This window comes from Protopterus annectens, chromosome 1.part1, assembly GCF_019279795.1.
Source record: "Protopterus annectens isolate FY-2018-M chromosome 1.part1, PAN1.0, whole genome shotgun sequence".
NCBI classification, from domain to species: domain Eukaryota; kingdom Metazoa; phylum Chordata; order Ceratodontiformes; family Protopteridae; genus Protopterus; species Protopterus annectens.
The window spans coordinates 1,469,348,185-1,469,492,363 of NC_056726.1; positions in this window are offsets into that span (position 1 = coordinate 1,469,348,185).

Here is a 144,179-nt window from a genome sequence, read left to right on the forward strand (position 1 = left end):
CACCATGTGTTCACAGCAGTGAGAAAGTCCTTATGTGGCATAACTTATAAGTAAATATACGGCATCCAGATCCAAGGAAATTATATTCCTGCTGTACCCAGCCCTCATTAGACCAATAACTGAGTACAGTGCATCATTTGGCACGTACTTCACTAGGCAGTTACAGCAGCTGTAGCAACCTCATAGGTTCCTCACAAACAAAATTCAGGGTGTAAATGACATGTCCTATGCAGAAAGCCTATCCCTTGTCTCCTATCGACTATTAAGGGGTGACCTATGCCTGACCTAAAAAGCAATCACAAATCCTGAAATCACAGATCCAAAAAATTGCTCTTATGTCTTTCACTTAAAATGGCCAACTACCTGTAGTCAAGTGTATGTGGTACGAATCCTCCTACTTACCTGCTGTGTGATTTTGAGCAAGTTATTTCACTAGACAGTGATCCTGAGTTGCCCCTTAAAAAGGCTACTAATGCAAAAACAATTTCTGCTTCAGCCACTAATGTCCTTCCTTCCTCAGCTCTTCATCTTCCTTCACAGACCCCAATCTTGTGTGTTTACTTGTTTCCTTCCTAATGTTCTTTGATCCTGTTATCTTTGCTTTCTTAACTCTCCACTACCTTGCCATCAGTCAATATTTGCTTGCTACTTTTATTCCATCCCACTAAATCTACCCCCTCGCCCTTGTTTTTCTCCTTCATTACAGCTTATATTATATCTTTTGCCCACCTCATGTCATCCACTTTCCTAAACCATTTGTACTAACACTAGACGTCACCCAGTCAAACCACTGCATCCTGACACAGGCATGTTCCGAAATGCCCACTCCCCTCTGCCATGGTATCTTCAGCTGTCATGCCCTTATCCAACATGAGTCAGTCTATCCTGCTTATCTGCATACTTTTTATCTCTGAAAATGTAAGTGGCATTCTCTCACTCTTTAAAAGGCTCAATACATCCATTAAGCCACACCTTTTTATTACCTGTCATGTTTTCTTCTGACTAATAACACAAGATTCTCACCTCCTTCTTAACCTGTCTTACTGTGGCACTAGAACTTCACAGATATCACTGCAAATAACAGCATTACCCCTTTTTTCTTAATCCATGCTAGAATAGTGGTTAACTGTCCCTAGTTTTGTAGAATGCATCTGATTTTACCTGCTACAAACCTGCCCTCCCATGTTATCTTCATCAGGCATTCACCAGGAGTCCTTCCTTTAGATCGTTAGACAATTATTTCCTGACTCTTCTTCTAGAATCTCTTGCTTTCATTCATCTGGTACTTTTGCAGTTTACCTCTGCTGACCTCAGAACCCTTTCATTAGATCAATGTATCAAAGCTCCCTGTCCATCCTTACTTAGGTGTGCTCACCCTAACCTTAATCCTGCCACTGCCCCAAATCCAAGTCCTGTACAATACCTTAACAAAACCCCTGCCCCAGCAGTATTGCTGTTCACAGAAATTATGAATGCATGTTAAATATTTATTTATTTGTTAATGTTTGTTTTCCTTTTGCAATCAGTTTTAAGTTATTTATTTATTTTTTTTAATTAGTGTAGGTTTTGATGTGCAGAAATCAATGTAATGTGCATCAATTGATGATTCTGCACGTCCCCAAATAATATCTATGTGTATGTGTGCGTATGTGTGTATCTTTCCCTACTGAACTATTAAAACTATACTAGCCCTTAGTGATGTCACCAGCATGTTGCTTTCAGATTTGTCTAGCAGCTGAAGACATCCTTTTATCTTGGGAGAAAGTAAACATTTTTTTGGTAGGTAACAGTAGCTTTGAAGGTTGATTACTGCAGTATCATTAATCAAAACTTCCTGTAGCCATCATCTACAAGGCTGCACTCAACAACTGTCACACATGCATACTTTCACGACAGTGAAGTTCTGTGTTCATAGATTTTCCTCTCTTCCTCTGACATTCCAAAGGCGGTAATACACTGAGATTAATAAACTAAAATGTATTGAACCAAACCATTTATTAAATGCCCAACTGTTTTAATTATTTCTACTTGAGTGAATGGTATAAATATTTGCATACTTCAGGGATTGGATTTATGGAGTTCTAAAGCAGTTAACTCTGTGAAATGCTGCAGTATTTTAAGTCTGTCTGAACATACTGCCATCTTATTTTCTTTATCTAGTTTATTTACCATGACTGCTTAAATAAGTCAACAATGCTACTTCAAAGTAACTATCCTTTTCTGCAGTCTGTATGCTGGATATTAAATTACATTCCTGCAATATGGAAAACAATTCTATATCTTATCCTTACACAAAGTAGGTTTCTCCACAGAGATCACCAGTTTCAGACCTATAGCTATCCTATCTCCACTATCCAACATTCTATACAAGTGTATCCAAGCCCAGCTATTAAAATTTTACTATAACATACTTGGCACTAGAAAGGTCAAGTTGAGCTTTGTGAATTACACATGTTGACAATCAGTATGTCGAATACCAACATTATCTAGTCCCCAAACTCGCCACCCTTCCAGATGCATGACAGCTCTTGTTCTTGGCTCTGGAGTGGTAGCGAGTCATTTTTGTGCATCCTGGCATTTTGCATGCTGACTTTCGAGGAAAGGTTGTGACTCACCCTTCCAAAAGTCAAATATTTAATAGTAAACCCTATTAAACTGCGTCATATCAAATAATATCCTATTTACCACTCAACATGGTTTTGATTTGTGCCACAGTACCACAACGGCTCTCCTAAATTTCATAACCATAATAAATCGAAATATGAACTAAGGTAACATAATCACAGCAGTATTCCTAGATTTTTCAAAAGCATATGTCACAATCTCCCACGAAAAACACATACTCAGCTCGCCTCCCCAGGATTAACAAACTAATCACGGTTCTGGTTTAAATGCTACCTCAGTGAAAGACTACAAGCAGCGAAATGTCTCCTCTTTCCTTCTGGTTCGTACAGGGATATGCCCTAAGGGTCCATTCGATGCCCCCTACTCTTTATTATATTTATCAGTAACCTGTACACAGCTAGAAAACAAGAAACCACAATCCAGTACACAGATGGCTCTACATTGATTTGCTCTACCAACAATTTAACACAGCTAGAAGCGTGTACCCAGGAATCCCTCTCATCCATTGAATATTGACTCTGCAACTCACAATTATGCTAAATCACTATAAAAACAAATTAATGGCATTTACTCCTAAGCCATACTCAAAGCAAAAGTCGTTATCCACCATTACTTCCTCTGATCAGAAAAACATATAGCTTGTATCCCACACCAAACTCCTAGGTGTTATCATAAATCATGTTGTAAACTTTGAACAACGCATCAAGCAGGCAGTAAACAAAACTCAGAAAAAGCTAGGTACCCTATATTGCATTAGGCCATATCTCAAAGATCTGGCCAGGAAAGACATTGCCTCAACCCTGCTGTTACCAAATCTCCTATATGCTATTCCTGTTCTGATCAACCTACGATCGTCTCAACTAAATGTGCTACAAAAATAGCTAACTTTGCTGCAAATCTGCCTTACAGACCCCACCACTTCCCTGCCATAAAACAACTAAACAGGTTAGAACTAGGCCATGACCTAACTCTCTCACACAACTGGTCACCACTTATACTCTCATATACAAGCCTGAACAATGCCCCACTCTTAGAAATATTATTTGGCCATACTCTCCACGTTGCGTGCTCCATTCTACAGATAAACTGTTATGACTATCTAGGAAATCCAACAACTAAGTGGTTGATTCTCTGTACTCCTCACGTATCTCCAAGCTGTGGAACATCATTCCAGTTTCCTGAAAACAAATCAATGACCTCAAAACCATTAAAGTATTAACTACAGCAGTTTCTCTCTAACACCTAGCTGCCCTGATATTCCTCTCTTGGATAAACTCTACTTATCTGCCCACTACATTCCTGGCTACTGTACTTTTTCCTCTTTAACTCTCTTCATATGCTAAGCCCTGACTTCTTCCTTTCTGGCCACATCTCTCACTTTCTCTCTTTACTCTCCCTCCCTCATTTTCATATATACTATACTCCACTCTGCTTCGCAGCGTGCCTTCCTGTCCATGACATCACTTAAGATGCAAACTACAGGTTTCAGTATTGTATTTATGTAAAAAGAAAATGCTATTTTTTCCTTATTGTCTATAAAAGTGTCCTTTTTCTGCTACTGTCTAAACAATTGTAAACTGCATTAATTCATTGCACTAGTATTTCTTTGTATTGTCTATTTTCTCACCAAGCATGCACTGAAGAGAGGTTTTCACCCAGTTGGACTTTCCTAGTAAACAAATGCAAATAAATAAATACAACTCTCCTCAACAGTGAGGTTTTTTCTTTACTGTTCCTTTATATGTTGAGGACAGGATTATAATTCCACAGCTCGCTGGCACTGAGACGGTTTATAGTCAGCTCGCCTGTTCCATACCCTCCTACTTCTTTTTTAGTTTCTCTGTACCTGCTGGGCCCTGTCTCAGTCCTTCTCCTTCACACTGCCCAAGAATTCTGCAGAGACAGATCATGTTTTCATTCAGTTTTGTTCATGACGTGTCAAGAGTGGGCAATATGGGCTTAATCTCTGTCCCCACACTGTTAGTAACTGTTATCAATTTCTGGAGCCCCCCGATCTTCATGACATGAGGAATGTATACAATATTTGAAGTGATATTTTATCAGAGTTTTTTGAGGTCGAACGATATCCTCCTGGACATGTTGGAGGGATAGGTTTGTATTTCAAAGAATACATCTTCCGTGGAGCCATCTTCCACTCCACATAAAATAAAGTATAAAAAAAAAAATATATATATATATATATATATATATATATATATATATATATATAGATATATATAGATATATATATAGATATAGATATAAAAGTATATAAAAGTATAAGTAAAAAATAACTGAGATAGGCAATCCTTCCTTGAACTGCAAAATAAGGTCAAAAAGCAAATAAAATTAGACAAATCCCTCTACTATAAATCCACCCTAAACTCTACCAACCATAATCCTAAGCAGCTCTGGTCCACAATTAACACCCCCCAGACGTCCATTCTCCTCTCCTTCAGTAGCATTGCTGAATCCTTCAACAAACGCATTACTAAAACTATAACATCTCTAAACAAACAACACTTCACTACATCAGCCCCCCCCAACTCCTAATCCTAAACCCCCACTCCTCTTTTCTTCTTCACCTCAGTACCTACCTCCAACATAACAATACTTTTGTCAAAACTTAAACCCACCAAACCCCCAGCTGACAACCTCCCCTCTGAATACTTGAAAATTGCAGCTGATACACTAGCCTACCCAATTTAATTTCTAATTAATCATTCCATAACAGAAAGCTATGTTCCCTCTATATGGAAAATATCCCACATCATTCCCCTCCACAAAGGCACCCCTTCCACCGACCTCTCCAATTACCACCCCATTGCTATCCTCTCCCCTCTCTCCAGGATACTTGAAAAATGTGTCAACACCCAGGTCTCCAACTACCTCCTAGCTAATAATCTCCTCTCCAAAACCCAACATGGTTTCAGGCCCTATCACAGCACTACCTCTGCTCTGCTCTCCTTCACCAACACTATACTTCATCACAAAAACAAGGGCCTCCTCTCTACTGCCATATTTCTAGATCTTTCAAAGGCCTTTGACATGGTATCTCATGAGCTACTACTCTCTACTCTTCCCAACCTCTCCTTCTCACAACCAGCCTGCAACTGGTTCCACAGCTATCTACACGGACACCAGCAATCAGTAATCTGGGATGATAACCTATCACCTCACCTCCCAGTTACTCTCAGAGTTCCCCAAGGGTCTATCCTTGGCCCTCTGCTATTCTCACTTTTCACTAACAACCTACATACTGCCACCACACAAGCATCTCTTATACAGTATGCAGATGACTCTACTCTCATCTGCTCTGCTCCCACTCTACCAGAACTACAACAAATCACACAGGAATCATTCTCTTGTGTAGAAAGCTGGCTATCCAATGCTCAGCTCCTACTCAACCCAAGTAAGACAAAACTTCTCCTGTTCCAACCTTCCAAAGCCACCCAAAACACCCCCTGCTTCAGCATTCTTGCCAAAGACAAAGCCATCATCTCTCCATAAGAACACACAAAATTACTCGGTGTTTTAATAGACAACAAACTTAGATTTGACACCAACATATCTCTCTCAATAAAAAAAGTTCACAAGAAACTTGGTGCATTATATCGAAATCGCCAGTTCCTAACCAAGGCGGCTAGAATCTCCATTGCCAATTCCCAGCTAATCTCCACCCTACTTTATGCATCCCCCATATGTACCAAGCTTAGACAGACAGACCTACACAAGCTGGATGCTTGTTACAACAAAATTGCTAAATTTGCCACTGGAACCTCCTACTGCAGCCATCATTGTATCTCCCTTAAAGAACTAAACTAGCTAGAACTCCCACAACTGCTTCACTTTAATCAACTCACCCTCGCTTATAAACTTAACCACCCCCTTAACATCCCTTCCCTTCAAATCCTTCTCCAACCATATCACCCCACTAAGCCCCTAAGATCAAGCAACAAAAATCAACTCACTGTTATCAAACCCAAAACCTCAGCAGGAGAAGCCATATTTTCATGTACCGTATCTAACTTTGGAACAATCTTCCACCCTCTATAACTACTCTACCTTCCAGCAACCTTTTCAAGACTGCACTCAAGTTCCACTTAAATTTGCACTGGCTTTGTCCTTGTTCTAATCCAGACTAACACCCCCACCCTTAACCGCTCCACCTAGACTCTTAACCTAACTATACTACCACCACTACTAACCACAGTCAGAAATAGCTAGTTGTCTTTATATACTTCAACATCATCTCTGACAACTTTGTTACTAATATTATAAATGACAAGAAACTATATTAACTTGCAACATTTACTGTATATACTGTTGATAATCAATATCTTGTTATTGTATTAAAGCCAACAACCTGTAATGTTGTTTACTGTTGCTGCGACTTTGTATCTCTATTTATCATGTACATGATGTGGAGCTTTTCTGCACGGGCATCCGCTGAAAAAGGACCTGCGTCCAGTCAGAATTTCCCAGTAAATAAATAAATAAATAAATAAATAATAAATAAGTATTTTTCTTACTCTATTCAAATGTGGTTTGGATGACTGTCTGGGAAACCATAAATTCACTCTCAGCTTAGCACTCCTATCCCTAATGGAGAGGGGAAATAGGGAAATAAATAAATGTCCCAACTCTCCAGGTTATTCATACACAAAATACAAGAGATAGAAAAATGGAAATGTAAGGCTAGGCTTCTTAAGATCTTCACAGATTAACAGAGTATTAAGTAATTATGAACATATGAACCTATGAAAGCTACCATCCTGTGTTAAAAATTACTACCTACCCCCCCCCCCCCGGGACTTGTAAGTCAATAAATACTGCTTTGATTCCCATCCCTGAAAATGAGTCCTCACCATGCTTGCCAACTGAGCTCAAGATGTCATTTGGGTCAATGTGATAACTCCATCTTGACCTAAAAGGAAAAAAAAATTCTGTGCCATCACAAACACTATAATCCACAATGTTCTTCTTGTGAATCACTAATGCATTAAATATGTTATGGAACTTTGCCACAGGCTGAGCTACATTCTCTGGTCATCCTTTCAGTGTTGATAAGCCCCTCCCGCCCCACATGGGCTGACATTACCTTCTTAGGCATCCATACATAGGCGGTATTAAAGGGTGTACTTCAAAAGATTACAGCATGACCCTGCTGGCTGTGACATTTATCAGAGCCTTAAACCTAAAATCCTAACAGTGAGAAGAAAGTCTCTCCTCGGCTCCTTGAGCAAAAGGCCACTTCTTGGCCATGTAGAAGGTGACCATATTGTCTGGCCTCCAGCCTAGAACAGAGGAAGTTCCCTCAAAACAAGTACAAAAATTGGAGGGAGAAACAAAATGATCCCTCCAGTTCAGGTGATTCCTGTACAGACCTTAGGTCCAAGGATGTCTGACCTCTGGCTGCACTTATTCAAACTCTGACATCTGATACAACTGAGGCTTCTGGGAATGTACCATTACAGGCTACCATGTCTTTTTCTCCCAGCACCTTTCACTGTAACAAAAGAGCTTCTATACCTCCTATGATGGATGATGATTATATGTCTGTTAGGGAATACCACTTTGTGATTAAATAATGGGAAAATGGTATTACCACAGTTTATACTGAGGACATCTGCCCTATTAATAAACAAGTGCAAGAACATCTCTTATTGGACTCCTAAAAAATACATTTATGCACATAAACTAAATGCCCCTTCAGATATGCAGGCCTCTGCTGCATGCAAACTTTTGCTAGTAGGATGTCCACTCCCACCTCTCCTTCTGCTGTCTGTCAAGAATGAGTTCATCTGGCACATTCTTTCAGTTTTTCAGAATGTGAGACCTAACCCAGCACAGCCTTTAATGCCAGGAATCCAACCTCCCAAAAAGTTTAGGAAGGGTCTCCTGAGGTGGATTCTTATTTCATGAATTCAAAGGAACATGACAGTGAATTGGACTCAGATCTTAGGTGTCCTCTCCTCTGTCCTGTGATACATTCAGTGATAATTCTATGGCTTTTAACTCATGCCAAGAAGGCCAACAATTCTGAGATACTCTGTCTTATGTCAGAGCATTTCAAATGGCAACAGATTAGACGTCTGCTTCTAAGAAGAGGGTTATAGAACTTCTAGGATCAGGGCCTCCTAAACTGGTACCTATTCCCCCAGTCCAGGAAGCTGTCTCAGGACCAGTTTTATATAACTAAATTCCTGACTAGATACAGTATCACTGTAATCTGCTGGAGAAGCTAGACTGCCAACAGAGATGAGTACTCTTCCTAATGATAAAGAAAGTAGGTTGCTGGGTAGATCTGTAATGAATGTGTATACCTCTGTAACCTTGCTATTAAGGGTACTAAACTATCAGTCCTGGATCAATGTCATTGAGCAGCTCATGGTAGATTGTGAGGTATTGGAGAATGAAGCCACTAAAATGACTCTCCTAAATCAGGTGCAGACCTCACTTTGTTTGGGAAATCATGCCTTAAAGTGCAGAAATGAATGTTGTGGATGCAGCATGAAGCTGTAGTTATGGGCTTTGTATTATGAGGATACTTCTGGCTAAGGATTCGGTCCTTGGCCAGTGATGTAAAGGCAGACTTCCTGAATCGCCCTCAACAAGGAGAACAGCTCTTTCTACTTCAAACATACAGCATGTTTAAGAAACTGGAAGATAAGGTGAAAACTGTGGAATCTGCTACAACAAATGTGATCTTCCCTTTTTCAACTTCAACAAGAAATACCCATCAAAAGAAAGAAATTTTTGCTAAAGGGTGGTTAAAGGCAGGCAATACAAAGAAAAGAAGTCCACATTAAAGAAACCGTGGCAGCAAGAGGGCAGAGGAAGGTGGGTGAGGGCTCTTAGGGCACGCCTAACAACAGGTAGCATTTATGTCTAGTTACACTCCTCCCTCCATTTTCCCCCAGATTCCCACATCCAGCATTACATTGACTATCTCCCATCCCATCTAAACCCTCAAATCATCCCAGTAATGACAGCATAAATAGAAATGAGTGGGTTCTGAATGCACTGTATAGGGACTGCAATCCGTAATTCTCCACACCACCAAAAAGAAAGGTATCCTGTCCACCAAAACAGGACCAAGAACATCTAATGGCAATATTCTAGTAGAGATTTTGTCTTTAGATACCATAGACGAGGTAGCACCAAAGCAAGAAGGAAATGGATTTTACTTGAGACTTTTCCTGTCTCCAAGAAAACACAAACCCTGCTGATCCATTTTGGACTTCTCAAACCTGAGCAAGTTTCCTGAGGTACCAAACTTGAAGACTGTTTTCTAAACCCTGAGTGTTCCCTAGTTACCATAGACCTCAAGGCTGCCACCTACATATTCCCACCTTTTTCAGAAAATGGTCTTCTTCAGAGATCTTCTAGACACCATCCTATGTAGAACTATTTCCCATTGGAGAAAGTCTAGTGTTTGAACACCCTGTTCCAGAGCATGGCAGGGAAATCCAAATGGACTGCTGGAAAGGCCTTGAGCATACCAGACCACAAAGTCGCAACCCTTACGATGGTTCTCCTACTAGGCTCCATGCAAAAAAGAAAATCTGCAATGGTTCCAGGGAAACACTTCATAGCAGCTGACAGACTTCTAGAAACTGTATACTGGTGTTGTTCAGTATCAAGAATGAACTGGACTGGTGGCAAATGCAGACAGAAAAGAACAAAGACATGTTGTTCAGACCACACCCCCCACTCAGACTCTTAGTATAGATGTCTCAGATCAGACCAGGAGATCTTACACATTGGATCTTATATTATAGGGCATCTGGTCTCAGCACACCTAAAGGTAATACTGGCTATTTTCTGTGTTCTAAAAGCATTTAGTTTGTGACTACCAGGGACACTGAAGGATATAACAAAAAAAAAACAACATCAATTGAGTATAGAAACAAATGGGTTAACCATTGTTATCATCTTTGTATGCAAGCTATGCAGGTCTGGGAGAAAGCTTTGTTATGTAGTCTTCAGCTGTTGGATAACTTATAGGTTCATAGATTAGTACTAGGCTAACTGCCCTTGTGAGCCATTTTAAGCCTAGCCAATTATCCCATGTGAGACTCAAACTTGTATCTTGTGTTTCTAAGGCAAACACCTTAACCATTAGGCCACCTTCCCAACCCTTAAATCCCTTCCAAGTAAAACCTCATTATCAAACCTATTACGAGGGACCCCTGCAGACTCACAGGAATGGAGGCTGTGCAAGGGTACTTTTCTGGAGGTTACCAATGGGTGAAATGCCCTAGAAATAGACTGCTTTACTTCTCATTGTAACAAGCATCTAAAGAAATAGTGCTCCAGAGTAAACCACAGAAATGCTTGGACTCTGGATGCTTTTTTCCTGTACTGGACAGGGCTGTTTCTACATGTTTTCTCTCTGTTTCATTTGCACCCCAGGATCATTCAGAAATTAAGTAGGACAGGCCAGAAGTTATACTGATTGCTATCAAGGGATACTCCATACATCCTTTTACAGCATTTGAATCCCCTTATGGAGTCCAAATGGTCACTGATGCACTATGACTTGTCCGCTCTAAAACTAGCAGCACAGAGGACATGACTCTGATTTCTTTGGGCCACCTTCATTGCAAGGGCATAAAAGAACTCAGGGGGAAAGTTAGAGGACCAAGTGTAATGGAATCCTCCCTAGCCAAGAGGATGATCTTTCCTTCTGGTTGGAAAGGAAGAGTCTATACACAAAACTAGTGTCTGTACTTAATGGTTCTTCACTATCTCACCAAATTTGTATCTACTGGCCTTGCTTACACTTCAGTTAAAGTGTCTTTTTAACCGTATGTGCCTGTATGACTTTAAACCTTCCCCCGCATTCAGAATGTCAATCAAAAAATTTCTGAAGGGCACCTTACATCTTAAATCCTCCATTCCAGCCATGCTACCCTACCTGACTGGGATCAAACTTTATGCTAGAAAAAGTGACCTTCCATGCTTTGAGCCAGCAGATATTACTTTCCTACTTTTAAGATGGAAAACAATACTCCTGGTAAAAGTTATACTTGTCAAGAGGGTGTCTGAACTCTGAACCTTCATAGACAAAGAAACATTGCATATATTCTATGAAGATAGGGTCACCATGCATGCCTATCAACCTTTTAGAGCACGACATCTGGACAAAACCATAAATAATGGGGGGACAAAGGCCCCAGAAAAGAGGTGCTTTTTAAATATTGCTCTTACAAACTTTGAAAGTTGATAAAATAACAGGTTTTGCATCGACATGAAGTTTCTGAAGGATATTAAGCCTGAAAGTCAAGTCTCTGGCATTATTTTCTGACTTTAGTCCTCAGTGATTTGCCAGAAAACTACAATTTTATAAGAAACTTAACAAAAATATGAGTCAACAATCTGGACATTCTGTGAAAATCTGGACAGTTGAGAACTATGTCTCCATGCACTTTAACCCTTAGTTCATATACAGTGTCATAACATAAGTGGTTCTAAACCAGGCTACCCAGTTACAAATGCTCTTTCCAGTACAACATGTGTATATAAAATGTATCTGATTGGATGTCACTTCTAGGGAATAATCACTGTGTCAGTATAGGTAAACCCCTGGCTTTCTGACAGAAATTACCAGTTTTTGCAATTGCTCATAACCTTTTCTGTAAAATAACCTCCTTTATTTCCTGTGAGTTTTATTGCCAAGACATTGCTTACACAAAAATGCACACAGACATTAATGTAAAACATGTTAAAAGTTAGTCTTGGACAGTGCAGTAGTGCTTGGAATGGAACAGTACCCTGCTTAAAACAGAGAGGTATGGTCCTTATTAGTGACGGAGCTGCAGATATTATGCATAATATTGTGGACAGCCCTTCAGTTGGGATACAATCACAGGCGCTTGTGTCAGACTTAATTATAGAAACTTTATTATGACAGAGATGTCAAACAATATCTTTTGAACACAAAGAAAGGTGCCACATATTTAAAGCAGACCATGAAGCAAAACAGTAAACACAATAAGGTGAGCCAGTTCAAGATGGCTGTCAAACACAGGTAAGTGTGTTCTTTACAATGTTTTGGTAAAGTGGGTGGGCTAAGGAATATTACATGAGGCTTTTAGGCGTGACCTGAAACAGAGGGCAGTGGCAAACCTCTATATCACAATGCTGCTTTCATATGAGATTTTGTTTTGAAAGATTGACATAACTAGAACAGAATTCTGTCACAGCTCTAAAGCATTCAGTTGTGTTTACTTAAACTTTTAACAAAAAAAACAGTTAAACTTAAGTAGATTGATCAGAATCAGATATGTAACTTCTGTTATTTTCCCCTTCTTGTATAAAGAATTTCTTCCATTCAGACTATTTTTATGGGTTGGGTAAGGGTAATAAAGTTAATAAAGTTTTTTGTTTGTTTATTTGTTGACAAAACATCTTTATGCTGTTATGTTGCAATGTTTTATAGTTATGCAAAACTATTGATTAGGATTACTTAACATTTCCAGCATCTAACTTTTTTCACCTATCATTGCCGTGGTAACAGCTTAAGACTGCATCCACATGAACCTATCAGCAAAAGCCCCGTAGTCTAGTCTGTGACTAATCCACTTTTGCATTGTACCGAGTTAAAGAATGATCTGTCATACATAATCAGTTATTATTTTAAAAAGGTTGAGTGTGAGTTATCACCTTCACACACGCACACACGCACACACACACACACACACACACACACACACACACACACACACACGTGCACACACACGCACGCACACACACGCATGCACACACGCACACACACCCACACACACACGCGCACACGCACACACGCACACACACACAGAAAAAAAGGAACACTAATCCATAATAAAGGGTGGACAAGTCCATATTTCTCAATTTGTTACAGTCATTGTTGTCTAAATCACTATATATATATATGTGTGTGTAGAAATATATGCAAAAGAGCACCAGTGGTGGCTGGTGACTTCAAATCAAAGGGGGGCTGCAGGAGACAGCTGAATGGGTGGGGTCAATGGGAAGTGGTGCAGCCAACTAGAAAGGGAAGGATATATGCTCAAAACCACAAAACTAACTTTAATTAAATATGCTGCCCTGGGAGCCAAACCCTCATTATGAGAGTCCAATCAAGACAAATGTGTAAAAGAATAAAAATATTTCAATGCATTGGCTGCATGACAGCTTACTTAATATCTAGATGGAAACAAAAAGGTTGTGAGGCATGAAAAAATAAATTACTTTTTAAATACATTACAGGAATGCCAGTCAAAATCAAGTATAAGAAAAACAAGCAGCACTCAACTCAAACCACTTCTCCTTGCACTGCAGTTCTAACTATAATTTATATTCAGCTTTATTAAAGTACCACATAACAATGCTGAAAGTAGCAATCTCTGTGATGCCCCCACTTGTAAAAATGTTTCTTATCCAATAAAGACCTGCTGCCTGACAACTATCTACTTGTTTCATGGGGAAATCATGATCAAAGTAAAAAATGAAAAGCAAACAAGAAACAAGCTCAAGATACATTGCTTGGGATTACTGTACAAGTTATGGACCACCCATGAATGGCATTCTGTTTAGTTTACGGGTAAAGCCCTCAGAGATCACTGGAAGTCTCCAACAAGTGTAATGAGCTTCTTAAAATAATGTAATCCTATCCTTTATTACAAATACTGTCATATGCATTTCAATACCCAAGGCTTATACATTATCTAGTTAAGCATTCTCTGCATGGCAACAACAGAAAGGCTTTCAATGTTGGCAATTCTTTAACAGTATGCTTATTAAAGCTTACTTACATGTTATGATCTCAGAAAAGCGTGCCTGATGGTCATTAAAGCATTGTTACTTAAACACAGAGCAACAGGCACTTTTAATAAGCATAAATCAACAGTGCAAAAATATGACAGAAACCAGACCATTCTGCAAAATCAAGATGGGATGAAAAGCCACTGTAGTACTTGTGTCTACCTTGGATGGGGGGATGCCCTGCACATTTACACTGCATAACTGCTCCTTACCTTGCTTGGACACATCTAGAGTCACTACATGGAGGAGTGGGTTGCAACAAGTATGTCACAATTTGAAATATCTCTGGCTGACTGTGATGGCCCTGACACATTTGTCATACCTCTCAACCTCAGAGCAAGAAATCTGGACATAGCCATACTTAGAAGTGGGACAAAGGCCCAAAAATAAGGACAAATTTTAAATATTGTTCTTATAAGCTTAGAAAGATAATAGAATAGTAGGTATTGCATTAGTATGAATTTTCTGAAGGATATGAAATCTGAAACTCTAATGTCTGTCATTATTTTCTAACTTCAGTATTTAATGATTTACCACTAATTTGCCAAAAAAACACAATTTTATGAAAAATGGACCAAAATGTGATGCAAAAATATAAAATAGCCACACAATACAGCTGAGAATCTGTCAAAGAAGGGACACTTTTTTAATATTAGTACTGCTAACTTGAGCAGCTGACAAAATAAAAGAATCTACATGTATTTCTGAAATAAAAGTAATCTATAACTCTGATTATTACAGTTATTTCTTAATTGTAAACCCTCCATGTTTTCTTCCAAAATTGCTATTTTGTGGAGGGATTATTAGGGGAAGAGCAACATTTTGAGCCAAATTTGGGGACAGTTAAGAGGTTTGGCTATGCCTAATTCTATAAAGCAATTTATTTGCATGTATCTCTCAACCTGTTAATGCAATAAATCGGGACAAGGCCAAATATATTGGGGGATCATATAAACAGTACTAAAATTGCTCTTGTATAAACTGAGACAGTTGATAGAATAACAGGTCTTACTTTAGCATGCATTTTTCTGAAGGTTATGAAGTCTGAAACTCAGTGTGTCATTATTTAGTGACTTAATTCCTAAATGATTTTCCAGAAAACCACACATTTTATGAGGAACAAACCAAAAATAAGAAGCACAAATCTATTCATTCTGTGAAAATCTGGGCAGTTGGGAGGTATAGTTCAGCTGGGGCTGTCTTTGAGTTTGCCGCCCTTCCCCCTCACAAAATCATGGTCGAATGGAGCCCTCCCCCCTGCAGCCATTCTAATGATCCATTACTTGGCTATTTCACTCCATTTACCATAAACACTAATGTGCATACTGCTCTACTTCTACAATGATTTGGATTTCATTTGAAAGTTTTATTTTGCATTTTACAGCACAAACACCAATATACATGTGCTAAACAAAGCAATGCAGTCTCAAAATGAAAACAGGCTTAGCATTAAAACTTCTCTGCCCTTGAAACTCACATTCAATGAAACAGCATTGAAACCCACATTCAAAGAAAATTCATTTTGCCAGTGGCAGATAAAGATTAACTTTGGGCTGTTTTCAAATCATAGGCCCCTTGCACATGAAACATACATGTGCTCTTTGATACACCTTCCTGATTGTACTAAATTATATTCCTTGTACAATACAGTACAGTTGTTAGAGGGCATTTAAAATGTATTGTTTTGAACATTTTTCCAGTAAACAATGAAACAAAATACATGCACCAATCACAAAACGACCCAATTCAGAACATTTCCATCATAAAAGTCTACTCAACCTTCTACAGTCCGCCAGTATCAGTAAATATGCACAATCTCTGAAGTAGTAAAAATCATCTAAATAATTCCAAATTAAAGAAATTTGTAACAATGAAGAGGTTACTGCTAGCAAACAACTGTATATGTCATTGTTTAGTCATCTACAAATAAAGTGTCTGTTGCCCTTGAGGAATAAATTGCCTATGTTGCATGCATTAAAAAAAAAATGATAAGTTAGTAATATCGCAATACGGACTGTATGGCAAACTGATAACTGGTTCATAGTTACTACTCTAGGTATCTTTGCCAATAAGGACTGCAGCATCCACCCACTTTACAACACAGTACAGTATCAGCAATGTATCTATCTACTGTGGGAGTAGAACTCACAGCCTTCTGCATCAAAAGCAAATACACTACCTGTTGTGCTATTAACAATGCAAGCAGACTCAGAATAAGCAGCACTAAAGTTTTGTTCCCCTGCAGCTCTCAGCTCCTTGTAAAATCTACTCGATACGCAGTTGTATCTTTGAACTTTGCAGCACAAGAAATCTGGAAAAAGCTGAAATTTATTGGGGGGGGGGCAAGACAAAAGCCCAAAAAACAGGGACACATTTTAAACATTGATTGTATAATGTTGGAAAGTTGCTAGAATAAAATGCTGTGTTACCACCATACATTTCACTGCCACGTCTTTAACCCATGGGACCCTGTGCAAAACAATCAGAGAAACATGCCACTATGCCAGATCAACTGTTTTGTGAAAGAGAGGAAGACGAACTTAAATGGCTACCATTTAGTGAATTCAGTTCTCACCATAACTGTCAACCTCTTAGCAAAAAACACATGTGGACAAAGCCAGTAATGGAGGGGAATACAGCCCCCAAACATTCAATGAATTCAGTTCTCACCATAGATAACTCTCAACCTTAGCACAAAATACATGGACGAAGCCAATAATGGGGGAATACAGTCCCAAAAATAGGGACGCATTACAAATATCCATGTTATAAACTTAGACAACTGCTAGAATAAACAGTTTTGTGTTACCATGTACTTTCTGAAGAATATGAAGTCTGAAATTCAAATGCCTGTTATTTTTAAACATTTAACCAGGAAATTAGTCTGACTTGGAACAAAAGACAATTTTCAGCAGAGCAGGGAGAAATACCAGACACATCTTTGTAAGATGGAAGGGCAAGCAGACTCCACACAGAAGGCACCCCAACCAAGAATCAAACCAGAAAACCTGTAGCTGTTAGGCTGGATCTGACAAATAGCAGCGACAGGGTTAAGTAATTCCATTTGCCAGGTATAAGATCTTAGATTATTACTAAACTTTTGATCAGATAGATCATCCCTTCCAAGCCACATCCATGCAAACCATATTCTCCCACCATAAACTATCACCTTTTCAACTACTCAATCTAGCAACATAAACAGGACAGTAACATCCCTCCCATAACTCCATCACTCTACCCCCACCTCCTTCATTTATTACTTCAAACTTAAGATCCAAGCTCAACAAACTTTAAAAGAAAAATACACTATCAAAACAAAACCCTCTATAACCTATACCCCCTTTACATACACACTATATCCTATCAAATTTATATTAGATGGTGACATTCACTCCAATCCAGGGTCATCCACTGCTAAGTTCACTAATAATTCAAAACCAAAAATGCCTCTCTCAGCTCACAAAATATCCTCATTGCAAATTTTCCACTGTACCTCCAAACCATTTGTCATAAAATAACCAAGCTGCATGCATGGATAGCCCAACAATCTCCTGATCTGTTAATAATTGCAGAAACTTGGCTAACACCTAAAATTAAAGATGTTACAACATACTAAGGATAGATAGGCAAAACAAAAAAAGCAGCAGGTAAAAAACATTGTATAAAAATACTCTGCAACTTACCCTTTTCTGTCTCCCCATCACAACCTTCAGTAATGTCAAACTCATCAGTGCTTTACTGAAGCTAAACCCCCACAAAAGCCTATCCATAATGGGAATTTACATCCCTACTGGAAATAACATCAGCACTGCCAAAGAATTGATATCATGGGTCACCTCTAGTATCCCACAAGAACAGATGATTTTTAGGAGCTTTCAGTACTGATTGTCTCTCTGCCAATTGTGACTATCCTCAAATTGCCGCCAATCTACTAACTACCTCTTCACTTGCTACATAAACAACACCAACAAAGGTTCAATACATGATTGGATAATCATCGCCTTCCCTAAGAACAAATTCTCTGATGTATTTCTCTCTCTGCTGCTCTAAGTTGCCACCTTCCTACCTTTGTTATTGGAGCCACACTCTGAAACCAAACCAACTTAATGAAGTGCACAATCTTTCCAATTTCCAAAAAGAAACATTTCTCCAGAACCTTTAACTTTGCAACTGGCAACATCTAAAGGATCGTTGCTTAGATGATGCTGTTATAGAATTCTCCAGAACCTTACTCAACATACTAAACAGTTTATTACCACTCAGAACAAAATGTGTAAAAGCCATATGAGCCCCTTGGTTGACTAGAACCACAAAACATCTAATGAAACTCATAGACAAGGTCTGGAATTTCTGCATCAAAAATATAACACAAAACAATTTACAAATATTTTGGCAACTCAGAAATTACAGCAAATACCTAATCCAAATCGATAACAAAAAATTTTTTATATTAACCTACAGTCCAAAAACCTTCAAAACCCAAAGGCATTCTGGTCCGCTATTAACAAAACCCTCAAACCAGGCCATGCCAACAAAGCCTAAACCCACAGTGCCCAACAGCACAGAAAACACTGCCACTGTCTTTAATATGCACTTCATAAACTCAGCAACACCCCTAATCAAACACCACGCCCCTCTTACAAGACCCTCCATCCCCAGCATCACTTGTGACTCTGCCCCCTTTTCATTACAACCAGTTCCCACCTCAGTCATTAAAAACGTTCACTGAAAACTAAAATCTACCATCCTATTACCCACCAATCTCCCCTCTAAATATCTGTAAATGACTGCTGACTCTATAGCCTATCCCATTTCCATAGTCATAAACCACTCTATCATAAAGAATATGTCCCAACAGTATGGAAGAAATTATATCCTATCCCTACATAAAGGAGGAAATAACACTGAACTTAGTAGCTAATGCCCTATTTCTATCCTGTCTGCCTTATCTAATCTTCTTGAAAAATGCATTCAATCCAAGCTCTCCCCAAACCTGGCCAAAAATACCCTTCTCTTCCCCTCCAAACATTACTTTTGTCCCCATCATAGCACTACTACAGATCTACATTTCATTAAAACTGTAAACACCCATAGAAAGGAAGGAAGGTGAGTATCCATCCTTTTTCTAGACCTTTCCAAAGCCTTCAACACAGCATCACACTCCATCCTCCTACAAAAGCTTTTAGGATTTGATGAAACCTCTACTTCATGGTTTAACAGTTATCTTGCTAACAGATCACAAGGCCATAACATGGAACAAGGACTTCTTCCATTTCCTCCTAGTCTCCACAGGTATACACCAAGGGTCCATTCCTGGCCCCATTCTTTTCAACATCTTTACAAATAACCTCCCAGGTACTTCCAATTCAGCCACAATAATTCAGTATGCAGATGATCCCACCCTCATCTGTAGAGCACAAAACATTAACAACCAGCAAAAAATCACTCAAGAATCTTTCTCATCTATTGTAGCATGTCTAACTGACTCACAACTTTTTCTTACCCCACAAAAAAAGCAAACTTATTCTCTTTACCCCAAGACACCTCTCAGCCCAAAGACATTCCTCTGATATTCTCTCAGCAAATAACACTAAAATTTAAATTGTCCCCCATACTAAAATCTGCTTGACATCTACACTGACAATAGCTTAAAATCTGAGTACCACATCAAACATACAGTAAAGAAAACTCACCGGAAATTGGGTTCCATATACAGTCACATATTTCCTCACTGTCCAAACCAGAAAACCCTTAGCTCTATCCTACCACTCTCAACACAAATCAGCAAATTATGAAATAAATCACCCACAAAATTCCACCACTGCCTAGCATTCAAAGGAATAAAGTGGCTCAAACTACTCGACTTACTGTGTTACTCTCACCTTGTGACTCATAACCTCATCTATAAATCAACAAGCTGTCTACCTCTGTCAGCTCTAATCCAGCCATTCAAACCAAAGAGGTGCCCTCTCTCTACCCAAATTCTGCTCCTCCATATCACTAAATCCAATAATACAGCTGATAACAGTCTGTTCTCAAACTCTGTCACCGAAGCATGGGACATCTTGAGTCTATGTTTAAGCATCAAAGGTTAAGGTTCATTGAACCTCTGACGATTGAACACAAACCAGGAAACGTTCTTTCATTGAGTGTTCAGTTCAGTGGCCAACATTTGCCGATCACACACACACACTGCACTATTTCAAACCTATCCAGGTGAGGGGATGCACTCCCCATACCCCTCCTAACTATATATACCAACTCCAAGATTGGTTATGGAAGAGGGACACCATTTCTCTCTGTCTCTAAAATTAGGACATCATGTGAAATATTTTATAAACATGAGCTAAAGCTACATTTGCAGAATCTCTGGCTCTGCCCCTGCACTAACTCTGGATAAGTACCCCAAGACTAAACCATAATTCCTCACTTCTTACTACCCTGCAATTTACTTCCCTCTCATTTCTATCGCAGAACCCTTGTCTATACTCTCACCCACTTCCTGTAACTGACTACTACCCCTCACCTTCCCCACTCCCTTCATCCTTCTTACCTTCACCTGTAGAACTTTCTTTTACCTTCATCTTCTTTTTCTTCACACTTTCAATCACTTCTAGTCCTTCTCTTTGATCAATTTTTAGTCTACGCTACCAGCTGCTGACTGGCAAAATAAATAAATAAATAAATAAATAAATAAATAAATATATAGAGCATTAAGCAAAAAACAAAAACAAAACAAAGCATAAAAGGATACTGCCTTTTAGCAGCTTTATGTCTATTCTGTGTTGTCATTATTGAACTGCATACTGGAGTATACACTGCTGCTGGTCCACTGTAACGTATGTCCATATGTTGAATTATGTTCATCATCTTCCTCTGCTCAAAACAATAACCTGTATCTGCGACTTATTCTACTATCTGCAATGACCCCATTACTATGCAGACTTTTCAGAATACAATTGAATGTTTTTTCTATACCAAATAGAAGCTTTTAAATATCTGTTGGGTGGTGCACTTAAGACCTGATTTTTAGGTAATCTGTTGGGTGGTGCACTTAGGACCTGATTCAAAGTAATCTGTTTAGTGGTGCACTTAGGTCCTGATTCTAGGTAATCTGTTGAGTGGTGCACTTATGACCTGATTCAATGTAATCTGTTGGGTGAGTGCACTTAGGACCTGATTCAAGGTAATCTGTTGGGTAGTGCACTTAGGACCTGATTCAAGGCAATCTGTTGGGTGAGTACACTTAAGACTTGATTCAAGGTAATCTGTTGGGTGGTGTACTTAGGACCTGATTCAAGGTAATCTGTTGGACCTGATTCAAGGTAATCTGTTGGGTGGTGCACTTAGGACCTGATTCAAGGTAATCTGTTGGGTGGTGCACTTAGGACCTGATTTGAGGTAATCTGTTGGGTGGTGCATTTAGGACCTGATTCAAGGTAATCTGTTGGGTGAGTGCACTTAGGATCTGATTCAAGGTAATCTGTTGGGTGGTGCACTTAGGACCTGATTCGAGGTAATCTGTTGGGTGCTGCACTTAGGATCTGATTCAAGGCAATCTGTTGGGTGGTGCACTTAGGACCTGATTCAAAGTAATCTGTTGGGTGGTGCACTTAGGACCTGATTCTAGGTAATCTGTTGGGTGGTGCACTTAGGACCTGATTCTAGGTAATCTGTTGAGTGATGCACTTAGGACCTGTTTCGAGGTAATCTGTTGGGTGGTGCACTTAGGACCTGTTTCAAGGTAATCTGTTGGGCAAGTGCACTTAGGACCTGGTTCGCAGTAATCTGTTGGGTAGTGCACTTAGGACCTGATTCAAAGCAATCTGTTGGGTGAGTACACTTAGGACCTGATTCAAGATAATCTGTTGGGTGATGCACTTAGGACCCGATTCAAGGTAATCTGCTGGGTTGTGTATTTAGGACCTGATTCAAGGTAATATGTTGGGCGAGTGCACTTATGACCTAATTCGAGGTAATCTGTTGGGTAGTGCACTTAGGACCTGATTCAAGACAATCTGTTGGGTGAGAGCACTTAGGACCTGATTCAAGGTAATCCGTTGGGTCGTGCACTTAGGACCTGATTCGAGGTAATCTGTTAGGTGCTGCACTTAGGACCTGATTTGAGGTAATCTGTTGGATGATGCACTTAGGACGTGATTCAAGGTAATATGTTGAGTGGTGCACTTAGGACCTGATTCAAGGTAATCTGTTGGCTGGTGCACATAGGACCTGGGGGGGGGGGGGTTAACAGTGGTGGATCTTGAGGTGCCTAGAATATGGTCAGATATCTTATTGATAATAATTATTGGGATGTGTAGGAGTTCATGGTCATTGTCTTAATGTGCAGGTATTGAAGTGATGGAGTTTAACATGAATTTGGACATACTGCCATGTGTACCTCACTCATTACGAGAATTGCATCAGAATGAGTGGTGGACATTGAATCCATTAGGGAGGGTGTGTTTTCACTGCAATGGATGAGGATACTCCAGCATTATTTGATAGTATTGAGTTTATCTGACTAAGTTGGATGATGATACTCCAGCATTATTTGATAGTCCTGAGTTTATCTGACTAAACTGGATGAGGATACTCCAGCATTATTTGATAGCCTGGAGTTTATCTGACTAAGCTGGATGAGTATACTCCAGCATTATTTGATAGTCCTGAGTTTATCTGACTAAGCTGGATGAGGATACTTCACCAATATCTGATAGTCCTGAGTTTATCTGACTAAGCTGGATGAGAATACTCCAGCATTATTTGATAGTCCTGAGTTTATCTGACTAAACTGGATGAGGATACCCCAGCATTATTTGATAGTCCTGAGTTTATCTGACTAAGTTGGATGAGGATACTCCAGCATTATTTAATAGTTCTGAGTTTGATTAAGCTGGATGAGAATACTCCAGCATTATTTGATAGTCCTGAATTTATCTGACTAAGCTGGATGAGGATATTCCAGCATTATTTGATAGTCCTGAGTTTATCTGACTAAGCGGGATGAGGATATTCCAGCATTATTTGATAGTCCTGAGTTTATCTGACTAACCTGGATGAGGATACTCCAGCATTATTTGATAGTCCTGAGTTTATCTGACTAACCTGGATGAGGATACTCCAGCATTATTTGATAGTCCTGAGTTTATCTGACTAAGCTGGATGAGGATATTTGGACAGTATAAAAAAGCCTCAAAAAGAGACATGCAAGCAATCCCCGGCAAACCTGATAGGACTGTTAGCCATCTTCTAGGATGCCCTTCTTCCCGGCTCAAAATTATCTTTTGTTTGCATTGTAGTATCAGTTTTGGAGATTGTAGGCTGATGTCCAAGACAAGCTTTATGCTAGTTTTAAACACCTATTCAGAGAGCTTTGTAATGTCTCTCTTGATAGAATCCAAGGATATGCATCTGAAATCATTCACTACCACCGGCATAACAACCATATAATACGAGTTCTTATATAATACGAGGTCCTAGGATGAAAGGGCTTGAGTGATCTTGTGACTTCTCAGATCTTAGTAGTTGACAGGCAGGTGACTGTCACCATTTCCTTGATCAGCCTGGTGAGTGAAACATCTATGTGTCTCACTATAACGACACCTATAACTGAGACATTACCATGTGTAGTGGAATGCCCAGTAATGTTAAGGGTTTCCGCGTGTAAGGTGAGTGACCTTATATTTCAGTGCTGGTGCTAAATGGAGCTGTATAGGCAGCTTGTGTGTAAGCATATGCTAAGTGGTTAGTTGGACTGTCCTACATCTCAGAGGCCTTTGTGGCTCAGAGAGAAAGTTCTTGAGTACGTCAGTGTAGGTGTTTTTGCTAACGAGTGGCATGTTGACATGTGGTGGGTATTGATACTGGCAAGCCAATGGATTCTGACAATATGTTTTTTTGAGGAAAGGGTGAACTCCAGATTTGGCAAGTATTTGCAACTCTCACAAGTAGTATCAGTTTGTGGAAGTAGAAAGTGTGTTTTAGTAGGCATGAGTTATTGACTATCTGAAGATGCCTTGAGTCAACAGGCTAGCAACAGATGATACAAGTGCTGAGTGCAGTCGTATGGTTTCCAGGATATATTATACAGTGGTGAGCTAATTATTGTACTAACAAGGCAGGAGTTATATGATTTCACCCAGCGCCTAAGTAATATTGCAATCAAGCATCGAGATAATACTTAGGGCAGACTATTAAGGTTATAAGCTGTTAACTAATTCATGTGGCACAGGCTCTCATTTCCTCAGCCTTTATTTCCCTGCTGTATTTCATTGTGCAAGTCACTTAACCAGATAGTACTTTGGGGAAATTGGAAATTTGAACCATGTTTCTTAATGATCTCCTGGACTGCATGAACCTATGAACTTACCACATATGCTGGTAGTATTAGTAGAGACAGAAGCATAACATGGGTGGGGCAGAGGAGGCAGCCACCCCAGGCGCAAAGTTTTAGGGGCATGATGGGGAAGTGTAGTTTCTACATTTTGTCTGTATGCCAGTGCAGAAATGTACTTCAGTGCTTCCTGTGTAGGTAAACTGTAGCAAGCTGCATGCTACAAATGTAGCAAGTGATCTGCTACAGTTAAAGGGCAGAAATATTTTTTTTGCTCTTTAACTGAATATCTGAGGGGATGGGGTGCCAGCTTAGGGACCAGCACTAAGCTCTGTTTTAGCCAGCTATGGGTCTGAGTACAGGTATAACAACTTTTACAATCTACAGTGAGCAGTGATATAAATTAGCATACTGGCCTGGACGATACAGCATGCAAAGTTGAAGCACATGCGCTGCTATGTGACAATGAATAACTTAGCCTTAAAATAAGAGCAGCAGCCCATACTGTCAGTAAGAAGACCAGTTTCAAATGCAGAAAATCACAACAGCACAGAACGTTTTTTAAAATCAGCACTAACATGCTCTAACTAAAATATAAAAAAGGAAAAGTCACTGTGATCTAGCAGTTTACTTTACAAGTGTTTGTCTAATTGAGCTGATCGAAGGAAAGACACTGAGGAAACTCGGAGCTATAATATATAACATTAAGTATCCTGTTTTTTGTTTATTTTGTTCTTTATTTTTTTGTTATTTATAGCACTTTTGTGTACTGTGTATTTTTCTAGCTAGTTTCACTATGTGTGAGGTATTAACTGGAAATTGTCCACTTTTATTAAGCATCTGTTGGGTTGTTTGTTTCTGATAACTTGTTGCAGTTAAACTCTTTTTTCTAGAGGCTCCTTTAGCTGTTTAAAACTTTCATTTAAAGGCTCACTGCTGCTTTTCAGCTGTGAGAAACATTTCTGCAGTTTGTTTCCCACCTTGCCTCCCTGTTGGTATAGTGTTTTATAGTTGGTGGCTTTGCAGTTGCCCGCCCCTAGTGTAAATTTGATCTGGGACCCTCCTCCCAGTCTAGTGTCATTACCTCATTCTACCCAGTACAGGGAGAATATTTGAGAAGGCCAATCAGCTTAGTTTCTGCTACTCCTTTCTCTCTTTCCACTGGAAAAAAAAAAATATCTGCTTTTACTGTATTTGTGTTTCTTCCTACTTTATTTTGCTTTTGCGTCATCTTAAAAGTACTCAATTGTATTTATTACTGCTTGGTGTAACTCATTCTAAGCCTTTTAGTTTAAGCACTTGGGCTTCAGACCAGTTGTTTTACATTAAGAAGGTTTGTGGTCTGCACTGTAGTGGCAGAACAGGTAGCTTACATCCTTCTAAGTTGGGAACTGCTGATTGAGGGCTCAGTGTCTGTTATTCTAAAAGTGTATTAATTCTGGTTTAAGCACTTGGGCTTCAGGCCAGTTATTTTACATTAAGAGGGTTCGTGGTCTGCACTCTTTTGGGAGGAGAGGCTGGACTCTGCCCTTCTAAGCTGGGAATTTCTGGTTAAAGGCTTATAGTGTCTGCATATTTGAACTGCTTCTTACTGAAATTGGTACACCTTGTTTGCTGTAGCATACACTAGATCCAGGAGTGTGGAATCTAGCTTTGTTTGTATAACTTGAGCACTAATCCAGGCATTCTTTAAAGTATTCAGTTGTATTTATTACTGCTTGGTAGTAACTTGATTAAAGTGTAGCTATCATTCTAAGTCTTTTGGATTAAGCACTTGGGCTTCAGACCAGTTGTTTTACATTAGGAATGTTTGTGGCCTGCACTGTGGTGGCAGGACAGGTAGCTTACATCCTTCTAAGTTGAGAACTGCTGATTGAGGGCTCAGTGTCTGTTATTCTAAAAGTGTATTAGTTCTGGTTTAAGCACTTGGGCTTCAGGTAAGTTATTTTGCATTAAGAAGGTTAGTGGTCTGCACTCTTGTGGGAGGAGAGGCTGGACTCTGCCCTTCTGAGCTGGGAATTTCTGGTTAAAGGCTTATAGTGCCTGCATATTTGAACTGTTACTTACTGAAATTGGTACACCTTGTTTGCTGTAGCATAGACTAGATCCAGGCTTGCTGAATCTAGCTTTGTTTGTATGCTTGTTGTTTGTTTGCTTGTTATTTTCCTGAAAGGCTAATTCCACCTAAAATGCAGCTTTTCAGCACTTCTGTGGATCCCTAGTGATATCTGCATTGCTTACTGTACTTATTTCCTTGTTTCACTTGAAAGAAAGTTACTGTTTGTCATTTTTGCATTTAAGTTACCTGTAACACATTGCATTTAAGTTACCTGGCACTTGCTCATTAAAGCAATTATATAAGTCAGCACTAAAAAATTAAAAGCACTACACCCTCACAAACTCCCCTTGAGTACCTTGTTCCCCATTGGCCCTTTTTTCAATTTTAAAGGAATTCCCAATACTATTCTAGCATGTCCAAAGGTCAGTTGTCAATCTCCTCTCCGGTCCAGCTGGTGAATCTGGGAATCTTGAGGCAATGTTACAACTGCCTCATGTACACAGACAACCCTCTCCTCCTCCCAACAAATTCCAACACATGTGAGAGATGCAACCATATAGCCAAACTGGAGGCTAAGCTCTCTCAACTCAGTACTGGCATAACCAGTCAGGAGGAGAAGGAAACCACACTCACTACAATTCCAGTCTCACATAGACCTACCACGACAGCAAACCAAACACATAAACACACAAAAACATACTCGGAGGCTCTAAATAAAAATCTGCCTAAACACCAGAGATCTCCAAAGCAGACACCCAAGCAACCGCTACCCCAAAACAAAACACGTGCAACACATAGCTCACAAAGCCAGTGTGCCAAACAGTCACAGCCCTTAAGGCTAAACAACACACCTGATACACTTGTAATAGGTAACTCTATCGTCAGGCACACTGACGTCCCACTCACCAGGCTGAACAAGGAGAAGGTCACAGTGAGCTGCCTGTCAGGCGCTAGGATCCGCCACATAACACAAACACTCAGGTCACTCCAAGGCAAGTACAAATATGGCTCAGTCATTGTCCATGCTGGTGTGAATGGCCTGAGACGTACCTCCCTGGACTACATGAAAAGAGACATAGAGGAGCTCTCTGAGCATGTAGCCCAGGCCGGTATGACCCTGACCTTGAGTAGCATCTTACCCTCACCAAGAATGATGCCACAATATGAAGACAAGATGATCAATTTCAACAATTGGCTTAAGTATTGGTGTCATTCAAAGGGGATTCAATGCCTGTCAGCCAGGGATGACATGCTCGACAAGCCACGATGCTTCGCTAGGGACGGCTTGCACCTGTCACCCCTGGGCTTTCAGATATTGGCAAAGGCTCTTGCTACCCCCATAGTGCCTTTTTTAGGCAAGGCTCAAAAGACAAACCCACCTCCATAGGTATCACAAGGGATAAGAAACTAAGAGTAATGCTACTCAACGCCAGAAGTCTAAACCTCAAGATGCATGCACTCGAAACTCTCCTTAGCATGGAGAACATCGATATCTGTGCAGTAACAGAAACCTGGTTCAAGGCTCCCGAGAGCACCCCAGCACTACCAGGTTATACCTCATACCATGCTTTTTGACCCCAAAACTTGGACTCAACCACAAAATGAGGGGGAGTATCAATAATCAAAGATACCCACACCTCCAGGTTGGTGGCACAGCATGAAGCATCAGAGACTATCCATGTGCAACTAACATTGGGTAAAACGGCCTTCCAGTTTATAGTCTGCTACAGACCACCCTCCCAAACCCAGGAACCCCACTCGGCCTTCCTGAGAACACTGGAAAATATGAAGGTCTCTCCAAACACCATTATATTGGGTGACTTCAACTACCCAAACATAGACTGGGAGCATTACTCTAGCTCCAACACCCTAGCCTAAGGGTTCCTAGAATTTATAAACTCAAATGCTATGGAACAACTTGTTACCACTCCCACAAGAGGGGAAAACATACTGGACCTGATCATCGCCAACATGGGGACTGTATGCTCCAGACCAGAAGTGTATCCCTCACTGGTAAGATCAGATCATAAACTAATCTCACTGGATATTCACATCCCGACCCCACCCCCTGCCCAGAAAACCACAGTGAAAAACTTCTCTAAAGCAAATTTCACACGCCTCAAAACTGAGGTGTAATCCTTCAAAGCTCCCGGGCCTGTGGAAAATATGGCCTAGACCACAGAATCCTTTATAAACGCATTCTATGAACACCTTCAGGAATGCATGGATCATGCAATCCCAAATAAAACCAAGACCCAATCCTCCAAAGGCAGACGTCCTGTCTGGAGGACCCCAGCCATAAACAAACTATACAATAGAAGGAGGAAGCTACTACATGATAGAGCAAAATCCCAAAAAGGGAAGGCATCTCTGATCAGTATTAGGAAAAAACTACGGGCACTCATAAAATCGTCTAAGGCCAGCTTCGAGAGAAAAATTGCACAGGACACTAAGGATAATCACAAGGCTTTCATTAGTTATGTTAGGAACCTGGGTGGGAATTCCCAGATATGCTCAGAATTAGTCCAAAATGACAAAAAATGCACCGAACCCACAGACATTGCCAACATCCTAGCTCACAGGTTCAGCACAAACTCCCCCCCCTCCCCACCAAAAGGGCAAATATCTATCCCAGCAGAGTGCTGCCCCCCTGACATCTCAGATGCTCAGGTAAGAGCCGCCCTCTCCAAAGCAAAAAACACAGCATCAATGGGACCACACGGTGTCCCGGGCTGCTTCCTACATGAACTCCAAGAAAAGTTAAACCCAAACATAAAACTACTGTTCAATCTCAGCCTTACTACAGGATATGTACCCAAAGAGTGGTGTACAGCAACAGTGGTCCCTCTCCACAAAGGTGGTGCCTCAACAGATCCTGGAAACTATCGCCCCATAAGCCTGACTAGCTTGGTCTGCAAAGCTATGGAATGGATCATCATGGACCTCATAAATAAAGATATTGGGGACCTACAGACACTGGATCCTACCCAGTTCAGCTTTGTTAAGGGCAGATCCTGCCTCTTAAACCTGGTTGATTTCTTTGAAACAGTCACCAAGGCCATTGACGAGGGGAAGGTGGTCCACACAGCCTACCTGGACCTCGCAAAAGCCTTTGATACAATACCCCACTCGGGCATTATAGATAAGCTCACCAGCTTAAATATAAACCCCTGTGTCACTAGATGGGTTGCAAACTGGCTCAAGGACAGAACCCACATGGTTAGAATTGCTGGAGCCATGTCAGACTCCAAACCAGTTACAAGTGGTGTCCCACAAGGCTCAGTCCTGGGACCTCTCTTGTTCGGTATATATTTCTCGGAAGCACAGGCCAACACGGAAGGACTGTGGCTGACCAAGTTCGTAGATGACTGCAAACTGGGTGCCATAATCGACTCTCCAGCCGACACAAGCATCCTCCAAAAGGGCCTCATAGAAACAGACAACTGGTGCCAGATCCATGGCCTCAAGCTAAACGCCAAAAAGTGTATAGTCATCCCCTTTGGCAAAAACAAAGTGCCCACAAATTACCACATAAGTGGTAATCTATTAAGTACAGAAGAAGTAATTATGGACCTGGGGACCCAAGTTGATAGCAATCTCTCATTTGACAACCACGTGGCCAAAGTGGTTAGAAAAACATTTTATATAGCCCACCTAATCATGAAGGGGTTCACATCTAGATCAGGGAAGGTCATCGTGCCTCTTTACTCATCCCTCATCAGGCCCATAATTGAGTACAATGCCCCTTTTGAGATGTACCATACCAGACACCTGAAGCAACTGGAAAGACCCCAAAAGTACCTCACCAAGAGGATCAAAGGGCTCAAACAGATGCCATATGTTGCCCGGTTAAAGAAACTCTAGCTCTACTCAGTGGCATACCGCCTGTTCAGGGGCAATCTGTGCCTGACGTATAAAGCCATGTCCAACCCAGAATTAATGGACATGCTGCACCTCAGAAAATCCAAATACCATCGAGCTACGCGCTCGAGAGACTTGAACCTCAGCACTGAAATAAATAGGACATGCTGGAGGGACAGATTCATAACCCAGAGGCTCCCTTCACTCTGGAATAAAATCCCAGTCCAGGTTAGGCAGAGTCCCTCACTGACTCTCTTCAAGAGGAATCTTGATGAATGGATGGGAGATCTTAGGTTTACCCCGGGTATCAGTTCTGTGTCACTGTTAGACAGAGGCACAGTATACTAACCTCGAAAAAGGGCATAGCAAAATTAATTTAAAATGGGTGGCGAAAGCCAAACATACTCTGGCTAGGCTTATAAATGCCCTAGGGCAGATAGCCTAGTATGAACCTATGAACCTATGAACCTATAATCAAAGCCCAGCACAATAGAGCTATATATACAATACAGAATACATGTTGTAGCCAGGGATCACATACATGTGCACATAGTGTCAGGTCTGGCATTGTGGGATTCCTGCATGCACAAGGGTGCTGCCAGGGTTGGGGGGTCAGGACCACCATGAAAGTCCTGATGGTTGATGGAGTAATGTTTCCATTTGAAGTAGCTGACTGCAGACTGTGGAGAAAGAATGTGACAACTTTAATTTCTCAGATCTAGGCAAAAAATTATAATAATTATTTATTCATTAGAGCTTTGTGTTTACAATCAGTCGTTCTTTTTTTTAGAATATAGAACCACTCTTTTTTTGTAAGGAATGTGCACAGGAATAGTGTAGAGAATTTGGGAAAGTATTGAAAACCACCACCATTAACCACCGATACTTAATTTAGAGAAATTTTATACATGGCAGTTTCCAGCTGTCTCATCTAAATGTACATTTTTTAATGCATTCCACATGGGACTCCTTTCCTCTGCCAGATCACGGGCTCTCATATTATCTCAGTTCAAGCACTATGCTTCAAAAGTGCTTCTTTTGTCTGAATTCAGGAATGAATGAAGAAAGACAGCTATTTCACAAAAACACCAAATATTTGCTTTATTTTCTGTGGAATATAGCAAACGTTAAAGTGATTATATGAAGTAATATTTAATGGCATTTAGCCCACAAGGGACATTGTTGGTGAGCTTCCCCACATAAGACAATCATTTTGGACAGCTGTCTCCCTGCAGTCCTCTGATCTTGTTTTTTTTAAACACCTTTATTGGATTGTCACTTGTGACATAGGGATACTTACATTGATATAAAACTAATCAAACTGTATTAACAAGTTAAAATGATCAAACATTATGCTTCACATATATTGCTATAAATCATATAACCTAAGCAACATTACATAAATTATTCAATTCCTGCCCATTTTATTAAACAAGAAACATTGTTACTAAAGCATCGCTTACGACATAAGCAATCATACATTTATAGAAATGAAAACAAACCACACCAACACAATCTTAGTTGCAAGTATTTTACATCACAAACCATACTGACACACTAGGAGTTGCAAACATCAAACGTCACTTATAATCTACCCAATCATTCAATCATTTTCAGTCAAACTTTACATAGCTCTTTTAGGTCCTGCCTTCTTTTAAACCTCATTCCTCCCCTTTGAATATTTGACACAAAATCTTTTTTAAGGATATCCAAGTTAAATTATTGTTCTTTCCATCCCAAAAGGAATTTTGCATTCAAAAGCTGGGATTTTTTGAAAAGTGCTGTGCATGAGAACAAGGCTTGCACTGCGTAGTGATGACACCTGTGACAGAAAGAGGTACTGCCAGCACAGCTAGCTGGAATTTTATAAATAACTATATGTCATTTGTGAATATCAAACTAATTTATACAAATGTATTAGAACTGTATGTCATATATGATGCTTGTGTTACAAATGTATTAGAACTGCATGCCATATGTATGCCAAACTGCTTTGTACAGATGCTTGTGTTCAAAAGGTATTTGTAAAGTGCTTGTGCTTAAAATGTATCCACAGTGTGCCCTACAGGATGAGAACAGAAATGTACATGCACTATTGTAACTGTTTAAATGTATATATTAACAGAGGAAACTGGAGGATTATCCTCAGTCCGGCAAACATTAGAAAAATATTTGAAATTAAGCTACTTTGTAAACTAGGCCATAAAGAGGCAATCTCTCAGGTTTCAATGCAGCTACAGACACAAAGCCTGTACTAAGAGGCTTTCTGTAATGTCTTTAGGGTGAACTAATTCCTACTGTGAAAACATGAAGGAATGCAATTATTTTCTGACTTCCAGCAACTACCAAAGATATGAGCAGTTGTATGAGTATTTTTGCAGGTTGATGCTAAATATTGGCAGCTTCAGCAGTGGGGTTTTTGCCTGGGAACTAGAAGCCAGATGATCAGAAATGATGTCATTCTGCAAGCTATCCCAGCAGTAATGTTTTAAATATTATTTTGAGAAGTCTCTTGGTGAGACAGAGCATTCTGCATTCTGTCTTGGGGAGGATAATAAGAACCATTCACCAAATCTGCCTTGCTCCATTAGTACGTTTTTAGGATATAGTAACTCTGTTCGATACAGTCAGGAATATAGCAAAGCTTTGTTTAGATGTTTTTTCTTTATTTGTGTGAGCCTGTACTGCAATGTTATTTTAAATATTTCCTGTGGTTTTGAACTCTGATGTCACTGTAAATATATATTTAGTATTGTCTTGTTCTTATATTATTTATTATTGAATATATTTAAACCTTTCATTGTGGCTGATCTGTGTAGAGTTATTTACGTTTTGAGAGTACTTGCATATTTATTTGGTGACACCGTGTGGGGCACTCCTAATAGCCTTGCTCTTGGTCAAACTACCATTTGTATTAATATTAATATTAGACAGTAAAATCGGTCACCCTTTGTTAAGGGCCTTAAAGTAGCTGTCAAGGAGTGACTGGTGGCAGTGTAAACTACCTTATAGTCTGAGCAGAAGGGGGCATAGCTAGTAAACCTGCGCCACCCTTTTCCAGGTGTGTGTGTGTGTGTGTGTGTGTGTGTGTGTGTGTGTGTGTGTGTGTGTATGTGTGTAAATCAAACCTCAAAGAGTGTGTGTGTCAATTACTTGGGCAGGGACAAGAAGCACTAGTTGGGCAGAGAGGGTGCTAGAGGTCTTGGCATGGGCACTCAGCTGAGATCTCAACTCTATAGCTGGGCCAGTGGGGAGTCTTACTGGGGATCTGGAGAAGGAGTGAGAAACCAGCCCCTGATCGATTGTGGTCTCTGTGTACTCTTAAGAGAAATTGTACTTGATGCAGAGAGCTGCATCTGGAAATATTGTATGTATACCTGTTATCCTCCCAGTGCACGTTCCCCCACAGGTTCCAGTGGTGAAGACTGAGGCTCCTTGATTACTGGTCCAGTGGAGGGTCATCAAAACATCTATAAAGTAAAGTAGACATGAATATACAAATGACTAAAATATCCAAATGACAAAAAAAACCTGTAGATTTAATTACCTAGCTATGTTCTGATGAGGAAATCGGAGCAATACTAAGAAGTTATGGGTTAGCTACAGTAGGGCAGACAAAGGTGTAAGTTATTACCTCTCAGCTTCTCATCAGACCCATTATTGAGTACAATGCACCAATTGGAATGTACCTGGCTAGACATCTCCAGCAGCTGGAGAGACCACAAAGGTACCTAACCAAGAGGATTACTGGCCTCAAACAGTTGCCCTATGCAGCACGATTGAAAAAAAATAAAATAAAAAAGGCTTTTCTCTGTTGCATACCACCTTCTCAGAGGCGATCTCTGTCTAACATACAGAGCCATGTCCAACCCAGAACTGTTGAACATGTCCCATCTTAGCAAAACCAAATCCACTTGAGCTACACGCTCTAGGGATATAAACCTCAGCACAACAATGAAGAGAACATGCTGGAGGGATAGATTCCTTTTGCAAAGACTTCCCTTGCTATGGAACGAGGTCCCGATCTACATAAGGCAGAGCCCCTCACTATCACTCTTCAAGAGGAACCTTGACAAGTGGATGGGTAACAGAAAGTTCACAGGAGGGATCATACCAACAGCTCTAGTAGATAGGGGCCAAGGGTACTACCTGCTAGATCAAGGGCCTAGGGAACTAACCAAAGGGGCGGTGAATACCGCACAACGTGGCTGGGCTAATATATGCCTTCAGGCAGATAGGCCAGTACCTAACTATGAACCTATGAACCTATGAACAAGAAATCCAGGCAAAGCCAAAACTAATGGGGAAGAAAGGGGCCCACTATCAGGGTCAGATTTAGATATCACTCTTACAAACTTACAACGTTGCTAGTATACCAGGATTTGTGTTAGCATGCATTTTCTGAAGGGTATGAAGTTTGAAACTGAAATTAATGTGATTATTTAGTGACTTCAAACCTCAGCTGTTTGCCAAAACACAAATTTTATGTGCAACAGACCAAAAACATGAGACAAACTTCAGGACATTCTGTGAAAATCTCAACAGCTGAGAGGTACGTATAGGTTGTAGAACACCTGAGCAGGCATACACCACAAGACAAGGTGGCAGCTGGTATAAGAGTGTGATGGGCATGAAGTAGTAATAACTTACAGCACAGTGTAAACACCTCATCTGTAGACTCTTCTCAACTATATGTCTCACTGCAAATATTGGGTCACTTGTGTTACATCCTGATCGGAATCTGAACTGCTCATCTGCCATTGCACTTTCTACTGCTCTGCATTATTCATTTTATCAGTCACCCTCTCCAGCTCTTTCATACAATGTGATGAGAGTCTGAAGCTTCTATACCTGCACAGGTGTGAATGCCCTCTTTGTCCAGGTAAACTGGTACTAGAATGTATTCTCCAGTCATCTGAAATACACATTTCTCTCCATACTGCTATGATTACCCCAGAGTCATTTCTCCCCGAATTCACCTAACATCTTGATCATGTCTGCTGTGGCTTCATTTCAGCCTGCTGCTTTCACTGACTTCATTTCCTGTGTGCTGTTCCTACTTCTAGGGTGGATTCTTCATTTTTCATTGTAGGCTGTGTCTTGGAATTGCTCCTTCAGTCTGTCTTTGATGTCTATGGGCTGGTGAGCAGGTTGCTGCTGGTATCCCTTATGAAGGTGGGACAGGTCTGAAGACAATCGTCTTTATCTCCCTATCTTTGCCTTCAAACCTGATAGACATCCTTTTGCTATCAGTGAATCATTTTCCAGAAGCTTTTAATTGCACTCATTTTTTCTTTTTATGACTTCCTGTACTTCTGCATCCCCCCAGCTTTCCTTATGTACCTTATTTTATTTATTACATTTGTTAACCGGGTAGTGTCCGACTGGGCCAGAAGCCCATTTTCAGAGGTGGCCCGGGGAGAAAAGCTCCAACACAGTAAGAAACGTACAATAATAATAATAGTTTTTATAATAAAGTAGTCACTACAGATACAAATAACAGTGTACACAAGTATACAGAGACTCCAATGGAAGGACAAGCCATTGTAAACTTATACAGAATACAAATTCAGAGACAGTGCACACATATCAACAGTGTAATATAAACAGGGAGTTAAATACTATTCCAAGGGTTCCTATCACGTAGTTGAACTTTTACAAGTTCAAACCTCATATGGTCGAGACCATAAATTCGAATTTTTAAAAGTTTGAGCATTTGAATGGAAGTCTCTATAAGCGGTGGTTTCCATTTTGTTCAATGGGGTGCGAATCTCGGAGATGGTATATTTAAGAAGTGGGGGTGTGGGGGTGCAGGGGTGCTTGCCCCCCTGCTTAAATCAGTTTATTTTGTTTTCTGTTGTTTTTTTTATTTTTTTATCCATAGTCGAAGTTTTGTAACTTCAAACATAATGGTTCAAACATTACGTGTTCGACGTTATAAGACTTCAAATATGTGATATAGACCCCTATTCCAAATGTATATACAGTTATGGGCAGAGATCAAAGAATCCCTCTCCATCAATGAAACACGGTGATGCTGTTATGAGTCAGCAGATTCAGCAGAGAGTTGGAGGGAGAATAGCAGGAGGCTAGAGTAAAAGGATGAGGTAAGGTATGTAGCCAAATCATAACTGGTTTGGCTACATACCTGTTGTGTAGTCCTCACACATGCTGTTTTGAGATGCTGCCATTCGTTTTCATCTCCACCTATTTCCTCTTCTTCTTGAGGTGCTAGAGCCCTGAGTATTTCCTTGAACTCTTGGGATTTCACTCGAATCAAGTTCCAGGTCTTCAGCCTGGTTTGTGTTGATCTTAGAGCCTTCTCTGCCCATTGCCTGCAGATGATTGTGGCCACCAGTATTTTATGCTGTGGGCTGACTGTTTCAATGGGGATAACTTTGCAACTTCTGACTTTACCCCATTGTCCTTCCTTTACTACGAGGAAATCCACCTGAGTTGCATGTTGGCCACTCTTATATGTGATCATGTTACTGTTTCTCTTGCTGAACCATGTGTTGACCATTTTCAAGCCAATTGCCAGACAGAAGTCTAAAATGGTATCTCCTTCTATATTCCTATTACCTCACCCATTTAGACCAGGGAGTCTTCATATCCTGTTCTTTCTGTCTCAATATGAAAACATTCTGGTCCTTCATTTTCGACACCAATGCACGTTTATAGGTCCATAGGTAAGTACTAGACTAGTTGACATTACAGGCCATTTGAGCCTAACCAGATTCTTTTTTTGTACTCAAAATAACTTATCCTAGTTGGTTTTAGATTGACCTTACCAATCCCATGGACAATACTTATATATTGTCCCTAATTAGAATAATTGGAATCATACCATAGATAATTTGAGAGGACCCATGCATGGGATAAAGATTTAGGAGCTTCCCCTGTCCAGTAGTAGCACATGAGTAGTCCTGGGTTAAATTTTCTCTTTCCCATCCATGCATCTAAGCTGCACTTGAATATGGACAGGCATTAACTTTGTTTTATGTGGACAGGTCCTCTGTTCTACAGCAGCAGTATCCTTTGTGAGAATGTCCCTCCAATCCATTCTGTTGATATTGCAGAAGTTAAGATCCATAGATCAGGTAGTTCTGAAGCCAATTAACTTTCTGATGTCCAATAAATTCATCAGTAATGGGTTGGAGGATGCCTTGTATACCAGACCCAGGTCACTTCTTAGCTGTCTGTAGGATACCAAGTATAGTGACAGGGCTTTGAGTTCGTCCATGTAGGACATGTTGTTTAGTCATTGTATCGTTTCCAGTTGTTGCATGTGTCTGTACAGATACCTGCTAGAGGGGATATTATATTCAATGGTTCATGTTGTCTTGCCTTATATACTTGGCCCCACAGCTGCTACCTGAATACACTGTTTTTCTCACTATCACAACCCTGCTGTGTGACACAGGCTGAGATTATGAATACTGCCCTGTTGTTACACTGGAATCTAACTGCCATGACTCTATCACTAATTCTGATGACACCGCACACTGTAATCTGAAGTGTCTCTCACACCACATTTTCCACACCATTTCTAGTGTGCTCTTCCCCTGAATAGTAGACTCTGGATCCAAAATCAAGTGACTTTCCTGCACAGTCCTTGCATCTTGTCTCCTGGATACAGAGGATGTCCAGCCTCCTGCTTACCATCATGTTACCTCACATTATGCAGCAGTGCCATCTTACCCCCCAGAATATGTAGCAGTGCCATGGCACCCCCACAATATGCAGCAATGACATATTACCCTAAAATATGCAGCAGTGACATGGTATCCCCACATTATGCAGCAGTGCCAGTTACCCCAAACTATGCAGCAGTTCCATGATGCCTCCACAATATGCAGTGGTGCCATGATATCCCCACAATATGCAGCAATGCCATATTACCCTACAATATGCAGCAGTGACATGGTATCCCCAAAATATGCAGCAATGCCATGTTACTCCAGAATATGCAGCAGTGTCATGTTACCCCACACTATGCAGAAGTGCCATATTACCCCCACAATATTCAGCAGTGCCATGGTAGCCCTGAAATATGCAGCAGTGCCATGTTATGCCACACTATGCAGCAGTGCCATGTTACCCCTACATTATGCATCAGTGTCATGGTATCCCCACAATATGCAGCAGTGCCATTTTAGCTCACGCTATGCAGCAACGCCATGTTACCTCACATTATGCATCAGTGCCATGTTACCCCACACTATGCAGCAGTGCCATGTTACCCCATACTATACAGCAGTGCCATGTTACCCCAAACTATACAGAGTGCCATGTTATTCCCACAATATGCAGCAGCACCATATTACCCTACAGTATACAGCAGTGCCATATTACCCCACATTATGCACCAGTGCCATGTTGCCCCTACAATATGCAGCAGTGCCACAGTATCCTCACAATATGCAGCAGTGCCATGTTACTCCAAAATATGTAGCAGTGCCATGGTACCACCATAGCATGCAGCAGTGCCATGTTACCTCCACAATATGCAGCAATGCCATGTTACCCCTATATTATGCAGCAGTGCCATATTACCCCACACTATGCAGCAGTGCCATGTTACATCCATAATATGCAGCAGTGCTATATTACCCCTACATTATGCAGCAGTGCATGTTACCCCACAATATGCAGCAGTGCCATATTACCCCTACATTATGCAGCAGTGTCATGTTACTCCACACTATGCAGCAGGACCATGTTACCCCTACATTATGCAGCCATGACATGTTGCCCACACAATATGCAGCAGTGCCATGTTACCCCACACTATGCAGCCATGCCATCTTACCCCATATTATGCAGCAGTGCTATCTTACCCCCAGAATATGTAGCAGTGCCATGGCACCCCCACAATATGCAGCAGTGACATATTACTCTAAAATATGCAGCAGTGACATGGTATCCCCACATTATGCAGCAGTGCCAGTTACCCCAAAGTATGCATCAGTACCATGATGCTTCCACAATATGCAGTGGTGCCATGATATTCCCACAATATGCAGCAATGCCATATTACCCTACAATATGCAGCAGTGACATGGTATCCCCAAAATATGCAGCAATGCCATGTTACTCCAAAATATGCAGCAGTGTCATGTTACCCCACACTATGCATAAGTGCCATATTACCCCCACAATATGCAGCAGTGCCATGGTAGCCCCACAATATGCAGCAGTGCCATGTTACCCCTACATTATGCATCAGTGTCATGGTATCAGCAGTGCCATATTACCCCAGATTATGCACCAGTGCCATGTTGCCCCTACAATATACAGCAGTGCCATGGTATCCCCACAATATGCAGCAGTGCCATGCTACTCCAAAATATGCAGCAGTGCCATGGTACCACCATTACATGCAGCAGTGCCATGTTACCCCCACAATATGCAGCAGTGCCATGTTACCCCTATATTATGCAGCAGTGCCATATTACCCCACACTATGCAGCAGTGCCATGTTGCACCCATAATATGCAGCAGTGCTATATTACCCCTACATTATGCAGCAGTGCATGTTACCCCACAATATGCAGCAGTGCTATGTTACCCCTGCATTATGCAGCAGTGCCATGTTACTCCACACCATGCAGCAGCACCATGTTATCCCTACATTATGCAGCCGTGACTTGTTGCCCACACAATATGCAGCAGTGCCATATTACCCCACAATATGCAGCAGTGCCATGTTACTCCAACATATGCGGAAGTGCCATGTTACCCCACAATATGCAGCAGTGCTATGTTACTCCAAAATATGCAACAGTGCCATGTTACCCCACACTATGCAGCCATGCCATATTACCCCACATTATGCAGCAGTGCCATGTTACCCGTACAATATGCACCAGTGCCATATTGCCCTACAATATGCAGCAGAGACATTTTACCCCACAATATGTAGAGGTGCCATGTTACCCAGCAATATGCAGTAGTGTCATGTTACTGCACAATATGCACCAGTGCCATACATTATACAAGCAACAGGCATGGGTCAGATACAGTCATACACAGTAGCTGATCTGATATACACTTGTATCTGTCAGAGGAGCCAGCCCTTATCAGTAAGACTACACTGATTGAATGAATGAAAAATATTTAAAATTAAAGTTTTATAAAAACAGTATCAATGCCAATTACAGCTGAAAGTAAGGTTTAAGGGAGGGCATGAAATGACCAATTTATGTAATGTAGGAATTAATAATGATTGTTAAAAAGAAAAAAAGCATATATGTAATGTATGATTCATGAGAATGAAAAATGTATTTATAGTTTGTTTGTTTTTTCTATTAATGTCTGTGTGTCTATGACATAAGTGATAATTTAGTAATGATGTCTAAAAACATTTGGGGGTATTCCTGCTTCCCACTGCCAGCAGTCTTTAAGTTGTTGGTGCCATGGGTTAATATACCATTGTTAAACTGCTCACCACTTTGAGCTGAGCAAGTGACCTTAGCCAGAAGATGAGCCAGTTCATAACCAGGTGTCTGCATTACATATTAGACCCATATGGGGTCTCCACAGCTACTGCCTGCAGTGAGTATGCAGTCAAATCACCAAGACCTTGCTCTTCTTAGTGTGCAGGCTGGAAGGTGCTGTGGTGCATTAGAAATGGTGCTACCACTGGGAATATCATGTAACGTAAGATACTGCCCTATAAGTCACACTGGAAATGCAATTTCCAGACTACGAGCATTGCAGCCTACTGCTGCCCCAAAGAATGACACAAATACATTACAGGCAGCATGCATGACTCACTGAGCATGGCATATTTGTGGTGTGCTGTGAAACACAGCTGTGCATTGTGCACCTGTGCACTTCCCATGTGGATCCTAGAGTCATCTGAACACATGCTGAGCAAAAGGCTGTACAGTTGTGGCTTAAGTGGTTGTACGATTTTAAATACAGTACAGCACAGCAAAGAGAAACAGTAACAGTAGCACCACCATGGTTTGAAACAAATTGCTGGTAGCAAAGAAGCATAGACTAGAGAAGACACAGCACTGAAGAAATGCACAACCTTTTCTACTGCTGTGGTAAGATGGATTTCACAGGAGTTTAGTTCATATGACCCTTTTTCTTGGAGCCATGTATAGGTGAATAGATTAAACTGTATTAAGGTTATCTGCAATGTGTATATAGCTGTAGTCTATACATGATATACTGTATACATATATATACAGGTTTGCTATCAAAATCAAGAACCACAGTTCTGCATGTATTTACTTAGCTGAAAATAAATGCTGAAAATAAAAAAGTTATTTCATCAAAATGATAGTGGTAATGTTGATGATTTGCAATTCGATATTATCAACATTAGCCAGGTTACCTTGACTTCCGGTGATTCTCTACTTAGGGGAGCAAGCCCCCTGCACCACCCATGTGGGCGGTTGCTCCCCCCACACCCCTTGCATATAATAAATACACAACTATAGTGAGTAAAAGCGTAAAATTCCCGATCCCTACTGTAGTGCGATCTCCAATCAGAACATCGACCTCATATAGGCGAATGCAGGCTAACATCTATCTACATTACAGCTGTGTGTGTGTGTGTGTGTGTGTGTGTGTGTGTGTGTGTGTGTGTGTGTGTGCGTGTGTGCGTGTGTGCGTGTGTGCGTGTGTGTGTATACTGAGTGCGTGCGGGTGCACGTGTGCATGTGTGTGTGTGTGTGTGTGTGTGTGTGTGTGTGTGTGTGTGTGTGTGTGTGTGTGTGTGTGCGTGTGCATGTGTGTGTCTTCAATTATGGGAAGGCAGCCTGCTATCATGACTATCTATGCCCACATTATATTCTATGTCCTAAATAAACATACTGTGTACATGTGCTGTAAGGATGCCCTATACAACCCAAACATCACAACCCATTAACCTACTAACATTTGGGGCTATCTATATTACCCTTAGCCATGCTGTCTATGCCTCTGGGTGTCAGTATAGCAAATACACCAGCTGTATTCATGCACAAGTCTCCCCCTATCACTGATCTCAGGTATCACTGGCATTGCAGAAGGGACAAACCACACAGGAACAGAATGGATCCAAGAACAGAAAACAGCAACACTGTAGTAAATATCCAAAGAATTTAATTGTCCACAAGAACAGAGATTAAGCACTTTCGTATAAGTACTTCATCATTATCACAACACTAAACACATCTAGCACTCTTAAATACCCCACCCTTAAAACCCTAACCAATGAAAATAACAAAAACATTAACCCATACTATGACTGTTTAAAAAGTACTGTGAAATATGACCCAGCAAGTGCCACACAATGCATTTAAACATTTGATGTTAATAATATAAGTTAATAAATTTATATCAAAACTAGTGCAAATGCATAAAATTCATAAAAATGATTTTCATAAAAGTAAACAAATGACATATATACGTATGAAAACATGTTGATAGCCTAAGAAAAATATATGTGGAATCATACCACATATGATTTCAACTTTAAAATGCTAGCTATAGAGGTACTTTCATTCAAACCCGGGGGGGCGGGTAGCACTGAGCCTCAGTTGCCACCTCAGCTCCTTGGTTTCTAACAGATCTTCCCAGGGTCCCCCCTTAGGTCTCTTTGCAAATGTTCCAAAGCAAAGAAGCTGAAGCTGTGGTCCTTGTGCTCACTAATGTGCTTGGCCAAGGCATTTTTTATATCCCCCTTCCTGATGTCCAGTCCATGCTCATACATACGCTCCTTGAACTGTCTCTTAGGTTTCTCTTTTTTCTTAGTTCAACGAGCGTATGTATGAGCATGGACTGGACATCAGGAAGGGGGATATAAAAAATGCCTTGGCCAAGCACATTAGTGAGCACAAGGACCACAGCTTCAGCTTCTTTGTTTTGGAACATTTGCAAAGAGACCTAAGGGGGCACCCTGGGAAGATCTGTTAGAAACCAAGGAGCTGAGGTGGCAACTGAGGCTCAATGCTACTCCCCCCCCCCCGGGTTTGAATGAAAGTACCTCTATAGCTAGCATTTTAAAGTTGAAATCATATGTGGTATGATTCCACATATATTTTTCTTAGGCTGTCAACCTGTTTTCATACGTATATATGTCATTTGTTTACTTTTATGAAAATCATTTTTATGAATTTTATGCATTTGCACTAGTTTTGATATAAATTTATTAACTTATATTATTAACATCAAATGTTTAAATGCATTGTGTGGCACTTGCTGGGTCATATTTCACAGTACTTTTTTAGCAGTCATAGTATCGGTTAATGTTTTTGTTATTTTCATTGGTTAGGGTTTTAAGGGTGGGGTATTTAAGAGTGCTGGATGTGTTTAGTGTTGCGGTAATGATGAAGTACTTTTATGAAAGCGCTTAATCTCTGTTCTTGTGGACAATTAAATTCTTTGCATATTTACTACAATGTTGCTGTTTTCTCTTTCTGGATCCATTCTGTTCCTGTGTGATTTGTGCCTTCTACGTGCTTTTGTGTTTGGTTCTACAGTTCTATCACTGGCATTGCCCACTGCCCATATCATGGAATATTGTGGAACCTACTGCCTTCATATACATGTCCAATCCTCTAATTTTGAGTTTATCCATGGTAACACACTACATGAATTTGCTAGCATGTTGCCTCCCCCAGCAGTCACCAGCCCACATATCTCTGGTTCTGGGACGGACTCTGGTTTCCATAAATATCATCATGTCCTCTAGATGGGGGTTGTAGGCATCAGAGGTTGACTAATTTTACTGAGTTGTGAGTATTCTGCTATAGGCTGTTAGGATCCATGTGTCCCACTTGTTGGGGGGGGACTGGTTATCACCCATTACAGATCTTTATCAGGGAGACGTTGGTTCTTAACTCCAATGCTGTTGGCTAGCAGAATCATACAATACATCAGTGTCAAATGAATGTCACTGACAGGATCATATGGACCTGCAGGAACGCATGCAGCATAGTGGCAGAGAGGTCTCATGGACCTGTAAGAATGCATGCAGCATAGTGGCAGAGAGATCTCATGGACCTGCAAGAACACATGCAGCATAGTGGCAGAGAGATCTCATGGACCTGCAAGAATGCATGCAGCATAGTGGCAGAGAGGTCTGCCAATGAATGGAAATCACCTTCCACTGCAAGCCTAACTGAAAAGGCTGAGTTCCTAGTGTCCCTGCATGGTGATAAGGAAGGCATGCCTGGAGGAGCAGGCAAAGGTATAGCCAACCATCATATGTCTCAGAAGGAGGAGGTGCACTAGCTGAGTAGCCATACTGAATGTGGATACAGTAGTTGTGCACATACAGGTTGTAGACAGGCCTTAAATCTCACAGCATGTTTTGCATAGCTATGTAAGGTGTACAGGCACTCAGGTATGGCAGCTGAGGTATGTGAATGTAGTACATATGCATACTCTGAACCAGTGCATGCATGTACACCTCGGGACCTAATATGTAGCATGTGTATTCAGATCCACTTAGTTCTGTCTTGTATTGTATATTCACAAGTTAGATCACTGTTAAAGTGACACCCACACAGGATACATCAGAACAACAGGCTAATATCAGCACCTGCTCAGTTTCTGATGATGATGATGATCCTGAGACACAGATCAAGTTGCACTTAGATGATACACGGGCACCGACTGTTTGCTTGCTCAGGAAGAAGATGTGGCCTTACCCGCATTTGATGTACAGACTGTAGAAGTGAATGCTCACCATCCGTATTGGGGGCGGGGGCTGTCTTTGGCTGATGGAACTAACAGTGATCTCACTGTGGCAGCAGCACAGTGCACCACATCTGATGTGGGTAAGCTCACCATATGAAAGCCGAGTAGGGGTTCCTCAGTACCCTCACTTGTCACAGCCAGCCACCTGATTCATAGACAGCACTAGATTATTTAATAGATGTGCAGATTTATCATTTGGGTAGAGTCTGCTTTTGCATATACAACATGGAAATAATTAGTGTGGGAAGTGACTTCCTTAAAGATGTCACCCAGCACTGCTAACCTTGAGATCAGACCATACAGTCAAGGCACAATGCCATAGTAGGCCAGGTAAGGGCTACAGTGCCACATATTGCTGCCATGTCTCCCTCCATGTGGAGAATAGCAAGTTCCACCATACCTGCCATGTCCAATACTGTTGTCTGTTGTTGGGGGGTTGTAAACACACAGGGTCATTTTTGCATGTCATTGTATAAGACACAATTATCCCCTACAAGTTTAGGAGTATTTTGCATGACAACCACCCCATGTTGTGGATGATGATGCCTACTACCCTTCAGTGCACTTCATACATCTCCTGTTCATATGGTACTACTACATGCTTGTCACAGGAGGCCACAAATCCTACCACATCATGTCAGCAGAATAGCTCCAACTCATGGTTATGTAGTGGCATTCAACTCCCAATCATAGTCTCAAACTATAAGAGAACATTGTATACAACACAGAATACCTTTCTGCCATAAGTCCCCTGTCTCTGCTACCAGTGACATGGCCACACTTTCATGTTGTGATGTCAGTCACATTTCATTGCGTCCCTAGTCATGAGTGCAAAGAATGACTATAACCCACTTCACCCTCCTTCCTGTGCAATGCAAATGGAGATGTCTAAATACTTGACAATGTACTACTCAGCATAGCCTTTAACCAAAACTGCCTGCAAAATGTTTGTTCTGCGTTATGCCACACTGTCAATCTGTCTTTGTTATGAGCCCACAGAGATGGATGAGATGCTGTAATTTCACCTGCACTGCTGTGCTATGTGCTTGTCTCTGTCTTTGGTGGACATGGTGTGGCTGCTGTTTGCTGTCCTTTGTCTTTAATGCCATTGCTGGATAAGGTTAGACTGTTATTTCACCTGCACTTATGTGTCATATGCCTGTCTCTGCCTTTGGTGTTCATGATGTTGCTGCTGTCCTTTGGCCTTGTCACTGCCATTGCTGGCTGAGGTTAGACTGTTGGCTTTGGAAGGAGCTGCTGTAGCAGGACCGGAGGTTCTCACAATGGATGTCCTAAACTGGAGCATTTCTCCTCGGGCCTCTGCTGAAAACAGGTTCTGTGGAACCTAGCCAGACTTTCCCGGTCAACAAATGATAAATAAATAAATAAATAAAAAAAAAATAAAAATGTCTGGTCTGCATGCTTTTTAGTAAACATGCTATATAGCTTGCAGCATGCTGCAGACATATTGCAGGCTGTGACAGGGGCATACCTTGATGCCCTCTCAGAGATATCCAGGTAGCAGACTACAGATTCTGCATTGTCATGGGATTTGTATGTGAGACTGTCAAAGGAAAAAAACAACTTCAAAAAGATCAATACAAGGCAGGTTCAGGTTAAGGCACTTTAATCTTGCTGCAAGGAGACAAAAACGTACTAATACAGAGTTTGTCTAACTTGAATCAGGAAGTGAAGCCATTCTTATACATTTCTTACAAGACATTGCCTACTAAGCTGACGTAACAAATCACAAGTTCTTACAATATTATTTCATAGCAGTTGTTTGTCCATGATTTTCTGCTGACACTATCAAGTTTATGAAAAAACTTCCTAAGAAAAACAATGTGGCCTTGGAGACCACCGGTTAGATACAACTTCTCACTATGTGATGTTACCATTCAAGGTATTATGGCTAATTTGAGCACAAAGCAAGTACAGATTATAGTTCATTTCTTCAAGCAGTCTTTGTTCAACTGTATCTATCTTTTTCTGCAGCTGTGCATGTTCTCATAACACGAAAAGGGCTGATTGTTCAAGTTCAATAACGTTATAGAAAACAGTATTGTTCTATTCATTATTTTCCTGAACTAGCAGATAATCACCTGCTTCTCAGTAAATTTCCAAAAGGCATAAACATGAATTTTGCTGTGCTAGCAAATACTAGGTCAGAGAGCATCTTGCAATTTCAGAAAGCATCTCCTAGTTTCATACAAAACTAAGCTGTACATAAAATAGAATGAAATGTGTTAACCCTTTTAGCTTCTAATAAGCACTAAACACATACATTAATACATATTTTTCTGACATTTCCCCCCTGTTAATACTTTTTATTCTATTTTCAAAAGCATAAACAGTTTGCTTCTTCTCCTAACCTCTTCCGTTCAGGATTTGCAGTTAAGAGAGTCATTCAGTTTAGACTTATGAAAGTGTTTCATTTTTCAACAGTTCTTCAAATTCGGTACTTTGATACAAAGTCTCAGAAACTGACATGTCTATAAAATCTTTAATCAATATTTTCATGCAGGGAATACCACAACAAACACACACTCCTAATAGGAGTAATCCCACACAAATGGCAATCAGGATGTTCATTAGGATGGTACCCCACTCCCCCAAACAAATTCTGGAAAAAATCCGTCAGTGGGTTTGGGCCAGGTTTAGTCATGGCCGACACTTGCTGAATTACCTCAAGGTGGTCGTCTATCTCATGCTGGTTGTCAGGAATATACGAACAGCACTCCTCTTTTATTAAAGAGCAAGTACCGCCATTTGCCGCTAGGGTGAAGTCGAGAGCCATGCGGTTTTGAAGCACCACAATTCTCATAGCGTTCAGTTCATCAGTTACTAATTCAAGAGCAGAAAAAGTTACATTGCTCATTACTTCAAGAAGTTTGGACAGTTTTCTCAGCTCCCAAATCGATTTTACTGCTCCATATGCAGGAGCTATACCTGCTCACGATATAATAGTGTCACTCAAGTCCATGTGTGTCAGTTTATCTTTGCTTTTTACAGAGTTATGGTTTCTCCAGCCTGCTTTAATTTGTCTCACTGGATTCTTAGGTTTCTTGATTGGATTTCCAGGTTTCTTGGTGACCTTAGTGACATTTCAAATTCTTCCTCGAGGCAAAACTGCAGTATGTCGTATGGCCGGAACCAGGTAACCCAGAAAACAACTGCCAGACCAATTCTCAGGTAACCATTTGTATGCTTTTTTTCCACACACAAAATAACAATCCTCTACTTTAGTATTAATATATACTTGCCCTGCATGAAACATTTTCCTATCAATGATAGATAGTTGCTTAAAAAGAACAGGATTATGTTGTACTTCATTAACTGTTTTGTGCATTGATTCAAGAAATGAGTCGTAGTTTGTATCACAAATAGAACCTGCATTATTAGCTTTGGTATAACATTTGTAAGGAACAGTCACATTACAATTGCTCCAACCCACTTGAACAGTATAATTTTTGTAAAAACACACAATTCCCTTTTGTGTAACAGGCAGGTACAATGCTATTTTGTCTTGTGATTTTACAGTCGTAGTATCAAAAATCAAATTTTCCCGGGTCTCATTGACCCCTAGGGGGACAGCAGTCATTAATAATCCCCCATATGCTGTTGGTATAGCTGTACAAACCCAACAATTTGAAACATTAAAAGTCTCAGCATACACATGTTTGATCGCTTGGTAAATGTTAAAGTTTGGATGCCAGTCTATGAGTAACGCATCATGTTTATTCAGTTCAACTCGTGTGGCTGGAAAAAGGAAAGGCCACAGAAAAAAGATTATTGTTATCAGTATAGTTAACAGAATGATCATGCAATACTTCTGAGGTTGTTCTGCATTCCTATTTGCTCCATATCTGGTCATTTTGTTCTTGTTGTGTAACAGTAACAAGTTTTTTGTCCAGTTCAAAGTTTTTAACCAGTTTACAGTGTGTCAGATGAATCCAGGATGCTCGCTGTGCGATCTTGACTGCAGTGGGTGTTGACAGTAGCACTTGGTACGGCCCTTCCCACTTCAGCGACGTCCAATTCTTTTTCTTTACGGTCTTCACCCAGACCCACGTGCCTGGGACTACTGCTGCTTCCGATGGTCTGATTTGTTCTTTATCTGAAACAGAATTTAACTGCAAAAGTTGTTTATTACTTAGAAGTCATCTCATATATTCTGCGAGTGAACTGTCAGACTCCTGGTCTGCAGGCATGAGAGGTTTCCACTGAGGTATACAATATGCCCTCCCAAATAATTTTTTCAAAAGGAGTTAACCCCTTTGCATTTGGAACAGTTCTCATGCTCAACAGTGCCAGAGGCAGGCAGTACACCCAATTTTTTCGTGTCTCATTAATTAATTTCCTAAGTTTACTTTTCAAAACCCCATTATGCCTCTCTACTAGTCCTGCAGATTGTGGATGATATGCACAATGGTTTTTCAAAGAAATTCCGAAATATCAACTCAACTGTTGTATAGTTTGATTTACAAAGTGTGTGCCATTGTCACTGTAGATCTTTTCCGGTATGCCAAATCTAGGAATAATTTCCCTAACGAGAATTTTTGCAACAGTAGCTGCATCTGGATTTTTGGTCGGAAAAGCTTCCACCCATTTGGAAAACATATCTATAATGACAAGACAATACTTCTTATTTTCGCATTTGTTCAGTTCTATGAAATCCATACAGATAGTATGGAATGGGTACGGTGGTGCAGGGAAACTCCCTTGCTTAGGCTTCAATGCCCCTTGTGCATGATGCTTATTACAAACATGACATGCCGCACAAAAATTTTTAGTGTAGTTTATAAATCCATATGTTGTGAACACTCGATTCACTAACTGTACCATCCCCCCTGTTGAGACATGGCACTGCCCACGGTTCAACAAAGCTGCATATCTAAACAAATTAGACGGCAAAATCGGTTTTCCTTCTTTGGAGATGTACAGCCCTTTCTGAAGAATTGCTCCTCGTTTTATCCATTTCTATTTTTCTACTTTCGTAGTAAGTCTCTGCATTGTTTTCAACATTTCTAAATCTAAAATCTCAGAAGGTTGTAATTCCTCACTCAAAAGAAATATTTCTAAAGCTGAATCTGCTTGCTTCGCATTACCTTTTGAAATCCTATCCTGTTGCATGGTATGAGCTACGCATTTACAAATAGCTACTTTCTGAGGTAACTGAATAAATTCTAACAAATCTAAAATAAACTGCGCATGATTATTTGGTTTGCCAGTAGATGTTATCATTCCTCTATTCTTCCACTGTTGTGCAAAAATATGTACAGTAGAAAAAGCGTACTGGCTATCAGTAAAAATGTTTACACATTTACCCTTTGCCAAGGTACATGCCCGTGTCAAGGCAATCAATTCTGCTGCTTGTGCAGACAAGTTGTGTGGTAAAGACTTGGCTTCTAAAATCTCAGTGTCAGAAACTACTGCATACCTTACTAGGTTTTGTCCTGTTGGACCCCTTCTGCATGAGCCGTCCACATAATATGTCGCCTCGGCATCATCCAAGGGAACATCCGTTAGATCTTTTCTAGGCAGTGTCTTTTGCTCAATCTCCTGCAGGTAGCTGTGTGGTGTGCCGTCCGCAGGGGTTGGGAGCAAGGATTCAAAGTTGTACATTGTTCAATTGTCATATGAGGTTGGCTCAACAGTATAGTCATACAGGAAAGATGTCTAGCAGGAGAAAGATATGCTACTTTTTCTTGCAGTAAAATAATCGCGACTGCATGGGGCACTCTCAATGTGAGAGCGTGGAACAACACTACTGAGGCTGAAGCCTGTACTGCCATTGCAGCTGTGACTACTGCTTGTACACAGTGGGGCAGGGATCTCACCACTGGGTCCAGCTGTGATGAATAGTAAGCTATGAGGCGTTGTTTGCCCCCATGTTGCTGTGTTAATATTGATGTCATATAACCTTGCTTACAATCTACAGTTTGAAAAAAGCGTTTATGATAGTTTGGTAATCCTAAAACTAATGAGGATGCTATCAATTGTTTTAGTTTGCAGAAAGCTGATTCTGCTTCTGGTGTCCATTGTAATAAATCTTGTGCTGCCATAGGCTTCTTGTATATCAAGTTGGTCAGTGGAGCAGACTCCAAGGCATAGTTTGGAATCCAACTCTGATAGAAATTAGTCGTACCCAGGAAGGACATAATTTCCTTCTTCGTAGTCGGTTTAGGTGCTTGTAAAACTGCTATTTTCCTTTCTTCATCTAATGTTCTGCCTTCTTTGGATATTACATATCCCAGGTATTTAACCTGCTTTTTCCAAAGCTGCAACTTGTTTTTGTTTACTTTATGTCCTTGAGTGGCTAAAAAATGTAATAATGCTATGGTATCTTCTCTGCATTCTTGCTGGGTGGGGGCTACCAGCAGGATGTCGTCTACATAAAGTAAATTCTGACTGCCTCTCGGTGGGGTAAATCCCGCCAAGTCGCTTGCCATCTTTTGTGAGACTATTGTTGGACTTTCACAATATCCCTGTGGTAGTCACGTGTATGTATACATTTTCCCATGGAATGTGAATGCAAACCAATGTTGGCTGTCAGGGTGTATCGGTATGGAAAAGAATGCATTGCTAATATCTACCACAGAAAAATACTTCTGTTGAGGTTTCAAATCATTCAATAGGGTGTGTGGATCTGGCACCGTAGGTGCTCTAGGTATTACTGCATCATTTACAGCCTGTAAATCTTGGACCATACGCCATTCTCTGTTTGCTTTCTTAACAGGAAATAAGGGTGTGTTACATGGTGAATCGGGAGATTCTACCAGTACTCCTTCCTTAAGTAAAGCTGCTATTATAGGTTTTATTCCTACTTCTGCATCTTTCCTTAAGGGATACTGTCTCTTTTGTGGTCTAAATGCTGATTTTGGTGTGATAGTAACCGGTCCTGCTGTACGAATGAGTCCTACATCTGATTTCCCTGTTGACCAGAGAGTTTCTAGTATGCTCCATAAGGCATTCTCTTCCTCTTCTAGTAAGAGTGCTACTCAGCTGTCCTTGCTAGACTGCAAGTGTACAGCTGGGTGTGTCTGTGTTATCCAATTTAACTTCTGCTTCTGTACACCCTGTTCTGATAGTTCTAACTCCGTCTGTTTTCCCCACTTTGTGACTTTTTCTCCTAGGTCTGCCCATTTCACATTTTTGTCCATAGTCAAACTAACATGTGGTAATCGATTAGATTTATAAAGTGCAAAGTATTCCTGGGGCAATGAACAGCTAACTACACTGTTCCCTTCTGTGTCCCAGTACATATTACGTAATACTAATCTGTTTGCATGGTTTCTAAACAGTTCTTGCTCATATTCCTTATCAGGTCCTGGTGTGCTACAATAATAGAGTACAGTGCAACAAATGCTGTTTATCAGTGTCAAGGAAGGGGGACTTACTGATGGCTATGTTCATCAGCTCTTTGGTTACTGCCCCTGGACCAGTCATGACCAAGTTCTGGCTGTACCAATAAAATGTTTCACCCTCCGGTCGCACTACAAAAGTATCCATTTGTCGCTGTGCTTCCATACCCTGCATAGTTGGAACTACTGCTATGCCAAATATCTGCATAAGGTCTCTGCCCAAAAGGTTTACTGGGTATTTTGCAGAAACAACAATTTTGCTTTTTTGGGTCATTCCTGAAACAGGGTCAGTTATTGCTATGTTATGGGAGAGTGGCTGCTGATACAGCTGTCCATTAGCTGCTTTCACTAATATGTAATCAAGTGATTCTGAATTTTCTGGTAGTTTGGAAGGATGTATCAGGGTCTGCGATGCCCCTGAGTCACACAGAAATTTAACTTCCCTCCCATCTACCAGAAGTGTAACTTCCGGTTTCGTATCTACTAAGTAGAGCTCTAGGCTCAATAATGCTAAGTCTAAAATTTCACTTTCTTCACTATCTGCGATTTCCTGCACTCCCTCTATTTCTTCTGTCACATTCTCTATTCCCTGTATCACACTTGCATTTGTCTTTTCTTGGTTATTCCCTTCTAGTGATTCTTTACTATCATATAGTCAGTCCTCACCCTGCTTATCTTTCATGGCTACCTTCTTGTTTTGCTTGCAATCCCTTGCTAAATGTCCCTTTTTCCTGCACTTAAAACATTCACCCCTTTTCTTTCTCTCTTCAAAATCCTCTGATCACTTATCAGATTGTTTGTTTCCCTGGGCATTTTTCTTGCCCTTTTTCCCGGACTGTACTACATAAACTTCTGCTCCATCTTCTACAGAAAATACTTGGGCTTTCTTTTTCTTTTTACTGTTAAAATGCCTGTCAGCATGCCTAGCATATTCAAGTAGTGACTGTAATCTACTTGTACGATGGTCTACCATGTGCTTTGTAATAAAGCTGCCTATAGGCAAAATACTGCCTTTTAAAAATGCATTCTTTAGCTGCTGCTCGTATGGGGAATTATGTGTTTGGTCTTCAGGTAACTGCATTCCACAATGGTTATTAAAACACTCTAATAATCTAGCATAATATCTGTCAACAGTTTCACCTTCTTGTTGGATGCATTGATTAATGCAAGTCCAGTCTGCCCTAGGCTTCCATTTCTCAGAGATATGGTCTGTAAGACCTTTTACTCTGTTATCCAGCTCTGTGTTGCTATGTGGGAGTGGCTTGTGTTCTGCGTCACGGGGATTCCAGTTGCCACTGATCATGTGCCAATCTGGACCTACGATTTGTCTAACTACTTTTTCTACTTCTTCTCCATTTAAATGATAACTTAACCTCATGCCCTGTAAGTCTTCTAAGAGTTTTCTAAAATTAACTTTTGGATGGGGAATTCCCTCTGTGGCTTTCCGAATGTCTTCCAGTGTTCATGGTCTATATAGCAGGAGAGTTAGGTCCTGCCCTTCCTGTCTTGCCTGAGGATTTGGTACTTCTATGAGCAGACATATCTCTTCTTCACTCATAGCTCGTGAATTTTTGTTCATTTGATATAACTCAATATCCCCTCTTAAGTTACGTGTTCAAGACCTAGTCTCGACGGGATCTCTGACAAACGGTCTTGGCTTCGCGGGGACAGCCGGGTATAGCGGAGATGGACCAGCTTGTCCACTCGCTTCTTATTCTGGTAAGAGAAGCAGAGGGGGTGGTGGGGCTGATGCTATTACCAAATTATTGTCCTCTTTATCTAGAAACATTGCTTTTGAATTATTACTCTTTTGTTCCCTACGGTTTGCTTCCTCAATCCACCTATGTGCCTGAGGAATGCCTAATTGATGTTGCTTTTTTACCTGACCTTTTGTGTCAGTTTTAAGCTGTTTGACAAGTTTAATAAGCGAGGATTTTTCTAATTTGCCATCAAATTCATATTTATTAACCCATTTTATATAGTACCTAACACTGTCGGCACGCTGTAATTGCATATATTTTGCATCTTCAGTTAACGGCGGATCTTGGGATCTTTTTGTGCACTTATTTCCCATATTGTTCTAACTGTTAAAATGTTACGTAACCCTTCTTATTTTTACGTGGTACCACGATTTCTTTTTTTCACAGTTTATCTAGAATAACTGCCTACCTATTCTGTTTCCCTGATCTATGACAAGACTGCAATCTTTCTGTTCCTGACTTGTACAAGACAAATCCCCTAACAGACAATGCACATCAAGTCCCTGATCTAAAACAGAAAAAGGTAAATCTCACCTTACCTGAGCCTCTGTGATTGATCATCTGGTTCGAGGAAAAACCGTTAACTCGTCCTCCAGTTGCAGATCAGAACAGTGGCTGGCCTCTTTTAAACGACAATTCAGTCGGAGGTCTTTCAGAGCAGAAGAACCGATGTGGTTTCTTCTCCGTACGGTTTCATGCCACCTGGCCCATCTGACCTGAGGCAAAGTGAGAGTTTCCGGTCTGAATGACCAATCTGTCAAAGGAAAAAAACAACTTCAAAAAGATCAATACACGGCAGGTTCAGGTTAAGGCACTTTAATCTTGCTGCAAGGAGACAAAAACGTATTAATACAGAGTTTGTCTAACTTGAATCAGGAAGTGAAGCCATTCTTATACATTTCTTACAAGACATTGCCTACTAAGCTGACGTAACAAATCACAAGTTCTGACAATATTATTTCATAGCAGTTGTTTGTCCATGATTTTCTGCTGACACTATCAAGTTTATGAAAAAACTTCCTAAGAAAAACAACGTGGCCTTGGAGACCACCGGTTAGATACAACTTCTCACTATGTGATGTTACCATTCAAGGTATTATGGCTAATTTGAGCACAAAGCAAGTACAGATTATAGTTCATTTCTTCAAGCAGTCTTTGTTCAACTGTATCTATCTTTTTCTGCAGCTTTGCATGTTCTCATAACACGAAAAGTGCTGATTGTTCAAGTTCAATAACGTTATAGAAAACAGTATTGTTCTATTCATTATTTTCCTGACCTAGCAGATAATCACCTGCTTCTCAGTAAATTTCCAAAAGGCATAAACATTAATTTTGCTGTGCTAGCAAATACTAGGTCAGAGAGCATCTTGCAATTTCAGAAAGCATCTTGTAGTTTCATACAAAACTAAGCTGTACATAAAATAGAATGAAATGTGTTAACCCTTTTAGCTTCTAATAAGCACTAAACACATACATTAATACATATTTTTCTGACAGAGACGCATACTACTGTTCAGCCATTTTGTGTGGGTTACATATGGATGCATCAAACAGGGATCTGATAGGTTTCGTGTATCACCTGAAACACAGTGGAGACATGTTTAGGGAAGGCACATTTGTGTACACTGTCTATTGGTCTCTATATGTCTGATTAACATAACATCTGTACTTATCAGCTAGGTAGCCCTGTGGAATTTCAGTACACCAGACGTGGATATATTGATGACTTTTATGCCAGTTGTATCAATCACAGACACTGCCAGGACATGTGTGGATACATCAGTTACAGCTATGGTACATTGCTTACTACCTGCAGCTGAAAAAATAGTAGCCCTTCCTATTCATGTAATGCCATATGCAGACACAAGGTGGGGCTTTTTCTGGCCACATGGGGACAGATGTGGCTCTCACTTCTGTTCTGCTGGGGGATAGACATTCTCATGTACATAATGAGGAATACTTTGAGCATATTCTTCAGGCCAGCACCTACAACATCCCATCAAGTCTCCCATTTGTCTTTCTAAGGTCTCTGTACTAGGCTACCTGCCCTTGTGAGCCATTTTAAGCTTAGCCAATTTTCCATCTAAAAGTGTGAATCAAACTCTTGTATCTGTAATGTGAATAACCTAACCTTTACACCACCCCCCACCTTTCCTTTAATGTTCACCACTATAGGCAGTCTACACATTCCCCTTAATCTATTTATGTGCAATACATCTCAGCCAGTACCCGTATATCACCTTTGCCTATTTGAAAATGGTAGACCAGCTGCTAACCGTTCAGCTGTTAACAGGTGATTCACTGTCAGTACCATTTTCATTCTCATCACCTGCCACTGCATTGTGCTACAAGGTGAGATGGAGTGGAGCTTCTAGACAATAAGTGCACAGTTGTTGATGTTCCACTTACTAGTATTATTAATTGTTACAGCTTCAAATTCCTGTTTGCTTGTTGCTCTTGTAGAAATAGAACTTGTTGCATCCCTTCTACCACCTATAACTGGTAGTTGGCTTAGCTAATTAAGGAGCAGTTATGTGGTCCAGAGGCGCAAGGTTTGATTCCCGCAGATCTCAGTGCGTGATTCTGATCATGTGACTTAACCAGATACTGCTTCTGGACTGAGCCTTAAAAAGGTTCATGGCAATCTGTGCTCTATCTCAGAAAACAAATGCCAATCAATAAAAAATGCTGCCTGTGTCTCTAAAATGCAGCCTGCTGTCAGGGACTATCATTTTAAATTCATAGGATCCTATGATCCTAAGACATTACTAGGCTAATGACCCTGGGGCCCTTACAAGCCTAGCCAAGACTTTATCCCCAAAAAAAAACCTCAGTCAGCACCTGTCACCATTGTCAATGAGGGACACAGGTGGAACCCCTGGGACAAATTTGTGGCTTCCCATCCACTAATCAAGGTTGTGCTTGAAGAGGGTCAGTGAGGTGCTCTATTTGACATGTATGGGAAGTCTATTCCAGAGTTGGGGCAGCTTCTGAAAACAAACCTGTTTCTCCAGCAGGTTTTGTTGATGTCGCATATCAGATTCAGGCCTTTCGAGTGGATAATGCATGAGGAGTTAGACTTACGAACATGGAGTATCTCTAGTAGGGCAGGGTCCGTGATTGCTTTGTAGGTGGAACACAGATCAGCCCTGAGCAATCTGTGTGATACCACATAGAGTGATAGCGATTTGACCTTGTCCACATTTGACTGTGTTCCTTTATTTTCATCTCATTCTATTGTTATTTGCACACCCTGCTGTCCACACTATGCAGTAGTTTGAACAGGTACCACAAAACACAACATGCCCTTGTGTGGCTATTTGACACGCAACAGCATAAAGAATATTACACAAGATAGCTACAAATACCAGCCAAAATATGAAACAATAGTTTTGAGAACAACATAAACACATTTAACATTATTGTTCTTCAGCTAGGCAAATGAGAATGCAGTAGGTTCGTAGGTAGTTACTAGGCATGTGGTCCAGAGACCATTGCTGAGTCTATCACAATTTTCCAAATTGCCCCAGAGCATTGTCTGGTTAAGTGATTTGCTCAAATTCATGCAGGAGACAAGCCAAAGCTGAGAAAATCAAATCCTAGAATGTAGCTTGTAGCTCATTTACAACTCATAGGCTTAATCCTCTGTGTTAGATGCTAGCCTTCTGGAACTGAGGAATTAATCCCGCTATCTCTTGCAATGCTAAGTGAGAGTGTTACCATTACAGCTACTTCCTGTCACTAAAACAACTGGACTGTGTGTGTGCGTGTGTGCGTGTGTGTGCGTGTGTGCGTGTGCGTGTGTGCGTCTGTGCGTGCGCGCGCGCGCGTGTGCGCGCGCGCGTGTGTGTGTATGTGTGTGTATATATATATATATATATATATATATATATATATGTGCGTGTGTGTGTGTGCGCGTGTGTGTGTGCGTGTGTGTGTGTGTGTGTGCGTGCGTGCGTGCGTGTGTGTGTGTGTGTGTGTGTGGCAAGATCTGAAGCATAAACATAGGCCTTAATGAGAATTGAACTCATTGCCTATGGTTTAGAAAAGTAGGTTACTCTTGAGCTAGAAGGACACAGTCCTCCATCTGCCTGACAACAGGATGAAAATTCTTAAAAGTCATCATAATTATGACCCTATAATGAAAAGATGAATACAGTCTTGTAACGTCTGGCAAGTCTCAACATTTTGAAATGAGGCTTATACCCAATTAATATGATGAGGCATTTGTCAGGGTCAACTCAATATGTCGCATCCATAAGAAACATTGCCTAGCTGAAGAACACGGCACAGTGGTGCAGTGGTTAACATTGTCACCTCACAGCAAGAGGTTCTCCGGTTCGATTCTTGGCTGGGGTGCCTTCTGTGTGGAGTTTGCATGTTCTCCCTGTGTTCGCGTGGGTTTCCTCCGGGTACTCCGGTTTCCTCCCACATTCCAAAGACATGCATCTGGAGCATTTCTCCCTGGGCCTCCGCTGAAAACAGGCTCTGTGGAACCTAGTTGGACTTTCCCGGTCAACAAATGATAAATAAAAAAAAAAAAACAAGTCAAGACTCAAATTTAAGGCACATATTTATCATAAAATATAAAAATAAGCAATTTTAGAATATGGAAAAATAGGTGATTGCTAGTAATGTTGCAATCACTTAACTTTGAAAATAATTTTTTTTTCTTGGATAGTTTTCAAAATTTTTGAGTCAAACCTTGCAATGTACACATTCCTTCAGAGGTCTTTGTATATGTGACATTTACTATTTGCTACAGCTAAATCAATTTACTGTCCTGTTGTAAGAAATGTCACATTACCATTAATATGCTATTCCTTTTACAGCAACACAAACCTTGATTTTCATATGCTTGGCTTAAATCATTCTATGAAATACTTCAGTTGGCAAAAAAAAAATGTTTCCCTCGAAAGCTAGTCTCATAAATAATTTTGTTACTTTATTAAAACGGTGGTAGAGCGGTTAACGTTGTTACCTTACAGAAAGAGGTCCTCTGGTTCAATTCTTGGCTGGGATGCCTTCTGTGCGGAGTCTGCATGTCCTCCCTGTGGTTGCGTGGGTTTCTTCCAGGTGCTCCGGTTTCCTCCCAAAGACATTCTGTAGGTGAATTGGACACTCTAAATTGGCCCTATGCATGAGTGTGTGTATGTGTGTGCCTCCTGTGGAAGGTTGGGTGCTGGGCTGGCAACTCAACACTGTAAAACTCTACTGCCAATTATGAGTGGACGGGTGATCTGCTGTAGTGGCTCCTAACCAGGAAAAGCCTGAAGAAGAAGATTAAAAGGTATGATTCATAGCGTTTTAACTTCCTTGCTGACTTTTTACATGTACATTATTGGCACTGAGCAAATAAAACCCACAAACCATTTTTCTTCATAGTTCAGGTTATTGCATTTTTACAATTAAAGTTTCTTTGGAAAACATAAAGTAAAAATATGGCTTTCATGATTATTTGGCAAAAGCTTTTTGTCTGACTGATATAGTAGTAAAAAATCTCTGAAAGAAATTTTCAGCTAACAGGATTTTAAGCTTTTTTGCAAGGGCTAAGCCCCCCCCCCCCATACACCCTCTGTCACTTATATATACCAGTTCCATGCTGGCACAACAGTGTAGACAGAGTAACATCATATGTTTGCTGAATGTGGCTTGGCTTTCAGTGATAAAGCTGGCACGCTGCTCTTACTTGTACAAACAGCATTTACACCAGCACACTTTCCCAACATAAGCACATTCTGAATGCTCTCACTTGTGTAGAGTTGTTGCCTTCTTAGAATTATTATTATTATTACATAATAATAATAATGAAGATGCATTCAATAGAATGTACTGATGATTTTACACTGAGCAATGTTTAAACATAGAAGCATCTTCATTGTGTAGGCTAAGTTGTGCAAAAATTGTACAGAGCTTAGTTCCAAATCTTGAATATTTTCTCTTTTAGATTTCATCTTTTCAGACTTGTTTTTCCCTAAGCAGCTATGTGAAAGTTTGCCTCCTAAGAATAGCAGTTCCACTTTCTACCTCAATGTATTTCGACAGTGGAGATGCACGCTATAAACAGTTAGAATTTAGACATAGTTTCATTCTCATTTATAGATTCCCCTATTCGCAGACAGGGAAAAACTATTAAAATGGTCATTTTCTGCATCTCCACAAAAGATATTTTGTGTCTTTGAATCTAGTCAGTAGTTTTATATTCAGAGGTACATATTTTGATACCTTTTCTCCAGTTCCACTGTGAGTTATTCTTTGCTTGTTTTTATCTGTCACTGATTTTGAAGGGTGTTATATGTTTGAGTCTTCATTGGAAGTCACCAGCTGCATGAATGATTTATCTCAATCCAAGCGATCAACATTAATCACTGTTCTTTTTACACTAATGTGAAAACAAGGTTGAAAAAAATGGCTTAGTTACAACCAAAAAAGTAGTACTTAAATAAACTTTAGCTGGTTGGCTGTAAGTTTGAGAGGCTCAGACTAGAGTAATTTTTATGTGACACAGTTCATCTGTGTCAACAAATTCATTTCCATTTAGGTGGGAAGGCGATGAGTGAAGGCTGTTATTAGTATGATATTTTTTATTTTATGAATTTTAGGGCGGTGCAGTGGTGCAGCGGTTAATGTTGTCACCTCACAGCAAGAGCTTCTCCAGTTCAATTCTTGGCTGGGGTGCCTTCTGTGTGGAGTTTGCATGTTCTCCCTGTGTTCGTGTGGGTTTCCTCCAGGTACTCCAGTTTCCTCCCACATTCCAAAGACATGCATCAGGATCATTTCTCCCTGGGCCTCTGCTGAAAACAGGCCCTGTGGAACCTAGTTACACTTTCCTGGTCAACAAATGTTAAATAAATGAAAACAACATGTATTTCTTTTTTATTTGTTCACTAACAAATATGATAGGGTGAGTTTTATCACATCCTATTCCAGAAAGTAAACCTAGCAGACATAAATGCCTGCTTATTGGGGGTGACCAAAAAACACTACCTGGTTAAATGTCTTGGTCAGATTTATACAAGAGACAAAGGTACATTGAAGAAATCAAACACCAAATTAAAGATTAACCTTCTTAGCAGCATCGTGTGTATTAAATGTTGCAATGAAAGGCAATCTACCGCAGATAAACCAAAAAGTATATAGTTACAAAATAATTTAATCCTGATTGCTATGCTAGTTTTAATTTAAACAAATATTTGAACAGCTATAATCAGAAGTAAAATTCAGAACATAAGAGTATATATTTCCTTTTTCGATGATTTCAAAAACAAGGTGTTCCGGATTTCAGATAAGATCGACTATGTAAAAGGATTTCTCAGCATCCAGACCTCATAAATACAGAATTTGCCTCCTGGCATTTGGAATGAGATGTTTTGGTTTCTTTGTTCTGCCTCAACATTTAAGTCTGAATTTTTCCTTTTATTGGAGATGAGCACTATAATGTCTGCCTATTACATGGTGTGTCAGCCTGCAGAGTACGTGTGTATGTGTGCATGTGTGTGTGCGTGCGTGCGTGCGTGCGTGTGTGTGTGTGTGTGCATGTGTGCATGTGCGCATGTGTGCGTGCATGCGTGTGTGCGTGTGTGTGTGTGTGTGTGTTGCGTGTGTGTGCACGCGCATGTGTGAGTGCGTGTGTGTGTGCATGTGTGCGTGCATGCATGTGTGTGTGTGTGTGTGTGTGTGTGTGTGTGTGTGTGTGTGTGTGTGTGTATGTGTGCGTGCGTGCATGTGTGAAAGCACTCATGTCATAAGTAGATCTAACCCGCCCCCACTCCAGTCACCTTCAAATCATCTACTTAGTGTCCCACAGCACCTATCAAAAAGAGTAGGGGAAGTTCCGTGATGCTCTGGCCAAATTTCTGCTTGTAGTATAAATACCACCTCAGGTCTCCCCTGAAAAGAGGCTACTACCTAGTGAGAAAAAACCCAGTCAACCGAGGATAAATAAATAAGATAAAATAAAGTAAAAATTCTGACTGCATTCTTTATCTTTCTTTCATTGCCTTGCAATCTGATAGAGCTTTTTTGTGCCATCTGCTGAATCAGCTTCCAGAAGCTGGTAGATTTTTCTGATACCTTGTTCTTTGTCATTGCAACTGCTGTCTTAGCCTCTTTGTTAGATGACAATTATTCCTTCGTAGCTTGGTCCATCCTGTCTATCTCACATTTCATCCTGCATGCTTTCTTTCTTCTGGTAACTTCCCAAACTTCTGCATTCTGCCACCAGCTTTCCTTATGTACCTTATTTCCATACCAGGCTTGACTACAGATCTGTCCTATCATTTTCACAACTGATATTTGGATTGTTCCCATTTTTCTTCTGCTACATCTATTTCCTTTTCTTCCTGAGGTGCTAAAGCCATGAGTATTTCCTTGAAGTTCTATTTCATCTAACTGCTTTGCTTCTCTTCTGATTCTGTCAATTTTGTAGGCCTTCAGCCTAGTCTCTCTTGATCTTAGATTTTTTCTTGCTTACTGTTTGCAAATGATTGTGGCCAGCAGTTGTTTATGTTAGGGATCAACTGTTTCACTAGTTATTTATTTTTATGTTTTTTTTATTTTACAGATTTGCTAACCAGGTAAGTCCACAAAGGATTTCAGGTCTGACCCAGCAACACTGTCTAGCTGAGAGACATGCTCAGGGTCACACAATAGACAAATGCTGTTGAAAGGAATCAAACTCTGTACCTTGGCAACTGGTAACAGCAGGGATAACTTTGCAGTTTCTGATTCATTCATCCCTGATCTGCTTTCCTTATCAGGAAGAAAGCTATCTGACTTGCATGCTGGGCACTCCGGTATGTGACCTTGTGGTTGTCAAACAGAAGTCCAATTATTATTCTGACTGGTTACATTATATGAGCATATTAGGGATATAAAACATAGTTGTCTTATATAGTCATGTAGTTTGCCATTTGGCTTACAAATGCAATGGTCAAGCCATTACATTGTATGCTACTATATTTTAATAAAATGTAACTGACCATAGCTTTTGTGTTACAAAGAGAATGGATATTATTAAGTATTTAATAGGTTTGCAGAGCATGGTGTTTTTTAATGATCGTATTTCATATATTGTGCTTTGTAGTGTGTTTTTATCTTCCTATGAGGCCCTTTTCCAGGATGCAAAATAAAAGTTTACTGCTGAAGATAGTTATTATTTATGCATTTTATTTTTAACTAGCTTGTTTGAGCTCTGAATATATTACATATATTTATGAAACTACATTATTAGACAGTTATACTTATTTTTGGATTGCTGGTTAGATGTACATAGTTAGTGAATGCTGTTGAATACATCTAGTGCACAATTATCTGTATTAATTATTTACAGGCCAAGCAAAAATAGGGCATTTGTAAACATACCAGAAACTTATAATGAGCCTGGAGGTAAACAGCACAGAGAAGAAAAAGAAAAATAATTTAAATAGGAGCCATTGTGAATACAGCTTTTGGAACAGATGTCAGCAGGTGAATGAGGGAGCGCAAGAGTTAATTGTACTCTTAATGTGGGCGGACAGGTTGAGTGGGTTTCTAGTGAATGCAGAATACCCACAAATAGGCACTTTCATTAAAGAAATCTCCAGAAATAGAAACTGTTAACATTTCCAGGTAATCTGGTATAAAACATTTTGTTATTCTAGTTTGGTTTGACTCTGATTAGCTATAGAAAAAACACCTTACACACACACACACGCACACACACACACACACACACACACACACACACACACACACACACACACACACACACGTGCACATGCACATGCACACACCTTGCATATTCAGTGAAGATCTTTTGAATCTGGATCAAAGGACATTTCAATCACACTTTCAGATCCCTTCAAACATGGTAATGGCATTTTCAGAAAGAATTAAGATGTACTGTGTATAATGCACTGCTACACTGCATATCTGCACATCAGCCAAGCTCATCCCCATGTCCATCCTTCAAATAAAAAGTGAGCTTTTACAGTTTTGCATTGTCTTTTAAGGAAACATTATTTAAACTAAACTGAACAGCATTAAAGTTCACTACAGTTTCTGCATGGCGGTCTGAATACTGATTATACTGCCTTTTGCCCAATAATAATAGAAAGTGCATCAATCTTTATTTTCAGTTACTTCTGCTAGTGCAGGCACCAATTTGCATTTTCTGTGTTTATTTGTTTATTAATTGCAGACATTTTGTAAATATAATTTAGAAAATACTATATTTTGTCCTGAACTTAATTTTGGAAGTTGTGTATTAATTACATTAAAATTACAATTAATTAAATTAAGCAGGTAAAAGAGAGTGATTTATAAAGGATGTTAAACAACAGTATGATAAATATGCCAACAAAGATGCAATCGCTTACAAAGCGGCATGTGGTGATAGGCTGTAAAGCAGGAGTAATACACTTACAGCTTAATGCCAGAAATTGCAGATTATGCCAAACAGAATCAAAGAGGCAGAGTCATGCTGATGACAGCAGGTCAGATTCATAAAGAAAGAGAAATGCAGAGTCATGGCATAATGCCATGTAGCTACACGGCTCATCCTGAACAGCAGGTCATGTAACTACATTTTCCACCAAATGATGCACCAGGAAACATATCATAGTTCAAAACCACCACAATGGAGTATTGTAAAGCGAGTGTGACCTCCAAGGCAGCACCATATCATGTGAGGTACTCTAAATCTTAGTAGAAATTGTAGCACACAATATGCGTACCGCAAAGAAATTTCACACAAAAAAGCAGCACTGAGCAACATAGTGCCACACATAAATGTCAAGTAATAAAATGCAATAGCTAAATGGCAGAAGAGTATCATGTAAACCAGCTTTGCTTAGTTCCTTGAATAACGGTTTCAATAATAGATTTTTTAGTACAATAGGAAAAACAATAATTCACAAAGACAACAGAATGTGTGAACCATCTGAACCTTATAAAATGGTAAGAGATAAGCAGTTACCAATGAGAAATATACATTAGCTGTTATACATTAGCTGTTATACATTAGCTGCTATGTTCTAGAATGCACAATGCACATTAAATCCTGCATCTGCAGCTACTAGCATTCAGGTAATGCCCAATAAGTTAGAATTGGGAAGTCTACCTCTGCAAAGATGCCAGTCACAAGTAGAGTCCCTCATTGATCAGTCCTTGGACCTCTCCTTTTTTGGCATTAAATTCTCTGAAGTCAAGACCAATGTCAATGATCTTTGGCTGACTAAAATTGCAGATGATCGCAAATTAGGAGCTGTTATTGAATCCCACACTGACACAAATGTTCTCCAGGAAGGGCTGACACAGACAAACAATTGGTGTCAGAGCCATGGACTAAAACTAAATGCCAATACATGCATAATAGCATCCTTTGGGAAGTCACCCACCCCTGGGAACTATCATATTAACAGCACACCTATTAGAGTTGATCCAGTAGTCAGGGACTTAGGGACACACATAGACAGTAATATAGCCTTTGATCATCATGTGGCTACAGTAGTGAGGAAATCTTTCTATGTTGCGCAACTTATAAACAAAGGTATGGCATCTAAGTCCAAGGAAGTCATTGATCCACTGTATTTGGCATTGACCAGACCTATCATTGAGTAAAATGCACCCTTTGGTATGTACCTAACCAGGCATATCCGACAACTGGAATGTCCACATAGGTTCCTCACTAAAACAATACAAGGCATAAGTAACATGTCCTGTGCAGACCACCTTAAGGCCTTATTCCTGTATTCTGTCTCCTACAGGCTGTTGAGGGGAGTTCTATGCCTGGCATGCGATACATTTTCAGATCTCACTCTGATGGACCTCCTGCATATCCACAAAACAAACAGTGCCAGTATTACCAGTTCTAAAGACTTAAACCTTACTTGTGATATAAACAGGACCTGCTGGAGAGATAGCTATGTATCCCAGAGACCATCCCATCTCTGGAACAGGCTCCCCATTCATGTGAAGCAGAGGGCTACTTTAACCTAATTCAAGTGTAATTTGGATAACTGGATGGGGAACAAGAAATTCATCCCTGGCTTGGTACCTATGTATCTAATGGACACAGGCAGCCTGTAAATGGTTCATCTCCCAGGCCCCTGCTTGTAAATGTTTTATCTCCCAAGCCCCTGCTTACACTTATCAAGGGTACCAGAACTTGTCAGAGATTTAGGATGCATGGCTAGGCTTAAAAATACATTTGTGGTCATTAGCCTAGTAAACACCTTTGAACCTATGAACAAGAGACGAGAACATGTGAGAAATATCGTGTAATGGTAATCACTGACAGGAAACAGAAGCATATCAGACACCATACAGAAAGGCTGCTGAAACGCACATAGGCTCAGGATAACAGACACATGTTGAACTATGGCAAGACAGTATGGTTACATTCAAGAAAGGACAAGACATCTGGTCTTAATGGTGTACTGGTGCGCATGGTTGTATAATTTGCCTAGGCATGCAAATGATTTACTGGAAAGGCACTTTTTGACAGTAACAGATTACACAAGCCAGGAGACCCAGCATGCAGCAGGTAGATTATTCATTTATTTATTTGCTTTATGTTTATCAGGACAGTCCACTGGGCCTAATAGAACACATTTTCAGTGGAGGCCTGGGGAGAAAAGCTCCACAGTACAGAAAACTAACAGTTAAAATTTATAAAGATCAAATTATACAGAAATGAAACAGCAATTACAAGAATAAGTCTGTACAAATTGTTGAGAGAACCATGACAGAAGTATACAGTCTTAAACATTCAGCAAAGTATAAGATTCTGCATAGCTTATTGCATCTATAAAGTCTCTCTATAGTAGTACTATCTTACCAAAAATAGTGAAGAAAAGAAATTGGGAGTCACACAATTTTACTAAGGGGGGCAAGTACACTTCCAGCTTGAGGAGAGGTGATTATTAAGGGAAGTCTTGAAAGGGTCTATATTAGAACACCGAATAGTCTAAATATCAAATGGCCTAAAATGGCTGAAAATGCTGGACCTCAAACTCTCTCCTCACTCACTCCTCATTAATTATATATACCAACCACGAGATCAAACTACAGTGAGGAAAGTGCAAATATTCCGATCTTCACTGTACCACAATCTCACTGTAGAGTTTGCTGAACATCATTTTCACTGTAAAATGCCATTTGATGAACTGACTCTTCGATCACATAATATAGACTCGTTTTGAAATGGGATGGATTTTGAATTGTTCTAATGGGTAGAGATAAAGCATTCCAGCTTTTGGCTGTTGAGAATGAGAAAAGAAGCTGGCTGGGTGGAAGATTAGGCTTGTGAACCTGTAAGACCTTCTGATCCCCTGATATAAGTGGCCTGTTTGGGAGGTAGTAGTTGAATGTAGAGCTCAGAGCAGGACAGTCTTGCGGATTGTAGAGGATTTTGTGAGCTGTGGTTAGTTGTAAGTAGGAGAGGTTGTTTGGTAGCTCTAGTCATTTCAATGATTTGCTGGCAGTGCAGTGACAGGTGAAGTATTTGGAGGTGGTTGCGAATTTGGCAATTTTATTGTAGCATGTCTCTAGTTTGAGTTTAGAGGAGCTTTGGATATTAATAAGTAGAGGGGCACCATAGAGGAGAGAGGGTAGTAAGTATGTTGTGGCAAGAATTATTCTTGTGGCTAGGCTTAGGGAGCAATTATGTCTATAAAGGGTTCCTAGTTTAAAATGTGTTTTATGAATATTGTATTGTATATGAAGGTCACATTTCATGTATTCATCAATAGTGACTCCAAGGAGCTTTGTGTGGTTACTGACCTCTATTGAAGATTTATTAAGAGAAAATATGGTGAACTCGGTCTTGTTTAAGAGGGTTGTTTTTTTTGGGGAAAAAAGTATGATTTCATATTTTTTAGGGTTCAGGGCTAGGTGGTTGTCATGCATCCAGGATTCAGTGGAGGTGAAGGCATTTTGAATTAGTGTAAGTAAGTCAGAGATGGCGCTGACAGAGCAGATGATAGTGGAGTCATCTGCATAATGAGTGACAGATCTTTGTGATAGTGATGATTGGAAATTGCTTATGAATATGCTAAAGAGGATTGGTCTAAGTATGGAACCTTGAGGAACACCAATGGTGGTGTTGTGGAAGGAGGAGATGGAGTTTTGCTTTCTTACATCCTTACATGTTGTCTTTCATTTAAATAACTAGAGAAATAATTTACAGTATGGGGGGAGAGACTGATATTAGAGAGTTGGGTGATGAGTAAAGGGTGAGACACAGTGTAGATGGCTTTGGATGGGTTGAGGAAGAGGGGAGAAACAATGTTTCCAGTATCACAAGCTCTGTTTACAGTATCCATAAATGAGGGAATGGTGGTTATAGTACTATGGGCTGGTCTGAAACCATGTTGTGATGGTGAGAGAATATGGTTGTCTAGAAGGTAGCGGAGAAGTTGAGTAATGACTCATTTTTCTAGTTTTTTAGATAAAGGAGAGAGAATTGCAATGGGTTGGAAGTTAGTGATGTTAGAATTGTTGCCACCTTTATGAAAGGAGAGAATGAAGGCCTATTTCCAGATTTTGGGAATGTAGCACTCAGGATAGATCTATTTATAAGAATGCATATGGGGTATGAGATACTGTCTGCAGCTATTTTTAGGTATCCTGAGGGTAGATTATCTGGGCCATTCAAGCAGGGTTTTAGTATTAGTAGTAGTAGCTGTTTTATGGCTGAGCTTGGGGTGGGTTTTAGGGTAAAGTTAGAAGAGGGGTGAGTGCTGAGTTCTGGAGTGAGTTGGGCATTGGAAGGGGAGGGGGTAAGAGTGGGTGATCTAAGTGCGGATTGTGTGGCAAGTGGAGTGGTTTGAGTGAATTTTGCTGTGATGTTGGCTGTGGAGTTGATAAAGAAGGTATTGAAAAGGAAGGCTATTCCTTCAGGACACTTTTCAGGGTGGGGGCAGAGGTTGTTTTTTTTTTTTTTTGCCGGGTTACGTAATGAGGTACCAGAAAACAGATTTTTTGGGGTTCTGCTGTGGCTAGACTGATATTTTAGGTAATGTTGTTTTTTATCTTTGTTGACTAGTTTCTTTACTTGGCTGTGAAGTTCTTTAAATTGTTGTAGGTTGTGGTATTTTTGTGTGTCTGCCATATCTTCCATACTTTGTCTCTGGCATGCATTAGAAATTGAGTGGTTTTGGATAAGCAAGGGGCATGGTTATTTTTGACCCACTGGACACATAGTGGAGCAAGGCTTTTTAGAGTATTCATGAAGGTGGTGTTGAAGTAATCAACAGTTTTGTCCAGTGGATGAGTTTTTAGTAAATGCCAGTCTTTTGATTTTAGGATATTGTTAAAGGTGGTAGGGCTGCATGAAGTCAGATTCCTAGTTTGTTTATATTGATGCTGACTTTGACTGGAGAGGCAAACTTGGTTAATAAAGATAGGGAGATGGTTTCTGAGGGTATTTGGGAGAATTCCAGGTGAGGATATCTTGCTGGGGTTTGTGACCAGAATCCAGTCTAAAATAGATCCATTATCATTCCCTTTCTTCGGTCTGGTGGGGCTTTTTATGAGCTGGATGAAGAGATTAATATTTGAAAAAGAGTGATTAGAGTTGAGTTCTAGCCAACTGATATTTACAGTGCCTAGTATGATAGTCTCATTCTTAATACTGGATGAAATCCAGGCTAGAATGTCTTCCAATATTGGAATGTTGTTTCCATGGGATATGTAGAGGGCTACTAAACAAAGTTTTTTGCCTTTGTTCATATTTAAGAATGTTTTGAAAAGTTTGATGCTGGAGAACTGTGGTATGGGGTTAGTATATGGAACTAGATTGTGGATGTTGGAAAATAGAAGGGTGGCACTGCCTCCTTTTTTATGGGTCCTGTCTAGCCTTATTGTTTGAAATTCTGGAGTGAAATATTCAATATCTTTAATATGGGGTTTTAGCCAGGTCTCTGTGATTGCAATAATGTTGGGTTGTTGGTGTGCAGCCCATGCATGAAAGTCAGAGATTTTGTTGCTAATGCTTCAGAAATTTAGGTTTACTATACAGAGAGACTTGGAGGAGGCTTTGTTGATGGGTGTAGTAGGAAGGTCAAGTGTAGTGGGTCCTGGATTGGGATGTATATCACCACAGAAAGCTATGTTGGGGAGCATAGATATATGATATGATTGGCATAGGCTAGCAGTAGATGTGAAGTAGCTTGTTTGAAAATATAGAGTAGGCAGTAGTAGATTCATTTGGTATTTAAAAGTTGAGGGTATAGGCTTTACTTTGTGAAGGAGGAGGAGGGGATTTAGTTGATAGAGACTTAAGGAGATATCTGTATAGCAATGGGTGGAATAGGTAAAGAGGTGGACGGAGAAGAGGAAGGAGAGAGGTTAGTAGAGAAAGAGATGACTTTTTGAGCAGAGAGGATAAAAGGGATATAAGTAGTGTGAAAAGGAGTGGGGGGGAGTGTGAGTATTGAGTTTGAGGGCGTGTTAATTAACTTTGTAGACCTGAGATGTTAACAGAAATAGGATTTAATGTAGATGATATTGATTTGTGGTTGGATAACTGGAGAGAATGTAATGTATTCAGTGACATGAGTAGGCTTAGTAGAGGGAGTATATACAATTGTTGAGTGGGAGGCTATGAGCAGGAATGGTAGTAGGAAGGAATAGTTAAAGAAGTAGTCTAGTGGGGGTTGGTAAGGGAAGAAAGTAGGTATTAAAAAAGCAGTGTAGTAGAGTTAGGTAAGGGAAAGAATATGTAGGAGTGGCAAGATGAAGGACCTCTAAGGGAGGGGAATGGCTGGGATTATTTGAGGAGTGGGAAAGATCACAGTTGGTGATTGGTTGGTGTTAATTAGGGGAAGGGTCAGTTAGGTATACGTCTAAGGAAAGTGGGGTGGGTGGGAATGGGAGTAGGGTAGGGGAGTGGAGAGATCCCGAGTGTAGCGAGGATGACTGGAACGAGTTGAACTTAGCGCAAGATTGACTAAGCAGATGAGAAAAATTCTGTAAGAGCTGTTTCCCAACATAGGTCAGTGCCTATGGCAATAGTTTAGCTTAAAGTGGCAGGAAGTCTGTGCTTCAGTACGCAAGTGTATATATTTGAAGTATTATTGTTGACCTGCCCTTAGTATTAGATAAACAAAACAGCTGAAGTAGTTTAAAAAGATGCAATAGTTTACCAGTTTGGAAGGAGGGAAAAGAGGAGAAAATAAGAAAAAAAGTAACTAGCTAATTTATCTAGCAATTTATGAAGAAGGGGTGGTAGCAACCAGCGACATGGTGAAGTGTGCGTGCCACTAAATGTATTTACCCTTGGAAAAGACTATCAGAGTTTTATAAAACAGCTTGATAAATTAAGGGGAAGACATACAAGAACTGAAGGGCTTCAGGTGGATTACAATGTCTGCACCCAAGCAGCTCCATGTAGCACAGTAGCTACAAGCGGGAGATACATGGGTACATGGGGTCTATATTATAACATCGAAGTCTTAAAACTTCGAATGTTATAATATCGAACCATTTTGATCGAAAGACTATAACATCCAACACTCAGAATAGCAAATTTTTTCCCAGGGAAAAAATTTGCTGTTCCAACAAACATACACACAACACAAGCACACCAAAATAAATAATCCACACACATACACTTCAGAAAACCATACACTAAACCATACATACACTACTAGCTATCCACTTACCTTAACCCAACCCTAACCCTAAGGTCCCTAACTATCGCACACTCACCTTACCCACTCCCTAACCCTAAAGTCAATATCACACACTCACCTTACCTGCTCCCTAACCCTAAGGTCACTATCGCACACTCACCTTACCCGCTCTCCAACCCTAAGGTCCCTATTGCGCACTCACCTTACCCGCTCCCTAACCCTAAGGTCCCTAACTATCACACACTCACCTTAACCCGATCTGTTTGCACACTTACCTTAACCCGGTCCATAACCTTCGCTCCACAGTTGAGGAAATAGTGAAGCAAAGGGGTGGGAGGTTGGCATAATGGAAAAAGTGCTTACCTTAAAAACACAAGGTGCAGGGTTTGATTCTGACATGGGGTAATTGGCTTGGCTTAAAATGGCCCATAAGGGCAGTTAGCCTAGTACTAACCTATGAACCTATAGCTGCAAAAAAGGCCCACCAAATACTTTCCCTAGGAAAGTATTCGATATTCTGCAGCTTCGCTATTTTCAGTGTTCGGTGCATAGGGTTTGATATTATAACATTCGAAGTTTTAAGACTTCAATGTTATAATATAGACCCGGGTACATGTGTATGCCATTTTGGTGGCTTTTTAAGAATCTGTGGACATTAGATATCCTGAAGACCCATGCTGGCCAGTTAAATAAAGCATTCACACTTTATATCTGCATGAATAATGGCCCAGTCATGGAGTGTTTCCCTCTCCAACACTTAGGGCATTATAGAGAGTGAAGGGGCAATAGTATTAAAAGGGCCCAATGGATGGTAGGTATAAGGAGCAACCTAACCTAGAAAAAAGTTAGTAGTGGATGAATCTGTGTATACAAATCAGAGGAATACTATTTAAACAATTTTGTCACTACACTATGGCATAATTTATAATACCACTTTTCATAAATTTTTGGCTTATGCACTTTATGAGCTGTTTTTCCATTCTGATTTAAGAGTGTCATGTTTTAACTATTTATTGGTTTTGTTTAGTTGTTAACATATACTATTCATGTTTATCCAAACATTCTTCTTGTTTTTTTTTCTCAGTTTTCAGGATAAAGGTGATTGTCTGCCTTTAATCCAGCTAATTTGTTTGAGATGTTTGCTATTGTTTTTGCAATGAGTACTGGGTCGATAAAAATCAATTTTAAGGATTTTTTTAATTTCATTGCAATATCTGGGATGCAATTTTGAACTGTAACGTAAAAGGTTCTTTTGGGTTTGAAAGTGATAACTTTTATTTATTTTGTGTTTTATTTCTACAATCTCTTTAGATGTATGTGTTTTTTCTGGTATTTTTACTAGTGGTAAGCTTTATGCTTAGGAAGAAAGAGCATAAGAGCTTGAGCGGTCTATGTATAGAGCTTCATTGAACTATTGAACTAGATGATAGCATTTATTCTAAATCCAAGCAGTGGACCACCTGAGAAATACATATATGCAAGTTTAAAACCAGGTTCTATATTTGTATTCTGAACTGAATGAAGCCTAGAATTAATATGTGTCATCTAGTCATAAGATCTTAACAAGTAGCAACCTCATTGGCTATAAACTATAAACAGCAAGTGATGATCTACAAGGATACGAAAGATGCACATATCCCTTTCATAGGTATCAAACCAAATTAAGAAATTATAAAAGCCTTTATGAGGCAAAATGGATCGACTGTCTTAGGAAGTATCCATTTTTCTATCTTTCCATCTATTTTCTGATTACCTGTTTATAGTTTATGGCCTCAAGTCATTGAATGTTGTTTTGGAAAGAACACTACTCTTTCTTAACTAAACTCAGGCCATAAAGTAACTTAATTCCAGTTTAACCCTGATTCCAAGCTAATGTTAAAATAAAAGTACATCCATTAAACCCTGTCTAAAGATTGAACTTTAGTGATCGAAGTCTTAAACCAGCGAAACCAAAAAAAAAAATACTAAATTAAAAAAAAAAAAACTAAATAGTGTGTAGGCAGGGGGGGAAGCCCCCCTGCACCACCCACGTGGGGGGGCTGCACCCCCCCCTACTTAAATATACCAACTCCAAGAATGCACTACATTGAAGTAAACGGAAATCTCCCCCTATGGAGATTTTCCATTTAAACATTTGATGAAGTGCGCTATGGTATTCTCGTGTCGACAGTATCATATTCAATATTGTCAGACTTCGAGATTTTAATATAGACCTGTCTAAAGCTGTTAAAAATAAAGTATCTTTTAAAATATAAATGCTACAAAGGAAGATGGTATGATAAGAGAAAGTCAAGAGGTAGATAATTTATCAAAGTGTAGTGTCCTTAGAATTTATTTTGCCTATGTCCCCTTCTCCTTCCAAAAAATGTAATTCAAACCAACTTTTGTACTCCTAGTTTTAACAACTTTTATTGTAGCATTACCGGATGCATCAAAATCATATGAAAATAGACTTGTCGAATAAGCTGAATAGCTATGCACAGGCTTAACATTTTCCAGTAAGATATCAAAATGTCCAAGGTTTTCATACATATTATTAAATCTAGAGAAAAGCATAATTGCACATTTCTAATTTAAAAAAAAAACATGCCAGATGTCAGATGTGTGAGCCGATTCTTGAATAATGCATTTTTCTGTCAGCATTTGTCATCATAAAACCTCAACCATTGCCTAATTTAGATTGGCAAATTTGCATTGTAATGAGAAAATAGGCAAACAAGGCTGTATTTGCAAATTAATAACCAAGGAAATTCTTAAATGAACTCAGTATTTATCCTAAGACATGGGAATTTCTTTTTTCTTGTTATCATATCTCATAGGATCATAGGTGGTTACTAGGCTAATGGCCTTAGGGCCCTTACAAGCCTAGCCTAGAGTTTATCCACAAAAAGAAACCTCAGTCAGCACCTGTGGCCCCTGTCAATGAGGGGCACAGGTGGAACCCCTGGGATGAATTTGATATGCACCAAGAATGAAGCCAGTTATTTTGACTGAGCATTATTCCTTCCGGTAACATTTTTGAGAATAATAGAGAATGTCTAAAAATGTTCCCCTCAAGATTCTGTGTTTTAAAACTACGTAATCACAATCATCTATTCAAAATCTCAGGAATAACTGTATCTAGAATGCCACCTAAATAAAATATCATAAAATGTCACAACAGCTTTCATTTTGCATGAGTTTAGTAGCTCTCAAGATGTATTACTGTCTGAATGCTATGTACTTTTAAAAACATTATTTACCATATCAAGACCTAAAATTCCACATTAGTAAGCTCCACCCTAAAATATTCTTTGATCTTTAGCCTTGTGGAGGATAACCAACCTGCTCCCCATTTGTAATGCATGCAAACCCAGACCCTGCCCTAGTTTCTAATCCTAACCATGGACCTTAACACTACACAAGACAGTTTGAACAGTTACCACACACACACACACACACACACACACACACACACACACACACGCACACACGCACACACACACACACACACACACACACACACACACACACACACACACACACACACACACACACACACACATGCGCACACGCGCACGTGCACACACACACACACACACACACACGCACGCACGCACACACTCACGCACACATGCACACAGACACACACACACACGCGCACATACACATGCACGCACACACATAAATATTCTCAACCCTCCAGCCCCACTCACCTTTCCTAATGAAACAGTCTCTCAGCATTTTGAACATGAGAAAATCTGTACGTTTGATATTAAGCACCACCTCCATCACTGGTCAAGCAAAAGGGTGTTTGATCAGATTGAAGGAACACATATATATCTATATCTATATATTTATATCTAGATCAGTATCTATCTGTCTATAGACAGATAGATATAGACAGAGATTAAATACAGATATAGATATTTATTTATTTATTTTTATTTATTGACATTTGGTTATGAGGATGGTCCACTGGGCTAAAACTGACCTATTTTCAGTGGAGGCCCAGAGAGAAAAGTTCCACAAATATAACATTTGATATTGTATAGATAAAGGGTGTAGAACAATACTGACAACATTTTAGCTTCTTAATACTACAAAATCATAAATATTTGACAATACTATACTTAACAGTATAGAACAATTATTTGCAAAGTCTAAGTGAGAAAGCTGATATGTACACAGACTATTTATCAGTCTAAAATAAGATGCAGATATAGATATAACTAAAGATGTTCATACTACGTTCTGACTTTTGAAGCTCTTTAGTGGACAGGAGAGAATTTATATATTCCTAAATAGCCTGAAGTATGATCTTTCAATGGCACTGCAGTCATTAATAACAGTAGCCTATGAACAGCCTTTGTGTTTTTCGCATAGGGGACTGCAACAGCCATCCCTCCACACAAGAGCGGACCATCAACAGACCCATTAATCTGACTGGCCTCATATGCAAAGTCATGGAAAAAATTATCATGGAAATGATTAACTATGACATAGGAAACCTTCAGACACTGGACCATACCCAGTTTGGTTTGATCAAAGGCAGGTCATGTCTACTCAAACTGCTGGACGTCTTTGACAAGGTCAGCAAGGCAACAGATAAGAGCAAAATGGTGCATACTGCTTATCTTGACCTGGCCAAGACATTTGATGCAACAGTCCACTGAGGAATTATAACAAAGGCTGGTCACTAGCAGAGTCCCTCTGGACTGTGTGCTGGGTCTGCTCCTCTTTAACATCTACTTCTCAGACATCAAAGCGAATGTCAAGGGCCACTGGCTAATCATGTTTGCAGAATAGGAGCTGTCATGGAATTCCCCCAGGATACTAGCATCTTACAGAAAGGTCTTGTTCAAACAAATGACTGGTGGCAAAGCCATGGCTTAAAGCTCAGTGTCAAGAAATACATAATAGTACTTTTTATTTAGGAAGTCAACCACTATTGGGAAGCTACCTCAAGAGTAGATCCAGTACTCAGGGATTTATTTATTTATTATTATTTATTTCAGTTTGATAACCGGGGAGGTCCACTGGGCTCAGGAGCCCATTTTCAGTGGAGGCCCAGGTAGAAAAGCTCCACTTTACATAGCAAACATTAAGATACAACAAATTAAAATAAAATATTTAAAGATACAATTACATTATAAATCAGAGACATGATGTGGTACATTGGTTACATAGCATCTGAGCCATGTGATGACATGAGCATTTCAGTAGTTACATAGTATCTGAGTCATGTGATGACATGAGTATTTCAGTGGTTACATAGTATCTGAGTCTTGTGATGACTTGAGTATTTCAGTGGTTACATAGTATCTGAGTCTTGCGATGGCTTGAGTATTTCAGTGGTTACATAGTATCTGAGTCATGTGATGACATGAGCATTTCAGTAGTTACATAGTATCTGAGCCATGTGATGACTTGAGTATGTCAGTGGTTACATAGTATCTGAGTCTTGTGATGACTTGAGTATTTCAGTGGTTACATAGTATCTGAGTCTTGTGATGGCAGTATAAGTACAATGCTAGGGAGGGGTGAAAAGGGAAAGAAGACAATTTACAATATTTACATTATGCATACAAGATAACATTGTTAGATTAACTAGTATCCAGGGGGAGCTAAGGTGTTTAGAAATAGAAGAAGTATAGAAATACAATTTAGAGTAGAGAGAAAAGAAGGCTAGGAGGGGAAAGTGCAATTGCACTTCCAATTGGAGGAGAGGTAGGAATGGAGTTGGGATTTGAAGTTGTCAAAGTTTTCTGTGGTTCTTAATTTTGGGGCACATGCATATATAGTAACCCGGCCTTCGACCAACATGTGTCTAAGATAGCGAGAAAGTCATTCTATATCTCTGTAGCATCTAGGTCCAGGGAGATCGTGATGCCACTGTATTCAGCCCTTATCAGACCCACCATTGAGTATAATGCCCTCTTCGGTATGTACCTGCAAATCACATACAACAACTGGAACAGCCACATGGGTTCCTGACAAAAAGAATACAGGGTATAAAGACAATCCACTGTATAGATAGCCTTAAAGCCCTATGTCTATACTGTGTTTCCTACAGACTGCTGAGAGGTGATCTATGCCTAGCATGGAAGGCATACTTGGATCCCACTTTGATGGTCCTTTTGCATATCCGTGAAATGAACAGAATCAGAATTTTGAGATCTAGGACCTAAACTTTGCTTACGACATCAATATGACAGGTTGAAGAGAAAATATGTGCATAAGAGAATTCTCCTTCCTTGGAATAGATTTCCTAGTCATATAAAGCAGAGCTCTTTCTTAATCCTATTCAAGTTTAACCTGGATTAGTGTAGAGGAAGTCAAAAATTCACCCCAGGACTGTTATCTATGTCTCTTATAGACAGAGGCAACCATTAAATCATGCCCCAGAGGCAACCATTAAATCAAACATACACTCTTTAGAATAACCTCTAAGAAACAATGGCACTCGGAATATATTTGGGTTGCCTGGCTAGGTTTGTAAAGGTCCTAGTGGTCATTAGGCTGATATACATCTACAAATCTGTATAGCTATAGATAGCTGCCATTCAGAATGTAGGCAGTTAAGAATGTCGGCACTCAGAAGGGCATTATCAGAATGTAGACAGAAATAAGTGGGATGATATTATGGCTGAGAGCATATGTGAGTATTGGTGACTTAGGGTTAGAGTTGGCAGTATATGTGTTTCTCAAACTTATCATTATTAAAATATTTACATGAATAATATTTGCAATAACAGGTCTTTTTAACCAACAGAATGCTGACGAGTTTATTAAAATGCAATTACTTAAATATTTAAACAGATTAGTTACTCCTCCTCATTCTTATACAGAGTAGTGTGCTGTGTGAAATAAACTGAATATACATCAACTGCTATCCCTAGTACGTGGTCACTTACTACAGCTTACCAAGCCTTGAAACCAAAGATTATAACAGTATATCCAATACATGATATCCATAAAGGGTCAGGGAAATCAGGAGGTCAAGTGCACATCTCATTGTCAATATATATCAATATATACCAACCTAAGGCAATGCGATCTAAACAGGCTAGAGACCTGCTACAACAAAATCGCCAAATTTGCTACAGGGGCATCCTACCGTAGTCACCACTGTCTCTCACTTGCTGAACTGGGCTGGCTTGAGCTCCCTCACCTCCTTCAATGGTATCAACTCTCACTCACCCACAAACTAGTAAACCATCCACTAAATGTCCCATCCCTCCAGAATCTACATCAACCCTATTGCACCACCAGACCACTAAGATCCAGCAACAAAAATCACTTGCAGATCACTAAAGCCAATAACTCTGCTGGTGAAGCACTATTCTCTTGCACCATAGCCAAATTATGGAACTCCCTCCCACCCACAATTACCTCCATACAATCATGCACCCACTTCAAAACTTTACTAAAAGCGCAGCTAAAAACATGCTGGCTATGCCCTTGCAACTCCCACTCTAATATCACCCACCCCATCCAACCACTACCTTTCTTTCCACTCCACTAACTACCTTGATTATAGCAAGCTCAGATGCTTATAAGCCTAGTACTTATTATACAGCAGGAACTTCTTATTGTAACATTTGTTAATGTCTGTTATGTACTTCACAGATAAAGATTCTAGTTGTCTACTGATGTACTATGTTCTTCAACTGTAAATATGTTGTAAGTAATTGGTATGTAAATTGTTAATCGCTATGTAATCCAATGTAACTACTGTCTGTTTATTTTAACTGTGGAGCTTTTCTCCCCGGGCCTCCACTGAAAATGGACCTACGTCCAGTCGGACACTCCCGGTCAACAAATATAAATAAATAAAATGTATGGTAGGATGTCCACATATTTGCATGAGCGAGGTCTCAAACTATGTACAAGCACTTTTCTAGATGTGCTGTTATATACTGTCTCTATACAGAAAGATGAAGTTCCATTTTTCTGCTAATAATGTTGATTCCTCTATAAAAAGATTAAGTTCCATTTTTTATGCTAGTAATGTCTGTACCAGTACATTGAGAAGTAACCCCATAACTTTCTTTATCACCTTCTCACACTGAATATTCACTATTTCCTTCTTTCTATTTTTACTGCTGAAAGTGTTTTACTTCCAGTATGTAACTATCTTTTTGGGACTGTGTTACCCAGTTTTCCTTGGCTCTGAATCTAAATGGTCACCCATTTGGCCATCTCTGTAATGGTAGTGCAGCTTTTCATTCTATTCCTCCCACATTTTCTAGCAGGCCTGTGACTCCTAGATCAGACTCTACAGGCATTGCATTTTTTCCTCCTGTTACCTATAAAATCTGGTTACTATTTCCTTCACTTTCTGTTCCATTTTACAACCATTTTAACATCAGATGCTGCAATGACATGCATTGCAACTCAGGCCAACTTGCACATACACATCCTGTGTGGGAGTCTCTCAAAATATTGTTAAAATCCAGGTAGGTCACAATCTGAGGAACTGGGTTCTCTACTTTGCTTAAACCTTTTTTCTAACACTGTACAAAAATAAATAAATAAATCAATAAAATAAGAAATGGACAGATTCATATTAATTTATGTGTTTCATCAATGGTCAGTACCTCTGTTTGTAGTCATATGCTTTAAAAAAATATTCATCATTTGAGGCATGTTATAGAACACTTTCAACACTTTCAATCCATTTACATAACAGCAAGTGTCCAAAACCAAAAACACCTCTTCCATGGGTCCTGACAATATAAACAACATCAAGCAAGCCAACACTTATCTTCTATTTAAGCTGTCCAACCTAAGCCTAGTTACAAACTACGTCCCTGCATCCTGGTCTACTGGGGTCTAGTGGTGATGTCTTTTGCTGTTGTGACTGTGATTTTATGCGCTTTGAATTTCTAGTACTTCTGCATTTTATAGCATAGGCCAGATTCAGACTTGTTGAATCTAGACTGTTTGGTATCACTTGAGCATTAAAACCAGCTCTTCACTGAGATACTAAATGATCTGAGGCATCTGTTGCTTCCAACAAACTATAAGTACCTGCTTTCACTGTTATATTGCACTTTGAATTTGTATTCGCATTCTACTGTTTGTTTGAATTGTCTGAACTGTGTTTTTCCCACATTTAACTCTATACTGTACTAGTTCAGATGTAGCATAGCCCAGTTCCAGGTTTGCTAATTCTTGATCTGTTTTGTAACTTCTGAGCACAATACACATAATAGTTCACGCCCCAATGTCTCACCTGTCAAGTCCTTAAGGCAAAACACAAAACCAAACATATTAGCCATAGGTGATTCCATAATGAGAGACACAGATGTGCGTCTCACCAGGGTGGATAAGGAAAAGGTCATGACAAGTACTTTTTGCTGAACTTTCACATTTTTTTCTGATTTTGGTTGTTTTTATTACCTGCATTTCTTAGAAAGATTAAAAAGTAGACTAGCTACTTATTTGACTGTATTTCTGCCTGTAAGTCGTTTTCCAGTTGTGCACTTGCCTTGCTTTATTTAAAAAGTTTTAATTTTCAAATTTCTAATTTTACTAAGTATTAATTGAGTTTACAGTTCTGGGCTATATACTCAAGTGCATTAGCCTTTCTGTGCTTATTTACTGTATAACTACTTTGTTTAGCCTGATTTAACCCAAAAAATAAAAAGTCTATCTTGTTTGCTAATTTCCCACATTTTCTAACTAGAATAGTCCAGTTTCCAGGCTTTGCTGGTCAGAGCTATCCAGACCTTGCTGTGGTAGAGGGAGGTCCTACTGCTTACCAGTGGGAGTGGTGAGCATTGTACTGCCTATCTAACACTAGAGGAGTGGTTTCCAGCTCTGAAATTGCAATTTTATTGGCCATTCTGGGCTGATTTCTATCACTTTCAACTTTCTGGCATTTGCACATTGCACAGCACTGCACGGCTAATGTTAAACTATTCCCAGTGCCAGAAAGTCTGCTCTTCGAATTTTCCCTTAGAACTAGCTAGCTTATCAGCAGTAGCACTGAAATCTGTGTATCTGTGACTAGCACTTGCTCTAAAACTCACTAAAAAATACTAGGAAGCCTTAATTTAGCACAAGCACTCACCTCCCCTTGGTAATAAGGAGAAAATAGTCATAGGCACTAGACAGCCTACAATTGTAAGTACCTTGCCAAAAAGTCAGGGAAAACAGCTCTTGTACTACACAAAGAAAGCACCTAACCAGGCATGTCCAAGGGTCAGTTTCCGATGATTTCTCCTGTCCACCTGGTGGGCCAATACAGCAATTACCTCATGTACACAGACAACCCTCTCCTCCTACCACCAAACACTACAACCTGCAAGAGATGCACTTATATAGCCAAGCTGGAAGCAAATCTCTCTCCAGCCAAGATTGTGCTAGACAGTCAAGAGGAGAAGATTAACACCCACACAACACCTCAAACAACACATAGTCCTTCAAAACCCACACCACCAAAACCAGACATAGCAACAAAAAACCCACATATGCAGAGGCTCTTAACATTAATCTGCCGAAGCAACAAGGACATCCGAAGCTGAAATGAAAACAAACACCACCCCCAAACACAACCAAAGCATTGTAAAGCTCACTACACCAGTGTGCCATCCAACAGCAGCCCCTAAGGCAAGACAATGTACCCAACACTTTAGTCATAGGTGACTCTATAGTCAATCACACTGATGTTGCACTCTCCAGGCTAAACAAGGAGAAAATTACAGTTAGTTGTCTGTCGTGTGCCAGGATCCGCCACATAATGCATGCACTCAAGTCACTCCACAACAGGTACAAATATGACTGTCATTGTCCATGTTGGAGTGAATGACTTGAGATGTACCTCCCTGGACTACATGAAAAGAGACATGGAAGAGCTCTTGGATCATGTAGCCCAGGCAGGTATGACCCTAGCCCTGAGTAGCATCCTGCCATCACCAAGAATGATACCACAGTATAAGGACAAAATGATTGACTTCAATAATTGGCTAAGCTTCTGGTGTCATTCAAAGGGGATCCAGTATCTGTCTGCCTGGGATGACATAATCAACAAACTATGATGCTTTGCAAGAGATGGTTTGCACCTGTGGCCCCTAGGATTCAGGTTACTGGCTAAGGCTTTTGCCACCCCATAGTGCCTTTTTTAGACAAGATTCAAAGGACAAAACTACCACCGTAATGGGTACAAGCAAGCAAACTCTGAAGGTAATGCTACTCAATGCTAGAAGTCTAAACCTCAAGATGCACTCTCTCGAGGCTCTCCTAAAAATGGAGAACATCAATATCTGTGCAGCAACTGAGACCTGCTTCAAAGCTCCAGAGAGTACCCCTGCAATACCTGGCTACAACATATACCACACGTTTTGACCACCAAACCAGGAACAAAGCACTAAAGGTGGAGGAGTGTCCATATTCACCAGGATATCCACACCTCCAGGCTAGTTGCCCAACACAATGCATCTGAAATTCTCCAGGTGCAACTAACACTAGGTAAGACTGCAATCCAAATTGTAGCTTGCTACAGATCCCCCACCATGTCCCAAGATTCTCACTACACCTTTCTAAGCATACTGAACAATATTAAGATACAACCAAACACTGTAATACTGGGTGATTTCAACTACCCTGCCATTAACTGGGAAAACTACTTGTGTACCAACACCTTTGCCCAACGTTTCTTGGAATTCATAAATTCCAATGCCCTGGATCAACTAATCCTTAGTCCCACCAGGGGCTCCAGTATCCTAGACCTGGTCATTACCAACATGGGAGATAGATGCTCCACACCAGTGGTCAGCCCCTTGTTGGTCAGATCAAACCATAAGCTAATCACCCTTCACATCCACATCCCACCCCCACCCCCCAGTAAGGAAACCTCCATAAAAAAACTTCTCCAAAGCCAACTTCATGCTACTCAAGTCAAAAGTGACAAACTTCATGACGCCCATGCAGATGGGAACTGGAAGTTCAACTACTGAATCCTACACTAAGGTGCTCTATGAGCATGTTCACTAGTGCATGGACTGAGCCATCCCAAATAGAACCAAGACACTGTCTTCTAAAAAAAGGAAGCCAATCTGCTGGTGCACTGACATAAATAAGCTGTACAACAGAAGGAAAAAACTGTTGCAGAAAAGAGGAAGAACCCAGGATTCAAAAAACTACCTCATCAGCCTCAGTAGAAAGCTGAGATCCCTCATAAAATCTTCCAAAGCTAGTTATGAAAACAAAATTGCCAAAGATTTCAAAGACAAGCACAAGGCATTCTATAGCTATGTTAAGAATCTAAATGGCAATACTCAGATCTGCTCTGAGCTACAGCAGAATGACACTAGATATACTGATCCCAAGGATATTGCCAATATCCTGGCAGATAGATTCAGTGACAACTTCACCCTCCCCTCTCACCCCCAAAAGGCCCCATCTGAATACCGAAAGAATGCCAAATTCTGGTAATCACAGCCACTCAGAAAAAAATCACACTCTCCAAAGCCAAGAATACGGCATCCATGGGACCAGACGACATCCCGGGCTGTGTACTGCATGAACTACAAAATGATCTGGCACCTCACCTATGTGTCATGTTTAATCACAGCCTCAGCTCAGGCTTCATGCCCACAGAGTGGATCACAGCTACAGTCATCCCGCTCCACAAGGGGGGATCCACTTTGGATCCTGGGAACTACCATCCCATCAGTCTGATGAGCCTGATCTGCAAGGCCATGGAATGTATTATCATGGAACTTATAAACAAATACATTGGCAACCTTCAAACACTGGACCCCACCCAGTTTGGGTTCATGAAGGGCCAATCTTGCCTCCTGAACCTAATCGACATCTATGAATCAGTCTCCAGAGCCATGGATGAGGGTAAGGTGGGTCACACAGCCTACTTGGACCTCACCAAAGCTTTCGACACTATCCCCCACTGTAGAATCATAGATAAACTTACTAAACTGGGCATTAATCCCTACATCACTAGATAGGTTGCAAACTGGCTTACTGACAGAACACACACTGTAAAAGTAGCCAACTCCAAATCCAGCTCCAGACAAGTGTCAAGTGGTGTACCACAGGGTTCTGTCCTGGGACCACTCTTGGTTGGCATCTATTTCTCTGAAGTACAGGCCAACACTAAGGGACTCTGTCTTACAAAGTTTGCAGATGACTGCAAGCTGGGAGACATTTTTGAATCTCCAAATGATGTGGATATACTACAAAAGGGCCTTACTGAAACAGATGCCTTGTGCCAGAGCAATGGGCTCAAGCAAAATGCCGAAAAATGTATAGTTGTCTCTGTGATGCCCATGCCCTGGCCCAGCAATCAAGGAGCCTCAATCCTCACCACTAACACCAGAGAGGGTGTCTCATATATGAGGAAAGGATAACAAATACACACAGTAAAGTGAGATTTCCCTTACAAGCACACAGAGATCACAGTCAGTCCAGGGCTGGTCCCTCCCTTGTGCTCCAGGTCCCCAGTAAGACTCCCCACTGGCATGGCTATAGCATCCAGATCTCAGCCAGCTCGGCAAGCTAAAATTTCCAGCACCCTTTCTGTCCAACCAGTGCTTCATGTCCCTGCCCAAGTAGCTGACACACACACACACTTTGAGATAAGAGTTTATAAAACCACACAGACACTTCTGGGGAAGGCTGGCACAGGTTCTCTCGCTGTGCCCCTTTTACCCAGACTATATGGTAGTACCACATGCCACCACCCAGCTAATATTTATCAGCTACTCAAAGGCCCTTAAAAGGGTGTCCAATTATTACTGTGCAATATTATTATCCAATTGGTAGTATAACCCAGGGCTAAAGCTATTAGAGTGGCTTTGTACAGTTTTACCAAAGACATGCAAGTACTCTTAAGAGCTTAAATTATCTCCACACAAAATAGCCACAGTTAAAAGGTTTTAAAATATTTAATAATAAATATTAAAAACACAAGACAATACTTTCTACTACACAGTGCTAGTCAAGAGTTCAGAGATCACACCAAAATACTTAAAATAATTCAGTAGTACAGTTCTGATATCACAGAAAAACACTTAGTCTAATCTTTCTAATTCCTAGCTATTTCTAAAACAAAACACAAGTCTATGATAACTTACACATGAGAAAATAGTGCTGTGAGTTGGATAGTCAAGACAAAAATGCTTAATAATCTCTGGTTCTCTGTTTAAATCGAAACTGCAGTTCTGATAAACATTACATCATTCTTTTTACACTTTCATGGTCTTCTCAGGCTAATAGATACTACATAATTGTTATCTCACACCGGCATGAAACTACATCAATAAAAGTCATTCCATATGTAAACTCTAGTAGTTATTCCTTAAGTTAAAACAATAGAAAGGATACTTCACACCACACTCATCAACTCCATATTCTAACTTCAAAGGGACAGGCATGAAATAATTTCAACTTCAAGGACAGACAAGAAATGCTTGACTTAGCTTTCTTTACAGCAGACAGCAATTTTGCTACATTATTTAAAGTTCAACATTTCACAGCATATTCTTTCAATTAAGAAAACAAGTCTGTAGTTCAACATTCATATTTACAAATTATAGAATTATGTATAACATCCTATCTGGCTAGGCTGGCAGCCTTCACATTTCTCCCTCCCCCCCGGAGAAAGCAAGTTAGTTTTTCAAGTGACCCTTGAGAAACACCACTTGAGAGGGCCAGGTCTATATGAGTATATCAACCCCATTCCCTGTCTTGAGAGCCCATCTGCATTGGCATTGCTACTCCCACTGCAGTGCTGCACTGACATATCAACCCTAGGCTCCATTTTAGCAACTTGGCATTTTGCTGACTGGCTCTGTTTAACCATGTTAGGGGGTTGTGATCAGTCATAACAGTGAAGTTTCTGCAGTGCCCACACCATGGCAAGACATTACATTTCTACAGCCGCATAGCATTCCCCCCTGGATTGGAGCCTATGACTGAGATAAACCACTGGGTGCTCTTCCCCCTCTGAAGAAATCTGGCTAAGTACAGCCCCCACCCCATGGTTCGAAGCATCCACCTGCACAACTAATTCTTTGCTGTAATCTGGACTGGCTAACACAGGGGGTCCTTCCAAAGCTTATTTAAGCTTCTGGAATGCCTGCTTACATGCTGGGGTCCACACTACCTTATCTGGCCTGTTCTTTCTTGTCAGGTCTGTGAGGGGAGCAGCTATGGTACTATAACTTGGGATGAATTTTATGTAGTACCCTGCTGTCCCTAAAAATGCCCTCACCTGCTTTTTAGTAACAGGTAGGCCATGCCTTAATGGCTTCCACTTTGTCTGGTTCTGCCCTTATCTTACCACTTCCCACTCTATGTCCTAGGTAGGAGACCTCTGCCATACCCACCTGACATTTGCTGGGCTTAATGGTCAACCCTGCCCTCTGTAGTCTGCCCAGCACCTCCCTGACATACTGAGGGTGCTCTGGCCAGGAATAGCTGTAGATGGCAATATCATCTAGGTAAGCAAGGGCAAACCCTCCAGATCCTACTAGGATATGATCTACCAGCATCTGGAAAGTTGCTGGGGTATTCTTCATCCCAAAGGGCATCTTTGTCAACTCATACAAGCCAAAAGGAGTCACAATGGCTGACTTCTCTCTAGCACTGGGAGTCAAGTGCACCTGCCAGTAACTCTTGGTAAGATCAATGGTTGTAAGATACTTAGTCCCACCCAGCTGCTCTAGGGCCTCATCTGTCCTAGGTATGGGGTAAGCATCTGATTCTGTGTGACTATTTAATTTGCTGTAGTCCACACAGAATCTGGTGCTGCCATCCTTCTTTGGAACCAGCATCACTGGGGAGGCCCATGGACTGTTGGACTCTTGAAACACCCCTAGTTCCAACATCCCCTGTACCTCCTCCCTCATAGTCTGTTTGACTCTCTCAGGCACTCTATAAGGGGCCTGCCTAATAGGCCTTTGGAGTCCTGTATCCACCTGGTGCTGCACCAGGTGGGCATACCCTGGTTTCCCAGTGAACAAGTCCCCAAATTACTGCAACACTGCTCGGATTTCTTGAACCTGGGTAGGAGATAGCTGCTGGGGCATTGCTACCCCTTTCACTGAAGTGTCAACCCGAGCCTCACTGAGATGATCAGTCACCAGATCTCCCTCAGACTCCTCCTGCAATCCACTGCAAATACTCTACACAAGGGCCTCCCTAGCACGGTAAGGTTTCATCATGTTAAGATGGTACAATGTGTGCCCCTGGCTCCTGCCTAGCAACTCCACCATGTAGTCAACATAACTCACCTTTCTTACCGCCTTGTAGGGTCCCTCCCAAGCAGCTTGTTGTGTCTGACAGGAATGAGAATCATTACCTGCTGCCCTACAGCATACTCTCTAGCTTGAGTATTCCTGTCATACCACACCTTTTCTGTTGTTGGGCTTCAGCCAGTTTCTCCTGGGCCAATCCCATGAGTTCCCTAAGCCTTGTCCTGAGGTTTAGGACATATGCCACAACATACGCCTTGTGAGACTCGGACTCACCTTCCTACTCATCTCAAATTACATCTAGATGTCCCCTCACCCTATGCCCATACAGCAACTCAAAGGGTGAAAAACCTGTGGGTTCCTGGGGAACTTCTCTGTAAGCAAACAACAGATGAGGCAAATATTTGTCCCACTCCCTCTTAAACTGAATTGCAAATGCCCATAGCATGGACTTGATTGTAGAGTTTAACCTCTCAACAAGACCATTAGTCTGGGGATGGTAGGGGGTGATCTTCATGTGCTTCACCCACCAGGACATCCACAGACAAGCCAGCAGGTCTGACATGAAATTGGCATCTCTGTCAGTCAGTATTTCTTTTGGGAAACCTACCCTGCTGAAAATCTCTAACAAAGCATTTGCCACCTTCTCTGCCTCAATGGAGAACAAAGCCACTGCCTCAGGGTATTATGTAGCATAATCCACTACCACTAGGATATACTTTTTCCCTGTGGAACTTGGAGTACTCAGAGGACCCACAATATCCATAGCTACCCTCTGAAATGCCTCCTCAATCATAGGCAAAAGCATGAAAGGAGCTCTCACCTTGTCTCCTGCCTTGCCTACCTTTTGGCACTGCTCACAGGTCCTGCAGTACCCTGTTACTTCTCTGGAAATTCCAGGCCAATAGAAGTTCTGCATAATACGTCTCTTTGTACATTTTATGCCCATATGACCTGCAAAGGTAATATCATGGGCTATGGCTAGAAGCACCAGGTGGTAGGCTCTAGGCACTACCAACTGCTGCAATCTCTCACCTTCTAGCCCTCCCTCAGGGGTCCACTCTCTGTATAGTAATCCTTTGTCCCAGTATACAGATCCCCCCTTTCCTTGAGAATCAGGTGCCTCCATAGCTACTTGCCTCAGGCGTTGAATGTAGGGTCTGAGAGCTGAGTCTGTCTCAACTCTCTCCTTGTAACCCTTCCCAGCTTCCCTTCCACAGGAAGTCTGGCATCCTCTGACAGTGGTGCCTCACTGTCAGCCTGGGTACTACTACTCATCTCTACCTTTGCAGTCACTCTGTCCAAGGGACCATCAGTACCCACAAGCAGCTGTGGCACACCTTCGGTTTCACTGCTACAGAGTAGCTCCCTCCCTGAAGTAACCGCCTCACCAGTCCTCCTTGCAAGTATGCAGTCTGTCTGGGTCTCCCCCAGGCTACCAGACTTACCTGCTTGTCTCCAGGCCTCACTATGTGTAACTCCGCAAGCACAGGGTACTGCACTATCAAAATTATTCCCTATCAGGACATCTGCAGGTATATCCTCAAACGCACCTACTTGCTGGCTTCCTTTTCCACCCTCCCAGTCAAGGTAAACCCTAGCCAAATGTATTTGGAATGGGATCCCTCCTAAAGCCCTGACTGAAGTGGACTGCCCAGGCAAGTACTGCTCCTCTGTAACCATTGCAGGATGTACAGTGGTTATATCAGAGGATGTGTCTCTCTTGGCAATGGCCTCTTTGCCATTCCCTACAATAGGATATAGCCTCTGGTGGTAGTTTGGTACCCTTGTTCTCCCAAGACAACCTACTATTGCCATTTTGTCTTTCCCACTTACTGGCTTCCTTACCTTTTGCTCCCCACCTTGTATCCATGGACACCTGTATGCCACATGGCCCCATTGGTTGCATTCAAAACATTTAATCCTAGCTCCTGGATGTGTACCTTGACTAGTGGCTTCCCCTGCTACTGGCAGATTCTGTTGTGGCAGTCTGTGCTGCCCACCATGGGATCCTTTAGACCCATGAGCAGTACTGGGGGTCCCCTTCCTGTGCAGAGCTGCCCTGCTTGCTAGGTATAGGTCTCCCTTCTTCCTCAACCCATCTGAAGTAGCACATTGTCTATCAGCTAACCAGATCCTCATGTCCTCAGGCAAAGTGCTAAGGGCTTGTTCCCTCACCAAAAGGTCTGACAGCCCTTCAAATGTGGTGACCTGACATCCACTCTCCTACCTATGGAAATAAGTGCTCAATTTAGCAACATATTCACACACACTTTCGTCTGCCTTGGGTCTATGCTCACAAAACTTTTTTTCCTCTATGTTTCAGGTGTTATCTTAAATTTTTACAGCAGTATAATAAAAACATGCAACGTCAGACATTTTAGATAATATAGTTACAGCTTTACCATGGAGTAAGGGGGACAGGAACCGTACCTAGAGCCCTTGGTCAACTTCATACTGTTTACATACCATCTCAAACATATGAATGAAACTATCAAAATTATCCCCCTCTTTAAATTGTGGAAGAAATGTACTGACTTTTTGAGCTTCTGGGGTCCAGTTACTCCCTTCCCCATTACCTCCATGACTCTGGCGAAGAGTCAGAATCTCCTGCTCATGCTACCTCTGCCTCTCTTTTTCCTCAGCCTCCAGATGTAGCAGTTTCTCATTCTCCTCAGCCTGTAGACTTCTCACTCTCTCAGCTGCTTCTATTTCCAAACACCTGGCCTCCAACTCAAGTCACTTTAGCTCCAGCTGGATTTTAAGTCCACTGCAGAAAGGTTGAGCTGTCCATACTCCGAAGGTATTATATCTCCACTGCCAGTCTGATTGTCCTCCTGGTTGCTGTTTTCTGATGCAGCTGTAACCAAGGCTGCAATCACATCGGCCTTAGTCAGGTTTCCATGCACCAGTCCCCTAGCCTGGCATATCTCCACCAGCGGGCTCCTTGTCAGCTTTCTATACTTCTCTGCTGACATGCTGCCTGCTCACCCTGACTAACTAAGCTAACAAAATAAATAAAACAATTGTGATCTGAACTCTGTGTATTCACTGCATGGCTGTTTTAGAGTACAAAAACACCTTCAACACTCACTGTACACAAGCTACAGGAATTCACTCTACCCACACCACTACAAGCCAATTAGTATTTGCCACCAATTAATATGTGATGTGGATATCTCACCACTGCCAAATACAAATGTGAGGATATCCCAACCACTACCACCACAAATGTGCTGCAAGTGCCCTGGCCCAGCAATTAAAGAGCCTCAATCCTCACAACTAACACCAGAGAAGGTGTCTCATATATGAGAAAAGGATAACAAATGCACACAGTAAAGTGCAATTTCCCTTAAGAGCACACAGAGATCACAGTCAGTCCATGGCTGGTCCCTCCCTTGCTGTCCAGGTCCCCAATAAGACTCCCCACTGGCACAGCTAAAGGGTCCAGATCTCAGCCAGCTGGGCAAGCTAAAATCTCCATCACCCGTTTTGTCCAACCAGTGCTTCATGTCCCTGCCCAAGTAGCTGACACACACACACACTTTGAGATAAGAGTTTATACAACCACACAGCCACTTCTTGGGAAGGCTGGAACAGGTTCTCCTGCTGTGCCCCTTTTACCCAGACTATATGGTAGTACCACTTGCCACCACCCAGCTAATATTTATCAGCTACCCAAAGGCCTTTAAAAGGGTATCCAATTATTACTGTGCAATATTTTTATCCAGTTGGTAAGTGTGACTAATCAGTCAAAGCTTATTTGGAGTGATTTGAACAGTAAACTCTATAAATATGCAATGTACTCTAGAGCTTAACTTATCTCTACACAAACCAGCCACAGTTAAAAGGTTTTAAAATATTTAATAATAAATATTAAAAACACAAGACAATACTTTCTACTACACAGTGCTAGTCAAAAGTTCAGAGATCACACCAAAATACTTAAAATAATTCAGTAGTACAGTTCTGACATGACAGAAAAACACTTAGTCTAATTTTTCTAGTTCCTAGCTATTACTAAAAGAAAACACAAGTCTAGGATAACTTACACATGAGCAAGACAGTGCTGTTTATTGGATAGTCAAGGCAAACGTGCTTAATAATCTCTGATTCTCTGTTTAAATTGAAACTGCAGTTCTGATAAACATTACATCATTCTTTTTGCACTTTCCTGATGTTCCCAGGCTAACAGATACTACAAAATTGTTGTCTTGCACCTTCAGGAAACTACATCAATAATAGACATCCACATGTAAACTCTAGTAATTATTCCTTAAGTTAAAACAACAGGCAGGATGCATAACTCCACACTCATTGACTCCAAATTCTAACTTCAAAGGGACATGCATGAAATTATTTCAACTTCAAAGGACAGACAAGCAATGCTTGATTTAGTTTTCTTTACAGCAGAGGGTAATGTTGTTACATTGTTTAAAGTTCAACATTTCACAGCATATTCTTTCAATTAAGAAAACAAGTCTGTAGTTCAACATTCATATTTACAAATGATAGAATTATGTAAAAAATCCTGTCTGGCTAGGCTGGCAGGCTTCACAGTCTCCTTTGGGAAAAACCACGTACCTGTGAACTACCACATAAGTGGCAGTACACTAAACACTGAAAGTCTGATAAGAGACCCAGGAACACAGTTGAACAGTGGTCTCACCTTTGATAACCACATAACCACAATAGCTAGAAAATCCTTTTACGTGGCACACCTCATCACTAAGGGCTTTTCATCCAAAAAAAAGAGGTCATTGTGTCTCTGTACTCTTTCCTCATTAGACCCATTAGAGAATACAATGCCCCATTTGGTATGTACCTCACAAGACATCTGCACCAACTAGAAAGGCTGCAGAAATACCTCACAAAAAGAATCCCAGGCCTAAAGCAGATGCCTTATGCTGACCTTCTAAAGAAACTCCAGCTTTACTCTGTCACATATCGCCTACTCAGAGACCATCTCTGCCTAAGATACAAGGCCATGTCAAACCCAGAGTTGTTGGACATGCTACACTTAAAGAAATCCTAATCCCTCCAAGCCACATGCTCCAGGGATCTTAACTTTGTCATCACAATGAATAGAACATGCTGGAGGGATAGGTTCCTGACCCAGAGATTCCCCATACTCTGGAATAGGCTGCCCATGCATGTCAGGCAGAACACCTCAATGGCCCTCTTCAAGAGGAACCCTGATGATTGGATGGGAGAAAGGAAATTCATCCCAGAGATCACATCAGTAGCCCTGCTAGACAGGGGTTCAGGAAAGTAAATATTCATGGGAAGCAATAGCCAGAGAATTGTTATTGCTGGGCTTGTATAGGCCCTAGGGCCGATAGCCTAGTACCTACCTAGGAACATATAAACCTATGGTCAGCTCTCTTTCAGGTGCTAGGATCTGCCCTATCACATGTGCATCAACTCTCTAAACAACAGATACTGTTATGACTCAGGCATAGTCTGTGTTGATGTGAACGACTTGAGATGTACCTCTCTGGACTATATGAAGAGAGACATGACTGAGCTCTCAGATTATGTGTCTCAGGCAGGTATGTCCCTAGTCTTAAGCAGCATTTTACTTTCACCTAGGATGATGGCTCACTGCAAACAGAAAATGATTGACTTCAATAATTGACTTAGTTTCTGGTGTCATTCTAAAGGGATCCAGTATGTGTCAGCCTAGGATGACATGATCAACAGACCTTGATGCTTTGTCAGAGGTGGTCTTCATCTGTCAACCCTGGGATTTTGGCTACTAGTCAAGGCTCTTGCCATCCCATAGTGCCTTCTCTAGGTAGTGTTTCAAGGACAAAATTCCCAATGTAAAAATTCCATCTAAAAACAGTCTCAAGGTTATGCTGCTAAATGGTAGGAGTCTTAACAGGAAACTGAACTCACTGGAAGCAGTCCTCACCTTGGAAGACACAGATATCTGTGCAGTCATAAAGACCTGGTTCAAGGCTGTGGAGTGCACCCCAGCCATACCAGGTTACACCTCCTTCCACATGTTTAGACCACAAACTGAAGGAGTGAAACTAAAGGAGGTGGTGTATCAGTGGTCATTAAAGATAAAAACACCTCCAGATTGGTTAAACACAATGATTTCCTGGAGGCTTCAGAAAAACACTTCCAGATTGGTTAAACAGAATGATTTCCTGGAGACTTCAGATGCAATTAACTTGGTAGGACACTTATTCAAGTCATTGCCAGCTACAGGACCCTCCATTAATCAGAAAATGCACTCTGCCTATTTGGTTTTACTTGAGTCTATCAAGATGCATCTGAACACCATGGTTTTGGGTGACTTTAACTACCCATCCATTGACTGGGCAAATTACTCGTGCTCAAACTCACTTGCCCAAAGGTTCCTTGACTTTGTTAACTTCATTGCCCTGAACCAGCTAGTTGACACCCCCATAAGGGGTGCCAAAATCCTGGATATGGTGTTTACCAATATGGGGGAGCCACTGTAGCACTCCCACTGTGAGGTCTTCCCTGGTGAGATCTGACCAAAAATCAGTCTCATTCAAACTATCATACCTGAACCCCCCACCCCCAGCAGCAACTAAACTAAAAAACTTCTCCAAAGCAGATTATAACCTCTTACAGGATGGTATAAATAGCTTCACTTCACCCCCCCCCCAAAGAAACTGGCAACTATGCTGAGTTCTACACCAATGCTTTATACAAATACCTGTATAACTGCATTGACTCAACCGTACTGGATAGGACCAAAATAAGCTCCTCAAGGAAGAGCAAATCTGCCTGGTAGACAATTGCCATTAACAGGCTTTACAATAAGAGGAAGAAATGTCTGTCTAAGAGTAAGAGGGAATGAGCCTTAAACTTGAAATGCTCCCTCCTCAACTTAAACAAGCAAATAAGACTTCTTGTGAAGTCCTTCAAAGCAACCTATGAATCCAAATTAGGTTCCTCAACTAAGGACAACCATAAGGAGCTCTTTAGTTACATTGTAACCTAAAAGGAAAGGCCCAGATTTGTGCCGAACTGGTAGTTAATGATACCACATACTCTGAATCAGTGGACATAGCTAACCTGTTGGCTGACAGATTCTGTGAAAACTTCACTACCCTGTCCTCACCACATGTACCCCATGACATCCCTACCACCTGTCCCCTACCTTGCATCTCTAAAGAGCAGGTCATAAACACCCCCTCTAAGCCAAAAAACACAGCATCTATGTGAGCTGATAACATCCCAGGCTGCATCCTACAATGGCACCAACAAGAATTAGTAACACCATTGAGTACTCTTTGCAATCATAGTCTAAGCACTGGCTTCATCCCAGCTGAATGGAAAATGGCCACCGTTATTCCCTTGCACAAAGGTGGTGCCTCCACTGACCCTGGAAACTATAGACCTATTTGTCTGACTAGCATTATCTGCAAGGCCATGGAGTGAATCATTATTGACCTTATCATCAAAGATATAGGTAATCTCCAAACACTTGACTCTACTGTTTCGATCTGTCAAAGGGAAATTATGCCTGTTAAACCTGGTGGAGTTCTTCGAGACAGTCACCAAGGCACTGAAAAAGGGGAAATATCTGCATACAGCCTACCTAGACTTATCCAAGGCTTTTGACACTATCCACCACTCAGGCATTATTGAGAAACTCACCTAGCTAGGTATCAACCCTTATATCATTAGATGGGTCACTAACTGGCTCACTGATAGAACACATATAGTTAAAATAGGGGAATCCATTTCCAACAGCAGATGTGTAACCAGTGGTGTTCCACATGAATCAGTCCTGGGACCTCTACTGTTTGGAATCTATTTATTTGAAGTACAAGGAAAAACTAAAGGTCTGTGGCTGACAAAGTTTGCTGATGACTGCAAACTGGGAGCAGCCATAGACTCTCCAAATGATGTCAACATCCTACAAGAGGGTCTTACATAAACAAATGATTGGTGCTAAAGTCATTGCCTAAACACAACACAAAAATGTATTATCATCCCTTTCAGTAAGAGCTATGTTCCTGCTAACTACCACTTCAACAGCAATACCCTAAGTATGCACTCAGTGGTGAGACACCTGGGCACACAAGTTGACCTCAAGCTTACCTTTGATTACCATGTCTCTATAGTGGTAAGAGGGCATTCTATATTGCTCATCTCATAAGTAAGTGCATTACTTCAAGAAAAAAGAAGTTATAACCTCCCTGTACACTTCCCTCATCAGGCCAATAATTGAGTACAATGCCCCTTTTGTTATGTATCTTTCCAAGCACCTGCAGCAATTGGAGAAACCACAAAGGTTCCACACAAGGAAAACTCAAGGTCTTCAGCATCTTTCCTATGGGGATCATCTGAAATCACTGTCACTTTATTCTGTTTCATACAGCCTAATCAGAGGTGATCGCTGCCTTGCATATAAGGCAATCTCTGACCCTGCTTTATTGGAAATGCTGCATATCTACAAGTCAAATGGCACACCGGTTACTCACTCGAAGACCGTAACCTGGTATGTGACATTAATAGAACCTGCTGGAGGGACAGAATTGTCTCCCAGAGGTTGCCACACCTTTAGAACAGACTCCCACTTCATGTCAAACAGGACACCTCATTGTCCCTCTTCAAATACGATCTGGATGATTCGATAGGCAGCCATAAATTCACCCTGGGGCTTCTACCTGTGTCCCTGCTCTACACGGGCATTAGGTGATGATCATAGAAATCAAGGTAGGACTTGGTTAGGCTTGTAAGGGCCCTAGGGTCATTAGCCTAGTAACTTCCTATGATCCTATGTCCCTCCATATGGGATGCCCCACTAATGACCATGGAAATTAGAGACCTATTAGACTTCGGAGTTTTATCTGTGAAGTCATGGTATACATCCTCACGTCCTCATTAATCAAGACATTAAAAAGTAAAGTTGGTTTTGTTAAGCATAGGTCATGTCTGCTTAATCTTGTAAGTTTCTTTGAAAAGGTAATTTAGGTAGTGGACAGTAGTCACACTGTCCATGCTGTTTAACTGAATCTGAACTAGGCATTCAATACCATACCACATGATGGAACTGTAAATAAGTTAATGGCCTTAAAAGATTGATCCTTATGTGGTAAAATGGATTGTAAACTGACTCAAGGACAGAACATCTGCTGTCAGAGTTGGTAATCCATCCTTATTCAGGTAAAGGTGACCAGTGGCAACCTGTAATTCTCTGCTGGCCCCCTCTTATTTGTCATTTACTTCTCTAACCTTAAAACTAATAAAAAATGATCTCTAGTTAAATTACCAATGATTGTAGGCTGGGGGTACTTATACCTTTAAAAGGAATTAGCACAAGTAAATTCTTGGTGCTATGAAAAGGGACTAAAAATGTAATACTGTTTCCTTTGGTAAGCAGAAAATTCCTGCAACCTATTGTATCAGTAAAACCCATTATCTAGTGTGGCAGTATTCAGGGACTTGGGCACGTGGGCCAGTGGCTGCCTCTCCTTCAATCACCACGTAGCGACAGCAGTTAGAAATCTTTCTATATTTCACAACTAATCACCAAAGACATCTCTTGCAAAACCCAAGGAAGTTATTGTTCTCCTATAATTTGCTCTGGTTAGAACCTTTGTGTGTATCTTTTGGCTTTTCCCGGTTAGGGGTCGCCACAGTGGAACTCTGGTCCGCTAATGATTGGCAGTAGATTTTTACATACCGAGTTGCCAGCCCTGATGCACAACCTTCAATGAAGGTATGCCCATTCACCCATGTCTCCACACAGAAGACGCTTTAGCTGAGAATCGAACAGGACAACATCTTCCTGTGAGGCGACAACGCTACCGCAGCACCACCACCGTGGTATGCATCTCACTAAGCTTATCAAAAAAAAAAAAAAAAAACTCAGATTTTTTTGAATAAAAAGGATGCCTGGCCTCAGAAATATTTATCGTGTGAGGCTGAAATCCCTACCCCTCTACCCCGTGTAATTTAGGTTCTTCAGGGGACACCTGTGCCTAGATTATCACATGCCTCACTCTCAGGGATCCTGCTATCTGTGAACTGCTTTTTCTCGATAAGTAAAATAGCGCAACCAATATTACAACAAGATATTTCAATTTAGATCAAGAAATCAATAAAACTAAACAAAGGAATAGGTTCATTACCCAGCACCTCTGCTTGCTCTGGAATAGGCACCCATTCTATGTCAAATGGTGTGATTCCCTGTTTACCTTCAAACATAGTGTCCACAGTTGGATGAGTCCCTGAAAATTCACTCTGGGACTTGAAGGCCTTGCACTTCTTGAAAAGGGGCTCAGCATGTCCAGAGAGGCAAGCATTTAAGGATTTAAGAAATTCCTTGCATAGTGTTTTGTTATTTATGTTATTTAGATACAAAGCATTATATTTAGGTATAAACTGGGCCTCTTTTTTTGTAATTGTTTTATTTTATCAACAGTGAGTGCAGTAAGCATTTGTTAAAATATACCAAACTTTATAAAAAAGTTATGATTTCTGTCATGAAACTGGAAAATGTAGTGTCACTCGACTTTTGTCTTGCCTGTTGCATACATCTCTAGAATGTTTTACTATATAGCAATATACTTGTCTAACTTTCTCTCATATATAACACTTCAAGGTAGTGTCGAACACGACTAAGGCAATAGACCACTCCTTCTAATTTACAGTCAAAATGCCCTCCTGGCAAATGTATGTTCTCAGTATTTATTTTATGTTCTAAACATGGTCAGGAATAAAAGCAAAGCAATATCTAGAGCATAGAAAAGTACCAAAAATCCCTTCCTGATATAATTCTCTTAGTTAAGAAGTAATTAATATATATTCTATAATTTCCTGTATGTAACTTTCAAATTTTCTGTTTCCACTACAGCCAGCAATGAATGTGTTTAAAGAATGGATAAATGCTCAGATAATATTGCATCTTTTTACTTGATCTACACATCTATTTATTTATGAATGCATACATGCATGAATGTATTTATTTACATGTTGCTACATTTTGGTGCATAATCAGTTAAAAGTGCAGATCTGTTTAATTTTCTTGCTGTAATTGTCTTATCTCTTTTCTTTGATGTATATCTCTTTCACCTTATCATATGTATTTGCAACATAATGTTGCCATATCCTTTCTCATTTAATCTACTTTATATATTCTTTATTGCTTCTTCAAAGGCCTTATCTTTTGAGAACAATCTTCACTTTCCTAAAAGCCTCCTTAAAGCAAAAATCTTATTATTGCTGAGATTGACAATTCCATGTATGCAAAAATATATTTCCTAAGGTTCCTTTTATACAAAATTGGGGTTCAACTGTTTCCCTCTGATATACGTTTCATAGCTTCATAGGTTTATAGGAGATTATTAGGCTAATGGCCCTAGCGCCTTTACAAGTCTAGCCATGTTATACCTATGTTCCCTATTTGACCTTGGTTAGATGGTCATACAGAGTGAGTCTATAATCAGTACCAACTACCCCTGTCCATGAGGGACATGGGTGCCCCCTCTGGGGTGAACTTATGGTCTCTCATCCGATTGTCTAAGTTGCCCTTAAATAGGGTCATTAATGAGCTCTGCTTCACGTAAATTGGGAGTTAATTTCAGAGGAGCATCAGTCTCTGGGATATATATCCGTCTCTCCAGGAACATGATTTTATCTTCATTCACTTGTCCTGCATGACTAATGACCATTATTCCATATCCTTTACATGTTAAATGTCAGACTCTCCTTTATAGTTGAGCATTAGGTTTATGCTTCTCCTATTTGTGGATAAAAGAAAAAAATGCCTTGGGGATTAGAATCTTGGGACTACATTTGCTGAAAACATCTTGCTGAATAACAGTTTGTGTTTTTGCAGGGAGGCAAGTCCCCCTGCACCTCTGATGTGGGTGCCAAGCTGCCCACACCTCTGAACTTATATATTTCAACTCCAAGGTTGCACTTACTCAAAAAAGTGGGAAATTCCCCCAAAAGGGAATCATGTCTTGCAAAAGTTGCTAAACATTATTTCCTCTGGAGGAAGTCCAATCATCAGCAAGCAGAAGCTTGGTATTTTAAGCTCGAGAGGTCAAGAAACATCCACCATTATGCATTTCTAAAAAGCTTTACTATCTTTTGAAAAACATAGACAGTGTTATATGCTACTGATTCTTCATTAAATAATTAGTAAAATGGCATTTTACTGTGGGAAAAAGTTGAAAAGATGAAACAGCTGAAATGGAAAAAGAAGTGGTAACTTTATGAAGCTAGAAAAATAAGGTACCAGCTGCCAATAAAAATTAAATAAGCAAAATATAAATTTGTTCATATTTGTTATTTCTTTATTGTGTGAAGAAGACTTGTTTGATAGTATAGCTCCACTGAATGATTTTTATAGGTTCATAGGTTAATACTAGGCTATCTGCCCTTGTGGGCCATTTTAACCCTAGCCAATTACCCCATGTGAGAATAAAAGCCTGCACCTTGTGTCTGAAGGGTAAACAACTTAACCATTATGCCAACCTTGTTTACTTGGAAAGTGCGAATAGGACAGATCCCATTTTCAGCACAGGCCCTGGAAGAAAAGCTCCAAAGTATTATAAAGCATTTTAAGAATAATAATTGTACAGTCTTTAAAAATAAAATAAAATAAAATAAAAATGTAAATAGTTCTACCAAATTAGACATAATATGAAAACATTGGTTAACAATAGATACAAGTTATATGACAATGACTTAATAGTTAAAGAAATTTTAGCCAGTTTATACAGAAATTAAAGGTAAGTTAGGATGATAGAAACAAGAATTGCACTATGAAATGAGAGAAAAGCATGCTTATGGTATATTTAGAGAGAAAGCCAGGGCAGAGAAATTAATAAGGGAGTGAGTGAAGAAGGGAGAGTAAGGAGATATAAGACATGAATAGGTATTTGTCCGCATTTAAGATTATAGTTTATCCTGCTGTTGAGCAAAAACAGAGAATGCTTTTGTCTAGAAAATCTTTCAGAGGGAGGGTATTTAACTGATGGATAGAGATAAGGAATTTTGGCCTTAACAACATGGTATGACTACATGCAATGTCCAGCAAATTTGATAGGTTGGTGGACAGACAGGAGTTTTTGGTCATAGGATCATAATGACCGACTAGACACATAGCTGTGCAGAATGTTATTTAGTGCTGGACAAGCAGACGGATTCTGGATAATTTTATAGGTGGCAAGAAGGTCTCTATATTAGTTCATTGAAGCTTCACTTCAGCAAACCTTTGTTTATCGAATAAAAAACATTAAACGTTCCTTGCAGCAAATGTTCACATCAGCAAAGGATTTACACAGAGAAAGGAACTAGTTGGCCGATATAAGGAAATGTGCCCTTTTCCCCACTGTAGTGCGAACATGGAGTTGGTATATATAGTTGGTGATTAGGTTTAAAATACTCCAGTGTGTGTTATGGAAAATGTTGGACAAGTAGTTACTTTCCCATGTACGGCATTCAGTGAAGTGAATGTTTGATGATTTTTATTCCGTGAATGGAGGGTTGCTGAAGTGAACCTATGATGAACTAATATAAACCTGGTAAGAAGGTATGTATATGTAAGTTGATGTGATAGTTCGAACCAATTTAGTCCTTTTAGTGCTATACAGTGGTAGGTTCTGAAAGGGATATTGGTTGCAAATTTAGCAACTTTCTTATAACATTGTTCAAGTTTTGATTTTTGTGAAGCCTGGGGGTTAGTAAGCATGGGAGCACCATAAAGAAGTGTGGGGAGGAGATACTTAGTGGCAAGTGTAGATTTAGTTGCGTCAGTGAAAAAGCTTTTAGCTCCATAAAGCTTCCCTAGTTTTTGATGAGTTTTTTTTATCCAATTTTGTGTATGCAGGTCAAATTTAAGGTTATTTTCTGCTATCATCCCTAATAATTTGCTATGAGAAGAGACTTTAATGGTTGTATTATCAAAAGAGAGGAGTTTAATTTTTTTTTAGTGGGAGAGGCATTTGGGGAAAAATGGTAGTTTGTTTTTTCAGAGTTGAGCATGAGTTGTGAGTTATAAAGCCATGTTTCAGTTGCTGTTAGAGCTTCCTGAGTAATTTTGTTGGAGATGTGACATGATGTCAGATGTGCAAATGAGTGTGGAGTCATCTGTGTACTGTATTAGGGAAGCCTGTTTTGTGGATGTGTGGAGGGTGTTGATGAGAATGTTAAAGAGGAGAGGACCAAGGATAGAGCATTGCGGTACACCAGTGGTGACTTGGAGGTATGGAGAGGGGGTGGAGTGCCATTTTCCTGACTGATACCTATTGGATAGATAGATTTTGGTGTGTGGGGAGTGCCTTCTGTGTGGAGTCTGCATGTTGCATGTCCTCCCCACGATTGGATGGGCGTTCAAAAGACATGCGTAAATGGGCATGCCTTCGTTGAAGGTTGGACATCAAGCTGGCACTTCAGCGTTCATGAAAATCTACTGCCAATCATTAGCGGACTGGAGTTCCGCTGTGGCAACCCCTAACCGGGAAAAGCCGAAAGACAAACAACAACAAGAAGGGTGAGCTGAGAGAGACCTAGTGAGGACATTTGATCTAGACATTTGCTGTGATACACTGTTCTGAAGGCTTTGAGACAAGGTAAGTAGTGCTATCAGCTGCTATTTTAAGATATTCACTTGAAGAGTTAGGTGAAATACAGCATAGTTTCAGTTTGCTTAAAAGTAGTTTTATATAGGATGTGGTCACTAGTTTGAAACTGAAAGTGGATATGGTGATATGTGGTTGCTGGGTAGGGTTAAGTTAGATGTTGGGGAATCCTTATTTACAGATGCCGTACTATCTATGAAGTAAGAGCTGAAATGCATTGTGGTTTCAAGTGAGGAGTTATTGGTAGAGGGGTTAGGATTGAATTCACGACCAGGATGCATGATTTCTTTAATGGCGTTCCAGATTTTTAAGGGTTGTGTTTACTATTATTCTGAATGTGTTTTACTTCATTAATACAATTTTTAGTATGATTGCAAATCCTTCTGAAGTTTTGAAGAAATGATGGCGTTTTCGATTTTTGCCGCTCTTTGCATGCTTTTTCTGCATTATGTTTCAACATTCTTTTCATGTTGGGTAACCAGATTGGATTATTTATTTTTGGTCTTTTCATTGTAGGAGAAACAAGGCTATTTAGGATATTCAGGAAAGTGCTATTAAATTAATTTACAACATCATCAAAGGGGAGCATTTTTACGATGTTCCAGTTAAAAGATGATGGGTTAGTGATGAGTATTTCAGGGTTAAACTTGGAAAAGTTGTGTGTTTTATAAACATGCGGTTTAAGTGAAAGTGTGAGATGTGTGGTTGTATAGAGGATCACTGAGGCAGTCAGACATTGTACCTGACGTAGTGTATTTGTGAGTGTCCGATACTAGGATCCAGTCTAATAGGGAATTTGATGTATTGCTGTGATGTGTGAGGCTATTAATTAATTGTGTGAACCCAAATAAGTTTATGCTAGACGTAGGGGAGTTAGAGTTTATGTCAAACCAACTGACATTCACATCACCTAGTACTGTGGAATTGTTATGGATATCCAATGTAGAATATCTTCACGTATAGCTGTATTGTTGCAGATGCAAAGAACAGTGATACATATTTCTTTATAATTGTTTAATTTCAGGAAAGTTATAAGAAATTTTGCTGAACTGAGCTTTGGTATTTGTTTGTTGTAAGGGGAAACGTGGTAGTTGTTAATAAATATTAAAGCAATACATACACCTTTCCTTTTGATACGGTATTATGGATGATATTATAACTAGGAGGTGGGGAGGTGTAGCTTTGGAGTTGTTATATTGGGTTTAAGTGAAGTTTCAGTTACAGCGAGAATATCAGGCTTATGTTGTGTAATCCAGGCATGTAGTTCAGCAATTTTATTTCTTATGCTTCTAATATTTATGGCAGCAAGTGTTAGATTTCCGGGGTTGGAGGTTGACCATTGTAGGGTCAGAGGAGTGTGTTGAATAGAATTGTCTTGATGTTATTGTGATAGGTGAGGCCATGATTAGGGTAAATGTCTCCTCAAAGAAGGATTTTAGTGTATTGGAGAATTATTGATGCTGTTTTTTGGAGATATTATCCCTCATCTAGTCATCACATACTGATTTATCATTCCATGATTTGTTAAAAAGAGTATCCAGAGGTGTTATTAGGTTGGCTTATAGTCCTTTCAGAGTTTCAAGGTAAATTCTATCTGGTAGTATTTGAAATGAAAATAAAACCCAGGACCCCTGCTAACCCTGGATAATTTAGGAACTGTTCTAATGTAAACACCCTACTATTACGTGATAACCTGGCAAAATTTCAGGCCCCCCCAATCCTGAGAGCACTGTTATCTCCCTGGTAGAACCCTAATATCAATAGGTTATATAACACAAACTAATGAAAAATATATCCAACAGGTCTGATGATGGCTGGTATTACGCAGCCGAAAGCGCTTACAAATAAATTCCTCTCTTGATTTATTCATCATTGTCCGTTTGATTGCCCTTGTGTTGTTGGATATATTTTTCATTAGGTTATATAACAAAAGGAAGAAAGTTATAGCAAACGTTAGGAAGTGCAATGACCAGCACAACAAAAAAAAAGTCTCTCATCAATACAAATAAGCAACTAAGAGGACATAATCAAGTCTACCAAAGCCAAATTTGAGGTAAAAATGTGCTTCCAGGCCAAGGACAGCCGTAAGGCTTTCTTTAACTATGTCTACAATCTTGAAGGCAGTACACAACAATGTGTGTAAATGGAGTGAACTATAATGAGCCAGGCATACCTCTCAACTGTACAGATTTTTGGAGAATGTCCAGATTTTTGTCTCATATTTTTGGTGTGTTCCTCCTAAAATCTGTCCCTTTCTGGCAAATAGCTGAGGATTGAAGTCATTAAATAATGACACACATTTGAGTTTAAGACTCCGCATCCTTCAGAAAATTTATGCTAATACAAAACCTATTTTTCTATCAACTTTCTAAGTTTGTAAGGGCAATATTTAAAATCTGTTCCTACCCCCCCCCCCACACCATTTTAGGCTCTGTCTAGATTTTTTGCTCTAACAGGTTGGGAGGTATGGAGCCAGACAATATAGCAAATCTAGAGGCTGAAAAACTCAGCCCTAATTTTATTCCCTCTCCCCTCCTGTAGAGATACCACTGAAAATACTCGAAGTATAATTAGGGAGCAGATCCTCGACACACTCTCCAAGAACAAAAATGCTGCATTGATGGATCCTGATAAGATCCCAAAATGCTTCCTAAACAGCATGAAATATGACCCATTCGGAACCACTGGAGTCACTATTTAAACATAACCTCCAGACAGGCTTTGTGCCATGCAAAAGAGAAATGCAACAATCATCACTTTACACAGGGGTGTGCAATCTACAGGTCCAGCTATAAACTCATTAGATTGACTAGTATCATAATCAAAGCCATAATAAAGAATTATGATGGAAATGATTAATAATGACATAGGAAACCCCTAGACACTGGTCCCAACACAGTTTGATTTCTCAAGGGCATAGCATGCATACCTAACCTGGCGGAATTCTGCAAGATCATCAAAGCAAAGGCCTACCTTGACCTGCCAAGACACTTGATGCAATAGCTCATTTGGGCATTATAGACAAACTTGTGGACTTAGGTATAAACCCCTGTGTCAACCACTGGAAATCTGGGTGTTTTTTGGATAGGACCCAAGAAGTTAGGATAGGAAAATGCACCTCCACAAAGAAGCCCGTTACTAGCAGAGCCCCATAGTGCTCTATGCTGTGTGTGTGTTCCTTTTTGACATCTACTTCAATGAAGGCAAGACCAACATTAGGGGCCTCTGGCAGACCAAGTTTGCAGAAGGCTCAGTGGTGGCTCGTGCTATTGGGCTGCAGGACTGCAGCCCCCCTAGCTGTAAAAAAATGAAAACTAGAATAAATAAAATCCTGGAATGTGTTTACAACTGCATAGACTGGAAGGGATTCAAACTGCAAGGGCTGCAGTCTTTGTATGCTCAGAACAAACTAGAGGCAGTGCATACATGCCTAATCGGCATTTCAGCACCAAGAAACAGGAGTTGCTGTTGCTTTGAATGTAGTAAACTGGACTTTTGCTTTGCTTATTTTGAATGGGACTCTGCATCCAGAGTGAGCAGGATTCACTCAGGTACTGGCTTTTCATGGAGTGGAGAGCGTGTTGGATTCACTCAGGTATGTGGAGTGTGTGTGTGTTGGATTCACTCAGGTACATGCAGTGTGTGTGTGTGTGTGTGTGTGTGTGTTGGATTCACTCAGGTATGTGGAGTGTGTATGTGTTGTATTCAGTCAGGTACGTGGAGTGCGTATGTTGGATTCACTCAGGTACGTGGTGTGTGTTGGATTCACTCTGGTGCGTGGAGTGTGTGTGTGTGCATGTGTGTGCGCGTGTGTGTGTGCGTGTGTGTGTGTGTGTGTGTGTGTGTGTGTGTGTGTGTGTGTGTGTGTGTGTGTGTGTGTGTGTTGAATTCACTGAGGTATGTGGAGTGTGTGTGTTGGATTCACTCAGGTACGTGGTGTGTGTTGGATTCACTGAGGTACATGAAGTGTGTGTGTTGGATTCACTCAAGTATGTGGAGTGTGTGTGTTTGTGTGTGTGTGTGCGTGTGTGTGTTGGATTCACTGAGGTACATGAAGTGTGTGTGTTGGATATACTTAGGTACGTGGATTGTGTGTGTTGGATTCACTCAGGTAAGTGGAGTGTGTTAGATTCCTTCAGGTACATGGAGTGTTTGTGTGTTGGATTCACTCAGGTACATGGAGTGTGTATGTGTGTTGGATTCACTCATGTACATGTAGCGTGTGTGTGTTGGATTCACTCAGGTATGTGGTGTGTGTTGGAATCACTGAGGTACATGGAGTGTGTGTGTTGGATTCACTCAGGTACTTGGAGTGTGTTTGTTGGAGTCACTCAGGTACATGGAGTGTGTGTGTTGGAGTCACTCAGGTACGTGGAGTGTGTTGGATTCACTCAGGTACATGGAGTGCATGTGTGTTGGATTCACTCAGGTACGTGAAGTGTGTGTGTGTTGGATTCACTCAGGTACATGGAGTGTGTGTGTGTTGGATTTACTCAGGTACGTGGAGTGTGTGTTGGATTCACTCAGGTACGTGGAGTGTGTTTCTGTGTTGGATTCACTCAGGTACTTGGAGTGCGTGTGTGTTGGATTCATTCAGGTATGTGGAGAGTGTGTGTGTTGGATTCACTCAGGTACGTGGAATGTGTGTGTTGGATTCACTAGGATATGTTCATAGGTTCATAGGTTCATAGGTAGATACTAGGCTACCATGCGTATCACTCAGGTACGTGGAGTGTGCTGGATTCACTCAGGTACAGGAGTGTGTGTGTGTTGCATTCACTCAGATACATGGAGTGTGTGTGTGTTGGATTCACTTGGGTACATGGCGTGTCTGTGTGTTGGATTCTCTCAAGTACATGGACGGTATGTGTTGGATTCACTCAGGTGCATGGAGTGGGTATTTTGGATTCACTCAGGTATGTGAAGTGTGTGTTGGATTCACTCAGGTACATAGACTGTGTATGATGGATTCACTCAGGTATGTGGGGTGTGTTGGATTCACTCAGGTACATGGAGTGTGTGTGCGTTGGACTCACTCAGGTACGTGGAGTGTGTGCATTGGATTCACTCAGGTACGTGGAGTGTGTGTGTTGGATTCACTCAGATACATGGTGTGTGTTAGATTCCCTCAGGTATGTGGAGTGTGTGTATGTGTGTGTGTGTGTGTGTGTGTGTGTGTGTGTGTGTGTGTGTGTGTGTGTGTGTTGGATTCACTCAAGTATGTGGAGTGTGTGTGTGTGTGTGTGTGTGTGTGTGTGTGTGTGTGTGTGTGTGTGTGTGTGTGTGTGTGTGTGTGGTTGGATTCACTGAGGTACGTGGAGTGTGTGTGTTGGATTCACTCAGGTACGTGGAGTGTGTTGGATTCACTCAGGTACATGGAGTGTGTGTGTGTGTGTGTTTGTGTTGGATTCACTCAGGTACGTGGTGTGTGTTGGATTCACTGAGGTACATGAAGTGTGTGTGTTCGATTCACTTAGGTACCAGGAGTGTGTATTTTTTGGATTCACTCAGGTACATGGAGTGTGTTGGATTCCATCAGGTACATGGAGTGTTAGTGTATTTGATTCACTCAGGTACATAGAGTGCGTGTGTGTGTTGGATTCACTCAGGTACATGGAGTGTGTGTGTGTTGGATTCACTCAGGTACATGGAGTGTGTTTGTGTTGGATTCACTCAGGTACGTGGTGTGTGTTGGATTCACTCAGGTACGTGGAGTGTGTGTGTGTGTGTGTGTGTGTGTGTGTGTGTGTGTGTGTGTGTGTGTGTGTGTGTGTGTATGTGTGTTGGAATCACTGAGGTACATGGAGTGTGTGTGTTGGATTCACTCAGATAGTTGGAGTGTGTTTGTTGGAGTCACTCAGGTACATGGAGTGTGTGTGTTGGAGTCACTCAGGTACGTGGGGTGTGCTGGATTCACTCAGGTACAGGAGTGTGTGTGTGTTGCATTCACTCAGATACATGGAGTGTGTGTGTGTGTTGGATTCACTTGGATACATGGCATGTCTGTGTGTTGGATTCTCTCAAGTACATGGACGGTGTGTGTTGGATTTACTCAGGTACATGGAGTGTGTATTTTGGATTCACTCAGGTATGTGGAGTGTGTGTTGGATTCACTCAGATACATGGACTGTGTATGATGGATTCACTCAGGTATGTGGGGTGTGTTGGATTCACTCAGGTACATGGAGTGTGTGTGCGTTGGACTCACTCAGGTACGTGGAGTGTGTTTGTGTTGGATTCACTCAGGTACGTGGTACGTGTTGGATTCACTCAGGTATATGGAGTGTGTGTGTTTGGATTCACTCAGGTACGTGGAGTGTGTGTGTGTTGGATTCACTCAGGTACGTGGAGTGTGTATGTTGGATTCACTCAGGTATGTGGTGTGTGTTGGATTCACACAGGCACGTGGAGTGTGTGTATGTTGGATTCACTCAGGTACGTGGAGTGTATGTGTGTGTGTTGGATTCACTCAGGGACGTGGAGTGTGTTTGTGTTGGATTCACTCAGGTACGTGGAGTGTGTATGTTGGATTCACTCAGGTACGTGGAGTGTGTGTGTTGGATTCACTCAGGTACATGGAGTGTGTGTGCTGGATTCACGCAGGTATGTGGGGTGTGTTGGATTCACTCATGTACGTGGTGTGTGTTGGATTCACTCAGGTATGTGGAGTGTGTGTGTGTGTGTGTGTGTGTGTGTGTGTGTGTGTGTGTGTGTGTTGGATTCACTCAGGTACGTGGTGTGTGTGTGTGTGTGTGTGTGTGTGTGTGTGTGTGTGTGTGTGTGTGTGTGTGTGTGTGTGTGTGTGTGTGTGTGTGTTGGATTCACTGAGGTATGTGGAGTGTGTGTGTTGGATTCACTCAGGTACGTGGAGTGAGTTGGATTCAGTCAGGTACATGGAGTGTGTGTGTGTGTGTCTTGGATTCACTCAGGTACATGGATTGTGTATGCATTGGATTCACTCAGGTACGTGGAGTGTGTGTGTGTTGGATTCACTCAGGTACGTGGTGTGTGTTGGATTCACTCAGGTATGTGGAGTGTGTGTGTGTGTGTGTGTGTGTGTGTGTGTGTGTGTGTGTGTGTGTGTGTGTGTGTGTGTGTGTGTGTGTGTGTGTGTTGGATTCACTCAGGTACATGGTGTGTGTGTGTGTGTTGGATTCACTGGTGTGCGTGGAGTTAGTGTGTTGGATTCACTCAGGTACGTGGAGTATTTTGGAATCAGTCAGGTACATGGAGTGTGTGTGTTGGATTTACAAAGGTACGTGGAGTGTGTGTGTGTTGGATTCACTCAGGTACGTGGTGTGTGTTGGATTCACTCAGGTACGTGGAGTGTGTGTGTATTGGATTCACTCAGGTACGTGGTGTCTGTTGGATTCACTGAGGTACGTGGAGTGTGTGTATGTGTTGGATTCACTGAGGTACATGGAGTGTGTGTGCCAGATTCACTTAGGTATGTGGCGTGTGTGTGTTGGATTCACTCAGGTATGTGGAGTGTGTTGGTTTCAGTCAGGTACATGGAGTTTTTGTGTATTGGATTCACTTTAGTACATGGAGTGTGTGTGTTGGATTCAGTCAGGTACATAGAGTGTATGTGTTGGAGTCACTCAGGTATGTGGAATGTGTGTGTTAGATTCACTCAGGTATGTGGAGTTTGTTGGATTCAGTCAGGTACATGGAGTGTGTCTGTGTTGGATTCACTCAGCTACATGAAGTGTGTGTGTGTTGGATCCACTCAGGTATGTGGTGTGTGTTGGATTCACTCAGGTATGTGGTGTGTGTTGGATTCACTGAGGTAATGAAGTGTGTGTGTTCGATTCACTTAGGTACAGGGAGTATGTATGTGTCAGATTCACTCAGGTACATGGAGTGTGTTGGATTCCATCAGGTACATGGAGTGTTTGTGTATTTGATTCACTCAGGTACATAGAGTGCGTGTGTGTGTTGGATTCACTCAGGTACATGGAGTGTGTGTGTGTTGGATTCACTCAGGTACGTGGAGTGTGTTTTTGTTGGATTCACTCAGGTACGTGGTGTGTGTTGGATTCACTCAGGTACGTGGAGTGTGTGCATGTGTGTGTGTGTGTGTGTGTGTGTGTGTGTGTGTGTGTGTGTGTGTGTGTGTGTGTGTGTATGTGTGTTGGAATCACTGAAGTACATGAAGTGTGTGTGTTGGATTCACTCAGGTACTTGGAGTGTGTTTGTTGGAGTCACTCAGGTACATGGAGTGTGTGTGTTGGAGTCACTCAGGTACGTGGAGTGTGTTGGATTTACTCAGGTATAGGAGTGTGTGTGTGTTGGATTCACTCAGATACATGGAGTGTGTGTGTGTGTGTGTGTGTGTGTGTGTGTGTGTGTGTGTTGGATTCACTTGGGTAAATGGCGTGTCTGTGTGTTGGATTCTCTCAGGTACATGGACGGTGTGTGTTGGATTCACTCAGGTACGTGGAGTGTGTATTTTGGATTCACTCAGGTATGTGGAGTGTGTGTTGGATTCACTCAGGTACATGGACTGTGTATGATGGATTCACTCAGGTATGTGGGGTGTGTTGGATTCACTCAGGTACATGGAATGTGTGTGCGTTGGACTCACTCAGGTATGTGGAGTGTGTTTGTGTTGGATTCACTCAGGTACGTGGTATGTGTTGGATTCACTCAGTTATGTGGAGTGTGTGTGTGTTGGATTCACTCAGGTACGTGGAGTGTGTGTGTGTTGGATTCACTCAGGTACATGGAGTGTGTATGTTGGATTCACTCAGGTATGTGGTATGTGTTGGATTCACTCAGTTATGTGGAGTGTGTGTGTGTTGGATTCACTCAGGTACGTGGAGTGTGTGTATGTTGGATTCACTCAGGTACGTGGAGTGTATGTGTGTATGTTGGATTCACTCAGGGACGTGGAGTGTGTGTGTTGGATTCACTCAGGTACGTGGAGTGTGTGTGCTGGATTCACGCAGGTATGTGGGGTGTGTTGGATTTACTCAGGTACATGGAGCGTGTGTGCATTGGATTTACTCAGGTACATGGAGTGTGTGTGTGTGTGTTGGATTCACTCATGTACGTGTTGGATTCACTCAGGTATGTGGAGTGTGTGTGTGTGTGTGTGTGTGTGTGTGTGTGTGTGTGTGTGTGTGTGTGTGTGTGTGTGTGTGTGTGTGTGTGTGTGTGTTTGTGTCTGTGTGTGTTGGATTCACTCAGGTACGTGGTGTGTGTGTGTGTGTGTGTGTGTGTGTGTGTGTGTGTGTGTGTGTGTGTGTGTGTGTGTGTGTGTGTGTGTGTATGTGTTGGATTCACTGAGCTATGTGGAGTGTGTGTGTTGGATTCACTCAGGTACGTGGAGTGTGTTGGATTCAGTCAGGTACATGGAGTGTGTGTATGTGTGTCTTGGATTCACTCAGGTACATGGATTGTTTGTGCATTGGATTCACTCAGGTACGTGGAGTGTGTGTGTGTGTTGGATTCACTCAGGTACGTGGTGTGTGTTGGATTCACTCAGGTATGTGGAGTGTGTGTGTGTGTGTGTGTGTGTGTGTGTGTGTGTGTGTGTGTGTGTGTGTGTGTGTGTGTGTGTGTGTGTGTGTGTGTGTGTGTGTTGGATTCACTGAGGTATGTGGAGTGTGTGTGTTGGATTCACTCAGGTACGTGGAGTGTGTTGGATTCAGTCAGGTACATGGAGTGTGTGTGTGTGTGTGTGTCTTGGATTCACTCAGGTACATGGATTGTTTGTGCATTGGATTCACTCAGGTACGTGGAGTGTGTGTGTGTGTTGGATTCACTCAGGTACGTGGTGTGTGTTGGATTCACTCAGGTATATGGAGTGTGTGTGTGTGTGTGTGTGTGTGTGTGTGTGTGTGTGTGTGTGTGTGTGTGTGTGTGTGTGTGTGTGTTGGATTCACTGAGGTATGTGGAGTGTGTGTGTTGGATTCACTCAGGTACGTGGAGTGTGTTGGATTCAATCAGGTACATGGAGTGTGTGTGTGTGTCTTGGATTCACTCAGGTACATGGATTGTTTGTGCATTGGATTCACTCAGGTACGTGGAGTGTGTGTGTGTGTTGGATTCACTCAGGTACGTGGTGTGTGTTGGATTCACTCAGGTATGTGGAGTGTGTGTGTGTGTGTGTGTGTGTGTGTGTGTGTGTGTGTGTGTGTGTGTGTGTTGGATTCACTGAGGTATGTGGAGTGTGTGTATTGGATTCACTCAGGTACGTGGAGTGTGTTGGATTCAGTCAGGTACATGGAGTGTGTGTGTGTGTGTGTGTGTCTTGGATTCACTCAGGTACATGGATTGTTTGTGCATTGGATTCACTCAGGTACGTGGAGTGTGTGTGTGTGTGTTGGATTCACTCAGGTACGTGGTGTGTGTTGGATTCACTCAGTTATATGGAGTCTGTGTGTGTGTGTGTGTGTGTGTGTGTGTGTGTGTGTGTGTGTGTGTGTGTGTGTGTGTGTGTGTTGGATTCACTGAGGTATGTGGAGTGTGTGTGTTGGATTCACTCAGGTACGTGGAGTGTGTTGGATTCACTCAGGTATGTGAAGTGTGTGTGTGTGTGTGTGTGTGTGTGTGTGTGTGTGTGTGTGTGTGTGTGTGTGTGTGTGTGTGTGTGTGTGTGTGTGTGTGTGTGTGTGTGTGTGTGTGTGTTGGATTCACTCAGGTACGTGGAGTGTGTGTGTGTGTTGGATTCACTGGTGTGCGTGGAGTGTGTGTGTTGGATTCACTCAGGTACGTGGAGTGTTTTGGAATCAGTCAGGTACATGGAGTGTGTGTGTTGGATTTACAAAGGTATGTGGAGGGTTTGTGTGTGTGTGTGTTGGATTCACTCAGGTACGTGGAGTGCGTGTGTGTTGGATTCACTCAGGTACGTGGTGTGTGTTGGATTCACTCAGGTACGTGGAGTGTGTGTGTGTGTTGGATTCACTGAGGTACATGGAGTGTGTGTGTCAGATTCACTTAGGTATGTGGCGTGTGTGTGTTGGATTCACTCAGGTACGTGGAGTGTGTTGGTTTCAGTCAGATACATGGAGTGTTTGTGTGTTGGATTCACTTTAGTACATGGAGTGTGTGTGTTGGATTCAGTCAGGTACATAGACTGTATGTGTTGGAGTCACTCAGGTATGTGGAGTGTGTGTGTTAGATTCACTCAGGTATGTGGAGTGTGCTGGATTCAGTCAGGTACATGGAGTGTGTCTGCATTGGATTCACTCAGCTACATGGAGTGTGTATGTGTTGGATCCACTCAGGTACTTGGAGTGTGTGTTTATTGGATTCACTGAGGTACATGGAGTGTGTATGTGTGTGTTGGATTCACTCAGGTATGTGGTGTGTGTTGGATTCACTCAGGTACGTGGAGTGTGTGCATTGGATTCACTGAGGTGCATGGAGTGATGTGTGTGTTGGATTCACTCAGGTGTGTGGAGTGTGTGTGTGGAGTCACTCAGGTGCATGGAGTGTGTTGGATTCACTCACGTACGTGGAGTGTGTGTGTGTTAGATTCACTCAGGTATGTGGAGTGTGTGTGTTTTGGATTCACTCAGGTACGTGGTGTGTGTTGGATTCACTCAGGTATGTGGAGTATGTGTGTGTGTGTGTGTGTGTGTGTGTGTGTGTGTGTGTGTGTGTGTGTGTGTGTGTGTTTGTGTGTGTGTGTTTGTGTGTGTGTGCATGTGTGTTGGAATCACTGAGGTACATGGAGTGTGTGTGTTGGATTCACTCAGATAGTTGGAGTGTGTTTGTTGGAGTCACTCAGGTACATGGAGTGTGTGTGTTGGAGTCACTCAGGTACGTGGAGTGTGCTGGATTCACTCAGGTACAGGAGTGTGTGTGTGTTGCATTCACTCAGATACATGGAGTGTGTGTGTGTGTGTGTGTGTGTGTGTGTGTGTGTGTGTGTGTGTGTGTGTGTGTTGGATTCACTTGGGTACATGGCGTGTCTGTGTGTTGGATTCTCTCAAGTACATGGACGGTGTGTGTTGGATTCATTCAGGTACATGGAGTGTGTATTTTGGATTCACTCAGGTATGTGGAGTGGGTGTTGGATTCACTCAGATACATGGACTGTGTATGATGGATTCACTCAGGTATGTGGGGTGTATTGGATTCACTCAGGTACATGGAGTGTGTGTGTGTGTGTGTTGGACTCACTCAGGTACGTGGAGTGTGTTTGTGTTGGATTCACTCAGGTACGTGGTATGTGTTGGATTCACTCAGGTATATGGAGTGTGTGTGTGTTGGATTCACTCAGGTACGTGGAGTGTGTGTGTGTTGGATTCACTCAGGTACATGGAGTGTGTATGTTGGATTCACTCAGGTATGTGGTGTGTGTTGGATTCACACAGGCACGTGGAGTGTGTGTATGTTGGATTCACTCAGGTATGTGGAGTGTATGTGTGTGTGTTGGATTCACTCAGGGACGTGGAGTGTGTTTGTGTTGGATTCACTCAGGTACATGGAGTGTGTATGTTGGATTCACTCAGGTACATGGAGTGTGTGTTGGATTCACTCAGGTACATGGAGTGTGTGTGCTGGATTCACGCAGGTATGTGGGGTGTGTTGGATTCACTCAGGTACGTGGAGTGTGTATGTTGGATTCACTCAGGTACGTGGAGTGTGTGTGTTGGAGTCACTCAGGTACATGGAGTGTGTGTGCTGGATTCACGCAGGTATGTGGGGTGTGTTGGATTCACTCAGGTACGTGGAGTGTGTGTGCATTGGATTCACTCACGTACATGGAGTCTGTGTGTGTGTTGGATTCACTCATGTACGTGGTGTGTGTTGGATTCACTCAGGTATGTGGAGTGTGTGTGTGTGTGTGGGTTTGTGTCTGTGTGTGTGTTGGATTCACTCAGGTACGTGGTATGTGTGTGTGTGTGTGTGTGTGTGTGTGTGTGTGTGTGTGTGTGTGTGTGTGTGTGTGTGTGTTGGATTCACTGAGGTATGTGGAGTGTGTGTGTTGGATTCACTCAGGTACGTGGAGTGAGTTGGATTCTGTCAGGTACATGGAGTGTGTGTGTCTTGGATTCACTCAGGTACATGGATTGTGTATGCACTGGATTCACTCAGGTACGTGGAGTGTGTGTGTGTGTTGGATTCACTCAGGTACGTGGTGTGTGTTGGATTCACTCAGGTATGTGGAGTGTGTGTGTGTGTGTGTGTGTGTGTGTGTGTGTGTGTGTGTGTGTGTGTGTGTGTGTTGGATTCACTCAGGTACGTGGAGTATTTTGGAATCAGTCAGGTACATGGAGTGTGTGTGTTGGATTTGCAAAGGTACGTGGTGTGTGTTGGATTCACTCAGGTACGTGGAGTGTGTGTCTATTGGATTCACTCAGGTACGTGGTGTGTGTTGGATTCACTGAGGTACGTGGAGTGTGTGTATGTGTTGGATTCACTGAGGTACATGGAGTGTGTGTGCCAGATTCACTTAGGTATGTGGCGTGTGTGTGTTGGACTCACTCAGGTATGTGGAGTGTGTTGGTTTTAGTCAGGTACATGGGGTTTTTGTGTATTGGATTCACTTTAGTACATGGAGTGTGTGTGTTGGATTCAGTCAGGTACATAGAGTGTATGTGTTGGAGTCACTCAGGTATGTGGAATGTGTGTGTTAGATTCACTCAGGTATGTGGAGTTTGTTGGATTCAGTCAGGTACATGGAGTGTGTCTGTGTTGGATTCACTCAGCTACATGAAGTGTGTGTGTGTTGGATCCACTCAGGTATGTGGTGTGTGTTGGATTCACTCAGGTACGTGGTGTGTGTTGGATTCACTGAGGTACATGAAGTGTGTGTGTTCGATTCACTTAGGTACGGGGAGTATGTATGTGTCGGATTTACTCAGGTACATGGAGTGTGTTGGATTCCATCAGGTACATGGAGTGTTTGTGTATTTGATTCACTCAGGTACATAGAATGCGTGTGTGTGTTGGATTCACTCAGGTACATGGAGTGTGTGCGTTGGATTCACTGAGGTGCATGGAGTGATGTGTGTGTTGGATTCACTCAGGTGTGTGGAGTGTGTGTGTGGAGTCACTCAGGTGCATGGAGTGTGTTGGATTCACTCACGTACGTGGAGTGTGTGTGTGTTAGATTCACTCAGGTATGTGGAGTGTGTGTGTTTTGGATTCACTCAGGTACGTGGTGTGTGTTGGATTCACTCAGGTATGTGGAGTATGTGTGTGTGTGTGTGTGTGTGTGTGTGTGTGTGTGTGTGTGTGTGTGTGTGTGTGTGTGTGTGTGTGTGTGTGTGTGTGTGTGTGTGTGTGTGTGTGTATGAGTGTGTGTGTGTGTGTGTTGGATTCACTCAAGTACGTGGAGTGTGTTTTTGTTGGATTCACTCAGGTACGTGGTGTGTGTTGGATTCACTCAGGTACGTGGAGTGTGTGCATGTGTGTGTGTGTATGTGTGTGTGTGTGTGTGTGTGTGTGTGTGTGTGTGTGTGTGTGTGTGTGTGTGTGTGTGTGTGTGTGTGTGTGTGTGTGTGTTGGAATCACTGAAGTACATGGAGTGTGTGTGTTGGATTCACTCAGGTACTTGGAGTGTGTTTGTTGGAGTCACTCAGGTACATGGAGTGTGTGTGTTGGAGTCACTCAGGTACGTGGAGTGTGTTGGATTCACTCAGGTACAGGAGTGAGTGTGTGTGTTGCATTCACTCAGATACATGGAGTGTGTGTGTGTGTTGGATTCACTTGGGTACATGGCGTGTCTGTGTGTTGGATTCTCTCAGGTACATGGACGGTGTGTGTTGGATTCACTCAGGTACGTGGAGTGTGTATACGTGGAGTGTGTATTTTGGATTCACTCAGGTATGTGGAGTGTGTGTTGGATTCACTCAGGTACATGGACTGTGTATGATGGATTCACTCAGGTATGTGGGGTGTGTTGGATTCACTCAGGTACATGGAATGTGTGTGCGTTGGACTCACTCAGGTATGTGGAGTGTGTTTGTGTTGGATTCACTCAGGTATGTGGTATGTGTTGGATTCACTCAGTTATGTGGAGTGTGTGTGTGTTGGATTCACTCAGGTACGTGGAGTGTGTGTGTGTTGGATTCACTCAGGTACGTGGAGTGTGTATGTTGGATTCACTCAGGTATGTGGTATGTGTTGGATTCACTCAGTTATGTGGAGTGTGTGTGTGTTGGATTCACTCAGGTACGTGGAGTGTGTGTATGTTGGATTCACTCAGGTACGTGGAGTGTATGTGTGTGTGTTGGATTCACTCAGGGACGTGGAGTGTGTGTGTTGGATTCACTCAGGTACGTGGAGTGTGTGTGCTGGATTCACGCAGGTATGTGGGGTGTGTTGGATTCACTCAGGTACATGGAGCGTGTGTGCATTGGATTTACTCAGGTACATGGAGTGTGTGTGTGTGTTGGATTCACTCATGTACGTGGTGTGTGTTGGATTCACTCAGGTGTGTGTGTGTGTGTGTGTGTGTGTGTGTGTGTGTGTGTGTGTGTGTGTGTGTGTGTGTGTGTGTGTGTGTGTGTGTGTGTGTGTGTGTGTGTGTGTGTGTGTGTGTGTGTGTGTGTGTGTGTGTGTGTGTTGGATTCACTCAGGTACGTGGAGTGAGTTGGATTCAGTCAGGTACATGGAGTGTGTGTGTGTGTGTGTCTTGGATTCACTTAGGTACATGGATTGTGTATGCATTGGATTCACTCAGGTACGTGGAGTGTGTGTGTGTGTGTGTGTGTGTGTGTGTGTGTGTGTGTGTGTGTGTGTGTGTGTGTGTTGGATTCACTCAGGTACATGGCGTGTGTGTGTTGGATTCACTGGTGTGCGTGGAGTGTGTTTGTTGGATTCACTCAGGTACGTGGAGTATTTTGGAATCAGTCAGGTACATGGAGTGTGTGTGTTGGATTTTTGGATTCACTCATGTACGTGGTGTGTGTTGGATTCACTCAGGTATGTGGAGTGTGTGTGTGTGTGTGTGTGTGTGTGTGTGTGTGTGTGTGTGTGTGTGTGTGTGTGTGTGTGTTTGTGTCTGTGTGTGTGTGTGTTGTGTGTGTGTGTGTGTGTGTGTGTGTGTGTGTGTGTGTGTGTGTGTGTGTGTGTGTGTGTGTGTTTGTGTCTGTGTGTGTGTGTGTTGGAATTCACTCAGGTACGTGGTGTGTGTGTGTGTGTGTGTGTGTGTGTGTGTGTGTGTGTGTGTGTGTGTGTGTGTGTGTGTGTTTTGGATTCACTGAGCTATGTGGAGTGTGTGTGTTGGATTCACTCAGGTACATGGAGTGTGTTGGATTCAGTCAGGTACATGGAGTGTGTGTTTGTGTGTCTTGGATTCACTCAGGTACATGGATTGTTTGTGCATTGGATTCACTCAGGTACGTGGAGTGTGTGTGTGTGTGTTGGATTCACTCAGGTACGTGGTGTGTGTTGGATTCACTCAGGTACGTGGAGTGTGTGTGTATTGGATTCCCTCAGGTACGTGGTGTGTGTTGGATTCACTGAGGTACGTGGAGTGTGTGTATGTGTTGGATTCACTGAGGTACATGGAGTGTGTGTGCCAGATTCACTTAGGTATGTGGCGTGTGTGTGTGTTGGATTCACTCAGGTATGTGGAGTGTGTTGGTTTCAGTCAGGTACATGGAGTTTTTGTGTATTGGATTCACTTTAGTACATGGAGTGTGTGTGTTGGATTCAGTCAGGTACATAGAGTGTATGTGTTGGAGTCACTCAGGTATGTGGAATGTGTGTGTTAGATTCACTCAGGTATGTGGAGTTTGTTGGATTTAGTCAGGTACATGGAGTGTGTCTGTGTTGGATTCACTCAGCTACATGAAGTGTGTGTGTGTTGGATCCACTCAGGTATGTGGTGTGTGTTGGATTCACTCAGGTACGTGGTGTGTGTTGGATTCACTGAGGTACATGAAGTGTGTGAGTTCGATTCACTTAGGTACGGGGAGTATGTATGTGTCGGATTCACTCAGGTACATGGAGTGTGTTGGATTCCATCAGGTACATGGAGTGTTTGTGTATTTGATTCACTCAGGTACATAGAGTGCGTGTGTGTGTTGGATTCACTCAGGTACATGGAGTGTGTGTGTGTTGGATTCACTCAGGTACATGGAGTGTGTGTGTTGGATTCACTCAGTTATGTGGGGTGTGTTTGATTCAATCAGGATGTGGGTGTGTGTGTGTGTGTGTATGTGTGTGTGTGTGTGTGTGTGTGTGTGTGTGTGTGTGTCTGTGTGTGTGTGTGTGTGTGTGTGTGTGTGTGTGTGTCTGTGTGTCTGTGGAGTGTGTTGGATTTACTCAGGTACTTGGAGTGTGTTTGTTGGTCAGGTACATGGAGTGTGTGTGTTTGTGTGTGTGTGTTGCATTCACTCATGGAGTGTGTGTGTGTGTGTGTGTGTGTGTGTGTGTGTGTGTGTGTGTGTGTGTGTGTGTGTGTGTGTTTGTGTGTTGGATTCACTTGGGTACATGGATTGTCTGTGTGTTGGATTCTCTCAGGTACATGGACAGTGTGTGTTGGATTCACTCAGGTACGTGGAGTGTGTATTTTGGATTCACTCAGGTATGTGGAGTGTGTGTTGGATTCACTCAGGTACGTGGACTGTGTATGATGGATTCACTCAGGTATGTGGGTTGTGTTGGATTCACTCAGGTACATGGACTGTGTGTGCGTTGGACTCACTCAGGTACGTGGAGTGTGCTTGTGTTGGATTCACTCAGGTACGTGATATGTGTTGGATTCACTCAGGTATGTGGAGTGTGTGTGTGTTGGATTCACTCAGGTACGTGGAGTGTGTGTGTGTTGCATTCACTCAGGTACGTGGAATGTGTATGTTGGATTCACTCAGGTATGTGGTATGTGTTGGATTCACTCAGTTATGTGGAGTGTGTGTGTGTTGGATTCACTCAGGTACGTGGAGTGTGTGTATGTTGGATTCACTCAGGTACGTGTGTGTGTGTGTGTTGGATTCACTCAGGGGCGTGGGTGTGTGTTGGATTCACTCAGGTACGTGGAGTGTGTGTGCTGGATTCACGCAGGTATGTGGGGTGTGTTGGATTCACTCAGGTACATGGAGCGTGTGTCATTGGATTTACTCAGGTACATGGAGTGTGTGTGTGTGTTGGATTCACTCATGTACGTGGTGTGTGTTGGATTCACTCAGGTATGTGGAGTGTGTGTGTGTGTGTGTGTGTGTGTGTGTGTGTGTGTGTGTGTGTGTGTGTGTGTGTGTGTGTGTGTGTGTGTGTGTTTGTGTCTGTGTGTGTGTGTGTTGGATTCACTCAGGCATGTGGTGTGTGTGTGTGTGTGTGTGTGTGTGTGTGTGTGTGTGTGTGTGTGTGTGTGTGTGTGTGTGTGTGTTGGATTCACTGAGCTATGTGGAGTGTGTGTGTTGGATTCACTCAGGTACATGGAGTGTGTTGGATTCAGTCAGGTACATGGAGTGTGTGTGTGTGTGTGTGTCTTGGATTCACTCAGGTACATGGATTGTTTGTGCATTGGATTCACTCAGGTACGTGGAGTGTGTGTGTGTGTGTTGGATTCACTCAGGTACGTGGTGTGTGTTGGATTCACTCAGGTATGTGAAGTGTGTGTGTGTGTGTGTGTGTGTGTGTGTGTGTGTGTGTGTGTGTGTGTGTTGGATTCACTTAGGTACGTGGAGTGTGTGTGTTGGAATCACTCAGGTACGTGGAGTGTGTTGGATTCCATCAGGTGCATGGAGTGTTTGTGTGTTGGATTCACTAAGGTACATGGATTGTTTGTTCATTGGATTCACTCAGGTACGTGGAGTGTGTGTGTGTGTTGGATTCACTCAGGTAAGTGGTGTGTGTTGGATTCACTCAGGTATGTGGAGTGTGTGTGTGTGTGTGTGTGTGTGTGTGTGTGTGTGTGTGTGTGTGTGTGTGTGTGTGTGTGTGTGTGTATGTGTGCTGGATTCACTCAGGTACGTGGAGTGTGTTGGATTCAGTCAGGTACATGGAGTGTGTATGTGTGTCTTGGATTCACTCAGGTACATGGATTGTGTGTGCATTGGATTCACTGAGGTACGTGGAGTGTGTGTGTGTGTGTTGGATTCACTCAGGTACGTGGTGTGTGTTGGATTCACTCAGGTATGTGAAGTGTGTGTGTGTGTGTGTGTGTGTGTGTGTGTGTGTGTGTGTGGTAACTGTGTGTGTGTTGGTTTGTGTAGGTGCGTGGAGTGTGTGTGTGTGTTGGATTCACTGGTGTGCGTGGAGTGTGTGTGTTGGATTCACTCAGGTACATGGAGTGTTTTGGAATCAGTCAGGTACATGGAGTGTGTGTGTTGGATTTACTCAGGTACATGGAGTGTTTGTGTGTGTGTGTTGGATTCACTCAGGTACGTGGAGTGTGTGTGTGTTGGATTCACTCAGGTACGTGGTGTGTGTTGGATTCACTCAGGTACGTGGAGTGTGTGTGTGTGTTGGATTCACTGAGGTACATGGAGTGTGTGTGTCAGATTCACTTAGGTATGTGGAGTGTGTGTGTTGGATTCACTCAGGTATGTGGAGTGTGTTGGATTCAGTCAGGTACATGGAGTGTGTCTGTGTTGGATTCACTCAGCTACATGGAGTGTGTGTGTGTTGGATCCACTCAGGTACTTGGAGTGTGTGTTTATTGGATTCACTGAGGTACATGGAGTGTGTATGTGTGTGTTGGATTCACTCAGGTATGTGGTGTGTGTTGGATTCACTCAGGTACGTGGAGTGTGTGCGTTGGATTCACTGAGATGCATGGAGTGATGTGTGTGTTGGATTCACTCAGGTGTGTGGAGTGTGTGTGTGGAGTCACTCAGGTGCATGGAGTGTGTTGGATTCACTCACGTACGTGGAGTGTGTGTGTGTTAGATTCAATCAGGTATGTGGAGTGTGTGTGTTTTGGATTCACTCAGGTACGTGGTGTGTGTTGGATTCACTCAGGTATGTGGAGTATGTGTGTGTGTGTTTGTGTGTGTGTGTTTGTGTGTGTGTGCATGTGTGTTGGAATCACTGAGGTACATGGAGTGTGTGTGTTGGATTCACTCTGATAGTTGGAGTGCGTTTGTTGGAGTCACTCAGGTACATGGAGTGTGTGTGTTGGAGTCACTCAGGTACGTGGAGTGTGCTGGATTCACTCAGGTACAGGAGTGTGTGTGTGTTGCATTCACTCAGATACATGGAGTGTGTGTGTGTGTGTGTGTGTGTGTGTTGGATTCACTTGGGTACATGGCGTGTCTGTGTGTTGGATTCTCTCAGGTACATGGACGGTGTGTGTTGGATTCACTCAGGTACATGGAGTGTGTATTTTGGATTCACTCAGGTATGTGGAGTGTGTGTTGGATTCACTCAGATACATGGACTGTGTATGATGGATTCACTCAGGTATGTGGGGTGTGTTGGATTCACTCAGGTACATGGAGTGTGTGTGTGTTGGACTCACTCAGGTACGTGGAGTGTGTTTGTGTTGGATTCACTCAGGTACGTGATATGTGTTGGATTCACTCAGGTATGTGGAGTGTGTGTGTGTTGGATTCACTCAGGTACGTGGAGTGTGTGTGTGTTGGATTCACTCAGGTACATGGAGTGTGTATGTTGGATTCACTCAGGTATGTGGTGTGTGTTGGATTCACACAGGCACGTGGAGTGTGTGTATGTTGGATTCACTCAGGTATGTGGAGTGTATGTGTGTGTGTTGGATTCACTCAGGGACGTGGAGTGTGTGTGTGTTGGATTCACTCAGGTACGTGGAGTGTGTATGTTGGATTCACTCAGGTACGTGGAGTGTGTGTGCTGGATTCACGCAGGTATGTGGGGTGTGTTGGATTCACTCAGGTACATGGAGTGTGTGTGCATTGGATTCACTCACGTACATGGAGTCTGTGTGTGTGTTGGATTCACTCATGTACGTGGTGTGTGTTGGATTCACTCAGGTATGTGGAGTGTGTGTGTGTGTGTGTTTGTGTCTGTGTGTGTGTGTTGGATTCACTCAGGTACATGGAGTGTGTGTGCTGGATTCACGCAGGTATGTGCGGTGTGTTGGATTCACTCAGGTACGTGGAGTGTGTATGTTGGATTCACTCAGGTACGTGGAGTGTGTGTGTTGGATTCACTCAGGTACATGGAGTGTGTGTGCTGGATTCACGCAGGTATGTGGGGTGTGTTGGATTCACTCAGGTACGTGGAGTGTGTATGTTGGATTCACTCATGGAGTCTGTGTGTGTGTTGGATTCACTCATGTACGTGTTGTGTGTTGGATTCACTCAGGTATGTGGAGTGTGTGTGTGTGTGTTTGTGTCTGTGTGTGTGTTGGATTCACTCAGGTACGTGGTGTGTGTGTGTGTGTGTGTGTGTGTGTGTGTGTGTGTGTGTGTGTGTGTGTGTGTGTGTGTGTGTGTGTGTGCTGGATTCACTCAGGTATGTGGAGTGTGTGTGTTGGATTCACTCAGGTACGTGGAGTGTGTGTGTGTGTTGGATTCACTCAGGTACGTGGTGTGTCTTGGATTCACTCAGGTATGTTGAGTGTGTGTGTGTGTGTGTGTGTGTGTGTGTGTGTGTGTTGGATTGTGTGTGTGTGTGTGTGTGTGTGTTGGATTCACTCAGGTACATGGAGTGTTTTGGAATCAGTCAGGTACATGGAGTGTGTGTGTTGGATTTACAAAGGTACGTGGAGGGTTTGTGTGTGTGTGTGTGTTGGATTCACTCAGGTACGTGGAGTGCGTGTGTGTTGGATTCACTCAGGTACGTGGTTTGTGTTGGATTCACTCAGGTATGTGGAGTGTGTGTGTGTTGGATTCACTGAGGTACATGGAGTGTGTGTCAGATTCACTTAGGTATGTGGCGTGTGTGTGTTGGATTCACTCAGGTATGTGGAGTGTGTTGGTTTCAGTCAGGTACATGGAGTGTTTGTGTGTTGGATTCACTTTAGTACATGGAGTGTGTGTGTTGGATTCAGTCAGGTACATAGAGTGTATGCGTTGGAGTCACTCAGGTATGTGGAGTGTGTGTGTTAGATTCACTCAGGTATGTGGAGTGTGTTGGATTCAGTCAGGTACATGGAGTGTGTCTGTGTTGGATTCACTCAGCTACATGGAGTGTGTGTGTGTTGGATCCACTCAGGTATGTGGTGTGTGTTGGATTCACTCAGATACATGGAGTGTGTTGGATTCAGTCAGGTAAATGGAGTGTGTGTGTGTGTGTGTGTGTGTGTGTGTGTGTGTGTGTGTCACTCAGGTACATGGTGTGTGTTGGATTCCATCAGGTGTGTGGTGTGTGTGTGTGTATTTGATTCACTCAGGTACATAGAGTGTGTGTGTGTGTGTGTGTTGGATTCACTCAGGTACATGGAGTATGTGTGTTGGATTCACTGGTGTGCTTGGAGTGTGTGTGTTGGATTCACTCAGGTACATGGAGTGTGTTTGTGGAGTCACTCAGGTGCATGGAGTGTGTTGGATTTACTCAGGTACATGGAGTGTGTGTGTGTGTGTGTTGGATTCACTCAGGTACGTGGAGTGTGTGTGTGTTGGATTCACTCAGGTACGTGGTGTGTGTTGGATTCACTCAGGTATGTGGAGTGTGTGTGTGTGTGTGTGTGTGTGTGTGTGTGTGTGTGTGTGTGTGTGTGTGTGTGTGTGTGTGTGTATGAGTGTGTGTGTGTGTGTTGGATTCACTGTGTGTGTGTGTGTGTGTGTGTGTGTGTGTGTATGTGTGTGTGTGTGTGTGTGTGTGTGTGTGTGTGTGTGTGTGTGTGTGTGTGTGTGTGTGTGTGTGTTGATGAAGTGTGTGTGGATTCAGTCAGGTACATGTAGTGTGTGTGTTTGTTGGATTCACTCAGGTACATGTAGTGTGTGTGTTGGATTCACTCAGGTATGTGTAGTGTGTGTGTGTTGGATTCACTCAGGTACAGTGAGTGTGTGTGTTGCATTCACTCAGATACATGGAGTGTGTGTGTGTGTGTTGGATTCACTTGGGTACATGGCGTGTGTGTGTTGGATTCACTCAGGTACATGGAGTGTGTGTTGGATTTACACAGGTATGTGGAGTGCGTGTGTTGGATTTACACAGGTATGTGGAGTGCGTGTGTTGGATTCACTCAGGTATATGGAGTGTGTGTGTTGGATTCACTCAGGTATGTGCGGTGTGTTGGATTCAATCAGGTACATGCAGTGTGTGTGCGTTGGATTCACTCAGGTACGTGGAATGTGTGTGTGTGTTGGATTCACTCAGATACATGGTGTGTGTTAGATTCCCTCAGGTGTGGAGTGTGTGTTGGATTCACTCAGGTATGTGTGTGTGTTGGATTCACTCAGGTGTACATGGGTGTGTGTGTGTTGGATTCACTCAGGTATGTGTGTGTGTGTTGGATTCACTCAGGTGCTGCAGTGTGTGTACGTTGGATTCACTCAGATACGTGGAGTGTGTGTGTGTTGGATTCACTCACGTACATGGTGTGTGTTAGATTCCCTCAGGAATGTTGGAGTGGGTGTGTGTGTGTGTGTGTGTGTGTGTGTGTGTGTGTGTCTGTGTGTGTGTGTGTGTGTGTGTGTGTGTATGGATTGCCCCAGTTTATAATATTGTGCAAGATTGTGTGTGTGTGTGCTCAAACCCTCAGGTGTGTGTGTGTTGGAAATTCTCACTTTTCACTGGTGCTGAAGCATTCAGATTTTTGCCTAATATTTTTGTTCTGTACTGTTCTGTTCCTCATACAATATGTGGTTTTCTGGATTTTGAATTTACTACATAATGACAGACTTTTGAATTTCAGACTTCGTATTCTTCAGAAAGTACATAGTAACACAAAACATTTTATTCTAGCAATTTTCTAAGTTTATAAGATCAATGTTTGAAATTTGCCCCTTTTTTGGGGGCTGTATTCCCCCATTATTGGCTTTGTCTAGGTGTTTTGTGCTAAGAGGTAGAGGGCTTTGATGAAAACTGAATTTACTAAATAATAGCCATTTAAGTTTCAGTCTACCTGTCTTTCAAGAAGAAGCTGATTTGGCATAGTGGTATGTTGCTTTGACTGTAGTGCACAGGGTTCTGGGTTTAAGAGTTGGCAGTGAAATGCTAACTGTAGTGCACAGGGTTCTGGGTTTAAGAGTTGGCAGTGAAATGCATGGCAGTAGCATAGCATTTTATTCTAGCAACTTCCAAGGTTATACATCAATGTTTAAAATGTGTCCCTAGTTTTGGGGCTTTTGCCCCCCCCCCTTAATACATTTTGGCTTTTTCCAGATTTCTTGGGCTCATGTGCTGCAAAGTTGAGATATACAGTTGAGTGTTGAGTGGATTTTTCAAGGAGCTAAGAGCTTCAGGGGAAGAGAAGTTTAGTGCTGCTTATGCAGAGTCTGCTTGCATTGTTAATAGCACAACAGGTAATGTATTAGCTTTCAATGCAGAAGGCTGTGGGTGTTACTCCTACAGTAGGTAGATGCATTGCTGATACTATACTGTGTTGCACTTTTAAAGGGGGTGGATGCTGCAGTCCTGAGAATGTCCTCTTTGGTGGAGAGACCTAGTAACTATCAACCTGTTATCAGTTTGCCATCCATTCCCTATTGCAATATTACTAGCTTATCATTTTTTAATGTAACATGGGCAATTTGTTCCTCAAGGACAACAGGCACTTTATTTGTAGATGAAACAATGAAATATAAAGTTGTTTGCTAGCAGCAACCTCTTCATTCATTACAGATCTCTTTAATGTGGAATTATTTAGATGACTCTTACTTCTGCATAGATTGTGCATATTTACTGATACTGGTGGATTGTAGAAGTTTGAGTAGACTTTTATGATGGAAATGTTCTGAATTGGGGAGTTTTGTCATTATTGGTGCATGCATTTTGTTTCATTGTTTACTGGAAAAATGTTCAAAGCAATAAATTTAAAATGCCCTCTAACAACTGTACTGTATTATACAAGGAATATAATTTAAAACAATCAGGAAGGTGTATCAAAGAACACATGTATGTTTCATGTGCAAGGGGCCTATAATTTGAAAACAGCCCAAAGTTAATCTTTATCTGCCACTGGACAGATGTATTTTCTTTGAATGTGGGTTTCAATGCTGTTTCAATGAATGTGAGTTTCAAGGGCAGAGACGTTTTAATGCTAAGTCTATTTTCATTCTGAGACTGCATTGCTTTGTTTAGCAGCTGTCTATTAGTGTTTGTGTTATAAAATGTAAAATAAAACTTTTAAATGAAATCCAAATCATCGTAGAAGTAAAGCAGTATCCACTTTACAGTGTTTATGGTAAATGGGGTGAAATAGCCAAGTTTTTAGTACTGTCTGTATGTTTCCCCAATAAATTTTGCCTTGTCCAGATTTCCTGCATTAAGAGGTTGAGAGGTACACGCAAATAAATCGTTTTATAGAATTAGGTATATTCAAACCTCTCAACTGTGCCCAACTTTGGCTCAAAATGTTGCTCTCCCCCTAATAATCCCTCCGCAAAATGGCAATTTTGGAAGAAAATTCATACTAATGCAAGACCTACTATTCTATTATCGTTCTAAGCTTATAAGAGCAATATTTAAAAATTGTCCTTATTTTTGGGCCTTTGTCCCACTTCTATTTATGGCTTTGTCCAGATTTCTTGCTCTGAGGTTGAGAGGTATGACAAATGTGTCAGGGCCATCACCGTCAGCCAGAGACATTTCAAATGGTGACATACTTGTTGCACTCCACTCCCCCTATGTAGTGACTCTGGATGTGTCCAAGCAAGGCAAGAAGCAGTTATGCAGTGTAAGTGTGCAGAGTATCCCTCATCCAAGGTAGACACAAGTACTACAGTGGCTTTTCATCTGTCCTTGATTTTGCAGAATGTTCTGGTTTTCTGTCATATTTTTATACTGTTGATTTATGCTTCTTACCAACATTGAAAGCGTTTTTATTGTTGCCATGCAGAGAATACTTACATAACTAGATAACATACAAGTCTTAGTTATTGAAATGCATATGACAGTATTTGTAATAAAGTACAGGATTACAGTATTTTCAGAAGCTCATTACATTTGTTGGAGACTTGCAGTCATCTTTGCAGGCTTTACCAGTAAACTAAAGAGAATGCCAATCTATCATGCATGGTCCATAACCTGTGCAGTAATCCTTTAAGCAATTTATCTTGAGCTTGTTTCTTGTTTGCTGTTCATTTTTTACTTTGATCATGTTTTCCCCATGAAACAAGTCGATAGTTGTTGTCAGGCAGCAGGTTTTTTTTGGATAAGAAACATTTTTACAAGTGGGGTTATCACAGAGATTGCTACCTTCAGCATGTTACTTGGTACTTTCATAAAGCTGAATACAAATTATAATTAGAACTGCAGTGCAAGGAGAAGTGTTTGAATTGAGTGCTGCTTGTTTTTTTATACTTGATTTTCACTGGCATTCCAGTAATGTATTTAAAAAGTAATTTATTTTTTCATGCCTCACAACTTTTTATTTCCATCTAGATATTAAGTAAGCTCTCATGTAGCCAATGTATTGAAATATTTTTTTTTCTTCTACACTTCATTTTAGGTTCATAGGTTCATAGATTAGTACTAAGCTAACTGCCCTTGCAAGCCATTTTAAGCCTAGCCAATTATCCCTTGTGAGACTCAAACCCTGCACCTTGTGTTTGTAAGGCAAACACCTTAACCATTAGGCCACCCTCCTAACCCCTATGTTTATACAACAGCAGTTTTTAGTACTGTCTGTATGTTTCCCCAATAAATTTTGCCTTGTCCAGATTTCCTGCATTTTGTCTTGATTGGACTCTCAGAATGATGGTATGGCACGGGGGCAGCGTATTTAATTAAAGTCCCAGTTTTTGTGGTTTTTGAGCACAGCTCTGCCCCTTTCTAGTTGGCCACACCCCTTCCCATTGGGTCCACCCATTCAACCATCTCCTGCAGCCCCCCTTTGATTTGAAGTCACCAGTCGCCACTGAGAAGGCTGCAAACTAGGTGCAATCATAGAATCTTCTAAAGACACTAATATCCCTCATAAAGGACTAACTCACACAAATAACTTTTGGTACAGGACTGGTCTAAAACTCAGTGGCAAGAAATGCAAAATAGTTTCCTTTGGGAAGGCAGCTACCCTTGGAGACTACCACATTGGTAATACAGCCATAAGAGTAAACCAAGCAGTCAGGGTTTTGGGGATGCATGTAGACAGTTACCTAGCCTTTGACCATCTTGTGGTTACAATAGTAAGGAAATCATTCTATGCTGCACAACGTATAAGCAAAGATATGAAGTAGAAAGAAGTCATCATTTACTGTAGTTCCCCCTTATCAGGCCAGTTACTGAGTACAATGCCCCCTTCTGTATGTACAGGACCAGATAAATGCAACAATGGGAGTGTCCATAGAGATTCTTTCAAAAAGGAAATGGGGAGTAAACAACATGTCTTACATGGATCATCACAAAGCACTATCCCTGTACTCAGCTTCCCACAGACTGTTGAGGAGCAAACTATGCCTGGCATACAAGGCACCCCTGGATCCCACTCTGGTGTAACTAGTGTATATCTGAAAAATGAATAACATCAGAATTACCTGATGTAGGGACTTAAACCTTGCTTGCAACATAAATAGGACATGTTGAAGGTAAAGGTATGTGTCTCAGAGACCAGCCCTTCTTTGCAATAGGCTTCCTATCCATGTGAAGCAGAATTTTTCCCTAGCCCAATTCAAAAGTTAAGGTGAGTCCCTATTATCTATCATCAGTAAGGAATATATGTACATGTTCATTATTTTTGGGAATTAAGCATGTCTGGCAATGTAGCACAAGCAGGCAATGAAAATAGCTAGTAATGAGACTAATTCTCTGCTTATAGGATGTATTCCCCAAATCTCCATTTGTAACTTTGTGACTCTAAAGAAATCACTTAAAATGACAGCATTTCATGTTCAGTACTGAACAAAATATGTCTTGTTAAGCTTACATGTTAGCAAATTAATTCACCTTATCTGTAGTTCTCACTATCATTGTATCCCTAAAATACCTAGAAAACAGCAGGAGGACATGAACTACCATCACCATTAGGTACTTTTTTCAATCATAGCCTAACCACAGGCTTTATTCCTGTAGCATGGAGAACAGCTACAGTTATTCCTCTCCACAAAGGTGGCCTAGCAACAGACCCGGGGATTGACAGACCCATAAGCCTGACCAGCCTCATAGGTTCATAGGTTCATAGGCTAGTACTAGGCTAATTGCCCTTGTGAGCCATTTTAAGCCCCAGCACCCCCCCCCCTGTGAGACCTGTGCCTGTTGTTTGTGTTTTGTACACACAAACACCTTAACCATTAGGCCACCCTCCCAACCCATCTGTAAGACTATGAAATTTATCATTACGGACTACATAAATAAAGACATAGGTGACCTCCAAACTATGGATTCTACCAAAATCAGCTTCATGAAGGGCAGATCCTGCATGTTAAAACTGCTGAAAGTGTGACCAAGGCCATTGATGAGGGCAAGTCTGTGCACACGGCATACCTTGACTTGGCAAAGGTTTTCGACACAATCCCACATTCAGACAATACTTCTTCTTCTTTCGGGTTTTCCCAGTTAGGGGTCACCACAGCAGATCACCTGTCCTCTCATGATTGGCAGTAAAGTTTTACGGTGTTGAATTGCCAGTCCGGCACCCAACCTTCCACGGAAGGCACACACATGCATGCACTCATGTCTAGGGCAATTTAGAGTGTCCAATCCACCTACAGCATGTCTTTGGGATATGGGAGGAAACCGGAGCACCTGGGGGAACCCACATGACCACAGCAGGGACATGCAGACTCCTCACAGAAGGCACCCCAGCCGAGGATTGAACCGAAGAACCTCTTGCTGTAAGGTGACAACACATTCAGGCATTACTGATAAACTTAAAAAACTGAATGTAAACCCCTTCATTGTAAGATGGGTTGCGAACTGACTCACAAACCAGACACACACTATCAAAGTGGGTGACTCCACATCAACAAGCAGACCTGTTACCAACGGGGTACCACAGGGGTCAGTGCTTGGACCACTACTGTTTGGTATATGTTTCTCAGATGTTCAGGTCAAAACTAAAGGGTTGTGGCTGACCAAGTTTGCAGATGACTGCAAACTAGGTGTATTCATTGAATCCCCAAATGATGTCAGTATACTCCAGGATGGTCTCACACAGACCAAGGACTGCAGTATTAGTCACAGTCTCAAACTGAATGCAAATAAATGCATTATCATTCCCTTCAGCACAAACAGTGTCCCTTCATACTATCAAATCAATAACAATACCCTAAGTACACATGAAGTGGTAAGGGACCTGGGATCACAGGTTCACCGCAACCTTAACTTCAACCATGTGTCTTCTGTTGTAAGGAAAACTTTCTGTGTAGCTCATTTGATTAGTAAAGGCATCACCTCGAGAGCAAAGGAAGTTATAACCCCCCCATACTTGGCACTTATCCAGCCCATAATTGAGTATAGTGCCCCATTCAGAATGTACCATGCTAAGCACCTATAGCAATTAAAGAGACCTCAAAGGTTTCTAACAAAGAAGATCAAGGCCTCTAGTAATTACATGGACCAACTAAAATCCCTGTCACTATACTCCGTATCGTATAGACTTCTTAGGTGAGAGTTATGCCTGGCCTATAAAGCAACCCAAGACCCAGACCTAATTAACTTACTGCATATCTGTAAATCAAATGGGTCTAGGGCTACTCATTCCAGAGACTTAAATATGGCCTGTGACTTAAATAGGACATGCTGGAGGGACAGATTTATCTCCCAGCGACTGCCACGTCTTTGGAACAGGCTACCAATTCCTGTGAAACAGAGCACCTCTATGACACTATTCAATAGCAACCTGGATAAGTGGATGGGGCACCATAAATTCTTACCAGGGTTAGTGCCCGCAACCCTCATGGACATGGGCAGTCATTACTAAATCTAATCTTAGGTATTGACTAGTACTTCTATGGTATTACATTGGGTTGAAACAGCTAGGCTTAAAATGACCTCCGGGCCGAAAGCCTAGTAATCTCCTATGATGCTATGAATGTTGTCTCCCCTTCAGTCTGCATTGTTCCTCAGTTTGTGTCAATCATACTGTGTTTCCTTCATTGCTACATTCATTTTTTCTTATCATTCCATCTCTCCTACTTTCCTGCATTTTCTTTAACAGTCTGGCTACTAATCTATTTTTTTCCTTTAATATTTTCTGAGTCATTCTCCACCATCATTTTCTCTGTGTTGGCATTTTTGTGTTCAATAATAATCCACTGAATTTAAAGCAATGTGTGTTAAATAAAATACACTTTATTGAATGATTTAGAGAATGAATACAGAATGATTTAGCTTCATATGAAGAGTTTTTTCCTACATATTTGGACATACTATATCAAACATGATATGAGTGTAAAGGCTGAGTCACTGCAATGATATAAATGCTAAAAATGCCTAGGCCCCTTTTATTTGCATCTATTTTTATCATGCCTAAAGGATGGAAGTCTTACACGCCCCCATGCATTAATATCAACAGGCATCAATGGATCTCAACAATGCATATTTACAGAACAAACATAAAGCAGTTAGGACAAGGACATAACATATGGCAGATTGCAAAATGGATGAAAACATGAAAAAAACTTTCTCTGATGCCTGGAAAAAATAAACACATCTTTCTTTGAGTGTGATATTTATAAATCTGAATAAATATAAAAAAGTTATATTAATACAGATCTCTTTAGAGATTCTGCTGAAATCCGAAGCATTCACTGCCATAGCTGAAAAAAATAAGTACCTTGTGAGTTTCATTTGCACTTTTCTGACAGTATCTTATCGTTTTCCTGCCTCATTTTGCTGATTTTTACTGTAGTTTTCTGCACTTTAAAAAACTGTTCTTTTGCTTTAAGTAGGGAGTGGATAGCATAAACTAGATTCCGTTCCGATCTGCTGAACCTAGACTGTATTGTTAGACCTGAGCACTGTTCCAGACATCTTACATTAGGAGGGCCCTGCCTGTACCCTTGTGGCAGAAGTGTGCAGTCTGAGCCTCATCTGAGTTGGAGATTACTGGAGGAAAGCTCATTGTGTGCTCTCCCATTGGTAGTTTCACCTGTATTTAAGCCTCGTGACTATCTGAGCTGGAGATTACTGGAGGAAAGCTCATTGTGTGCTCTCCCATTGGTAGTTTCACCTGTATTTAAGCCTCGTGCTTGCACATAGCTGCAGACAGCTCGACAGGTTTCAGCAGTGCCCTGTATAGATGCAAAGGCTTGAAAGACAATTTTCTCCTAGACGTCTGTTAGTGGACCCTCCCAAGATTCCCTGGTTCATTGTGGGAAACTCAGTTGTGCACTGAGAAGCGTTGCCATCATTTTCAACCCTAGCCTTCAACAGAATAAGCCCCTTCATTAATCCTAGAGCAAAATCTGGTCAAACTAGCCCACTCCCCAGTAGTAGTATGGTAAAAACCTACCATAATGGATGATCAGTTTCCAAACGTTTCTCCAGCTAGCCTGATTGACATGGGCATCCTGAAGCAATGTAGTAATAGCCCCATGTATACTGACACCCACTTACTCCTAAAACAAACTAATAGAATATGCGTGAGATGTAATTACACTAAGAATTTGGAATCAATTCTCTCATGTAACAACAAACCAGACATCAAACAGGTTGTCAGCACACACTCATCACCTCTCACACAAAACAAGGTCACAACACATAAACCCATAAATGCAGAGGTACTCAGTAGAAGCCTACCAAAGGATCAGAGACCTCCCAAGTGCAAACCACTTACACACACACTGCAAAGCAAATAGAATCCACTACACATAACAACACACACACACCAGTGTCTCAGCAAATAAGCCCATAAGGCAAAACACCTTAAAACCAATTATCCTGGTCATAGATGACTCCCTAATGAGACACCCAGATGTCTCCCTTGGACAAGGAGAAGTTCACAGTCAGCTGCCTGCAAGGTGCCAGGATCAGTCAAGTCACGCATGCACTCAACTCAGTCAACAACAATTACTGCCATGACTCTCATAGTACATGTTGGGATGAATGACTTAAGATGTACGTCTCTGGACTATACAAAAAAAGACATGACTGAACTCTCAGATTATGTCTCCTAAGCAGGTATGTCCCTATCCCTGAGCAGCATTCTACCTTCACGCAAGATGATGCCACAATATAGACAAAAAAGTGATTGACTTCAACAGTTGGCTTAGCTTCTGGTGTCAATCCAGGGGGATCCAGTATCTGTCAACCTGGGAAGACATGGTTAAAAGACCGTGCCGCTTTGCCAGAGATGGTCTTCACCAGTCTCCACTAGGCTTTTGGATACTGGCAAAGGCACTTGCCACCACCATACTGCCTGTTTTGGGCAATGTCAAAATAACAAAATTTCTGATGCAAAAAATCCACTCGAGACAAACTCAAGGTTATGCTGCTTAATGCTAGGAGCCTAAACAGGAAACTGCACTCCCTGGAAGCACTCCTCACCTTGGAAGATGCTGACATCTGTGCATTTACTGAGACATGATTCAAGGCCACAGAGAGCACCCCAGCCATGCAAGGCTACAATGCCTTCCACATGTTCAGACCCCAAATGAGTGTGAAAGAACCAGAGATGGAGGTGTATCCATCTTCATTTAAGCAAAATAATCCTCAAGACTGGTTTAAAAATATGACTCTCTTGAGCTACTCCAGGCCCAACTAACAATAGGTAAGGCAGCCTACAACATCATTGCTAGCTACAGGTCCCCCACCATGAATCATGAGGAGCACACTGCCTACCAAGACTTACTAGAGTCACTTACTCACTGTACAGCCAAACACTTTGATTGACGGTGATATCAACTATCCTTCCATTGACTGGGCAACATACATGACCACAAACATGCTCACCCTGAGGTTCTTGGACATTGTCATTACAAATGCTCTGAAACAGATAGTCTGTACCCCCACAAGGGGCTTATATATCCTAGACTTTAGTACTCACCAAAAGAGGGGGTCAATGCACTTCCCCTTGAGCATTGCCCTCCCTGGTAATGTCAGACCATAAATCTGTCTCATCTGAAGTAATGACCAGACCTGACACACTCATAGGAGCAGAAAACTGAAAAGTTTCTCCAAATCAAATTACATCCTACTAGGCGATAGCATAAAAAGTTTCAAACCCCCTTGGAACCCCATCTGGATCGAGAAATAGCCAGGGAATTGTTATGGCTAGGCTTGTACATGTCCTAGGGCTGATAGCCTAGTACCAACCTATGAACCTATGAACACAGCCAGCAATGACTCCTATGCTGAGGAGTACACAAATACCCTATATAAGCACCCAAACAACTGTACAGACTCGGCTGTACCAGACCGGATCAAAACCAGGTCATCCTATAAACCAAGCCACCCTGCTGGACATCAAGTATAAATAGGTTATATAACAAAAAGAAAGAAATGATGTCTAAGAACAACAGAGAAGTTGCTCAGCAGAAGAAGACCCTCCATAGCTTGATATCTTGTAAGGTCCTCTAAAGCGAGTGATGAAGCTAAATTATCATCCCTCACTAAGGATAATCATAAGGCATTCTTTAGCTATGTCCGAAATCTAAAAGGGAATGCCCAGCTACTGTATGTGCCAAACTTATAGTGGATGGTACCTCTCATACTGACCCTAAGGAAATAGCCAATCCGGTTGCTGACAGATTTGGCACAAACTTTACCCCCTGTCCCCACCAGCCATACCCCAAAGCATACTGACTACCAGTCCTCTACCTTCAAACAACAGGTCATATCCATGCTCTCCAAGGCCAAAAATATGGCCTCTATTATCTATTATCAAATGAACCACAAAGGTGTTAGCAGATTAGGTTAAGAAGTTCTGTTTTAGGATTAGTGAGGGGAAGTAGAGAGTGGGGAGGGGGGGTTGTTGTCCTATTTATTCCAAATGGCACCCTGAGGAATCTATATCTGCAGACAATATGTAGAAACACTGGGGTTACCTAAAACGAAATAAACCAAACCAATGGAAAACAATTAACTTTATAACCTTAATTTCTCCTCTGATACTGTTGCATGGTATGTTACTTGCATTCTGCTTTAACAGCATATTAAAACTTCAAAAGAAACCACAGCTCTGTAGTCAGGCAGAATTTTTTTACCACCCTCCCACCCAGTTACAGTTGCCTTGTTAAATACCACTGTCTTTCTAGTTGCCTGCTGCGTATGTTAATTTGACCATATATCTCATTTCCTCTCTACTTTCACTGGCTTGTGTGAGTAATCACAAAATCATCATTTTTGAAATCCCTCCCCTTCAACTATTTAAATTTATTGGCCATCCTACTGTATTCCATAGTACCAGAATACAAAAGTGACCACCCCTTTCAATCCATCTTACTTTTTTAAAAATAGTAACGCTCCACTAAACCTTAACTTTTTAAACAGGTAAAACTTAAGTTACCTACTTTCACGTCTACCTTCTCTAGTGCACACTGCAGTGTGCATTTTTTTTTCATCTTACCTTTAAGCATCCCTTTGACTAGCACTTTCTCTAATACCTGCTGGAAAGCACTAGGAAGCCTTAAACTGATACAAGCACTCAACTCTCCTTGTTAATAAGGAGAAATTAATTGTAGGCACTAAACAGCCTATAATTGCAAAGTACCTTGCTAAGATAAGGGAAAACAGCTCCTGTACTTTACAAAAAAAAAAAAGCACCAAACCAGGCATGTCCAAGGGTCAGCTTCCGGTGATTTCTCGTCTCCATCTGAAGAATCTAGGCATACTGGGGCAATGCAGCAATTGCTTCATGTACACAGACAACCCTCTCCTCGTACCACCCAACACTACAACCTGTGAGAGATGCACTTACATAGCCAAAATGGAAGCAAAGCTCTCTCCACCCAAGATTGTGCTAGACAGTCAAGAGGAGAAGGTTAACACTCACACTACACCTCAAGCAACACAAAGCCCTTCTAAACCCACACCCCCAACACCCACATATAGCAACACTAAACCCACATATGCAGAGGCCCTTAACTGTAACCTGCCCAAGCAACAAGGACCTCTGAAGCTGAAACGCAAACAAACATCAATCACAACCAAAGTGTCACATAGTTCACAACACCAGTGTGCCACCCAGCAACAACCCCTAAGACAAGACAACGTACCTAACACTTTAGTCATAGGTGACTCTATAGTCCGGCACACTGATGTCCCACTCACCAGGTTAAACGAGGAGAAAATTACAGTCAGCTGCCTGTCAGGTGCCAGGATCTGCCACATAACGCATGCACTCAGGGCACTCCACAACAAGTACAAATATGACTCTGTCATTGTCTATGTTGGAGTGAATGACTTGAGACATACCTCCCTGGACTACATGAAAAGATACATGGAAGAGCTCTCGGATCATGTGGCCCAGGAAGGTATGACCCTAGCCCTGAGTAGCATCCTGCCTTCACCCAGAATGATAACACAATATAAGGACAAAATGACTGACTTCAACAATTGGCTAAGCTTCTGGTGTCATTCAAAGAGGATCCAGTATCTGTCTGCCTGGGACGACATGATCAACAAACCACGATGCTTTGCCAGAGATGGTCTGCACCTGTCGTGCCTGGGATTCAGGTTAATGGCTAAGGCTCTTGCCACCCCTATAGTGCCTTTTTAGGCAAAGTTCAAAGGACAAAACCACCACCGTAACAAGTACAAGCATGCAAAATCTGAAGGTAATGCTACTCAATGCTAGAAGTCTAAACCTCAAAATGCACTCTCTCGAGGCACTCCTAAAAATGGAGAACATCAATATCTGTGCAGTAACTGAGACCTGGTTCAAGGCTCCAGAGAGCACCCCTGTAATACCAGGATACAACTCTTACCACACTTTTCGGCCACCAAACCAGGACCAAAACACTAAAGGTGGAGTGTCAATATTCACCAAAGATATTCACACCACCAGACTAGTTGCCCAACACAATGCATCTGAAGTTCTCCAAGTGCAACTAACACTAGGTAAAACTGCAATCCAAATTGTAGCTTGCTACAAATCCACCACCATACCCCAAGATTCTCACTACACCTTTCTAAACATACTGGAAAATATTAAGATAGAACCAAACACCCTAATACTTTGTGATTTTAACTGCCCTGCCATTAACTGAGAAAACTACTCATGTACCAACACCTTTGCCCAACGGTTCTTGGAATTCATAAATTCCAGCGCCCTGGATCAGCTAATCCATAGTCCCACCAGGGGCTCCAATATGCTAGACCTGGTAATTACCAATATGGGAAATCAATGTTCCACAGCTGCGGTCACCCCCTCGTTAGTCAGGTCTGACCATAAGCTAATCACCCTTAACATCCACATCCCACCTCCACTCCCCAGTAATGAAACCTCCATAAAAAAACTTCTCCAAAGCCAACTTCATGCTACTCAAGTCAGAAGTGACAAACTTCATGACACCCATGCAGACGGGAACTGAAAGTTCAACTGCTGAATCCTACATTAAGGCACTGTACAAGCACATCCACTCATGCATGAATTGCGCCATCCCAAATAGAACCAAGATGCTCTCATCCAAAACAAGAAAGCCAATCTGGTGGTCCCCTGCTATAAACAAACTTTACAACAAAAGGAAGAAACTGTTGCAGAAAAGAGGAAAATCCCAGGATGCAAAAAAATCCATTACCATCCTCAGTAAGAAACTGAGATCCCTCATAAAATCCTCCAAAGCTAGTTGCAAAAATAAAATTGCCAAAGATTCCAAAGACAACCACAAGGCATTCTATAACTATCTCAAGAATCTAAATGGCAATGCTCAGATCTGCTCTGAGCTAAAACAGAATGGCATTAAATATACTGATCCCAAGGTAATTGCCAATATCCTGGCAGATCGATTCAGTGCCAACTTCACCCCCATCTCGCCCCCTAAACGGCCCATCTCAACACCGGAAGACTGCCAAATTCCAGTATTAATGGCAACACAGGTAAAAAACGCACTCTCCAAAGCTAAGAATACAGCATCCATGGGACCAGATGACATCCCGGGCTGTGTACTACATGAACTACAATATGAACTTGCACTTCATCTAAGTGTCATGTTTAATCATAGCCTCACCTCAGGTTTCATGCCCACTGAGTGGTGCAGAGCTACAGTTGTCCCACTCCACAGGGGGGGATCCACCTTGGATCCCGGAAACTACCATCCCATCAGTCTGACGAGCCTTATCTGCAAGGTCATGGAACGTATTATCATGGAACTTATAAACAAAGACATTGGCAACCTTCAAGCACTGGTCCCCACCCAGTTTGGGTTCGTGAAGGGCCGATTTTGTCTACTGAACCTGATTGACTTCTTCGAATCATTCTCCAGAGCCATGGATAAGGGTAAGGTGGTCCACACAGCCTATCTAGACCTTGCCAAGGCCTTTGACACCATCCCCCACTCTGGAATCATAGATAAACTTACTAAGCTGGGCATTAATCCCTACATCACCCAATGGGTTGCTAACTGGCTTACTGATAGAACCCACAGTGTAAAAGTAGCTGACTCCAAATCCAGCTCCAGACAACTGACAAGTGGAGTACCTCAAGATTCAGTCCTGGTTCCGCTCTTGTTTGGCATCTACTTCTCTGAAGTACAGGCTAACACTAAGGGACTCTGGCTAACAAAGTTCACAGATGACTGCAAACTGGGAGCCATTATTGAATCCCCAAATGATGTGGATACTCTACAAAAGGGCCTTACAGAAACAGATGCTTGGTGCCAGAGCCATGGGCTCAAACTCAATGCCAAGAAATGTATAGTTATCCCCTTTGGGAAAAAACATGTACCCATGAATTACCATATAGGTGGCAGTACACTAAACACCGAAAGTGTGATAAGAGACTTAGGGACACAGGTGGACAGTGGTCTCACCTTTGATAACCACATTGTCACAACAATCAGGAAATACTTCTATGTGGCACACCTCATCACTAAGGGCTTTTCATCCAGAAAAAGGGAGGTCATTGTCCCGCTGTACTCATCCCTCATTAGACCCATTATAGAATACAACACCCCGTTTGGTATGTACCTCTCAAGACATCTGCAACAACTGTAAAGGCCGCAGAAATACCTCACTAAAAGAATCACAGGCCTAAAGCAGATGCCCTACGCTGAAGAAACTCCAGCTATACTCTGTCGCATATCGTCTACTCAGAGGTGATCTCTGCTTAACATACAAGGCCATGTCAAACCCAGAGCTGTTGGACATGCTACACTTAAAGAAATCTCAATCCCTCAGAGCCACACGCTCCAGGGATCTAAACCTTGTCATCATAATAAACAAAACATGCTGGAGGGATAGGTTCCTGACCCAGAGACTCCCCAGACTCTGGAATGGATTGCCCATACATGTCAAGCAGAGTGCCTCTTTAGCCCTCTTCAAAAGGAACCTTGATGATTGGATGGGAGAAAGGAAATTCACCCCGGGGATCACATCAGTCACCCTGCTAGACAGGGGTCCAGGGAAGTAAATAGTGTGGGAAGAAATAGCCAGGGAATTGTTAAGGCTAGGCTTGTATAGGCCCTAAGGCTGACAGCCTAGTACCAACCTATGAACCTATGAACCTATGAACCTATGGACAATCCTAAAGCAGACACGCTCAATATTTAGTATATAACATGCAAAGGTTTTACCCTTCAGCAGTGCTGGCAAACAATTGATAACATTCAACTTTATAATTAAATTACATAAACAAGTGACACAACCAACTAATCATATAACAATAAAATCAAGCACTAATTAAAATACATTTTAAAAAACATATAAAACATTTTTGTACAAAGAGTTTAAAATATAATTGCTTATTTCATCAGTGGAATTACATTTGCTTTTTAACTAAAATAGGCTTAATACTAACAGCATTGTTTAATTCAGGGGGCAGATCAGCCTATAACCTCAGTATCCAATTATATTCCCTTGTTTCCAAAACATTATTCATATTACCTCCTCTAATATTCTTATGAAGAACCTCCATGACCCTAAATTTAAACTTACGAATTACATCTGTATCTAATACATGTTTTGCTAGAGCATTTGTTCCAACACCTCTAGGCTTTCTGATTTATACTTTATGATATGATTGTTAAATGTTTTACTGCATTTACCTACATAGAAGCAAGTACACTTGCAACATGTTCCTAAACACACCACAAACGTCGTGTTACAAGTGGCTTGACAGGAAATTCATAAGTTTTATTTGTTACTGGTTGTATGAAAGTGGTGTCAGATATAAGATATTTGCAACAACTACAATTGTAGCATGGACATGTCCCAGTCCTGCTTGGACCTTCACTTACATCAACCATCTTCAGGTCTATATAACATAACCTCCTTTTCAAATTCAAATAATTCCTGATGTTTCATCTATTAAGCTCCTTAGTTCGGGCATGGAGGTCAGAATACTCCGGTTCTTCTTTATTACTTTTTGTGCTTCTCTGGTTCTTAACTTATAAGTGGTTATATATCTTAAAGTGCCTTGAAACAGGTAAACCAATAAACACAGAAAGAAGGCACTGGATAGGCAGGTCAGATATCAGTCAAAAAAAGTTTATTGTAGACACCGAAGTGCACTGACAGCAATGTTAAATCCAAACTTTTTTTGACTGGTATCTGACCTGCCTATCCAGTGCTTTCTTTTTGGGTTTACTGGCTATATATCTTATTTTAGCCTCATGAGTGTACTTATTTTCTTTTGCCAGTTCAGCCAGATTCACTAAAATAAGGGGGGCAGCTTGTCCCCATTGTGTAATTATTGTAGTCATGATCTCTGTTATTCATTCATTATATCCCCTTTCCTTAAATTCTAGGGCTAGTTCCCTCATTTGTTGCAGGCACATAGTCTCATCTGTATTCAATCTACTAAACCCCATAAACTGTGCCTTAACTATGTCCCTAAAGATATGTGGGGCATGCATGCTCCCTCTATGAGTATACTTATTAGTATGAACATGTTTCCTATGGACACTTGTACTTAGCAGCCCCATGTTCTTGTCTATTTTTACATCTAAACAGTTGATAATATTTATTGAGTAATTCATTTTAAAACTTAGAAAGGATGTGGTGTTATTTAAATATTTTACACATTCTTTCAAGGTTTCCTCCTTACTTTTCCACACTAAAAAGCAATCATCTATGAATCTTTTGTACAATAGGACATTAGTTCTAAAGTGACTTTTATCACTATAAATACATTAATTCTCCCACTGGTTTAATACTAAATTTGTGTAAGTATTAGCCATGGGAGTTCCCATAGCCACCCCAACAGTCTGTAAATAATACTGACCTTCAAAAATAAAAACATTGTTAGTCAATACCATATAAATCATATGTCAAATATTTTCTGTTTAAAATAATAAAATCACTGTGTTGCAGCCAAAACTCTCCACAACCTTCCAAAGGTATCAAATGTTTTATTGAGACATAAAAATGTTTAAAAAGTATTCACTGAGCGCTTTCAACTCCTCAGAACGGGGACTTCATCAGAATACATACCTTCTATTAAGTCCAACATTTATAGCCCAATATGTTGATGACATCACAGCCACACAAATGCATTTAAAGGCACAACCACTTTTTAAAAAAAATACAGCTTAAAAACATTTATAAACATCTAAAATCATATTTACTGCCATAAAAATAAGCTTTCCTAACTTCATGAAAATTAATAACATGGCCCTAGCTCTCTTAATTAACAGGGGGTTTACAGAAATAACTTCATTTAAACCTATGCCCTCCCCTGCCTGCAGCTTGACCTGCAATTTGACTTTGTTTTCTTCTATTAAATTTCTGTAGCCCCCCTCTAGGGTTAACTAATACTTTCTCTAAGATTCCAAAATGGTAGCTTTGAAAATTCCTACAAACTGGAGAATGCCTATACAGTGCATTGTTATTATTCTTAGTGGATATCTGATACACGTGTTCATATATCCTATTACGTAATTGCCTTTCGGTTTTGCCAACATAATATGCTGGACATCCCTTACACAGTGGATGATGTGTGACAGTTGCCCTTGACAAATGCTACTTTTGATTTAAGGGTATTTTCTAAAATAACCATTTTACGATCTACTATGTAGCTACATTGCGAACAGGATCCACACTTTATAGTACCATCATACTTGTTAACTTGTTTGTTCTTCACATGTTCAAAACTTTCTTTTATGTTTACCCCAGTTTTGTATACATAGGAGGTTCTCTCTCCTGTAACCCTTCTCAAATCTGGGTTTCCCCTGAGAATGGCCCAGTTTTTTTCCAATATGTCCTTCACTTTCCCTACC